The 137,413-nt window shown below is 45.9% G+C and overlaps 2 protein-coding genes across 3 annotated transcripts; one reads left to right on the top strand and one right to left on the bottom strand.

Moving 5' to 3' along the window:
* Nucleotides 1–2,663: 2,663 nt before the first annotated feature.
* Nucleotides 2,664–9,733, bottom strand: LOC143989478 (gastrula zinc finger protein XlCGF66.1-like). 2 transcript variants are annotated; one of them, XM_077489619.1, is made up of 7 exons: nt 9,668–9,733; nt 8,652–8,758; nt 6,238–6,372; nt 6,028–6,151; nt 5,814–5,911; nt 5,517–5,658; nt 2,664–3,970 (listed from the first exon to the last, which is right to left on the bottom strand). In XM_077489619.1, exons 2-7 carry the CDS (start codon nt 8,733–8,735, stop codon nt 3,090–3,092), a joined length of 1,464 nt encoding a protein of 487 aa, XP_077345745.1. In that variant the 5' UTR covers nt 8,736–8,758; nt 9,668–9,733; the 3' UTR covers nt 2,664–3,089. The 2 variants fall into 2 exon arrangements, with proteins under 2 accessions (XP_077345745.1, XP_077345746.1); XM_077489620.1 differs by lacking the exons at nt 5,814–5,911; nt 6,028–6,151.
* A 13,523-nt stretch (nt 9,734–23,256) lies between these two features.
* Nucleotides 23,257–106,478, top strand: LOC143986861 (uncharacterized). The gene is made up of 16 exons (XM_077485267.1): nt 23,257–23,305; nt 46,627–46,741; nt 48,545–48,679; nt 48,766–48,889; nt 49,006–49,106; nt 49,186–49,407; nt 49,537–49,669; nt 54,922–55,819; nt 90,358–90,502; nt 91,451–91,585; nt 91,674–91,797; nt 91,914–92,011; nt 92,101–92,328; nt 98,820–99,026; nt 99,927–100,062; nt 104,747–106,478. Exons 2-16 carry the CDS (start codon nt 46,646–46,648, stop codon nt 105,862–105,864), a joined length of 3,900 nt encoding a protein of 1,299 aa, XP_077341393.1. The 5' UTR covers nt 23,257–23,305; nt 46,627–46,645; the 3' UTR covers nt 105,865–106,478.
* Nucleotides 106,479–137,413: the final 30,935 nt, after the last annotated feature.

The following is a 137,413-nucleotide window of genomic DNA, read 5'->3' as shown; positions in this document are numbered from 1 at the left end:
CCTGCCTCAGTCAATCAGCTTTATTTTCATTCATAGAATACAAAGCTTCTCCTGAATGGCTGAGCAACGTCAGACTCTATTTTGTTGCAGGAGTAGGGCAGGAAGTATTGTGTTTTTATGAATGTAAGTTTTTTTTTGTATGAAAAAAAATCAAATTAAGTGTTATTATATTCGCCTTTTCCGACCAAAAGCTCTCATCAGACTTTTGCTGGTGGAATTTCTGATTGTGTGTACGGGGCATTATACAATATCCTCCTTTAACTGTTCAAAGAGCCACGTACATTTACTGTGGCACGGCGGCCCTTTAGCGCAAAATTAAGTACCTGTGATCATCTTGTTTGGCTCAGGGGCACGCACCACCGGAGCCCCACTCCCGCTGTGACTGGACACAGTGGGAGCCAATCCGCAGGGCCACTTTGGCCACCGGGAACTCGACGATCGTTCATAGAGAGGCAAAACAGCGATCTCCCTATGTAAACAAGGCAGACCACTGTTCTGCCAGAAAGGAAAAATGGAGATCTCATGTTTCTGCTAAGCAGAAACATGGATCTGTTTTCTTTTAGTCAAAGGACTCAACCCTATAATTAGAAAGCACCCATTTTTATTTTTTTGGGGGGGGGGGGTTTGTTTTAGGTTTTTTTTCTTACTTTAAAACAAAAAGAGAACTGATGTGTCCATCTGAGTAAGCCGAGGCTCACTATTTTTTCATCTCCTTAGTTATTGAGAGGAAAAAATGGTGTAGGCCTTAGCGATATTTAGTATTTTGGTTACTTGCGTTATAATACCGTGTTGTTTTAAAATATTTTTTGTATTAGGTGAATGTGACACTTAATTTGCCGTATTTGATGGATACTTGGTTCTTTTGTATAAATAAAGAATTTGAGAAAAGAAAGCACCCATAGGGAACACACTTAACCCTTTGATTGCCTCTGATGTTAATCTCTTCCCTGCCAGTGTCATTTATAGTGTGACAGTGCATTTTTTTAAAACCGATTATTGTATTGGTGTCACTGGTCCCCCAAAAAGTGTCACTTATGCCCCGTACACGCGGTCAGATTTTCCGACGGAAAATGTTCAATGGGAGCTTTTTGTTGGAAATTCTGACCATGTGTAGGCTCCAGCGAACATTTTCTATCGGAATTTCCGACACACAAAACTTGAGATCTGAATCTCAAATTTTCCGATAACAAAATCCGTTGTCAGAAATTCCAATAGTGTGTACACAATTCCTACACACAAAGTTCCATGCATGCTCGGACTCAAGCAGAAGGAGCCGCACTGGCTATTGAACTTCATTTTTCTCGGCTTGTTGTACGTGTTATACGTCACCGTGTTCTCGAAGTTCGCAATTTCCGACCAACTTTGTGTGACCGTGTGTATGCAAGACAAGTATGAGCCAACATCCGTCAGAAAAAAATCAATGAATTTTGTTGCCGGAATGTCCGATCAATGTCCAATCGTCTGTATGGGGCATAAGTGTCCAATCTGTCTGCTGCAATGTCGCAGTCCTGCTAAAAATTGCTCACCGCCATTACTGGTAAAAAATATTTAAAAATAAATAAAAAGTCCCTAAATCTTTCCCATAGTTTGTAGACGCCATAACTTTTGCGCAAACCAATCAATATACGCTTATTGGTATTTTTTTCTACCAAAAACATGTATCTGAATACATATTGGCCTAAATTTATAAAGAAATTCGATTTTTTTTTAACTTTTTTTTATTGGATGTTTTATAGCAGAAAGTAAAAAAATAATTTTTAAAATCGTTGATTTTTTTTTGTTTATAGCGCTAAAAATAAAAACTGCAGAAGGGATCAAATACCACAGAAAGAAAGCTGTATTTGTGGGGGAAAAAAAGGACACCAAAAATATGCTGAAGAATACTAAACTGAGAAAAAAAAAATGTTTTTGTTTTTTAAAAATTGGAATATTTATTATAGCAAAAAGTAAAAAATTGCGTTTTTTTTTTTCAAACTTGTCACTCTTCTTTTGTTTATAGCGCAAAAAAAAACGCAGAGATGATCAAATACCACCAAAAGAAAGCTCATTTTTCCCCCCACAAGTGGACATCAATTTTATTTGGGTACAGCGTCGCACGACCGCACAATTGTCAGTTAAATTAACGCAGGCCTGGTCATTAAGGGGGAGTAAATCCTTCCGGAGCTGAAGTGGTTAAAGCTTCAGCTGAAGATCAAGGGAGATCAGGCTACACTGCTAGACTCAACCAGCAGCAACATGCCCTCCTCTCTCTTAGCAGAGAAAGACAGACAGAACTTTGATGTCTTTAGTGACTTTGGTGTTTCATACATAATAAAGAACAGAGGAGCGCTCAGCCATGCAGTTTTCTGAGGTGCATATCAAGGTGTGCTTCTCCCCTAGTGTGAGATCTCTGATGTATGGAAAATTATGATTCATATAGAAGATGTTGTGTTACTCTATGTGATTTATTATTGCTCTGTGTCTTCAAGCTCTGTTCCCTTCTGTCTATATGAACTCTTCCCCCCCCACCGTAGTTCTGTATATTCCCCACCCCCTTCCTGTCTCTGATTTATTTGCACAGTATAACCCATGCTGTAACATCTTTCCATGTGGCTTACAACACCAATGTTTTTCTACCTATGAATATCCATCATTAAACGGAACATTTGAAAGGATTCATCCTCTGTCTCTCCATACAGTGAGTTTATTCATTGAGTTAAGCTGTCTGAATTGATGCAATGGATAAATAAAACACCAGGTCATGTAAGCACTATATGAAGCTAGAGATAAAGTTTATGGCCTTGTAGTTGAGTCAGAACAGAAGACATTTCCCACACTCCGGACACTAATACACCTCAAAGGTTTTGTGGGTTCCTTGAATTTTGGCAAGGCGAGACTTCAGTGAAAAATATTTTGCGCACTCAGGGCAGGAATATGGCTTCTCCTCTTTGTGAGACCTCCGATGTATAATAAAGGTCTGATTGCTGTGGAAAACAGTTCTTGCACTCAAGGAAGGAATACGGCTTCTCTCTAGTGTGAGATATTTGTTGTTGGACAGTTCTAATTGCTGAGGATAACATTTGTAATACGCGGGATTGAAAAATAGCTTTTCAGTGTGTGTGACACATTTGATGTTCAGTGAGTTGAGACATCCATGAAAAACATTTTCCGCACTCAAGACAGGAATATGGCTTCTCCCCCGTGTGAAACCTTTGATGTGCATTAAGATTGGACTTCTGTGAAAAGCATTTCCCGCACTCGGCACAGAAATACGGCTTCTCCCCCGTGTGAGATCTTTGATGTTTAACGAGTTCTGAGTTTTGCTTAAAACATTTCCCGCACGTGGCGCAGGAATACGGTTTCTCGCCCGTGTGCAATCTCTGATGTTTGGTAAGACTAGTCTTTTCAGAAAAACACCTCCCGCACATTAGGCAGGAATACGGCTTCTCCCCAGTGTGAATTCTTTGATGTATAACGAGGCCCGTTTTCTGTGAGAAACTTTTCCAGCACTCAGGGCAGGCATACGGCTTCTCGCCCGAGTGCAATCTCTGATGTCTGGAGAGACTGCCCCTCTGTGAAAAACATTTCCCGCACTCAGAGCAAGAATATGGGCTCTCCCCCGTGTGAGATCTTTGGTGTGAAGCAAGGTGTGATTTCTGTGTATAACATTTCCCACAGTAAGTGCAAGGATACAGATTCTCCCCTGTGTGTATTTTTTTATGTCTGGTAAGACAGGACTTCTGTGAATAACATTTCCCACACTCGGGGCAGGAAAATTTCCCAGCCCCCTGAATTCTGGCACCATCCCTCACAGTACGAGGTTGCTCAGGGTTAGAGGGATTTGATGGTCTAGCCACACTGTGAAGTCCTCCATCCATAGCTGATCTCGTTGTCTTTTCTCCTGCACAATCTCTTGTGATGTCCTCATCTTCTATTTTACACCCTGGAGATAAAGTGAGATGATCCGTTGAGGGTTTCTTGATGGCATGTCCTGGAAAAATATAAAACCACGATCAATAGATATGGTACGGTTAATCCACTTACATCAAGACTGCATCTGGTTCAGGTGGATTTAAGTGAATAAATTATTTCTATGGATGTCCAAATCAGCTGAGCATCTTCCATTCTTTGGTAAAAGGGCCTTTGGCCCCCCACCCAGATCACTTCTACATTTACACAGCCTTCTCTGAAGAGGAACCAATGGGAACTGGGATGTGCATGCTTCTTACATAGCCACAATCCTAGGCACTGGGTCATGTGATCTCTGATAAACCAGTTGTTTAAAGTTCAGACTTGAAGACCCTTTAGCATAGAACAATTGGCCATAGTCTTCCGCTTCCATAGTTGCCAACATTGGAAAAAAAAAATTATAGAGACACTTTTTTTGTCTGTAGGTGGTGTCTTATTATAATTAGGGGGCGGGGCATTTGTCTGTAGGTGTGATGTAGCGAGAAAGAAAACTGCGGCACATAAAGCATGCCGCTGCAAAAATGGGTGTGGTTTAAGGCAAATATTGGGTGTGACATAAAGGGCATGGCTCAAAGGGGGTGTGGTTAGAGTCTGACATGAACGAGGGGTGGAGGGAGAAAGCGACAGGAAGAGAGAAAAGGAAGGAAAGAAAAAGGTATGGAAGGACAGCAGGCCCAGATCCTACACCCAGAAATATGTGTATTTCAGAAAGTTTAACAATCAGCAAATAAAGATACTCCAAACACCTGATGTTGGCGCTTCAATCATCCCTGCACAGTGGTTGTTATGGTGTCAGGATGATTAAAGCCCATTATTACATTGTAATATAAAATGAAATAGTTCAACTCACCATAATGTAGAAACAGTGGGAGCCCTGAATGTGTCACTTGCCACTTTGCCTGCCACCAGATGCCATCAGGTGTCCCCAGCAGAGTTCCTCCTTACATCAGGCTTTCCCAGTGGAGTCTCTCCTTACATCAAGTATCCCCCAGTGGGACCCCCCCTTACATCAGCTATCCCCCAGTGGCACCCCCTTTACATCAGGTATCCCAGCAGCGGATTTTCTGCCGCCATTACAGAAATCCAGAAGTTACAGGCCAAGGGGATTTTTTTTTACCAAAAATATGTAGAAGAATATATATCGGCCTAAACTGAGGAAGAAATTTGTTTTTTTCCTATATTTTTGGGGGATATTTATTATAGAAAAAAGTTAAAAATATTGCTTTTTTTTCAAAATAAGACCTAGCGTGATTGTCGGTGATGGCTGCAATATAAGCCCTACCCCCCCAAAAAGCCCTACCCCGAAAATAAGACCTACAAAATAAGATCTACAAGGACTTTAACTAGGGCTTATTTGGGGGGGAAGGGATTATATTGCAGCCATCACCGCCAACACGCTAGGTCTTATTTTTGGGGAAACAGGGTAGGAGTGAAGCACGACCTAATACTGTCCCCCAGTGTCATGTCAGTACAGTTTAAATTTGGCTGATATCACTCATCTTCTGCAAACGTTGAACTGATCAATGTGCAGTAAAGCAGAGATAACAGAAGAATATATTTTGGCTCACCTGTGCTGATCTCTGTAGGAGTGTCCTCCTCTACAAATGTCCCTGTTATTCCATCCTCCTCCATAGACTGCTGATCATCCCTCAAATACCTCTCTTCTTCTTCTTCTTCATCTTCAACTTTTATGTTCATCAGATCTTCACCCTAAACCAACAGAATGGCAGAAAATAACATCTGTAACATAGAAGTATTTATGATGTGAGATCACAGAGAGAATATCATCTTGTAGAGTCCACACATCGTCTCCACATGTCAGAGTGTTCAATCACTTTATGTTCCAGACCCTCAACTCCACCCACCTGATGATGGTGGGGGATGGTGTGACCTTCCTGTGTGGAATCCCGGGAATACAGAGGACGGGGACATCTCTCTGGTGGGTTCCCATTACTGGATCCATCTGTAGGAAACACACAAACTGACTGAATACATTGTTTCTATGTGTTTATCAGATGATGGGGGATCTAGGTGGAGCCTCCGTACTGCTCTCTCCTTTACAATAAAGTCTCCTCTTACCCGGTGATGTGAGGGGCGGCTGATTGTCCATCATGACGTCCTTGTAGAGATCCTTGTGTCCTTCTAAATACTCCCACTCCTCCATGGAGAAATAGACAGTGACATCCTGACACCTTATAGGAACCTGACACCCACAATGATACAGTCACCATCCAGACACATCCCTTGTCTGTTACTGGATAATGTCCCAGAATTCCCGGCACCGCTCACCTCTCCTGTCAGCAGCTCCATCATCTTCTTGGTGACTTCTAGAATCTTCTCCATGTTGTGTCTCTCAGGTTTTAGGGATTCACATGGAGGCACTGTGATGGTCATATGATCACCTGACTTCACAGGAGGAAATCTCTGTATTAAAAAAAAAACAGTAATATCATGTGACCTCCCAGAATCCTCCTCACCTCTCCGGTCAGGTCTGTGTTTTATTAATAGAGATAAGAGTGATGTCATGTGACCTCCCAAAATCCTCCTCACCTCTCCGGTCAGGTCTGTGTTTTATTAACCACTTCAGCCCCGGACCAATAAACAGCCTAAGGACCAGAGGTCTTTTTACAATTTCGCACTGCACTGCTTTAACTGGTAATTGCGCGGTCATGCAATGTTGTACCCAAACGAAATTTGTGTCCTTTTCTTCCCACAAATAGAGCTTTCTTTTGGTGGTATTTGATTGCCTCTGCGATTTTTATTTTTTGCGATATAAATGGAAAAAGAACGAAAATTTTGAGAAAAAAATGATATTTTCTACTTTTTGTTATAAGAAAAATCGAATAAACTCAATTTTAGTCATACGTTTAGGGCAAAATTTATTCAGCCACATGTCTTTAGTAAAAAAAATGTCAATAAGCGTATATTTATTGGTTTGCGCAAAAGTTATAGCGTCTACAAACTAGAGTACATTTTCTGGAATTTACACAGCTTTTAATTTATGACTGCCTATCTCATTTCTTGAGGTGCTAAAATGGCAGGGCAGTGCAACCCCCCCCCCCCCCAAATGACCCCATTTTGGAAAGTAGACACCCCAAGGAAGTTGTGGAGAGGCATGTTGAGCCCATTGAATATTTTTTTTTTGTCCCAAGTGATTGAATAATGACAAAAAAAAAAGAAAAAAAAAGTTTACAAAATGATATGTCACTAAATGATATATTGTTCACACATGCCATAGTTATATGTGGAATTGCACCCCAAAATATATTCTGCTGCTTCTCCTGAGTACGGGGATACCACATATGTGGGACTTTTTGGGAGTCTAGCTGCGTACGGCACCCCGAAATCCAATCACTGCCTTCAGGATTTCTAAGGGTGCAAATTTTTGATTTCACTCCTCACTACCTATCACAGTTTCGAAGGCCATAAAATGCCAAAATTACACAAAACCCCCCCCCAAATGATCCAATTTTGGAAAGTAGACACCCCAAGGAAGTTGTGGAGAGGCATGTTGAGCCCATTGAATATTTTTTATTTTTTTGTCCCAAGTGATTGAATAATGACACAAAAAAAAAAAAAAAGTTGTCACTAAATGATATATTGCTCACACATGCCATAGTTATATGTGGAATTGCACCCCAAAATATATTCTGCTGCTTCTCCTGAGTACGAGGATACCACATATGTGGGACTTTTTGGGAGTCTAGCTGCGTACGGCACCCCAAAATCCAATCACTGCCTTCAGGATTTCTAAGGGTGCAAATTTTTGATTTCACTCCTCACTAGCTATCACAGTTTCGAAGGCCATAAAATGCCAAAATAGCACAAACCCCCCCCCCCCCCCCAATGACCCCATTTTGGAAAGTAGACACCCCAAGCTATTTACTGAGAGGCATGTTGAGTCCATGAAATATTTTATATTTTGCCACAAGTTGCAGGAATTTTACAATTTTTTTTTTTTTTGCACAAAGTTGTCACTAAATTATATATTGCTCACACATGCTATGGGCATAAGTCAAATTACACCCCAAAATAAATTCTGCTGCTTCTACTACCATTATTGGGTATTATATGGGGGTACCTAGCGCTATAAAAACCTGGCGGTGAACCTAAAAAAATAACTAGCTACCTAGCGGCACTAATGCAGCGATCAGAAAAACGATTGCTTAGTGACACTGGCAAAAGGGGGTGAAAGGGGGGAATCGGGGGGGGTTTGTGTACCTATGTGTACCTATGTGTTAGAGTAGTGTTTTGGTGCACTTACTTTCTGTCTTCTCCTCGTAGTCCAGTCAAAAAGATCGCCCCGAGGAGAATGACATCACTTCCTCCTTCCTGTGTATACAATACACAGTGGGAGGAAGCTTCTCATTGGCCAGGAGCGATCGAGAGGCGGTGGCCAGAAACCAACGGCCATCCCCTCATCACGGATCGCTCCTGCAGCGAACCGGACCACCGTATCCAGCGGGAGGGGGTCCGATCGGACCCCCCACCCGCTGGAAGGCAGGCACGTACATGTACGTGCTTGTGCCTGCCTGTGCCATTGTAATAACGTACATTGGCAATACGGCGGTCCTTAAGTGGTTAATAGAGATAAGAGTGATATCATGTGACCTCCCAGAAACCTCCTCACCTCTCCGGTCAGGTCTGTGTTTTATTAGTAGAGATGAGAGTGATGTCATGTGACCTCCCAGAATCCTCCTCACCTCTCCGGTCAGCAGGTAGATGATCTCCAGGGCGAGGTTTAGTATCTTCTCAGTCATGTGACTCCGGTCCTCCTCCATCCTCATTGATGTGGTCTATGTGGGTAACTCTGTAAATGGATAGTGGAGAATTATCTGAATGGTTGTACAATATTAGGATGAGGATATAAGGGGTTATTAGGAGGGCTGCCCCCAGTAATAAGTGGCACATGTAGATTGGGTTATAGTTTGCCAAGTTTCTTGCCCCAAGCAAACCTGTTATATTTTGTCCTATGTCCCCGATCAGAAATTACACTTCCTGTCTTGTCTCTGGACAATTTTTGCTAAGTTTTAGATCTTCAGACAAGGAATGATCAATAGGATCTTTAATTGTTACCTTTTAGAGGGTACTAGAGGAGCTATTGTCAGCTGTGGGTAACACAGTATAAATACAGTAGGGGAGGGTCCTCTTCATGCTACTTAAAGCTGTAAATGGTGTTAAGGGGCCAGCACCGTTTTTAGGGCAAACATCAGCAGCAGTAAACCTAAGCAATGCCCCCCAGGATACATCACCAAACACCACTGACGCTCTCTCCCACCCCCAAAGGGTACCGGTGCCCTTCTCTCCCCCTACAAAGCACCAGATTCTCCAGCAGAGTACCTGAGCCCCAATGACCCCCTCACCTTTATGGAACATAATTAAAAATAACCACATACTGCAAAAAAAAAAAGTCCTTTGTTGAAAAAAATCCAAGCTCAGTCATGTCATCCAGAGATGTAGATCCACGTCAATCGTGAGTGCCATCTGAAAACAACCATGCAGGTGCTGCCTTGCCGCTACTCCTTTCACAAATGACAGATCCATGTCTAGCTTTTGTATGTAAGCAAGACAGTGGTGGTCCCGGGCGGCATCACTGCAAAAATTTGGTAATGATTATATTTGGTCAGGGATATCACTCCAGATACCCACCTTCATCAGCAGAGGACGGACATGACGGGGGTGGATTACTGGGTGTAAATAGAAAATAAGATCTTATTACCTCCTCTACTGCCACTTCCAGCAATGTCTTCTCTCTACTTCCTCCTGACTCACCTCTCACCTGCACCTTCCTATTCATCCCTGACATTACTTCCTGTCTGTATTTCATAGAGACTTCCTGTCTGGGTAGAAGTGAGATTGCCACCTTGTGGAGCTCCGATGAACCGCAGCCTCGAGAAACACCTCATAGTGTGAACAAGACCTTGTGCATACCTCCCAACTTTTTGAGATGGGAATGAGGGACACCTATCAGCAAATGTATGCAGGCATAGGACACACCCCTTGCCACGCCCCTTAAAGTATATTTGTCCAAAAAACAAGATTGGTTAAAGAGGAAATAAACCCTGATGGGTTTACGTCCTCTTTGTCTCCCTGCAAAGGTAAAGCAAAATGGGCTTACCTGACACAGGAGCCAGCGATGTCACCGCTGTCCCCTGTAGCACGAAGCGTCCATCTTCTTCCGGGTATCGCTGCTCCGGCGCTGTGAGTGGCCGGAGCAGCGATGGCCTCACTCCTATGCATGCGCACGGGAGCCACCACTAATGGCATATCACCGTTAGCAGCGGCATGCTCAGTGCGCCTGCGCGCCGCTGTCTACGGCGCATGCACCGTAGACAGCGGTGCCTGTCTTTTTTCAAATATCTCCTAAACCGTGTAGGTTTAGGAGATATTTCATGGGCCTACAGGTAAGCCTTAATCTAGGCTTACCTGTAGGTCAAAGTGGTCTGTAAGGGTTTACAACCACTTTAAACCCACAAGTGCTTTTTTTTTTTACCACTACTATTACTTTATACTGACTTTTGGAATTTACAAATGCAGCAATTTAGAAATCAGATGAAAGGTTTAGCACTGGGAAACACTTTTTAATCGATTAAAAAAAAAAAGTGTATTTTATATACAACTCTATAGATCCGACCAAAAAGAGGGACACATGAGGAGGACAGAGGGATATTGCTCCAAATCAGGGACAGTCCCTCGAAATCAGGGACAGTTGGGAGCTATGCCTTGTGCTATGTGTGTACTGTATGTACTATATATTCTTATAGATATATACATGTCAACTTCCCCAAGAAACTATGGAGACACTCAGTTTTGAAGGTTCTCATCTGAGTATCCCGGCAATTAAGACAAATCTCCCAGGATCGCCCAAAGATTCTCAGGTAGGGTTACCTTCTGGCTAGTAACAGCAATTCCTTCATATAAAACATTTACAGATTTGCGTGGCTTAGTGGTTAACACATTTGCCTTGCAGGCCCAGGGTTGTTGGTTCAAAACCCAGCCAGGACACCATCTGCATGGATTTTGCATGTTCTCTCTGTGCTTGTGTGGGTTTCCTCCTACACTCCAAAGACGTCTGGTTGGTTAACTGGCTCCTGTCTTAATGGGGTTCTTATGTATGTAGCGGCTGGTTTTCTTGGGCTTACCATTTATCTCCTCCACCTTGTTAATCGTCGTTTTTGTCTAGGGGTTCCCGAGGTTGATAGCACAATAACTGCAGAGACCGACACTTGAATTCCTTTAGGAATTTTTATTTTGCATAAAACGTTGAACAGAAACACAGTCTCTCAGTCAGGAATAGAGAGTATAGGTATGGAAGCTCAGGCACTTTGGAAACTGCTGACACTTAATGTCTCTCTCCAGGCAATCCAGGGAATAGCCACTCGCAACTGGATATTTCCACTGCCTGATAAATCCTGGTTTAGGGATTTAGCAGCCGACAAATTACTCAAACTTAGCAAAGTCTCTGCCACAGACTTGGTTGCAATCTTTAGTTGAACACAAAAAATCTCTCACAGGAACTTAGTTGTAACAGAAGGATGAAAATAGGAACTTTCTTACAGTACCAGTATCTTGCAGGCGATACCGTAAGAAATGCGGATTCAATTAGTGTCCATACAGCTCAACATCCAGGCTCTTACCGAGCAGCCAGCCTCACGCGTGGCCGTCATCCGAAGAGTCCTCCCCTGGTTGCATGACGAATTGCTGGGCCTCTCCAAAACCCAAGATGGCACCCGACCACCTTAGAATCCTCCTTCTAGTTACTTTGCCTTGGACTAGCCAGTTCTGAGACTCGGAAACAGATGGATCTGCACCCCAGGCCATGAGGGCCCCTGGGGGCTGGACAGGAGGACCAGGACCATGGAGTCAGAACATACTTCTGGACCGGAAACCAGAACCACGTGACTTCAGCACCTTAAGTACCCTCTCCCGAAATACAGTGAGACAATGCATCCACTGATTGGCTCAGAGAGAGAGATTGGTACCCAATGTGTCCAACCAGACTGCGTTCCAATGCCTGTCAAAGGTGCTACCAACACCTATGACCAGGTAGAACATTTGTACAGCCCAGCCAAATTGATGCCAAAACCACAATTTAGAGCAATTAACCCCAGGACTCAACTATAGTCTTGGGAAATGTTTTTTTTACAGACAAAGCGCGTACCCTTCAGGAGTACCGGTGCTACACATGTGAGATAGGAACCATAGCTTATAAGCTCCTTGAGGGTAGGGGCTGATGTTGAGTATATGAAGCATTGAGCAAATTGATTACACTTCAAATGCCTGAAATAAATAATCAAATTTTGTTGGGCAGCATGTCAATTGCAAGCTACCATTCAACTGGAGTTGCTTCTAAGGCCGCGTACACACGGTCGGACTGTTCGCCCAACTAAGTTCTTCAGACAATCCGACAAACAGTCCGTTCAAAATTTGCATGAACGGACTTGACCACACACGATGAGCAGACAGTCCGCTGAAAGCGTGCGCGATGACGTGAACGGCACGTACGACGGGATGAGAAATTTGACGTCCAATACACTGCAATGCAACCTTCGCCGTGTAAATCCTTTCTGAGCATGCGCCAAACTTAGTCTGTCGAACTAGCCTACACACGAGTGGACTGCCCGCTGAAACCAAGTTTGGACGGACTGTATTACGGAAATTCCGTAAGACTTTGTTCGTCAGACTGTCCGCTGAAACAGTCCGCTGAAGCCCACACACGAGCCGATTGTCCGCTGAAACACTGTTCAGCGGACTAAGTTGGGCGAACAGTCCGCCCGTGTGTAGGTGGCCAAATAGTCACGCCATTTACTTTACATGACAATTTGTGCCCAGGAAAGGCTCCTAAGGAGGCATTTAAGTGTATGAATCTGCCTCTAGACTGCTCTTCTTCTCAATGAGAGTGTCCTTGGCAGTGGGCGCAAATTGATTACACCTTGGACCTTTCTTGGGAGTAAATCCGCATTGGACTTGGCTCAGGAGAATGGTGGATGGAGCCAGTGGGTTAGCAAGATAAAAATGTCCTCTGTGGATCGTAGTCCTATTTATTTACTTCTCTTCGGTCACCTTTCCGTGTCTATGTTCAGTGTGTGGAGAAGGATGCCAACTGTCACTTATTAATGGCCCATAGTCAGAGCTTTTCAGCCTAGGATGCCCAGCCAGCATGCCCTGGCTCAGCTACCGCACTCCTCTGTCAAGACCAGACCCAAGCTATCTCACTCAGCTCTCAAACCAAGGCCCAGCTAGCCCACACAGCTGTCAAGCCTAGCCTCATCTAGTCCCTCTCAGTAGTCAAGTTCATGCTAAGTTAGCCCACCCAGTTGCCAAATCCAGCTAACACACTCAGCTTTCAAGCCCAGACTCACCTGTCAAACTCAAACCTATTTAATGCCCCCTCCTCCCCCATCTCCAGCAGTAAAGCTAAGACCCATTAGCCCAGCCAGCTATCAAGCTTAGGCTCAGCTTGTTCACCCAGGTTTATTTATTTATTTCAGGTACTTATATAGTGCTATCAATTTACACAGCGCTTTACATATACATTGTACATTCACATCAGTCCCTGCACTTAAGGAGCTTACAATCTAAGGTCCCTAACTCACCTTCATACATACATACTAGGGCTAATTAACCTACAAGCATCTCTTTGGAGTGTGGGTGGAAACCAAAGTTCCCAGAGGAAACCCACACAGGCTGAGGGAGTACATGCAAACTCCATGCAGGTAGTGTTGTGGTTGGGATTCGAAGCAGCAACCCTTTTGCTGCTAGGTGAGAGTGCTAGCCACTAGACCACTGTGCTGCCCAAGATTTAAAGACCAAGTCCAACTAGCCCGCACCCACTCAGATGTTAAGCTCAGACCCAGCAAACCCATCCAACTGCCCAGTCCCAGCTCACCCACTCAGCTATCCATCCCAGGCCCAGCTAGTCCATTCAGTTCTCAAGTTCAGGTCTACATAGCCCACCCAAAAGCCATAATGATAATGAGCAAGCAGTTGCCTGCCATACCATATTATTACCGCTAAAACCACTCCCTGGGGAATCACCTTTGATATAGTTGTAGCAAGATCCCAAGCCTCCTTTAGTCTAATGAGAACCTCAAGAGCCAAGAGTTGCTAACATCCTTTCCGTATAGAGTGGGTTGTAAGGCATAGTGGGTGTAATGCAAGAGAGATTCGTGAGCGCCAGACACTTCTTGAATGCAAAGAGATTTTATTTCTCTTGAACAGAACTTTGGCAGAGAGGGTTAGGGCCAGGACACCCTTAGGTAGTTGCAATGGTAATTAGCAGACTCCAAGACTTCTACAGGTAGACAGCCATGCAGAAAACGGCATCCAGCAAGACACCACATCTGCATGCAAAGGAATGCTGTCCCCCATGGCAACAGTCTTAGAACAGTTCCTAACACAAGTTGTAACAAACTCCATTACTTTCTCTACAGTCACTTCTTGTAAATTCTCGACCCACTGAGCTCCCAGTCTCTCTCACTAGACTTGCCTATTCACTGCCACCCAAATCCCTTGAGCTCTTCCAATCTTCACTTAAGTATCTTCCTCAATACAACACATGCCCACCTAGACAGCCATCCAGGTGGCACAGAACACTGATCACCTGACTCCATCCAAATATATAGGCTCTCCCAGCAGGCCAAGACATGTAAAAAAATCCCTGGCCATTGGCTGAGATACCCCATGTATTCCTAATCTGTCCTTGCTTTGCCCTTGTCTTATCTAATGTCACCAGGTACCCGGACACCTAGCGGCAGAAGAAAGAAGTGCAGCAATTCTAGCCTTAGGGTGGAATCAATTGATCCCTAAAAATGAGCCAAGGTAACTACACCTGGCAGGTAAATTAAGGAGCAACCCTGCCTAAACATCAGGGTGCTACATAGTTGTACATTCTAATCATATCCTGCCCTAAGCACTTCTTCTTCGGAGTGGATACTTGTAATCTATGTCATCAGCGTCTGGTTACTGAGTTGGGAAGGACATTGATGAATCCACGCTTTTTCCAGTACTATCAAGGAGACCGAGAACGTTCCAGGTACTGAGGAAAGAGGTTCCTGTTCACCTTCAGTTATAACTTGTACACGTTCAGAGAATTTGACAAGTTCTGAATCAGTGTGCTGATTGCCAAGCGGAGGTAACCGGTACACCCAATAAGTCAAGGCCACCCTACAAAGGGTTATGGCCACTACACGTGGGGGCTCGCAGTCCGGGATTTACAGTTACCTCGCAGGGCCTTGGAACAGAGGGTGAAGAATGTTTTTGAACTGCAGCACAAAGATCAGCGCCATTTTGGAGAGACTTTCACTGAGATGCGTAAGCATGGGAGGAGCCTGTACCAAAAGCTCGCGAAACTACACAAGAGCCAGCGCCCAGTGGGAGGAGTCTAGGCTGATATTTTCCCCGCACAAGGCACTGCATGAGTGTGTGTTGTGGAAGGAAGGAGTGAGTTTGTTTTCTCGGAGTTGGAGAAAAGGTTCTTTCAGAATGTACTGTGTTCCAGGTGTGCAGCCTGTGTCATGACCCAGGATGCCCCTTGGGAGGGGTCCCGCAGGAATACAGCCGCTCAGATCCGTGTTCATAGACACGGGCATTCGCATGCTGCTGCAGGAGCGGTTCATACTCTACACTACTGGAGACATCGATGGCCTGGGTATGCTGTGCGGGAAGTGCGACGGTTTGGTCACCAACCCTCAGCTATTTTCGAGATGCAGGAAGTGTGGAGAGTACACCTTGAAAATAGAGCAGTCAGTCACACCACCAAAGGCTTACCGCATGGGCTGGGCCACGGGTACGATAACCGAGGAGCCGACCATTTCCACTCCTTGGGTGAGGCCTTCCACAGGAGGTGACACCTGTCGTTGCTGACACCCCTGAGGGAGATGCTGCTACGTCTGTTACGGAAACCACTCTGGAACAGATGGATACTGTTTCTACTACCATCTCGGAAATCACCATGCCTCCCCTGGAGAAAGTAGAGCGTACAAAGTCTTCAAGAAAGCCACGCAAAGTTCCACCACCGAGTCCGGCTGGATCTAATCGGCAGAAGAGGGTTGCTTCAGAGAAGAGCCTGACCATGAGTACATCCTTGTCCAATTATTTACCGGCAGAGGAAAACAGAGACTCAGAGATAGAAACTCTGTCGGATCTAGAGGATGAGGACATTTTGGGGGCATTGTCGGAGTTGTTGTTGTGGGCAGGGGGAGATGATGTGGCCGCCACTTGTGCAGATGTTTCAGATTGGCTGGATCTCACCTCCGGGGATGGAGCGCTGAACGCGGAATGTCCTGTCACAGTGAATGTGACTCTCCCTAAACCCGTGAAACTGTCCACACTAAAAAGGGATTCTGCCACGCTGGTGCAGCGGTCCCCAAACTCCTGCATACCGCCTGGGGAGGGAAGTGCCCGTGTATTGCCGAGACTCGCAAGGTCACAGAGGCTTCTTCACAAAGAGTGGCTGCCGAGTTCGGGTTGGAGTTCCCCTATGTTCCCAGGGATGTTATGACTGTAACTGAGGAAAATGGTGAGGCTTGGTACAAGGATGATGTTTGGAACTACCTGAAGGTACCAAAGCCGCTCCGGAAAAAGGCCTTTTTCGCCAGAGCTCTATGACAGATTTCAAGGATGCTTGTTGCACTGGAGCTATGGTCGGCACATCTATTGTGACAAAGTTATAATATGCAGACCGGATAAAGAGAGTGCCATTTATTTAATCACCACCGTTGATGCTCAAGGGAAAGACCTAACTCTACCTGACCCAAGGTTTTATTGGTGAACTGTTCCTGGAGTCAAATCTTTGAAGAATTTTGCAGAAAAGAAGAAGAATTTCTTTGTGTCTTCAGTTTTTTTTTCAGTGTTTCTGCCAGTTACAAGGACTCTGGGGTAGTTAGGTAGGTAGTTCTACAAGAAGATGCATGTCAAGTTCTTCAGGCTTTTAGCCCACCATGCTCTGTTTATTGAGAGACTTGTAGTTACAGCGGCTTTGACCACTAGGTGGCGTGAGTCGGCAGGAAAGGAGTGGTAATAGGCAAGGACTTTTTTTTCTCTCTTACAAGCAATTAGAACATGCTAGAGAGAGATATTTCATGTGTCTATGAAGGAGGAAGTCCGTTGTATTAACAATGGAATTTCGCCCTTCAAGGCGGAATGTATAGTGTACAGTGTCGTCTTTTGTTTTATGTTCTCTTTCAGGATGCACAGAGATCAACTGTCAAGTTCACCGGAGGCTGGGTGGGTTTAGTCAGTCAGCTGGGTGGTATGTGTACAGCATGGAATATGTAATTGTGAAAAACGTTAATGTTTGAATATGTTTTTCCTTCTTTGCCTTTCCCAACACCCAAGAAAAAAAAAACTCAGGCACTGCATAGTTTTTTTTGATAGGATTTTTACCCTAGTTGTTACCTAGACGACGGGGACATTGTCTAAATAACTGGGGGGATGTGTAGCGGATGACATTTTGGACAAAGTGTCATTCATGTGTAAATTAATTTTTTGCCTTATAACAGTAGGGGTTCTGAGGGTTAATTATGTAGGTTAACTTTGACATCAGTTTGGCTGGGCTGTGTTAGAAGTTCTGCTTGGTCATGTGAACAGTGAGATGCATATGACAGGCCAGAACCAGGTATCGTTTAGGTATCAGCCTTCTTGGAACAAATCAGTGGATGTGCCGGGCCCCGCTGGGGAGTCTGGGAAGGGGTATTTAAGATGTTGAGGTCACATGTTCAAGATAGGAGTTTGTGAGGCCCGCGTGGTCTGTTCTTGTTTCCAGGCCTGGGGTAGCCCCACGAGGGGTCCCGGTCACGGGGTGTTTGACATCCCGCAACATGCTTCTATGGGTTACCCCCAATAGACCTGACTGGTCTGAGGCAGGGATCCGTCTGTTCCCCAGTCTCGGAACCGGCTGGTATGAGGTGCAGTAACTGAGGGAGGATTCAAGGTGTCTTGGTGTGCTCTCGGCTTGGAGGGGCACCACAGCTTGTGAAAGTGACCGGGGAGGACTCTTCAGAGGAGGGCCGACAAGTGGCATCCTGAGAAGTGCCTGGTTACTGAGTTGGAAAGGATATTGATGAATTCACGCTTTTTCCAGTACTATCAAGGAGACAGAGAACATTCCAGGTACTGAGGAAAAAGGTTCCTGTTCACTTTCAGTTATAACTTGTACACATTCAGAGAATTTGACAAGTTCTGAATCAGTGTGCTGATTGCCATGATCTCTGGCTAGAGATCTGTTCAGCTTTGAAGTGCCCAACTGCGAGTGGCTACTCTCTGGGTGGTATTAGAGACTTTTTTATGTCTGCAGTACGAGGGGCCTGAGTTCTTCACCCTTGCCCTCTGTTCCTATACCAGACTATGTTGTTGGATGTTACCCCTGCAAAATAAAACTTTTCAAAATGACTTTATTGGTGTCAGCGTCCAAGTTGTTGGGTATCAATCCTGGGAACCCCTAGACGTGGACGAACAAGCCAAGGGGAGGTTGAATTTGAATCTCTGTTATTATTATTGTATGTAGGGGGTTTCACCACTATTTGCACATTGAAGCTCTGCAATTTCTCAAAATATTTTTGTAGAGGTGGTGACACCATCACTATTCATTTAAATGTTTTATCATTGCACTTATAAGACCATTTGTACAAATGTATAGAGGAAGTGTAGGGCAGTGCTGCATTTTTTGCTTTTTATTGATTTGCATTAGATGAGGGAACCAGACACTATATTCTTTGTATACTGGTAACTACTGGCCATGCATATTGGTGGTCAGTGTGCACCTGCATGGTGGTCAGTGTGTCCCTGTATGCTGGTGGTCAGTGTGCCATGTATGGTGGTCAGTGTGCCTCTGTATGCTGGTGGTCAGTGTGCTCCTGTAAGTTGGTGGTCAGTGTGTTCCTGTATGCTGGTGGTCAGTGTGCTCCTGTATGCTGGTGGTCAGTGTGCTCCTGTATGCTGGTGGTCAGTGTGCTCCTGTATGCTGGTGGTCAGTGTGCTCCTGTATGCTGGTGGTCAGTGTGCTCCTGTATGCTGGTGGTCAGTGTGCCCCTGTATGCTGGTGGTCAGTGTGCCCCTGTATGCTGGTGGTCAGTGTGCCCCTGTATGCTGGTGGTCAGTGTGCCCCTGTATGCTGGTGGTCAGTGTGCCCCTGTATGCTGGTGGCCAGTGTGCCCCTGTATGCTGGTGGTCAGTGTGCCCCTGTATGCTGGTGGTCAGTGTGCTCCAGTATGCTGGTGGTCAGTGTGCTCCTGTATGCTGGTGGTCAGTGTGTCCCTGTAGGGTGGTCAGTGTGCCCCTGTATGCTGGTGGTCAGTGTGTCCCTGTAGGGTGGTCAGTGTGCCCCTGTATGCTGGTGGTCAGTGTGCTCCTGCATGCTGGTGGTCAGTGTGCCCCTGCATGCTGGTGGTCAGTGTGCCCCTGCATGCTGATGGTCAGTGTGCCCCTGCATGCTGGTGGTCAGTGTGCCCCTGCATGCTGGTGGTCAGTGTGCCCCTGCATGCTGGTGGTCAGTGTGCCCCTGTATGGTGGTCAGTGTGCCCCTGTATGCTGGTGGTCAGTGTGCCCCTGCATGCTGGTGGTCAGTGTGCCCCTGCATGCTGGTGGTCAGTGTGCCCCTGCATGCTGGTGGTCAGTGTGCCCCTGTATGCTGGTGGTCAGTGTGCCCCTGTACGCTGGTAGTCATTGTGCCCCTGTACGCTGGTGGTCAGTGTGTCACTGTATGCTGGTGGTCAGTGTGCCCCTGTATGCTGGTGCTACGTGCAAGGTGCCGGAGCATGCTATGTGCAAGGTTCAGGGTTTAGGAGGATGCTATGCAGGGTGCAGGGCTCAGGAGGATACTTTGTGCAAGGCGCAGGGTTCAGGAGGATGCTACATGCAGGGTGCAGGGTTTAGGAGGATGCTACGTGTAGTTTTCTGGAGGATGCTACGTGCAGGGTTCAGGAGAATGCTACGTACAGAGTGCAGGGTTGAGGAGGATGCTACGTACAGAGTGCAGGGTTGAGGAGGATGCTACATACAGAGTGCAGGGTTGAGGAGGATGCTACGAAAAGGGTGCAGGGTTAAAGAGGATGCTATGTACAGAGTGCAGGGTTCAGGAGGATGCTACGTACAGGGTGCAGAGTTCAGGAGTGTGCTACATGGAGTGCACAGTTGCGAATTGGCTGTTTCTTTTGAATAGATTGCATGACATGAGGAGAGAGAGATAGTACAGAGAAAAAGTTCAGGTTTTATTGAAATTTGTGTTTCTTGCACACAGGTGGCTGAGCCCATTCTGTGTAATTGCAGTTGAATTTCCCCCATCCAGCCAGCTCAGGTGCAGTGTACAGCCTTTCATAATTGGTTATATGCCACTGTATTTATGTTTATGATGGCACCACTGTATAAAGGAATACAGCAGCCTACAATAATTCATGTCAATTACAGGCTGTACACTGCATCTTGGCTGCCTGGATGGAGGAAATTCAACTGCAACTACACAGAATGGGCTCAGCCACCTGTCTACAAGAGACCTGGCTTGTTCCTGAAGAGTGGGAAACAGCGTTAGAATAACATCAGAGGACAAAATCCTTATTTCAATCTATTTATCTTGTATTGTGACACCAGTAATGTTTATATCAAAGATAATGGAAGCAGATGGATGGACAGACCACAGAGATCCAGCATTCTTTTCTCCCTGTCAAAGTCTCTGTAAGAGCCATGAGCCTTGTGCTGGCAGAAAGTAATGCAGGATGTGTGTGCTCTATCTGCCCCACAGAGGAGTTTTACCAAAAGTTTTGCTGGTGTCAGAAAACAGCCTGGATGGTCTTGTTCTCCGGAGCTATCCTATTAACTTCCACTATGCCACACTGCAGAAACAAGCATGTTCTCTTCATGCTGACAGAAGCTGTTCCACTCTCTAGACCAAATGAAGGGAAAACTCACTCCCTGCAGCCAGGAGCCAGATAATCTCTCTGTTCTATGGCTGGGCTGAGCTGTGCTCTCTCCCTCCATGCCCTCTCCTTTGTACATCTCAGAACTCAAAGAAGGCGGGCTTGAGAAGGGGGGGGGGGGGGGTTCAGCACTTTCCTATTGGATGAGAAGGCAGAAAAGAGGCTGTATATCAATCTACCTTTGAAATCTGCCTGCCGGGTATAACTAAAGATCATTGGCTTATGTGGCGGGAACCACTTTATCCCTCCACAGGACAAAAATAGTACCCAGGTTCCTGGCATCAGTACAGGATTTACAGGGAGAATAAAATTTAAAAAAAACACTGATACATATAAGAACTGGTATGTGAATTTTAGGGGTGCTGTGTGGGGGTGCTTAAAGAATTTGTGAGGGTGCTTGAGAACCCCCAAACTCCTATTTGGCACCACCCCTGAATCCGGGGACAAAACCAGGGACAGACTTTATCCGGGGACAGTGTCCTCAGTCCGGGGAATGTCCCCGGAAACTGGGGATGTCTGGTCACCCTAGCCAAGGAGGAACTCTGCGTGAACTGCAAGTCCAGGAAGTGTGGGTTGTCTGAGATGCCAGCAGGCTTGTGGCAGCATCCCTCCGCTCATCCCAAGCAGTAATATATTTCTATCCCCCTTGGTGGGAGTGGAGATGACCCATCTATAAGGATATACAGTATATACACACACAGCACAAGGCCGTGTTCACACTATGAGATACAGTCAGGTCCATAAATATTGTGACATCGACACAATTCTAATCTTTTTGGCTCTATACACCACCACAATGGATTTGAAATGAAACAAACAAGATGTGCTTTAACTGCAGGCTTTCAGCTTTAATTTGAGGGTATTTACATCCAAATCAGGTGAACGGTATAGGAATTATAACAGTTTGTATATGTGCCTCCCACTTTTTAAGGGACCAAAAGTAATGGAACAGATTAACAATCATCCATCAAACTTTCACTTTTTAATACTTGGTTGCAAATCCTTTGCAGTCAATTACAGCCTGAAGTCTGGAAAGCATAGACATCACCAGACGCTGGGTTTCATCCCTGGTGATGCTCTGCCAGGCCTCTACTGCAACTGTCTTCAGTTCCTGCTTGTTCTTGGGGCATTTTCCCTTCAGTTTTGACTTCAGCAAGTGACATGCATGCTCAATCGGATTCAGGTCAGGTGATTGACTTGGCCATTGCATAACATTCCACTTCTTTCCTTTAACCACTTGACACCCGCGCTATATAGCCAAATGACGGCTACAGCGTGGATCTCTTTTGCCGGGACTACGTCTATTGACATAGTCCCGTGCACGAGCGGCCTGTGCGCCTCCTGAGGGGCGCGCGCGGCACGCTCTGTGATCGGCGAGTCGGCGAGTGTGTCAAAGTGAGACTCACTTTGACACACATACACCTACCTTCTGGAGAGTGTTCTTGATCTGGCCAACTGTTGTGAAGGGTGTTTTCTTCACCAGGGAAAGAATTCTTTGGTCATCCACCACAGTTGTTTTCCGTGGTCTTCCGGGTCTTTTGGTGTTGCTGAGCTCACCGGTGCGTTCTTTCTTTTTAAGGATGTTCCAAACAGTTGATTTAGCCACACCTAATGTTTTTGCCATCTCTCTGATGGCTTGGTTTTGTTTTTTTCAGCTTAATGATGGCTTGCTTCACTGATAGTGACAGCTCTTTGGATCTCATATTGAGAGTTGACAGCAACAGATTCCAAATGCAAATAGCACACTTAAAAAAAATGAACTCGGGACCTTTTTATCGGCTCCTTGCAAATGGGATAATGAGGGAATAACACACACCTGGCCATGGAACAGCTGAGCAGCCAATTGTCAAACAGCTGAGCAGCCAATTGTCCCATTACTTTTGGTCCCTTAGAACAGTGTTTCTCAAATCCAGTCCTCAAGGCGCCCCAACAGGTCATGTTTTCAGGATTTCCATTATTTTGCACAGGTGAGTTGATCAGGTTCACTGCCTTAGTAATTACCACAGCCATTTCATCTGAGGGAAATCCTGAAAACATGACCTGTTGGGGCGCCTTGAGGACTGAACTTTAGAAACACTGCCTTAGAAAGTGGGAGGCACATATACAAACTGTTGTAATTCCTACACCGTTCACCTGATTTGGATGTAAATACCCTCAGATTAAAGCTGAAAGCCTGCAGTTAAAGCACATCTTGTTTGTTTCATTTCAAATCCATTGTGGTGGTGTATAGAGCCAAAAAGATTAGAATTCAGTCGATGCCCCAATATTTATGGACCTGACTATATTCCTCTGAGCTCCACTAGGTGGCGATCTCACTTCTACCGAGATAGAACATCTCTATGGAATACACACAGGAAGTGATGTCAGGTACAGACAGGAAGTTCCAGGTGAGAGGTGAGTCGGGAGGAAGTATAGAGAAGACATTGTTGGAAGGGGCAGTAGAGGAGGTAATAAGATCTTATTTTCTATTTACACCCAGTAACCCCCCGTCATGTCCGTCCTCTTCCTCCATAGTCACTGTGATGTCTTTTATCGCCAGCAGATGATGACATATATAGCGTGGGAACCTATATTAACCCCTTTAGGGGCAGAACATTTCCCCACTTTGGCCCCCGCAGGGCGGCACAGTGGTGTAGTGGTTAGCACTCTCACCTAGCAGTAAGAAGGGTCGCTGGTTCAAATCCCAATCACGACACTACCTGCCTGGAGTTTGCATGTTCTCCCTGTGCCTGCGTGGGTTTCCCCCGGGTACTCCGGTTTCCTCCCACAATCCAAAGACATGCAGGTAGGTTAATTGGCTTCTGTCCAAAATTGGCCCTAGTATATGAATGGGAACCTTGGCTTGTGGGCACCTTGAGGGTAGGGACCAATGTGAGTGTGCAATGTACAGGGATAGGGTCTATTGTGGACACTCACTCAGGTTGAACTGGATGGACTGGTGTCTTTATTCAACCTTACTAACTATGAAACTATGAAACTTTACTCCAGTCTCTTTTTATGAGGGATACTGGTTGTGCTGAGATGTGCCAGGATTCTAATTTTGGTTTGAATTTGTGGGTGATTCGTTTTGGCGCTCAGGTTCCGATCCGAATCCCGATATGACATGAAGCAAAACAATACATATACCCACAAAAAAAAACTCCCATCATTGCCACCCACGTGTGTTGGCATCATCAAGCGCAAAGGTCGGAGTCCCAGCTAAAAAGTGGTGGGCAAATGTCTGAATTGAAAGCACTACAAGATTATTATTATTATTATATATTTATATCGTTTCAGCTAGGGTGCCCATGTGTCCCGGATTGCCCGGGACATTCCCGCAATTAGCAGGTCTGTCCCGGGTCCCGGGCAACTTCATTCCGGGACAATACAGTGTCCTGGCATGAAAAACTGATGCAGCCCGTCGGCGATTCTGCATCGGCCGATGACGTCATCTGCTCCGGGCAGCCCTAGTGGTGTGTAAGGATGAGCTCAGGCGTGTTCACATGGTCCACGCGCAGAGCCCGCCAGGAAGTCGGCGCAGCGCTGCGCTAATATCACAGGCAGTGAGAGATTGCCCCGATGTGCGGCTGCAGAGTTCGGGGCAATGTCTCACTGCCTGTGATTAGCGCAGTGCCGACTTCCTGGCGGGCTCTGCACGTGGACCATGCAAACACGCCTGAGCTCATCCCTAGTGGTGTAGCGTGGAGGGGGGGGCAGCCAGAGCTCTCTCCCGAGTGCAACATCATTCCTGTGCTGTCCCAAGAGTGACCCAACTGTGCCAACTAGTGTTTCCTTCAGCCCCACCCACTGTACACTTTCAGTGAAGCATACCCCGGGGCAAGACACTGCTCCACAGCACCCTCTCCCTGCCAAGAGACTCCTGTGGTAGAGCCTGTTCCCCATGATTCCTCAGGTGAGGGACTCAGGCGGCCCATGTATGCATGAGGGGGAGGGGCGGTGCTTAGTGCAGACGACTGCATGGGGAGGCACTCATCCATTGGGTGATCATCCTGGAGACTGGTGAGCAAAATCCACTGATCTAGCTGGACTGTGCATGTGTGGGGGAGTAGTGCAGGTAGGTAAGTGTAGTGATCAGGTAGATAGGTCAGTGTACTGGACATGTATGTTAGTGTAGGGATCAGGTTGGGCAGTGTAGTGGTCAGGTAGGTTGATGTAGTAAATGTAGGTAATTAGAATACTCTTAAGCTTCTTGCTGTGATGTCACTTTTAGTGCTCCTGTGATTTTTTGAATAAAGTCACCGATTTTGTTTTGGAGTGCGGCCGTCCAGAGTATTCGAATTACCTACATTTCTGCATGCTGTGGCTTGCCCCCGGATCTCTCTGCCTGGAGAAGCTATTTTTGTGCTTTCTGGATATGCCTAGAGCGGTGGTACTTCTCTTATCTGACTTTCTGGACCTTTGCATAGGTTGGTGTAGTGGACAGGTGGAGGCAGTAGTGTAGTGGACAGGTGGAGGCAGTAGTGTAGTGGACAGGTGGAGGCAGTAGTGTAGTGGACAGGTGGAGGCAGTAGTGTAGTGGACAGGTGGGGGCAGTGTAGTGGACAGTTAGGTTAATGTAGTGGACAGGTGGGTCGGTGTATGTCCAATGTTTACTTCAGATCCCTCAGGTCATTTGTATTCCTTTTGTAGGGTAAAGTACAGTTTTTTTTTTAAATATGCAACTTTATTGCCTTAGAAATAAAGAGCATTTGTTTCACGTATCTTTGCCTGACATTGAAAGAAAAATTGCACTTTTTGAAACTAAGTGGCCGCCTGTAACTACAATGTTGAGCTCAAATACATGAAACAAATGCTTTTTCTATCTAAGGCACTAAGTAGCATATAAACCCTGCTCTACTCTCAAACACGGCCGACCGCCAACTGCGCGTGACATTTCTTAAATAGTTAAGGGATGGGGGCCACCCAGTGATGTCACATGGTGGCACCGCCCCCTTGTGACATCACTGACTGGTGCATGCTGGGGGGAGGTTGTCCCTGAATGGCAGTTTGGAAATGTGGTCACCCTAGTTTCAGCAGTTTACACAGCTCTTTACAATGTAAAAAGGCAGACCGTAGAGCTACAGAGTTATACAATAAAATGCAAGTGGGTTTGGATTGCCCTGCTCATAAGAGCTTACAATCTAAGAGGGTGGGGCAAGTGGTACAGAAGGTTATAACTATGGAGCGTGAGCTGATGGAAGCGATAAAGGCGTGATGGGATCGCCTAAAGGCAGCCAGAGGTGGCGATAGCTGGACAGATTGAGCTAAAGTTTTCCAGAGGATGGGAGAGTCACGGAGACGAGCACGGGAGGAGGAGACAAGGGTGCATGAGGTCTTGAGAGGGACGGTTTGAGTGATATTTGAAGAGTAGGTTAGCGATGTAGCTCAGGGCAGAGTTCTGAATGGCTTTGTAGGTTGTTGTTAGTATTTTGAATGTAATTTGCTGGGCAATCGGAAGCCAGTGTAGGGATTGGCAGAGAGGGGTGGAGGACATAGAGCGGAGGCCAGTGTAGGGATTGGCGGAGAGGCGTGGAGGACACTGAGCAGAGACCAGTGAAGAGGGGTAGAGGATAGTGAGCGGAGGCCAGTGGAGGGATTGGTGGAGGACACTGAGCAGAAGCCAGTGGAGGGATTGGTGGAGGACACTGAGCAGAGACCAGTGGAGAGGGGTGGAGGACACTGAGCAGAAGCCAGTGGAAGGATTGGTGGAGGACACTGAGCAGAAGCCAGTGGAAGGATTAGTGGAGGACACTGAGCAGAGACCAGTGAAGAGGGGTGGAGGACACTGAGCGGAGGCCAGTGGAGGGATTGGTGTAGAAGTTTGGAGAACACTAAGCAGAAGCCAGTGGAAGGATTGGTGGAGAGGGGTGGAGGACTCTGAGCAGAAACCAGTGGAAGGATTGGCCGAGAGGGGTGGAGGACACTGAGCAGAGACTGGTGAAGAGGGGTGGAGGCCAGTGGAGGAATTGGTGGAGAGGGGTGGAGAAGGTGTAGAACGCTGAGCAGAAACCAGTGGAAGGATTGGTGGAGGACAGTGAGCGGAGACCAGTGGAGGACACTGAGCAGAGACCAGTGGAGGGATTGGTGGAGGACACTGAGCAGAGACCAGTGGAGGGATTGGTGGAGGACACTGAGCAGAGACCAGTGGAGGGATTGGTGGAGGACACTGAGCAGAGACCAGTGGAGGGATTGGTGGAGGACACTGAGCAGAGACCAGTGGAGGGATTGGTGGAGGACACTGAGCAAAGACCAGTGGAGGGATTGGTGGAGGACACTGAGCAGAGACCAGTGGAGTGATTGGTGGAGGACACTGAGCGGAGACCAGTGGAGGACACTGAGCGGAGACCAGTGGAGGACACTGAGCGGAGACCAATGGAGGGATTGGTGGAGGACACTGAGCAGAAGCCAGTGGAAGGATTGGTGGAGAGGAGTGGCAGACACTGAGCAGAGACCAGTGGAGGGATTGGTGGAGGACACTGAGCAGAGACCAGTGGAGGGATTGGTGGAGGACACTGAGCAGAGACCAGTGGAGGGATTGGTGGAGGACACTGAGCAGAAGCCAGTGGAAGGATTGGTGGAGAGGGGTGGAGGACTCTGAGCAGAAACCAGTGGAAGGATTGGCCGAGAGGGGTGGAGGACACTGAGCAGAGACTGGTGAAGAGGGGTGGAGGCCAGTGGAGGAATTGGTGGAGAGGGGTGGAGAAGGTGTAGAACGCTGAGCAGAAACCAGTGGAAGGATTGGTGGAGGACAGTGAGCGGAGACCAGTGGAGGACACTGAGCAGAGACCAGTGGAGGGATTGGTGGAGGACACTGAGCAGAGACGAGTGGAGGGATTGGTGGAGGACACTGAGCAGAGACCAGTGGAGGGATTGGTGGAGGACACTGAGCAGAGACCAGTGGAGGGATTGGTGGAGGACACTGAGCAAAGACCAGTGGAGGGATTGGTGGAGGACACTGAGCAGAGACCAGTGGAGTGATTGGTGGAGGACACTGAGCGGAGACCAGTGGAGGACACTGAGCGGAGACCAGTGGAGGACACTGAGCGGAGACCAATGGAGGGATTGGTGGAGGACACTGAGCAGAAGCCAGTGGAAGGATTGGTGGAGAGGAGTGGCAGACACTGAGCAGAGACCAGTGGAGGGATTGGTGGAGGACACTGAGCAGAGACCAGTGGAGGGATTGGTGGAGGACACTGAGCAGAGACCAGTGGAGGGATTGGTGGAGGACACTGAGCAGAAGCCAGTGGAAGGATTGGTGGAGAGGGGTGGAGGACTCTGAGCAGAAACCAGTGGAAGGATTGGCCGAGAGGGGTGGAGGACACTGAGCAGAGACTGGTGAAGAGGGGTGGAGGCCAGTGGAGGAATTGGTGGAGAGGGGTGGAGAAGGTGTAGAACGCTGAGCAGAAACCAGTGGAAGGATTGGTGGAGGACAGTGAGCGGAGACCAGTGGAGGACACTGAGCAGAGACCAGTGGAGGGATTGGTGGAGGACACTGAGCAGAGACCAGTGGAGGGATTGGTGGAGGACACTGAGCAGAGACCAGTGGAGGGATTGGTGGAGGACACTGAGCAGAGACCAGTGGAGGGATTGGTGGAGGACACTGAGCAGAGACCAGTGGAGGGATTGGTGGAGGACACTGAGCAGAGACCAGTGGAGGGATTGGTGGAGGACACTGAGCAGAGACCAGTGGAGTGATTGGTGGAGGACACTGAGCGGAGACCAGTGGAGGACACTGAGCGGAGACCAGTGGAGGACACTGAGCGGAGACCAATGGAGGGATTGGTGGAGGACACTGAGCAGAAGCCAGTGGAAGGATTGGTGGAGAGGAGTGGCAGACACTGAGCAGAGACCAGTGGAGGGATTGGTGGAGGACACTGAGCAGAGACCAGTGGAGGGATTGGTGGAGGACACTGAGCAGAGACCAGTGGAGGGATTGGTGGAGGACACTGAGCAGAAGCCAGTGGAAGGATTGGTGGAGAGGAGTGGCAGACACTGAGCAGAGACCAGTGGAGGGATTGGTGGAGGACACTGAGCAGAGACCAGTGGAGGACACTGAGCGGAGACCAGTGGAGGACACTGAGCGGAGACCAGTGGAGGACACTGAGCGGAGACCAGTGGAGGACACTAAGCGGAGACCAGTGGAGTGATTGGTGGAGGACACTGAGCGGAGACCAGTGGAGGACACTGAGCGGAGACCAGTGGAGGACACTAAGCGGAGACCAGTGGAGGACACTGAGCGGAGACCAGTGGAGGACACTGAGCGGAGACCAGTGGAGGACACTGAGCGGAGACCAGTGGAGGACACTGAGCGGAGACCAGTGGAGGACACTGAGCGGAGACCAGTGGAGGACACTGAGCGGAGACCAGTGGAGGACACTGAGCGGAGACCAGTGGAGGACACTGAGCGGAGACCAGTGGAGGACACTGAGCGGAGACCAGTGAAGGACACTGAGCGGAGACCAGTGAAGGACACTGAGCGGAGACCAGTGGAGGACACTGAGCGGAGACCAGTGGAGGACATTAAGCGGAGACCAGTTGAGTGATTGGTGGAGGACACTGAGCGGAGACCAGTGGAGGACACTGAGCGGAGACCAGTGGAGGACACTGAGCGGAGACCAGTGGAGGACACTGAGCGGAGACCAGTGGAGGACACTGAGCGGAGACCAGTGGAGGACACTAAGCGGAGACCAGTGGAGTGATTGGTGGAGGACACTGAGCGGAGACCAGTGGAGGACACTGAGCGGAGACCAGTGGAGGACACTGAGCGGAGACCAGTGGAGTGATTGGTGGAGGACACTGAGCGGAGACCAGTGGAGGACACTGAGCGGAGACCAGTGGAGGACACTGAGCGGAGACCAGTGGAGGACACTGAGCGGAGACCAGTGGAGGACACTGAGCGGAGACCAGTGGAGGACACTAAGCGGAGACCAGTGGAGTGATTGGTGGAGGACACTGAGCGGAGACCAGTGGAGGACACTGAGCGGAGACCAGTGGAGTGATTGGTGGAGGACACTGAGCGGAGACCAGTGGAGGACACTGAGCGGAGACCAGTGGAGGACACTGAGCGGAGACCAGTGGAGGACACTGAGCGGAGACCAGTGGAGGACACTGAGCGGAGACCAGTGGAGGACACTGAGCGGATACCAGTGGAGGACACTGAGCGGAGACCAGTGGAGTGATTGGTGGAGGACACTGAGCGGAGACCAGTGGAGGACACTGAGCGGAGACCAGTGGAGGGATTGGTGGAGGACACTGAGCAGAGACCAGTGGAGGACACTGAGCGGAGACCAGTGGAGGACACTGAGCGGAGACCAGTGGAGGACACTGAGCGGAGACCAGTGGAGGACACTGAGCGGAGACCAGTGGAGGACACTAAGCGGAGACCAGTGGAGTGATTGGTGGAGGACACTGAGCGGAGACCAGTGGAGGACACTGAGCGGAGACCAGTGGAGTGATTGGTGGAGGACACTGAGCGGAGACCAGTGGAGGACACTGAGCGGAGACCAGTGGAGGACACTGAGCGGATACCAGTGGAGGACACTGAGCGGAGACCAGTGGAGGACACTGAGCGGAGACCAGTGGAGGACACTGAGCGGAGACCAGTGGAGGACACTGAGCGGATACCAGTGGAGGACACTGAGCGGAGACCAGTGGAGTGATTGGTGGAGGACACTGAGCGGAGACCAGTGGAGGACACTGAGCGGAGACCAGTGGAGGGATTGGTGGAGGACACTGAGCAGAGACCAGTGGAGGACACTGAGCGGAGACCAGTGGAGGACACTGAGCGGAGACCAGTGGAGGACACTGAGCGGAGACCAGTGGAGGACACTGAGCGGAGACCAGTGGAGTGATTGGTGGAGGACACTGAGCAGAGACCAGTGGAGGGATTGGTGGAGGACACTGAGCGGAGACCAGTGGAGGGACCGGTGGAGGACACTGAGCAGAGACCAGTGGAGGACACTGAGCGGAGACCAGTGGAGGACACTGAGCGGAGACCAGTGGAGGACACTGAGCGGAGACCAGTGGAGGACACTGAGCGGAGACCAGTGGAGTGATTGGTGGAGGACACTGAGCGGAGACCAGTGGAGGGATTGGTGGAGGACACTGAGCGGAGACCAGTGGAGGACACTGAGCGGAGACCAGTGGAGGACACTGAGCGGAGACCAGTGGAGGACACTGAGCGGAGACCAGTGGAGGACACTGAGCGGAGACCAGTGGAGTGATTGGTGGAGGACACTGAGCGGAGACCAGTGGAGGACACTGAGCGGAGACCAGTGGAGGGATTGGTGGAGGACACTGAGCGGAGACCAGTGGAGGACACTGAGCGGAGACCAGTGGAGGACACTGAGCGGAGACCAGTGGAGGACACTGAGCGGAGACCAGTGGAGGACACTGAGCGGAGACCAGTGGAGGACACTGAGCGGAGACCAGTGGAGGACACTAAGCGGAGACCAGTGGAGGACACTCAGCAGAGACCAATGGAGGGATTGGTGGAGGACACTGAGCAGAAGCCAGTGGAAGGATTGGTGGAGAGGAGTGGCAGACACTGAGCAGAGACCAGTCGAGTGATTGGTGGAGGACACTGAGCAGAGACGATGGATGCGCCGGACTACAGGGGACAGCGGTGACATCGCTGGCTCCTGTGTCAGGTAAGTGACACATAATGGACTACTATGTGATGCATACTAGTCCATTATGCTTTACCTTTGCAGGGAATGAAAGAGGAAGTAAACCCATCAGGGTTTACTTCCTCTTTAAAGGGCCTTTTGTTTTAAAATACATTTTAAATTACATTATTTTTTTATTGCATTTTAGTGTAAATATGAGATCTGAAGTCTTTTTGACCCCAGATCTCATATTTAACCACTTGCCGACCGCCTCACGCCGATGTACGTCATCAGAATGGCACGGGCAGGCATAAGCACATATATGTACGTCCTTTGCCTCCCGCGGGTCGGGGGCCCGATCGGGCCCCCGCCCGGTGCCTGCGGCGGTCGGTTTTCGTTCGGGAGCGATCCCGGACGAGGGGACGGCCATTCATTCATGGCCACCCCCTCGCGATCGCTCCCGACGAATGGAAATCCCCGGTGACATCACTTCCTCTCCTGTAATGTAAACACAGGAGAGGAAGTGATGTATTCTCTCCTCCGTGTCGGTATTTTTCGTTCCGACACGGAGGAGAGCGGATCAGTGAGTTGCACCAACACATCCCACACACAGTAGAACATGCCAGGCACACTCACACCCCCCCTTTACCCCCCGATCACCCCCCCAATTACCCCTGCCCCCCAGTCACAGTGACACCAATGTCATTTTTTTTTTTTTTTTTTTTTTTTTTGCATTGGTGTCATTTGTGACTGTAATAACTGTTAGGGCAGTTAGGGTTAGCCCCCTTTAGTTCTAATGTACCCCCCTAACCCCCCCAATAAAGGTTTAACCCCGTGATCACCCCCCGTCGCCAGTGTCACTAAGGCTGGGTTCACATTGCAGCGGTTTATGAGAACGAATGTGATTCGCACCGCACTGCAGTGCAAATCACATCCGATCTCTGTGCGATTCGAGTTCAGCCATTCGCCACACCCGCCGCACCCGCCGCAAATTCGCACGGGACCCTTTTTTTGGCCCGCAGCAGAATCGGATCGCATGGGTGTTCACACCATGCGATCCGAGTTTGCAGATCGCACTGCGATATGCGAACTGATCTGGGGGTGTCAGTAACATTTCACTGACACTCCCAGCAGTTCGCATAGGGCAGTGTGAACTGCCGCCGGGAGGCATGCGATGCGGGAACCCGCCGCGGATTCGCGGCGTTTCCGCATCGCTCCAGTGTGAACCCAGCCTAATAAGCGATCATTTTTCTGATCGCCGTATTAGTGTCACAGGTGACGCTAGTTAGGCAGGTAGGTATTTAGGTTCGCCGCAGCTTTTTATAGCGCTAGGGACCCCCATATACTACCGCATAAAGCCCCCTGATTGCCCCCTAGTTAACCCTTTCACCAGTGATCACCATATAACTGTTACAGGTGACGCTGGTTGGTTAGTTATTTTTTTATAGTTTCAGGGCACCCGCCATTTATTACCTAATAAAGGTTTAACCCCCTGATCACCCGGCAGGTGTCATTTGTGACTAATAACTGTTAGGGCAGTTAGGGTTAGCCCCCTTTAGTTCTAAGGTACCCCCCTAACCCCCCCAATAAAGGTTTAACCCCGTGATCACCCCCCGTCGCCAGTGTCACTAAGGCTGGGTTCACATTGCAGCGGTTTATGAGAACGGATGTGATTCGCACCGCACTGCAGTGCAAATCACATCCGATCTCTGTGCGATTCGAGTTCAGCTATACAGATAGTATGGCTGAATTCGTGTCGCACCCGCCGCAAACTCGCACGGGACCCTTTTTTTGGTCCGCAGCAGAATCGGATCGCATGGGTGTTCACACCATGCGATCCAAGTTTGCAGATCGCACTGCGATATGCGAACTGATCTGGGGGTGTCATTAACATTTCACTGACACTCCCAGCAGTTCGCATAGGGCAGTGTGAACTGCCGCCGGGAGGCATGCGATGCGGGAACCCGCCGCGCATTCGTGGCGTTCCCGCATCGCTCCAGTGTGAACCCAGCCTAATAAGCGATCGTTTTTCTGATCGCTGTATTAGTGTCACAGGTGACGCTAGTTAGGCAGGTAGGTATTTAGGTTCGCCGCAGCTTTTTATAGCGCCAGGGACCCCCATATACTACCGCATAAAGCCCCCTGATTGCCCCCTAGTTAACCCTTTCACCAGTGATCACCATATAACTGTTACAGGTGACGCTGGTTGGTTAGTTATTTTTTTATAGTTTCAGGGCACCCGCCATTTATTACCTAGTCTCACTAGTGTACCCCTAAATTTAGGGGTGTCTACTTTCTAAAATGGGGTCATTTGGGGGGGGGGGGGTTTGTGCCATCTTGGCATTTTATGGCCTTCAAAACTGTAACGCCCTTAGAAAGCCTGAAGGCGGTGCTTGGTTTTTGGGGCCCCGTACGCGGCTAGGCTCCCAAAAAGTCCCACATATGTGGTATCCCCGTACTCAGGAGAAGCAGCAGAATTTATTTTGGGGTGTCATTTCACATATGCCCATGGCATGCGTGAGCAATATATCATTTAGTGACAACTTTGTGAAAAAAAAAAAAAGTTTGTAATTTTCCCGCAACTTGTGGCAAAATATAAAATATTCCATGGACTCAACATGCCTCTCAGCAAATAGCTTGGGGTGTCTACTTTCTAAAATGGGGTCATTTGTGGGGGTTTTGTGCCATCTTGGCATTTTATGGCCTTCAAAACTGTAATAGGTAGTGAGGCGTGAAATCAAAAATTGACGCCCTTAGAAAGCCTGAAGGCGGTGCTTGGTTTTCGGGGCCCTGTACGCGGCTAGGCTCCCAAAAAGTCCCACATATGTGGTATCCCCGTACTCAGGAGAAGCAGCAGAATTTATTTTGGGGTGTCATTTCACATACGCCCATAGCATGTGTGAGCAATATATCATTTAGTGACAACTTTGTGTAAAAAAAAAAAAAAAATTTTTTTTTTGTCATTATTCAATCGCTTGAGGCAAAAAAATAAAATATTCAATGGGCTCAACATGCCTCTTATCAATTTCCTTAGGGGGTCTACTTTCCAAAATGGGGTCATTTGGGGGGGTTTTGTACTGCCCTGTCATTTTAGCACCTCAAGAAATGAGATAGGCAGTCGTAAACTAAAAGCTGCGTAAATTCCAGAAAACGTACCTTAGTTTGTAGATGTGACAACTTTTGCGCAAACCAATAAATATACAATTATTGACTTTTTTTTTACCAAAGACATGTGGCTGAATACATTTTGTCCTAAATGTATGACTAAAATTGAGTTTATTGGATTTTTCTAATAACAAAAAGTAGAAAATATCATTTTTTTTCAAAATTTGCGGTCTTTTTACGTTTATATCGCAAAAAATAAAAATCGCAGAGGCAATCAAATACCATCAAAAGAAAGCTCTATTTGTGGGAAGAAAAGGACGCAAATTTTGTTTGGGTACAACATTGCATGACCGCGCAATTACCAGTTAAAGCAGCGCAGTGCCAAAGTGTAAAAAGACCTCTGGTCATTTACCAGCAAAATGGTCCGGTCTGAAAGTGGTTAAGAGGTCCTGTCATGTTTTTTTCTATTACAAGGGATGTTTACATTCCTTGTAATAGGAATAAAAGTGACACTTTTTTTTTTTTTTTTTTTAACCACTTGCCGACCAGTGCACGCCGATGTACGTCGACAGAATGGCACGGGCAGGAAAATGGGCGTACATGTACGTCCCTTTAAATTTGCCGCCCTGCCATCGGGAGCGCGCCGGCAGCGGCACGCTCCCGCGCTGGTCGGGACCCCCGTGAGTCCGGTCGCGGGACAAGCGGACTCGATCGCCACGGGAATACCCGCGATCGTCTCACGGAGCTGCCAAATGAAGAAATGCCGTTGTAAACAGCATTTCTCCATTCTGCCTAGCAACTAGTGACGCTGATCTCTGCTCCATGTGATTGGAGCAGAGATCAGTGTTCACTAAATGAAAGCCCAACCCCCCCACAGTTAGTAACACACCCCTAGGAACACTTAACCCCTACACTGCCACCCACTGGTTAACCACTTCACTGGCAGTGTCATTTACACAGGAATCACTGCATTTATATAGCAGTGATTACTGTATAAATGACAATGGTCCCAAAAATGTGTCAAAAATGTCCGATGGGTCCCCCACAATGTCGCAGTCACAATAAAAATCGCTGATCGCCGCCATTACTAGTAAAAAAAAATGTAAAAAAATTATTAATAAAAATGCTATAAAACTATCCCTATTTTGTAAACGCTATAACTTTTGCGCAAACCAATCAATAATCGCTTATTGGGTTTTTTTTTTTACCAAAAATATGTAAAACAGGGCTCGACAAAACCCGGGCGCCCGGTCGCATTTGCGACTAGAATTCCAGACCTGGCGCCTGGGGCAGCACAGCTGGGGGTATGCTGTCTCCGCGGCCCCCCCCGGCGCGATCGCGTCGGGCCGCGCCGCCGCCGGCCGGTAATTTAGCCCCCGGCTTTGAGGCCTTCTACGATCCTATGGTTCCTTCTGTAATCTGGCGCCCTCTTGTGGTGGCCGTTGGAATTACAACCAGCAATGCTAATGGATGCAATGCTAATTTTCCCTGCCTGCCAGCCTATCTTCCTTCCCTTTACTCAGAACCCCTAAAAATTATATATATATTTTATTCTAACACCCTAGAGAATAAAATGGTGGTCGTTGCAATACTGTCTGTCACACCGTATTTGCACAGCGGACTTACAAGCGCACTTTTTTGGGGAAAATGTATTTAATAAAAAAAATAAAATAAGACAACAGTAAAGTTAGCCCAATTTTTTTTAATATTGTGAAAGATAATGTTGCGTAGAGTAAATCGATACCAAACATGTCATGCTTCAAAATTGCGCCCGCTCATCGAATGGCGACAAACTTTTACCCTTTAAAATCTCCATAGGCGACATTTAAAAAATTCTACAGGTTGCACTTTTTAAGTTACAGAGGAGGTCTCTATTTTTTTTTTATTTTAACTTTTATTTTTATTTTTTTCACTGTTCTTTAAAAAAAAAAAAAAATGTGTCACTTTTGTTCCTATTACAAGGAATGTAAAAATCCCTTGTAATAGAAAAAAGCATGACAGGTCCTCTTGTATATGAGATCTGGGGTCAGAGAGACCTCACATCTCAATTTACACTAAAATGCAATTTAAAAAAAAAATTGTCATTTGAAAAAAATAAATAAAATGTCCCTCTAAGAGCTATGGGGGGCAATGACTTGGAGACAGGTGGGGGCTGGGGGCTATCTTCCCCTCACTTGTCTCCATGTCAGGCCAGGGACAGGTCCAGATCGCCGTCACGGACCCGGCTCCTAACTTTTTTAGCTGGCTCCTAGATTCCAAGCAAATTTGTCAACCCCTGATGTAAAAGAATACGTATCGGCCTAAACTGAGGGAATATTTTTTTTTTATATATTTTTGGGGGATATTTATTATAACAAAAAGTAAAAAATAATGTGTTTTTTTCAAAATTGATGCTCTATTTTTGTTTATAGCGCAAAAAATTAAAACCGCAGGGGTGATCAAATACCACCAAAAGAAAGCTCTATTTGTGGGAAAAAAAGGACATCAATTTTGTTTGGGAGCCACGTCGCATGACCGTGCAATTGTCAGTTAAAGCGTCGCAGTGCCGAATCGCAAAAAGTGGTCTGGTCTTTGACCAGCAAAATGGTCCGGTCTGAAAGTGGTTAAACAGTGTAAAAATAAAAAGTAAAAGGTAAAATAAATAAGAAAAAAAAAATCTTAAACGTGCCCCGTCCTGCCGAGCTCGCGTGCCTAAGCGCCTGCATACGTGAGGTTTAATTAAAGAAAAAAAGGGAGATAAAAGAGGAGAGAAAGAAAAAAGAATGGGAAAAAGATATGTCCACTGATGAAGGGTTAAATTAATACTACCCTTATTGAGTCCTTATTAACCACTTTCAGACCGGACCACTTTGCTGGTAAATGACCAGAGATCTTTTTACACTTTGGCACTGCGCTGCTTTAACTGGTAATTGCGCGGTCATGCAATGTTGTACCCAAACAAAATTTGCGTCCTTTTCTTCCCACAAATAGAGCTTTCTTTTGATGGTATTTGATTGCCTCTGCGATTTTTATTTTTTGCGATATAAACGTAAAAAGACCGCAAATTTTGAAAAAAAAATGATATTTTCTACTTTTTGTTATTAGAAAAATCCAATAAACTCAATTTTAGTCATACATTTGGGCCAAAATGTATTCAGCCACATGTCTTTGGTAAAAAAAAAGTCAATAACTGTATATTTATTGGTTTGCGCAAAAGTTGTCACATCTACAAACTAAGGTACGTTTTCTGGAATTTACGCAGCTTTTAGTTTACGACTGCCTATCTCATTTCTTGAGGTGCTAAAATGGCAGGGCAGTACAAAACCCCCCCAAATGACCCCATTTTGGAAAGTAGACCCCCTAAGGAAATTGATAAGTGGCATGTTGAGCCCATTGAATATTTTATTTTTTTGCCTCAAGCGATTGAATAATGACAAAAAAAATTTTTTTTTTTTTTTTTTACACAAAGTTGTCACTAAATTATATATTGCTCACACATGCTATGGGCATATGTGAAATGACACCCCAAAATAAATTCTGCTGCTTCTCCTGAGTACGGGGATACCACATCTGTGGGATTTTTTTGGGAGCCTAGCCGCGTACGGGGCCCCGAAAGCCAAGAACCGCCTTCAGGTTTTCTAAGGGCGTAAATATTTGACTTCACTCCTCACTACCTATTACAGTTTTGAAGGCCATAAAATGCCAAGATGGCACAAAACCCCCACAAATGACCCCATTTTAGAAAGTAGACACCCCAAGCTATTTGCTGAGAGGCATGTTGAGTCCATGGAATATTTTATATTTTGCCACAAGTTGCGGGAAAATTACAAACTTTTTTTATTTATTTATTTTTTTCACAAAGTTGTCACTAAATGATATATTGCTCACGCATGCCATGGGCATATGTGAAATGACACCCCAAAATAAATTCTGCTGCTTCTCCTGAGTACGGGGATACCACATATGTGGGACTTTTTGGGAGCCTAGCCACGTACGGGACCCTAAAACCAAGCACCGCCTTCAGGCTTTCTAAGGGCGTTACAGTTTTGAAGGCCATAAAATGCCAAGATGGCACAACCCCCCCCCCCCCCCCCAAATGACCCCATTTTGGAAAGTAGACACCCCTAAATTTAGGGGTACACTAGTGAGACTAGGTAATAAATGGCGGGTGCCCTGAAACTATAAAAAAATAACTAACCAACCAGCGTCACCTGTAACAGTTATATGGTGAACACTGGTGAAAGGGTTAACTAGGGGGCAATCAGGGGGCTTTATGCGGTAGTATATGGGGGTCCCTGGCGCTATAAAAAGCTGCAGCGAACCTAAATACCTACCTGCCTAACTAGCGTCACCTGTGACACTAATACAGCGATCAGAAAAACGATCGCTTATTAGGCTGGGTTCACACTGGAGCGATGCGGGAACGCCACGAATGCGCGGCGGGTTCCCGCATCGCATGCCTCCCGGCGGCAGTTCACACTGCCCTATGCGAACTGCTGGGAGTGTCAGTGAAATGTTACTGACACCCCCAGATCAGTTCGCATATCGCAGTGCGATCTGCAAACTCGGATCGCATGGTGTGAACACCCATGCGATCCGATTCTGCTGCGGACCAAAAAAAGGGTCCCGTGCGAGTTTGCGGCGGGTGCGGCGGGTGCAACACGAATTCAGCCATACTATCTGTATGGCTGAACTCGAATCGCACAGAGATTGGATGTGATTTGCACTGCAGTGCGGTGCGAATCACATCCGTTCTCATAAACCGCTGCAATGTGAACCCAGCCTTAGTGACACTGGCGACGGGGGGTGATCACGGGGTTAAACCTTTATTGGGGGGGTTAGGGGGGTACCTTAGAACTAAAGGGGGCTAACCCTAACTGCCCTAACAGTTATTACAGTCACAAATGACACCCGCCGGGTGATCAGGGGGTTAAACCTTTATTAGGTAATAAAAGGCGGGTGCCCTGAAACTATAAAAAAATAACTAACCAACCAGCGTCACCTGTAACAGTTATATGGTGATCACTGGTGAAAGGGTTAACTAGGGGGCAATCAGGGGGCTTTATGCGGTAGTATATGGGGGTCCCTGGCTCTATAAAAAGCTGCGGCGAACCTAAATACCTACCTGCCTAACTAGCGTCACCTGTGACACTAATACAGCGATCAGAAAAATGATTGCTTATTAGGCTGGGTTCACACTGGAGCGATGCGGGAACGCCACGAATCCGCGGCGGGTTCCCGCTTCGCATGCCTCCCGGCAGCAGTTCACACTGCCCTATGCGAACTGCCGGGAGTGTCAGTGAAATGTTAATGACACCCCCAGATCAGTTCGCATATCGCAGTGCGATCTGCAAACTCGGATCGCATGGTGTGAACACCCATGCGATCCGATTCTGCTGCGGACCAAAAAAAGGGTCCCGTGCGAATTTGCGGCGGGTGCGACGCAAATTCAGCCATACTATCTGTATGGCTGAACTCGAATCGCACAGAGATCGGATGTGATTTGCACTGCAGTGCGGTGCGAATCACATTCGTTCTCATAAACCGCTGCAATGTGAACCCAGCCTTAGTGACACTGGCGACGGGGGGTGATCACGGGGTTAAACCTTTATTGGGGGGGTTAGGGGGGTACCTTAGAACTAAAGGGGGCTAACCCTAACTGCCCTAACAGTTATTACAGTCACAAATGACACCAATGCAAAAAAAAAAAAAAAAAAATGACATTGGTGTCACTGTGACTGGGGGGCAGGGGTAATTGGGGGGGTGATCGGGGGGGGGTGTGAGTGTGCCTGGCATGTTCTACTGTGTAGTGTCGTGTTGGTGCAACTCACCGATCCTCTCTCCTCGGTGTCAGAACGAAAAATACTGACACGGAGGAGAGATTACATCACTTCCTCTTCTGTGTTTACATTACAGGAGAGGAAGTGATGTCACGGAGCATTTCCATTCGTCGGGAGCGATCGCGAGGGGGTGGCCATGAATGAATGGCCGCCCCCTCATCCCGGATCGCTCCCGAACGAATACCGACCGCCGCAGGCACCGGGGGGGGGCCCGATCGGGCCCCCCACCCGCGGGAAGGCAGGAACGTACAGGTACGCCCATATGCCTGCCCGTGCCATTCTGTCGACGTACATCGTCGTGCGGCGGTCGGCAAGTGGTTAAGGTATTAGTGCCGTAACCAAATAACATATATAAACGAACAAAAAGCAGTTTGATTAGCACGGACTGCAGAAAGAGGTTACTTTGGGCACCAAAAGAATTTTTTACCTCCAAAGATAAGGTTAATTGAAAATTTATAATTTATTTTAAATTTCCTATACCATAATTAACCATAGTTTCATTATTAAAAAACCTAAGACCATTCATAAAAAATGTGTTCATTTCCGAAGTAAACCAAACATAAACCATATAAAACAGACCACAGACAAGACATAAATGACACACACAACAAACACAAAAAGTGCCGCTGGTCCGGACCAATTGCTACCGATTGCCAAAAATGGTAATTATAAACCTATTAGACCTGTAGAAATGCTCACAATATCGGTGAATATATTTATCTGGCAATCAGCAGCAAGCATGGAAAAGAGACTAATTTTAGATTGTGGCTATTACTATCAGCCTTATTCCCAAAAATCTTTACAACAGAGTGTCCATTCGATAGATTGTTTGATATTTCGAATGTTATCGGCTTGGATTGACCAAAATGATTTGATAGTATAGAAGTTATTCCCTTCGGGGAGACTATTTGTTCACAAAGGCCACAAAAAGCTAATATAAAGCAAAACATCTGAGTTGTTTCACGGCTAGAAGCAGTTCATTTCAATTTAATCAGTGAATGCTGCAACATCACAGTACATCAGCAGATAATTTTGAAGGGCCATAAGTTATGTCTCATACAGTACCGCAGCCTCCCCCAACGCTGTTGTTTGTTTCTCTGAGGAAAAACAAATTGTCCGATCCTGAAAGGGTTACTTCACGGGCATAAAGTTTTGCTCTACCGACACGTTTTATAACATCCACATAATATGCACTACTCACGGACCGACATCAATCGTTGTTATTTTCGATATGAGAACATTTCGCCGGCCAACAACCAAAGGTAATCATCTGCGGTTAGTGATTCAGCGCACATTGCTCGCTTTGGCAAACGAGGGCTTACGAAAACACTGACCGTCCATATGAAAGAATAATATTGAATTTCTCGAAAAACAAAACACTCCGTGTGTCAGGCTGCATCAGCTGTCTCTAGCCCATGCGCGGTTCGTCCACCGTCCGGATGTGACGTCAACGCGTTTCGCTGGCTATTAGCGTAGCTTCATCTCGGACGATTCGTACCACACCGTCACACGTCCTTTTGTAACGAATTACGCAGGTTTGTTCAATTAATAAATCACCATTTATTTCTGCCTGTGTTTAACAAAATATTTAGTCTGTCAAGAGACCTCCCTACGTAGGCAGGGCCGCTGATAGGCCAGTACAACTGGTCCTGTTGTACTGGGCCTGGCCAGCAGGGGGGGCCCAGGAAACCTGTCCACAGAACTAATTAATGTGCAAAGAAAAATAAAAAATCCTCCAGCCACCATGACCAAACATTGTCTGTCGGAGTCATCCTCTCCTCCCAACCCCCCCCCCCCCCCCCCGGTTACTTTTTGAGTTTTTTTTTTATTTTTTATTTTGAGCTCAATATCTGCAGGTGGCGACAGGGGGAGGGACTATTTTTTCTATTTCGGGCGCAGAAGAATGTCTCTTCCGCGCCCGCTCCTCATGCTGGCTCAAGTCCCGGCCAGCATGTCGTTTCCTGGCGCCACGGAGTGATTCCTCTCCCTCTGCTCTGAAGCAGTGAAGCGAGCGGGGCCGCCAGTGTGTTTGTTTTTTTTTCAAAATAGTTTTTATTTTTTTGTTTTGTTTTTTTAAAGTAAAAACCGCAGAGGTGACCAAATACCACCACAAGAAAATAAATATCACTTGTAGACAAGCCTGCACTTTTTTTCAAGGCGAGGTCTGGGGAGGGGCCAGGGGTGGGGCCAAGGGTGGGACTGAAGGGGGCCCCGTCAGGTAGGCTGCACGGGTCCCCATGATTTCTATCAGCGGCCCTGTACGTAGGTACTACTTCTGTCGGTCCTTCACTGTTTCTGCAATTGGACATTTTGAAAATAGACGCATAGGATGCTCACTAACAAAAACAAAACTGACAATGACAAGGACAAACACCAAAATATACGAACTATAACGAATACCAACATTAAAGAAAAAGGTCACTGTCACCCGAGAAAAATACCACATACTACTCACCAACTAACAAAATTGGAGAAGAAAATAGACCAAAAGGGCTTTTTTTTATTTTTAAAAAAACGGCCTATATCGACACTTGCAGAAAATAGAGAAACAGTCCTAACAACCATATTAAGAAGTACCAATATGGCAAGTCAGGATCTTATTGTGCCAAAAAAACACCTGCAGATTGAGCTCAGTGTTCAAGCCTGCAGGAGCGAGCGACTTTAATCGATACACCCACCACTTCTCTTTTTGTAGGAGAATGCGATCAAAGTCACCTATCCTGCTAGGCAATTTTAGGGCATAAATACCCTTTACTGTCATGCCCGTTGGTTTATGGTCATGATACATAGAAAAATGTTTAGCGAGTGGTTTCTCAGGTGGTTTACTCTTGTCTTTAATTTCACGTATGTGTTCACCAATCCTAAGTCTCAACATTCTTTTGGTTTTGCCAACATATATTTTGGAACAAGGGCAAGTAATTACATAGATCACTCTCGTTGTTGCACAGTTAATCAAATCACGTATCTCAAAGGATGCTTGACCAGTAGCATCTGTGAATACTGCTGTTCGATGCACAAACGGATACATTTGACACTTATTAAAAGGAAACATTCCTTTAGCTCGTGGATACTCAGATAACCAATTTGGATCAAAATCTTTAGTAAACTCGGAACTAATTAATATATCACCAAGGTTTCTTGCGCGTCTTGCTACGAGACTGGGTGATTGGCCAACTATTCTGGCCAACCCGGGTGAGTTGGTAAGAATGCCCCAGTGTTTATTCAGAATTAATCGACCTTATCCCATTGGGATCCATAGTTTGTTATGATCCTCACTGGCTCCGCTACTTTTTGTGAAGTTTTCGCTGTCGCTAATGAGTCTGTCAGAAGGCTCTTACGTTCCCTCAATGCCACTTTCTTCTTAGCCTTTTTGATTTGCCTGTGGGAATACCCACGCTCACGGAATCTTTCGTACAATTCCTTACTTTCGCGTCTGAAGTCGTCAGTACTTGTACAATTCCGCTTGGCCCATAAGAATTGGCCAACCGGAATACCATTCTTAAGCCAGTATGGATGATGGCTAGTTGCATGCAAAAGAGTATTTGCTGCCGTTTCCTTTCGGAATGTGCAAGTACTGAGTCGGCCATCTTTGAGAAAAATGTGAAGGTCCAAAAAAGACAACTTCTCCTGATCATAGGAGTAAGTTAAACATATATTGCGTTGATTTGAGTTCAACTCTCGCATAAATTGATGTAACTGTTCTAGAGAGCCCCTCCAGATCATCAATACATCATCGATGTATCGCAACCACACCTGGGTGTGGCCGCGGTACAACGAGGATGCATAGACGTCGTCTTCTTCCCATATACCAAGATGGAGGCACACATAGGACGGAGCCCATGCCGCCCCCATCAACGTACCTCTAATCTGGTGATAGAATGTAGCCAGAAACTGGAAAAAGTTGTTTGTCAAAGCGAATTCCATCAACTCCGTGTCAGGTAGTGTCGTGGTTGGGATTCGAACCAGCGACCCTTCTCCTACTTATACTAGGGCCAATTTTGGACAGAAGCCAATTAACCTACCTGCATGTCTTTGGATTGTGGGAGGAAACCGGAGGAAACCCACGCAGGCACAGGGAGAACATGCAAACTCCGGGCAGGTAGTGTTGTGGTTGAGATTCGAACCAGCGACCCTTCTTACTGCTAGGCAATAGCGCTAACCACTACACCACTGTGCTGCCCAACTCTGTGAGAAATTCATTTTGCGGTCCTGATTCTGGGTAAATCCTATCGAGGGAACTTGATACTGCCTGTATGCCTACTTTGTGGGGAATCGAGGTGTATAGTGATTCGACGTCTATACCTACCAGCCATAACTCATCTGGCTGGCTATAGACCTCCAAGGACTCGATTTCTGCTAACACATGTCTAGTGTCCTGTACAAAGGATCGCAATTTCTTAACTGGATCCTGCAGTAGTGAGTCCAAATAGCGCCCGACCCTTTCGAGAGGACCTCCGCAGGCAGAAACTATGGGTCTGTCCGGGGGATTTTCAAGGTCTTTGTGCACTTTTGGAATGATATAAAAGGTCGGTATGTTGTGCTCGCAGATGTCTAAACTCGCGATCCAAAAGTAACCCCTCATCTCTGGTAAACGTCAGCTTTCGATTTAGTTCCTCAACCAGTCTAGGGAAGGGGTTAGCATCCAATTTAGAGTATGTCATGCTGTCACCAAGAAGACGTTTAGCCTCTCGTTCGTATTGTTGTTGACTTAAAAGAACAACATTACCACCCTTAGCAGTCTTTTTTACTACAATGTTCAGTTTTTTACCATTTTTGGCAATCGGTAGCAATTGGTCCGGACCAGCGGCACTTTTTGTGTTTGTTGTGTGTGTCATTTATGTCTTGTCTGTGGTCTGTTTGTCTGTTTTATATGGTTTATGTTTGGTTTACTTCGGAAATGGACACTTTTTTTATGAATGGTCTTAGGTTTTTTACTAATGAAACTATGGTTAATTATGGTATTTGAAATTTAAAATAAATTATAAATTTTCAATTAACCTTATCTTTGGAGGTAAAAAATTATTTTGGTGCCCAAAGTAACCTCTTTCTGCAGTCCGTGCTAATCAAACTGCTTTTTTTCGTTTATGCCTGCATACGTGAGCAGCTCCCGCATATGGAAACGGTGTTCAAACCACACATGTGAGGTATCGTCGTGATCGGTAGAGCGAGAGCATTAATTCTAGGTCTAGAACTCCTCTGTAATGCAAAACATGCAACCTGTAGAATTTTTTAAATAAGGCCTATGGAGATTTTTAAGGCTAAAAGTTTGTCCCCATTCCACAAGCAAACTTTACTGTTGTCTTATTTTTTAATTAAAAAAAGTGCGCTTGTAAGACCGCTGCGCAAACACAGTGTGACAGAAAGTGTTCCAACGACCTCCATTTTATTCTCTAGGATGTTAGAAAAAAATTTTTATACTGTTTGGAGGTTAAAAAATTTTTTTTTTAACTTGTAAACACCACATCTAAAAAAGAGGCCCGGTCTTAAAGTGGTTAAAGGAGTTCTAAAGGCAGAAGGTGCATTCTATGCATTAAGATAAAAAGCCTTCTGTGTGTAGGAGTGCTGGGGAGGCTGCTAATACTTAACTGAGCCCCATCTCTGTCCAGCGATGTCCACGAATCCCTCGGCAGTGCGGGATTCTCTGTTCTGATTGGCTGAGACACAGCAGTAGTGCCATTGGCTCCTGCTGCTGTCAATCAAAGTCAGCCAATCATGAGAGAGAGGGGGCAAGGCAGAATGGCAGCTCCATGTCTCAATGGCTACAGGGAGCTGCAGCTTGACTCAGTCGCCCCCATAGCAAACTGCTTGCTGTGGGGGGCACTCGACAGGAGGGAGGGGCCAGGAGCAGTGAAGAGGGACCCGAGAAGAGGAGGTTTAGCGCTGCTCTGTGTAAATCCACTGTACAGAGCAGGTAAGTATAACATGTTTGTTATTTTTATTTAAAAAAAAAAGACTTTACAATCACTTTAATTCCGATTCATTTGTTTTACCCTTAACTCATGGTTGAGGCAAACCAGAATCTCATCCCTATATTTCAGTTCAACGATCAGACAGACTTTACTTGGAGAATTGGTAATTTCTAATCAGACAAGTAGGACAGGATGTAACAGGTGTGCAGGGTGGCAGAAACCTTACAGACACAAAGTACTCCAATCTACATGTACCACTGGGGGCAGCCTGCCTATTTTCCCTTTATAGTTTCATCCTAATATTGTACAGCCAATACAGTCCAGATAATTCTCCACTATCCATCTACAGAGAAGCCCACATAGATCACATGACCACATCAATGAAGATGGAGGAGGACCGGAGTCACATAGCTGAGAAGATACTAAACCTCACCCTGGAGATCGTCTACCTGCTGACCGGAGAGGTGAGGAGGATTCTGGGAGGTCACATGACATCACTCTTATCTCTATTAATAAAACACAGACCTGACTGGAGAGAGGTGAGGAGGATCCTGGGAGGACACATGACATCACTCTCATCTCTATTAATAAAACACAGACCTGACCGGAGAGGTAAGGAGGATTCTGGGAGGTCACATGACATCACTCTTATCTCTATTAATAAAACACAGACCTGACTGGAGAGAGGTGAGGAGGATCCTGGGAGGACACATGACATCACTCTCATCTCTATTAATAAAACACAGACCTGACTGGAGAGGCAAGGAGAATCCTGGGAGGACACATGACATCACTCTCATCTCTTAATAAAACACAGACACAACCGGAGAGGCGAGGAGGATTCTGGGAGAACAAACAAGATATTTGGGGGGCACACCCTAAAAGTTTCATTAAAGATGGTGCAGCCATAAGACCATACAACAGAACAAAATATTACAGCGCACACATGCAAAAAAGACATTTACCTCCTGCAAGGCTTATTTAACCACTTTCAGACCGGACCATTTTGCTGACTTAAGACCAGACCACTTTTTGCGATTCGGCACTGCGTCGCTTTAACTGACAATTGCGCGGTTGTGCAACGTGGCTCCCAAACAAAATTGACGTCCTTTTTTTTCCCCACAAATAGAGCTTTCTTTTGGTGGTATTTGATCACCTCTGTGGTTTTTATTTTTTGCGCTATAAACAAAAATAGAGCGACAATTTTGAAAAAAACACATTATTTTTTACTTTTTGTTATAATAAATATCCCCCAAAAATATATATATATAAAAAAAAACGTTTTCCCTCAGTTTAGGCGGATACGTATTCTTCTACATATTTTTGGTAAAAAAAAATCGCAATAAGCGATTATTGATTGGTTTGCGCAAAAGTTATAGCGTTTACAAAATAGGGGATAGTTTTATGGCATTTTTATTATTATTTTTTTTACTAGTAATGGTGGCGATCAGCGATTTTTATTGTGACTGCGACATTATGGCGGACACATCGGACATTTTTGACACATTTTTGGGACCATTGTCATTTATACAGCAATCACTGCTATACAAATGCAGTGATTCCTGTGTAAATGACACTGGCAGTGAAGGAGTTAACCAGGGGGTGGCAGTGTAGAGGTTAAGTGTTCCTAGGGGTGTGTTACTAACTGTGGGGGGTGTGGCTGTGTGTTAGTGAACACTGATCTCTGCTTCAATCACAGGGAGCAGAGATCAGTGTTGCTTGTTACTAGGCAGAACGGGGCGATGCAGTTTATGTCTGCATCTCCCCGTTCAGCCCACCGCGGCGATTGAGTCCACAGGACCCGCGACCGGACTCACGGGGGTCCCGACCGGTGTGCACGCGATGGCAGGGTGGCATTTAAAAGTGGACGTACCTGTACGCCAGTATGCCTGCCCGTGCCATTCTGCCGACGTACATCGGCGTGCGCCGATCGGGAAGTGGTTAAAAGACCTAGACATTTTCAAAAAACATTATCAAAAAATATGGGTTTTTGGTCACACCATATTGCTATATGGTGGTTAAGCTCACTTACTGCGACAAAGTACCCCATGATTAGTGGGTCCTACACTATCCATAGACTGGGAGATCCTGCTTCTCTGAACCATGGGAGCTATACTCCTCTATATGGGAGAACTAGAGGTCATCCAGGATTCTGGGAGGTCATGTGACATCACTCTTATCTCTATTAATAAAGCACAGACCTGACCGGAGAGGTGAGGAGGATTCTGGGATTCTAACATGATATTCCTGTTGGTTTTCCAATACAGAGATTACCTCTTCTGAAGTCAGGAGATCATATGACCATCAGAGTGCCTCCATGTGACTCCCTAAAACCTGAGAGACACAACATGGAGAAGATTCTAGAAGTCACCAAGAAGATGATGGAGCTGCTGACAGGAGAGGTGAGCGGTGCTGGGAATTCTGGGACATGATCCAGTAACAGACAAGGGATGTGTCTGGATGGTGACTGTATCATTGTGTGTGTCAGGTTCCTATAAGGTGTCAGGATGTCACTGTCTATTTCTCCATGGAGGAGTGGGAGTATTTAGAAGGACACAAGGATCTCTACAAGGACGTCATGATGGACAATCAGCCGCCCCTCACATCACCGGGTAAGAGGAGACTTTATTGTAAAGGAGAGAGCAGTACGGAGGCTCCACCTAGATCCCCCATCATCTGATAAACACATAGAAACAATGTATTCAGTCAGTGTGTGTGTTTCCTACAGATGGATCCAGTAATGGGAACCCACCAGAGAGATGTCCCCGTCCTCTGTATTCCCGGGATTCCACACAGGAAGGTCACACCATCCCCCACCATCATCATCAGGTAGATGAGGAACAATCAGTGATAGTTCTGATTTATACACAGCATGTTTGTTACAATGAATTTTTATAATATTTTTTAGAGTGGACACTTTAGGAAGTTCAATATTGTTGTTAAAGAAGAGTATAAAGAGGAGGATGATGAGTATGGAGTCATAGAGGAGCTTTCAAAAGGACACAATGATCTTCACAATGACATTATGATGGAGTCACCTAATACCAGGAACCCACCAGAGAGATGCCCCCATCCTCTGTATTCCCGAAATTCTACACAGGAAGATCACACCACCCCTCGCTATCATCAGGTGGGTGGAGTTGAGGGTCTGGATGTGGAGATGATGTGTGGACTCTACAAGATTATATTTTCTTTGAGATCTCACATCATAAATACTTCTATTTTACTGATGTTATTTTCTGCCATTCTGTTGGTTTAGGGTGAAGATCTGATGAACATGAAAGTTGAGGGTGAAGAAGAGACGTATGTGAGGGATGTTCAGCAGTCTATGGAGGAGGATGGAAAATTGGGAACATTTGTAGAGGAGGACACTCCTACAGAGATCAGCACAGGTGAGCCAAAATATATTCTTCTGTTTTCTCTAGGGCTGAAACAACTAATGGGCATAATCAATTATGAAAATAGTTGTCAGTTATTTTCATAATCGATTAGTTCAGCTGATTAGTTGGCCTGCAAATAGAATGCATTATTTTTTTTACATATCAGAAAAAAACAGTGCAACACACATATAGCTCAGTACACCATCCATATATGTAAACGAGGGGAGATTTTTTGTGTGGGATTTTTGGGGGTGCCGGAGAAAGAGAAGTAATTTCAATACTCCACAATAAGTATAAGAATTCTTTAATTACAAACAGGACATAGTTACAGAAAACTTTTAAAGATATGAGGTTATGTGCACATGTACAAGGATACATCTAGAGTTCTAAACAGTTGATGGAATTTGATTACTCCGCTGTAGCATTGGAGTGATTGTCCCGACATGTTTCGCTACTTTGGGCTCATCAGGGGATATTTTAGATACAAATGTAACACTGCATAGAACAGAGCAAAGTAGAATTAAAAACATTACATTGGCTTTAAATACAGTACATAACAGTTATAAGAAACAAGAATAGTGATGGTACGGTAGAGTAGGCTGTCGAGTACCATGCCCATAATAAATCGCTCACCCAAAAGATGATCACTGTCCTGCAACTCAGTGTTGAAACAGAAAAAACCGTCACCGTCATCCATACATATCAGTATACACAGTGCAACATACATGCCAGGAAGTGCCTGAGAACTTGTGAATGTGTGAGAAGCACTGCCTTATGGGACATGTAGTCCTGGGCAGGAGAAGGAAGTGAGGGATTCTATAGGAGACGTTTTTGTACCTTGATATAGGGGCACTCTATACTATACTTTACGGCTTCCTATAGGGGAACTCTATACTATACTTTACAGCTTCCTATAGGAGCATCCTGAAGGCAGGAGTAGCCAGTAATGCCAGCGGGGGACCCCAGAACAGGAGGAATGGGGCTGCTCTACACAAAGCAGGTAAGTATGACAAATTTGTATATTAAAAAACATATACAATGTTTACAATGACTTTAAGGGCTCACTGCAGGGGGAAAATCACCATCTGAACCCAGAGAAGCTGGAGGCTTACTGCGGCAGGGTGGCCCTTAAAGAGATTGTAAAGGTTTATTTATTTATTTACCGTATTTTTCGCTTCATAAGATGCACCTGACCATAAGACACACCTAGGTTTTAGAGGAGGAAAACAAGAAAAAAAATATTCTGAACCAAAGTGTGTATTAAAATATTTACCAGTGCCCATGAAATGCAGCCTGACCTTGCCATAAATGCGACCTGACCATTGCCATAAATGCAACCTGACCATTGCACATAAGTGCAGCCTCTCTTTGCCCACCAATTGCAGCCTCTGTGTGCCCACCATTTGCAGCCTCTGTGTCCACCACTGCAGCATCTTTGCCCACCAATTGCAGCCTCTGTGCCCATTGCAGCCTTTGTGCCCACTAATGTCAGCCTCTGTATAACACAGCACTCTCCTCCCTCTGTCCTCCAGCGCTCGTATGTCACAGAGCTGGGTCTGTGTGCAAGGTCCCGCCCCCCTAGACCGGCTCTTGTGATTGTACTGATGTAATCTATTATCACACGAGGCGGTCTGGGGGGGCGGGACCTTGCACACAGACCCAGCTCCATGACATACGAGCGCCGGAGGAGATCGCTGCAGTCGCCAGTAGGACAGTCCGGCCCTGCTCACAGAGGCTTCAGTCCTCCACTCTCCTGCCTTTTCTTCTGGCGGTGGCGATGGGGGGGGGGGTGTTGCCATCGGCGGCGGGGAGGAGGGGCAGTGCCTAGCATGCATTCGCTCTATAAGACGCAGAGACATTTTCCCCCATATTTCTGGGGGAAAAAAGTGTGTCTGATGGTGTGGAAAATATGGTAAATAACAAACATGTCGTACTTACCTCCACTGTTCAGTTCGTTTTACACAGAGTGGCCCCGATCCTCGTCTTCTGGGGTCCCTCGGCAGCTGTCTCGACTTCTCCCTGCAAGAGCTAACCACCCTCTGGGAAGTGCTCTCCCAAGGGGGTTAGCTTGCGGACGCGCTCCCGTGTGATCACTCGACCCCGTCCCCCGGCGCACCACGTGACCACAGCGGGAGCCAATGTCTGCGCTGCTATCAATCGTCCAATGAAGAGCCCACAAGAGCTGGGGGAAAGCAACGGGGGTTCCCACCCACGGAGATTCGGGGCTCAGGTAAGTAAAACAGGGGCTTGGGGGGGCCGGAGAGTGCAAGGCGTTTTTTCAGCTTAATCCATAGTATGCATTAAGCTGAAAAAACACGAAGCTTTACAACCCCTTTAAGTGCAAAATTAAATACCTGTACGTGATTCCTCGGATCGACTCTGGGGTGCACGCCAATCAGCGGGGCCGCCGGCCACCCACTATCGTTGACAGAAGAGGCAGAATGGCGGTCTGCCTATATAAACAAGGCAGAGCGCCATTCTGACAGGGAGGCAGAGAGAGATCTTTTGTTCCTGCTAATCGATGTCAGTCAATCCCCTACACAGAAAGCACTCCTTAGGAGCACACTTAACCCTTTGATTGCCCCTGACGTTAACCCCTTCTCTGCCAGTGTCTTTTATACAGACAGTGCTTTTTTTTTTTTTTTTAGCACTGACCACTGTATTGGTGTCACTGGTCCCCAAAAAGTGTCAGATTTGTCCGCTGCAATGTCGCAACCCCACTAAAAATCGCTGATCGCCACCATTACTAGTAAAAACAAAAAAAAAAAAGTCCATAAATATATCCCATAGTTTGTAGACGCTATAACTTTTGCACAAACCAATCAATATAAACTTACTGGGATTTATTTAACAAAAATATGTAGCTGAATACATATTGGCCTAAATTGATGCATAATTTGATTTTTTACATTATTTTTTATTGGATGTGTTTTATAGCAGAAAGTAAAAAATAAAAATAAAAAAAAATTATATATATATATATATATATATATATATATATATATATATATATATATATATATATATATATATATATATATATAATATTTTTTTTTTTTTAATTGTCTGTCTTTTTTTGTTTATAGCGCAAAAAATAAAAAACGCAGAGGTGATCAAGTACCACCAAAACAAAAAGTTATATTTGTGGGAAAAAAATGGACATTAATTTTATTTGGGCACAGTGTCGCACGACCGCATAATTGTCAGTTATATTAACACAGTGCCAGTCTGCAAAAAATGGCCTGGTCATGAAGGGGGGGTAAACCTGAGCTGACGTGGTTAACATAAAAAGATTTATATCCCCCCACCCCTCATATAGCTTTATGTCTGATTACCAGTTTAATTTACCCTGTATTTCCTACTTCTGGGTATATTTATTATATGTATGATAGAAGTGAGAAAAAAAATAATAATGAAAAAAAAATTATATAACATCTGTTATTCTCAGAGTGGATTCATTATTTTGTTCTGTAACCATATAGCAGGTTACATACAGTGGTGTGAAAAAGTGTTTGCCCCCTTCCTCATTTCCTGTTCCTTTGCATGTTTGTCACAACATCAAACCAATTTAAACAATAGTCAAGGACAACACAAGTAAACACAAAATGCAATTTGTAAATCAAGGTGTTTATTATTAAAGGTGAAAAAAAATCCAAACCATCATGGCCATGTGTGAAAAAGTGATTGCCCCCCCCTTGTTAAAACATACTATAACTGTGGTTGTCCACACCTGAGTTCAATTTCTCTAGCCACACCCAGGCCTGATTATTGCCACACCTGTTCACAATCAAGGCATCACTTAAATAGGAGCTGCTTGACACAGTAAGGTCCACCAGAAGATCCTTAAAAGCTACACATCATGCCGAGACCCAAAGAAATTCAGGAACAATTGAGAAAGCAAGTAATTGAGATCTATCAGTCTGGAAAGGGTTATAAAGCCATTTCCAAAGCTTTGGGAATCCAGCGAACCACAGTGAGAGCCATTATCCACAAATGGCGAAGACATGGAACAGTGGTGAACCTTCCCAGGAGTGGCCGGCCGCCCAAAATTACCCCAAGAGTGCAGCGACGACTCATCCAAGAGGTCACAAAAGACCCCACAACAACGTCCAAGGAACTGCAGGCCTCACTTGCCTCAGTTAAGGTCAGCGTTCATGCCTCCACCATCAGGAAAAGACTGGGCAAAAATGGCCTGCATGGCAGAGTTCCAAGGAGAAAACCACTGCTGAGCAAAAAGAACATCAAAGCTCGTCTCAATTTCTCCACAACACATCTTGATGATCCCCAAGACTTTTGGGACAACATTCTGTGGACCGATGAGACAAAAGTGGAACTCTTTGGAAGGTGTGTGTCCAAGTATATCTGGCGTAGAAGGAACACTGCATTTCATAAAAAGAACATTATACCAACAGTAAAATATGGTGGTGGTAGTGTGATGGTCTGGGGCTGTTTTGCTGCTTCAGGACCTGGAAGACTTGCCGTGATAAAAGGAACTATGAATTCTGCTGTCTACCAAGAGATCCTGAAGGAGAATGTCCGACCATCTGTTCGTGTACTCAAGCTGAAACGAACTTGGGTTCTGCAGCAGGACAATGATCCTAAACACACCAGCAAGTCCACCACCGAATGGCTGAAGAAAAACAAAATGAAGACTTTGGAGTGGCCTAGCCAAAGTCCTGACCTGAATCCTATTGAGATGTTGTGGTATGACCTTAAAAAGGCCGTTCATGCTCGAAAACCCTCTAATGTAACTGAATTAGGACAATTCTGCAAAGATGAGTGGGCCAAAATTCCTCCAGGACGCTGTAAAAGCCTCATTGCACGTTATCGCAAACGCTTGGTTGCAGTTGTTGCTGCTAAGGGTGGCCCAACCAGTTATTAGGTTTAGGGGGCAATCACTTTTTCACACAGGGCCATGATGGTTTGGATTTTTTTTCACCTTTAATAATAAACACCTTCATTTACAAATTGCATTTTGTGTTTACTTGTGTTGTCCTTGACTATTGTTTAAATTGGTTTGATGTTCCGAAACACTTAAGTGTGACAAACATGCAAAGGAACAGGAAATGAGGAAGGGGGCAAACACTTTTTCACACCACTGTATTTACCACTGCATATAGGTATTCAAGAAGAAATTGTTTTTTTTTTTTTAACTATTTGGATTTGGCATCAAACATTTACCCATGTTCACAGTAATCTACTTAAAACAAACCCCAGTGTTTTGTCTCATCCTTACTATCGATGATGTTTTTATTTTTTTCCAGTACATGCCATCGAGAAACCCTCAAAGGATCATCTCACTTTATCTCTAATCTGCAAAATTGAAGATGAGGACATCAGAAGAGATTGTGCAGGAGAAAAGACAATGAGCTCAGCTATGGATGGAGGACTTCACAGTGTGGATAGACCATGGAATCTCTCTGACTCTGAGCAACCTCGTACTGTGAGGGATGGTCCCGGAATTCAAGGGGAGGGGAAATTTTCCTGTCCTGAATGTGGGGAAAGTTTTAGCTCTGAATCAAGCCTTACTGTACATCAGAAATCTCACACGGGGGAAAAGCTTCACTCCTGTTCTGAATGTTGGAAATGTTTTACACGGAAATCAGAACTTATTAGACATCAGAGATCCCACACGGGAGAGAAGCCGTATTCCTGTGCCGAGTGCGGAAAATGTTATACACAGAAATCGGCTCTTGTTATACATCAAAGATCTCACACTGGTGAGAAGCCGTATCCCTGTTTAAAGTGCGGAAAATGTTTTTCCAAGAAGGCCCTTCTTACCGCACATCAGAGGTCTCACACAGTGGAGAAACCGTATTCCTGCCATGAGTGCGGGAACAGATTTTTACAGAAATCGGACCTCGTTGCACATCAGAGACTACACACGGGGGAGAAGCCGTATTCCTGCCCTGAGTGCGGGAAATGTTTTCCATGGAAATCGCAACTTGTTATACATCAAAGATCTCACACAGGGGAGAGGCCATTTCCATGTCCTGAGTGTGGAAAATCCTTTTCACAGAAGTCTGGTCTTAATAAACATCAAATATGCCACTCACAGGAGAAGCCTTATTCCTGCCCTGAGTGTGGAAAATGTTTTTCAAGGAAGGCCTATCTTAATGAACATCAAAGAACCCACCAGAAAATTGTTTCTTTTTCACTCTAGTGTAGACTCCGCCTAATAATTAAGGATCTCTCACGTGGCAAGCCCACGTCAGGTTAACCTGGATCACCAAGGATGTGCTTGCAACATAATAGACTTCAATGGTGAATCCTCTAAAATTGCTTTCCTATTTCTCTGGAATTTGTGGAATGGTAGGAGTATAAGAGGGGATTACATGCTTCCCCATTTTCCGATGCATGGTCCTGGAAGCTGAGTGACCTAGCTTGGCCTGGGCTTGACAGCTGATTGGGCTAGCTGGGTTTGGACTTGACAGCTGAGTGGACTAGCCAATTCTGGGCTTGACAGATAAGTGGATTAGCTGGGCCTTGCGGGGTAAGGCTACCTGGATCTGAGTTCAACAGCTTGGGTGGGCCAGCTTGACCTTTGTTGGGGTACCTAGACCTGGTCTTGGCAGTATGATAGCTGAGCCTTGGGGAGGCGCTGGGTGGGCCGATGTGCTGGCTGGACAGCCTAGACTGAGAAACCTAGACTGTGGGATGCTAATAAATGACAGTTGGCATCCTTTACACACAGGCAGGGATGAGAGATTGAAGAGGAGGTAGTAGATATGGCTACAGGGGAGGATTTGGTCTCTGTTGGCCACTGGCTCCCTCTGCCCTTTTGCTAACCCACCGCCAATGTACAGTCACTCCTGGGAAAGGTCCATTGTGGAGCTGTTCCGCAGTCATTACCCAGGCCGTTGTCTTTACTGTCCTAAACAGGGGCTATTACCCAAAGTTTTGGCTGGGTGGTATTCAGCCCAGACTTATTTGTATAGTTTTCACCTTGTCTTTCCCTAAGCTCAGTGGGGCTGTGATCTCACTGCTGCCAGTAAGTGTCACTGGTAGCACTGGTAATAGTATGAGATTCCACAACAAGACTGAGTTATGAATATTTATATTTCCTTCAACCAATCCAGTAGGAGATTCATTGCCACTGGTGCATGCTGGAGGGGATCAGTGTAGTGACATTTGAACACAGTCTATTTGATTGCGTTTCTGACAGTTTAATGCCATTTACTTCTGTGTGCGTTACTGCAAGTTTAACGCCATATAGTTTTGTGTGCATTACTGCCAGTTCAACGCCATATAGTTGTGTGCGTTACTGCCAGTTTAATGCCATATAGTTCTCTGCGTCACTGTACGTTTGGCACATTATATTGTAGTATATTATAGTGTATCCGTGAAGTGTGTCTGTGTAGTGTGAGTACTCAAATTAAAGTGCACGAAACACCTCTTTACATTTACAAGTAGTACTTTACAAGTGCATCTACGTACAGATTTCAACTTCTTCTTTATATTTGCTTATAAGCACCACCCCCTCCCTCCCAATAATGTCTGGGGGGACAACAAGGAGAGGCAGACGTTCCCTTGGCACTGTAAGGGGGCCAGCAACAAATATGTCCACAGGCAACAGTGGATGTGGTGGTCAGCCCCCAGGCAGGGCATAATTTCCTCTGTTTAGTGAGTTTGCCCGTGCTATCCAGCCACAGCATGCAGAGGAGGTGGTAGACTGGCTTACTAAACCCTTCTCATCCTCTGTCATGCAGAGACAAGTGTGCAGTCCCCTGCATTGCCAGAGTAGATAAACCTACCTCCTTGTCCACATCTATTCCTGCCATAGTCCCAACATCAGCCATTGAGGAGTCAGCTGAGTTATTTGACCACAGCATCAGCCACTTGCCCCTTGATGATGCCCAGCCATTACTGGATTCAGATGTTGGTTCTGAGGTTGAGGATGACAGGAACATGAGCCTAGAGTAGTGTTTCTCAAATCCAGTCCTCAGGCCCCCCCAACAGGTCATGTTTTCAGGTTTTCCATTATTTTTCACAGGTGATTTGATCAGTTTCACTGCCTTAGCAATTACCACAGCCGTTTCATCTGAGGGAAATCCTGAAAACATGACCTGTTGGGGGGGCCTGAGGACTGGATTTGAGAAACACTGGCCTAGAGTGAGGAGGGAATACTGGTAGACAAATTGGCATTCATGTTCCCCAAGCCGAAGCGTATTGCCAAGTTGTCTCCAGTGGTAATGATGAAGATGGAGATGATGATTATGAGGAGGACACTGATGTGACTTGGGTGCCAGGTAGAGCAGAGGAGGAAACCGAAGGTGAGGTGGCACAACCCCAAGGAGGCTGACCTCAAGAAAGAGTAGAGAGCTGCCACCCTGTTCCATCACATTCTGCAGCTGTTATCACCCGGCCCACTCCCCAAAGCTCAGCTGTCTGGGTCTTTTTCAACACTTCTGCAGCAGATCGCACTGTTGCCATCAGCAAACTGTGTCTCAGGCACATCAAACGTGGCAAAAACACCAACCATATGCATATTATTCCATTTTTTCTTGCCTTCGTCAAGATTATCTCTATAGGGTTATGGTGGGAAGACGCCCCCCCACACCCAAAGACCAATTTTTCAGCACCTGTTTGACAGGTGCATATCATTGCAATTTTTTACAGCAAGGCCAATCCTTGCTTTCATCAAGAGTACCTCTATAAGGGTAGGGTGGGAAGACGCCACCGATACCCAAAGACCAATTTTTACACACCCGTTACTTCTATCCAAAGTCAAAGTGACACCAGAATGTATCCAAAAAAAATCTCTAATCGTGTTCCCAGTGTACTACATTGTGGCCTCATCATACACACTGGCTCCCCAGCTGTTGCTGAGTAAAATAAAGGCAGCTTGCAGGGAAAATGTATATATATATTTTTTGGGCTTTATAAATGCAATTATTGCTGCAGCAGATTCTAGACATGGCACAGATCTGCCACTTTACAGGTACACCAAGGTGACCCCCCCAGGCACTTTATTGGAAGGAATTTTTCATTTTTAGGCTTTCACTTTAAAAATTAAAAAAATCACTGCTCATTTAAAAATTAAATTTTTCACAAACTTTTTTTTTTTTCTCGATACATGTCCCCCAGGGCAGGACCCGGACCCCTATAACCATTGTATGCCCAATTACTTGCATATAAGCCTTCAAAATGGGACCGTTTGATTTTTGACGTTCGGGTCCCATTGACTTTAATGGGGTTCGTTATTCGAGTCTGAACTCTCGCGGTGTTCGGAAGTTCTGGTACGAACCGAACAGGGGTCCATTCGGCCCATCCCTACTTGTAACCTACAATATGTAGATGGAACTAAAAGTCCATTACGGGTTACAATCAATGAGCGTCTTAAATTTATACGTAAAGGTTTCCGCCATCACAGCCTCACCAAGCATTGTGCTATTAACCACTTTCAGACCGGACCATTTTGCTGGCTTAAGTTGCGCAATTGCGCGGTCGTGCGATGTGGCTCCCAAACAAAATTGACGTCCTTTTTTTCCCCACAAATAGAGCTTTCTTTTGGTGGTATTTGATCACCCCTGCGATTTTTTATTTTTTGCCCTATAAACAAAAAAAGAGTGACCATTTTTGAAAAAGAACGCATTATTTTTGACTTTTATTTATAATAAATATCCCCCAAAAATATATAAAAAAACTTTTTTTTTCCTCAGTTTAGGCCGATATGTATTCTTCTACATATTTTTGGTAAAAAAATAAAATAAAAACCCAGTAAGCGATTATTGATTGGTTTGCGCAAAATGTATAGCGTTTACAAAATAGGGGATAGTTTTATGGAATTTTTATAAATTTTTTTTTTACTAGTAATGGCGGCGATCAGCGATTTTTATTGTGACTGCGACATTATGGCGGACACATTGGACATTTTTTATTTATTTAATTGCTTCATTATTAACAGTTAATGCCGTAGATTTCATTTGACTTTCTATTTCCGGCTTACTGGTTTTGGTTTTACATTTTTTTTTTTTTTTTTTTTTTTTTACATTTTTGTTCTAGATTATTTTTTTTTTTATATAATTTTATATTTCATATACATACTTGTCTACACTACTGATGTGGATAGGACAAGCAAATCTCAGGAGATTTGGTCGGCCATTTTTGGGTGGATATCTTCTATAGGAAAGCCCAGCCACGTTGAGAGGAGAACACACGCGTGTGTGTGTGTGTGTGTGTGTGTGTGTGTGTGTGTGTATAGACAGGGACAGAGTCCTCCCTGTGAGGGAGAGTTAGGAGAAGGTAGGGAGAGTGTTCCGGCCTGTGATGGATAGCTCAGGGTTCCTACGTTGTCCTGTATCAGCGATCCTCGTCAGATGAAAGACCCCCCATTGCGGATAATAAAACCGATGTCCTCACTGTGAGAGGGAAAAGTGTATCAGATGCCTATATCCATCTGCTGAAGGAATACCGCTGTTACCGGGTAATGTGTGTGAATATCAGCCTCTACCCATGGGCATTGTGTTCTTGGGTTTATACTGTGTCAGTCAGTGGAAAGTGACTATAGTGCTGAGGAATGCAACTACCGCTTAAATCAGAAGTGACTGTGCTGTATATCTATGCCTCCATGCTTGGAGTGAAACTACTTGCATTACTGCTGTAATTACTCTTCCTACTACCGTCTCTCTGGTAATAAACATTGCCTGGTTTATAAAATCAGTAGGTGCGATTCCCTCAGTGAAGCCGCTACACCCTACACTCACTTACAAGCGGCTAAGAAGGAAAAAGATGTCCCTGCCTCGGAGGCGGCCATTTTGTTGGTTAGTATCAGGCGCACTGATAGTGTACCAGAATGTACGCAGCTGCCGGTGTTTCCTCAGATTTGGGGACCCATCAGAATTTGTAACAGAAGTGACGTTCTGTCGCCGCCCTCTTGCTACTCCCCACACTCCTTCACAGTAAGGATACAGTGAGAAGGCGGTGTTTTATCGGATTTGGCGACCCGACAGAATGTGTAACGGGAGTGACGTATCTTTGCCGCCCTCTTGCTACACCCCACACTCCTTCACAGTAAGGATACAATGAGAAGGCGATGCTTCATCAGATTTGGCGACCCGTCAGAATGTGTAACGAAAGTGACGTTTTGTCGCCGCCATCTTGCTACACCCCACGCTCGTTCACAGTAAGGATACAGTGAGAAGGCGGTGTTTCAGCGGATTTGCCGACCCGTCAGAATGTGTAAACGGAAGTGACGTTTCGTCGCCGCCATCTTGCTACACCCCACGCTCCTTCACAGTAAGGATACAGTGAAAAGGCGGCGTTTCAGCGGATTTGCCGACCCGTCAGAATGTGTAACGGAAGTGACGTTTTGTCGCCACCATCTTGCTACACCCCACGCTCCTTCACAGTAAGGATACAGTGAGAAGGCGGTGTTTTAGCGGATTTGCCGACCCGTCAGAATGTGTAACGGAAGTGACGTTTCGTCACCGCCATCTTGCTACACCCCACACTCGCCCACAGTAAGGATACAGTGAGAAGGGGGCAAGCAGACATCTTGTTACACCCACCGGAGTTTTGCATTTTACACTTACTTATAATGGTAAACTGAGGTTATATAGTAAAATACAGTACTTAGAACTCCGTCTGACTGTTTAGATGTTGAATTTTAAAAGCAGCGGCAAGCCTGATCATCTCACAGTGTCAGGAAATGTTCCCTCCGCTGGTAATATCGATCATTTGGCGTGCAGTACTGAGATCCACCAGTAGGTGTCTCCTGGCAGCTCCAAACTGCCGGAAGAGCTTTTCCCTGCTGGAATTATGTCATCTTTGGGCCGCAGTACTGGTGTCCACCAACGGAGGGATGCTGGCAGTGTGGAGCAGGTATTGCCTTCTGCAATCAGGCATTACATGACTTTGATAGCAGCTATAGTATAAATACCCGGCAAGTGCACACACACCTTGCCCTGGTATTGCCCTTGTGCCCTGACCTGCAGCCTGTTTATAGTTTCATAGTTAGTAAGGTTGAATAAAGACACCAGTCCATCCAGTTCAACCTGAATGAGTGTCTACAATTGTCCCTATCCCTGTACATTGCACACTTACATCGGTCCCTACCCTCAAGGAGCCCACAATCCAAGGTCCCCATTCATATACAAGGGACAATTTTTTTGGACAGAAGCCAATTAACCTCTTTGGATTGTGGGAGGAAACCGGAGTACCCGGAGGAAACCCACGCAGGCACAGGGAGAACATGCAAACTCCAGGCAGGCAGTATCGTTACGTTTCGAACCAGCGACCCTTCTTACTACTAGGCGAGAGTGCTAACCACTACACCACTGTGCCACCCTAATCTGTTAGCCTGAACCCTGATTTCTGTATCCTGGACCTGTTTGTATCTGCTCTTGTATCCCTGGATCCTTGCCCTGCAGCCTGATCCCTCCATTTTGTTGCCTGTCTGTTTACTCCTGCCCCCCCCCCCCCCCCCCCATCTACGGATCTCGTGTCTATGACCCTGGCCTGGCTTGACTACGATTCTGGTACTCCCTTTTGCTACATATGCTGGTTAGTTTATTATCACCGTTTGGTTTGTTCAATAAGTTTGTATTGGTGGTGTGTTCACGTTTATATATGCATTTACTTTAATAAACTTTCACCTATTTATGTCTGGTTCACTCTGTCGCAGTCACACAGTTCTGGTCACATCTGGTTTATGACACACACAGGGTTGCTAATCTGACAGAAGTCCGCTTCTTTTAAAATTCAACATCTAACCAGTTAGACGGAGTTCTAAGTACTGTATTTCACTATATAAACTCAGTTTACTGTTTAAAAATAAGTCTAAAATGCAAAACAAGATGTGTAACAAGGTGTAACAAGATGTCCGCTTGCCGCCTTCCCACTCTATCCTTACTGTGGAGGAGTGCGGGGTGTAGCAAGATGGCGGCGACGAAACGTCACTTGACGGGTCGCCTAATCGCCTAATTTTCACTTGACTGGATGTTCTATTATTGATTTATGCATTTTTTTATGGATAGCGCAACACTTTCAATCTCTTCATTACTAGCTCTTGTAAATCAGCTCACCACAGGCTAAGCACTACATTTACATTTAGAGAGCTCAAATTGTAAGAAAAAAAGTTGCTGGTTCTCCCCAAACATGAATGATGGGGATCCACCTCAACCACCTGCACCTTACGGTTGAGGTGAATCTGAATTTCATCCATATATATGGGGTGATTATACTCATGTGGTAGGTGCTTTTCTAATGAGTTGTACTAGTCCAAACTGTACTTTAGGGCGTGGCAGCCCACTTTTATTGGAAAGAAAGAAGGAAAAGGTTCAAATAGACATCAGTTGCCATGCAGGGATTTTTCCACATCAACAGTTAACTGAAATTGCCAATCCACCTGGCTCCCTTGTCAACAGCACTGCTGATCTGCTTAGTTCCTCTCACTGTGTTTCTCAGCTCTCTTGACTTACTTTGCATTTAGTTGCTGCGCCGTGCTGCAGGGCCCACTCCTGGCCTTCTTAAAGACCCGATAGGAGTCCTTCTTGACACCCCGATAGGAGCCCACCTGACTCCCAGGATGGGATCTCCTGGCTGGGGGTCCTCTGACCCATTAGTGAGACCTTCTGTTTCCTGGCTGGAGCTCCTCTGACCCCTGGGTTAGACACTCTGTCTCTTGACTCCTGGCTGGGTCTCCTCTGAATGAGACTCCCTGTCTCTGGACTCCTGACTGGGGCTGGGGTGACCCCTGGATTAGACCCTCTGTCTCTTCACTCTTGGCTGGGTCTCCTCTGCCCCGAGTGGGACCCTCTGTCTCTGGACCCATGGCTGGGGATTCTCTGACACCTGGGTAAGACTCTCTGTCTCTGGACTCCTGGCTGGGGCTCATCTGACCCCTGGGTGAGACCTCCTGGCTGGGGCTTCTCTGACCCCTGTGTGAGACCTCCTGTCTCTTGACTCCCGACTGTGGTTCCTCTGACCTCTGAGTGAGACTCTCCATCTCTGGACTCCTGGCTGGGGCTCCTCTGACCCCTGGGTGGTACCCTCTGTCTCTGGACCCCTGGCTGTCTAATGTCTAAACCGCTGGCAACAAAAGTGAGTACGCCACTAAGTGAAAATGTCCAAATTGTGCCCAAAGTGTCAATAATTTGTGTGGCCAGCATTATTTTCCAGCCCTGCCTTAACCATCATTGACGTCAGCAGCAGCAATAATAACCGTCAGCATTGCCAATTTGCGCAATAACAACCCAACACATTGGTATCAGTAGCAGCAATAGTGACCCCAGCATCAGTGCCAGTTTCTGAAATTACATATCCCAACATTGGTGCCACTTTAAAAATAATAACCCCAGCATGAATGGCTGTTTACATAATAACCACCAGCAACAGTGCCAATTTACGCAAAGAAAAAGCCCAGAGCATTGGTGTCGGTAGCAGCAATAATAACCCCCAGTATCGGTGCCAGTTTCTGCAACAATAATCCCCAGCAATGGTGCCAGCTTACATAATAACTGCCAGCATTGATGGCACGTGAACTGGCTTGTGTGGTTAACTCTTTGGCCGGGGGGTTTAAAGGATAAGTTCATCTTTATAAAAGAGTAAAAAAATAAATGCACATCTTTTTGCAGGTAAAAAAAATATGCATTTATGATTTTTTTTTTTTTTTACTAGTAGCACCCATCATCAGCAGATCGCAGGTGCCATGCAGTCCTGCAGACTTGTCAGTGTATCTGTCTGCTCATACATTGTACAGGCAGACAGTTACACTCTGACAGGAAAAGACAATGAACTGCCTAAAGTGCTCAAAAGCGCCCTTTTTTAATAGTTCACTGTGTCGTCCTACTGCTGTAAAATAATTAATTGACATGCTGATTAAGTGCAAAAAAAGAATAAATATTTTACCCCTGCAGGGTATTGTGCCTGGGGTGGGATTAGTGGTAGCAGTGGTGGTTGAGGAGGGATAGGATCAGTGGCAACAGTGGTGGGGGATGGGATGAGTGGCAGTGGTGAGGGAGAGATGGGATGAGTGGCAGTGGTGAGGGAGAGATGGGATGAGTGGCAGCAGTGGGGAGGATGGGATGAGTGGCAGCAGTGGTGGTTGGGTGGGGATGGGATCAGTGGTAGGGGTGGGGGAATGGAATGTGTGGCAGCGGTGAGGGGGGATGGGATCAGTAATAGGGGGGATTGAATGGGATGAGTGGCAGATGTGGTGGTGGGAATGGGATCAGTGGCAAGGGTGATGGTTGGAGGGGGATGGGATCAGTGGCAACAGTGGTGGGGGATGGGATGAGTGGCAGTGGTGAGGGAGAGATGGGATGAGTGGCAGCAGTGGGGAGGATGGGATGAGTGGCAGCAGTGGTGGTTGGGTGGGGATGGGATCAGTGGTAGGGGTGGGGGAATGGGATGTGTGGCAGCGGTGAGGGGGGGGTGGGATCAGTGGCAAGGGTTGTGGTTGGGTGGGATCAGTAATAGGGGGGGGTTTAATGGGATGAGTGGCAGATGTGGTGGTGGGAATGGGATCAGTGGCAAGGGTGATAGTTGGAGGGGGGTGGGATCAGTGGTGGGGGATGGGATGAGTGGCAGTGGTGAGGGAGAGATGGGATGAGTGGCAGCAGTGGGGAGGATGGGATGAGTGGCAGCAGTGGTGGTTGGGTGGGGATGGGATCAGTGGTAGGGGTGGGGGAATGGGATGTGTGGCAGCGGTGAGGGGGGGGTGGGATCAGTGGCAAGGGTTGTGGTTGGGTGGGATCAGTAATAGGGGGGGGTTTAATGGGATGAGTGGCAGATGTGGTGGTGGGAATGGGATCAGTGGCAAGGGTGATAGTTGGAGGGGGGTGGGATCAGTGGTGGGGGATGGGATGAGTGGCAGTGGTGAGGGAGAGATGGGATGAGTGGCAGCAGTGGGGAGGATGGGATGAGTGGCAGCAGTGGTGGTTGGGTGGGGATGGGATCAGTGGTAGGGGTGGGGGAATGGGATGTGTGGCAGCGGTTAGAGGGGATGGGATCAGTGGCAAAGGTTTTGGTTGGGGGGTGGGATCAGTAATAGGGAGGGTTGAATGGGATGAGTGGCAGAGGTGGTGGTGGGAATGGGATCAGTGGCAAGGGTGATGGTTGGAGGGGGATGGGATGAGTGGCAGTGGTGGTGGGAGTATGGGATCCGTGGTGAGAGTGGTGGTTGGGGGGGTGGGATGGGATGAGTGGCAAGGATGGTGGTTGCAGGATGGAATCAGGAGCAGCAGTGGTCATGGTGGGGTGGATCAGTGGCAGCAGTGGTTGTGGTGGTGTGGGGGATATCAGTGGTGTGGGGGGATGGGGAATCAGTGGCAGTAGTGATGGTGTGGGGGGTATCAGTGGCAGTAGTGGTGGCGCCAGGGGTATCAGTGGCAGTAGTGGTGGTGCCAGGGGTGTCAGTGGCAGTAGTAGTGGTGTCTGGGAAATCAGTGGCAGTAGTAGTGGTGTTGGGGGAATCAGTGACAGTAGTGGTGGTGCCGGGGGATATCAGTGGCAGCAGTGGTGTGGAGGGGGGGAATCAGTGGCAGTGTTATAAAGGGATGGGTGCCACTCACTTGCAGATCACTTGGTTCCCTCTCCTTGCTTGGGCGAGCAGAGAGGCTGGGCGGGGCCTGTGAGTGAAGGTGTGGCCAGAGAAGATGGGTGGAGACTTGCAGGCAGCGAGAATGGGCGGAGAGGATGGGCGAAGCGGCGGGGACTGTCCCTGTGAGTGTGGGAGCAGAGGATGGTTGGAGAGGATGGGCGAAGCTTACCGGGAATCCGCGTAAATGACTATCTCCCGGGCGGCGACGGGCCCCCCTACAGTGGCGGAACTCAAGGGCCCAGTCGCAAATTCGACTCGTGCGACCCTGATAATTCCGCCACTGACGTGAGCAGCAACACCCATAGATTAAACATTCCCTCGTATCCAATTATTTCCTCTAACCTAAGTGGTGGCGCACAGGAACTACACTATATCCTTTTTTTTTTTAAATAGTGACAGTGAGTTCAGGGAGAAGATCCTCCTCTTGCTGTCAACTAGATCAGGTGGATAGGGGAGACACTGCAGGAGTGGGAGCATGTTACATGTTCCCAAAGGTGAACTTATCCTTTAACCACTTGCCTACCAGATACTTTCACCCCCTTCGTGCAGTGCCCCGGGCCAATTTTCAGTGCTGTCACACTTTGAATGACAATTACGCGGTCATGCAAAACTGTACCCATATATAATTGTTATCATGTTTTTCACACAAATAGAGCTTTCTTTTGGTGGTATTTAACCACCTCAATACAGTGCACTTACACCCCCTTCCTGACCAGACCAATTTTCAGCTTTCAGCGCTCTCACAGTTTGAATGACAATTACTCAGTCATGCAACACTGTACCCATATGAAACTTGCGTCCTTTTTTCCACACAAATAGAGCTTTCTTTTAGTGGCATTTAATCACTAGTGGGTTTTTTATTTTTTGTGATATAAATAAAATAAAACGTAAATTTTGTGAAAAAAAAATGCCTTTTCTTTGTTTCTGTCATACATTTTTGCTAATTAGTAATTTTTCTTCATACATTTTGGCCAAAATTTATACTGCTACATATCTTTGGTAAAAATAACCCACATTAGTGTATATTATTTGGTCTTTGTGAAAGTTATAGAGTCTACAATCTATGATGCCAATCACTGAAAATTGATCACATCTGATCAGGCCTTCAGTACATCAGGTGTATCTCATTTCTTGAGACGCTAACAAGTCAGGAAAGTACAAATACCCCCCAAATGACCCCTTTTTACAAAGTAGACATCCCAAGGTATTAAGTAAGTAGCATGGTGAGTTTTTTTAAGTTGTCATTTTTCCCACAATTCTTTGCAAAATGAAGATATTTTTTTTTTATTAATATTTTTTTTTACAAAATTGTCATATTATCAGGTTATTTCTCACACACAGCATATGCATACAACAAATTACACCCCAAAATACATTCTGCTACTCTTCCCGAGTACGGCGATACCACATGTGTGAGACTTTTACACAGCCTGGCCACATACAGAGCACCAACATTGATGTAGTACCTTCAGACGTTCTACGAGTAAAAATGACGCATCTCATTTCTCAACCACCTATTACACTTTTGAAGGCCCTGGAGTACCAGGACAATGGAATTTCCCATAAAATGACCCCATTTTGGAAAGAAAACACCCCAACGTATAATCTGTGAGGCATAATGAGTCTTTTGAATGGTTAATTTTTTTCCAGAAGTTTTTGGAATATGTGGAAAAAAAATTAAAACGCATTTTTTTTTTTTTTTTTACACAAAATTGTCAATTTATAAGATATTTCTAACACATAGCATGTATATAGCAAAAATTACAACCCAAAACACATTCTGCTACTCCTCCCGAGTATGGCGATACCACATGTGTAGGACTTTTACACAGCCTGGCCACATAGAGAGGCCGAACATTGAAGTAGTACGTTCAGGCGTTCTAGGAGCATAAATGACACATCTCATTTCATTCCTACCCATCACACTTTTGAAGGTCGTGGACCACCAGGACAGTGAAATTACCCACAAAATGACCCCATTTTGGAAAGCAAACACCCCAATGTATATTCTATGAGGCATGGGCTGCAAATAGGTACTCGGGTACTCTGATGGGCTGGAGATAGGTACTCTGATGGTTGGTGACTGGTATTTGGGTACTCTGAAGGGCAGTGACAGGTACTCATATGGACTGTGACAGGTACTCGGGTACTAAGATGAACTGTGACAGGTACTCAGATGAACTGTGACAGGAACTCGGGTACTCAGATGGACTGTGACAGGTACTCGGGTACTCAGATGGACTGTGACAGGTACTCGGATGGGCTGTGACAGGTACTCGGGTACTCAGATGGACTGTGACAGGTACTCGGATGAACCGTGACAGGTACTCGGGTACTTTGATGGGCGGTGACAGCTACTCAGGTACTCGGATGAGCCGTGACAGGTACTCGGGTACTTTGATGGGCTGTGACAGGTACACGGGTACTCTGATGGACTGTGACAGGTACTCGGTACTCTAATGGACTGTGACAGGTACTCGGTACTCTAATGGACTGTGACAGGTACTCGGGTACCCTGATGGACTGTGACAGGTACTCGGGTACCCTGATGGACTGTGACAGGTACTCGGGTACCCTGATGGACCGTGACAGGTACTCGGGTACCCTGAGGGACCGTGACAGGTACTCGGGTACCCTGAGGGACCGTGACAGGTACTCGGGTACCCTGAGGGACCGTGACAGGTACTCGGGTACCCTGAGGGACCGTGACAGGTACTCGGGTACCCTGAGGGACCGTGACAGGTACTTGGGTACCCTGAGGGACCGTGACAGGTACTCGGGTACCCTGATGGGCCGGGACAGTTACTCGGGTACCCTGATGGGCCGGGACAGGTACTCAGGTACTCTGATGGGCCGGGACAGGTACTCGGGTACCCTGATGGACCGGGACAGGTACTCGGGTAATCTGATGGGCCGGGACAGGTACTCGGGTAATCTGATGGGCCGGGACAGGTACTCGGGTACTCTGATGGGCCAGGACAGGTACTCGGTTACTCTGATGGGCTGGGACAGGTACTCGGGTACTCTGATGGGCTGGGACAGGTACTCTGATGGACTGTGATTGACAGGTACTATGAGGGGTGGTGACAGGTCCTCTTTATTGGGGGGGGGCAATCAGTATGATTGGTGTACACTGTAGGCGGTAACAAGATGTTACCGCAATCTCCTCCTCACACACGATTGGTGTGTGAGGAGGAGAACCCGGTAACATCTCGTTACCGCGGTTTGTTTACATTTTAGTGATCGGCTGTGAAAGGATCACAGCCGATCACGTGGGTAAACAGCCGGCCAATGGATGTTTACCAGCGTCGGTAACGAGCAGTGTTCCCGGGGAACACGCCGCCACAGACGTGCGCGCGCAGCGCGCTCACGATCGCGCGCATGCGCCGTGCACAGTCGGGTGTGACCATCTGTGATCGGGCGTGACTTCATCACGGCCGATCACGTGGTAAACAGCCATAACCAATGGCTGTTCACCCCCTTCGGTGGTGTCTCCGTGACACGCCGCCACCGAAGAAACAGGGATGCGCGCGCACGATCGCGCGCATTCCCTCTTTAAACGGGAGGCCATCATATGACGGCCTCCCGCCACAATAGGTGCGCCGCCTGGCCGTCATTTTACAGCCAGCGGTCAGCATCTAGTTAATCATTGCTAAACATTGGAAAAAGACACATAAAAAATAAATAAATTTTATATATATATATATATATATATATATATATATATATATATATAATATATATTTTTTTTTTATTATTATTATTTTTTGTTCTTGAGTAATTTTTTCTTCTTCACTGATGTGCACTAATGATACTACACTGATAGGCTGCACCGGTGAGGCAGCATTGATAAGGCTGCACTGATGGATATTGATAGTTGGCACCGATGAGCTACACTGATGGGCACTGATAGCTGGCACTGATGAGCTGCACCGATAGGTGGCACTGATGGTGACTGATAGGCAGCAGGGAAAGGTGGCACTGATGAACTGCACTGATAGGTGGTACTGATAGACACTAATAGGTGGCACTGATGAACTGTGAGCCTCCCAGGGCGGCTTCTGGGTGACATCATGCCGGCTGGGACATCTTCAACCTACAGGTGCACTGGTGGTGTGCCGCAAGAGGCTATGCAGCGTTCTACAAGGGAGTAGGCGGTGGTTGGCGGCCAGCGATTGAGTCTAGTCTCACTGAATTGGGCCTATAATGCAACTGTCTAGTGTTTGCAAGGCAATTTAGCGGCCAGTGATTGTGCCTAGACTCATTGTCCTGGGCCTATAATATGGTATGCAGCTCCAATAGCACCTACATTAATCCTACACTGCAAGGGTCAACAGTGCTCACTAGAATGAGATCTCTGCAGTCTCCTCCTCCAAAGGTATACCTCTCCCAGGACCCTCCAGGGGAATAGCCTCACTCAGGGAACTCTTGGCCTGGCCTAAAAGGCCTTTTGCAGTCTGCCCTTCCTCCCACCCCTATAAGGGTCAGAAAGCCTAAAGCTGTCTCTCCTGGGTGCAGTTCTACTCTTCTTTGGCCTCCTGCCCTGCACAGAACCTCCACATGCTTGTTACATCTGTGCTGGTGTGGGGTGCTTGGCTCCCATGCCACAACTGCTTTAGGGTGCCTCCCAACTTGACTTATAACTGGGCAGCGGGCACTGACTCACCCATGACATTACAGCAGAAGGGCTCTAACTAAAGAGCACCTGATGACATAGTCTGCTGTAAGCATACCTTCCAACTTTTGAACTTCATAATGAAGGACACCTGAGGAAGAAAGGGACCTGCGGTGCACCACTCCAAAATGTTGGCGTGGCCAAACTATTAACAGTGGGAGGGGCTCAAGAGACGTGGTTACACAAAACCCGGGCTTCTTGTGCTTATAAAATTAGCTTTGATTGCTTTTTCTGAGCCTACCTCAACCAGGTTCCCATCCGCCGTATATTCAAATGATGGCTGGGTGGGACCACTCTAGTTCTGGGAGGACGTCATATGACTTCCTCCCATTCTTGCCCTGCATGTGCGTTGCAATCGATGGTAAACTGTGTCCGTAGGACATCACCGATCAGTGTAAAGAGCCAATGACAGCAGTTCTTTACCACATGATTGGCTGTGTCCAATCTCATATGATCACGTAAACACACTTGCTGGTTATTGGCATTCCATTACTTACTCTGTCACAGCGCGAAGAGAGAGCCGGTAACCAGCTAGCGTGAATGGGGACATCTACACTGATAATCAGTGGAGCCCCAACATACCTCATCAGTGCCAACCAGTGCATATCAGTACTGCCTATCAGTGCTGGGTATCAGTGCAGGAATGAGCACTGCTGTGGATAAATAGCGTTTGATCTTTTCATACCCATCTGATGCTCACTAGACCTCTGAACGACCCCTGAACGAACACGAATATCTTTCCAGGCTCCATACTCACTCCATCCTCGGCTCTGTATTAGGTGGTAACTTTTTGCAGATTTCACACTTGACTGGTATGTTTTTTTTCGACTTGGCTTCAACAATGCTTATTTCTCTGTTCCTGATATTGATTTTGATGTGTGATTTTGTCTATTATAGAATATTGTATAGCAGTAATACTTCGTATGGAATTCCCCTGAAGAAAGGACTCTACATAGGTCCTTAAACGCGTCGGGACCAACACTGAAGTAATTGCATTTACATGCTATAATTCTGCTTTTGTTTTTATGTACTCGATGATGGTGATGTATGCACCACCTATTTTATATTAATACATTTCTGAGGATTTTGAGGGGGGTGTGGTTGGATGTGAGGCGAGAGAGAGAGGACCATGTGTGGTCTCTCCCTGCTTTCCCCCTGATGCAAAAGGCTGGTGGTAGTCAGTATGGCAGAGAGCGCCGAGGATGTGAATGCAGATGGGGCCTCTCTCTGAGTAATACAGAGGGAAACTAGACACTTTCCGGAGATCTACGAGTCATCCGGAGCCACTCCAAGGGAGATTGGTAGATGTTGCAGGCGGTGTGCCACCTGGGAGGAATGCCGCGAGAGGCTGGAGAACCGGCTCCCACCCGCATGAATAACAGGCAGCAGTATCGGAGGTCTTCTAAGGTGGCAAGGAGCTGCAATACACCGGGCAAGGACTGCGAGTGAGCGGAGTGCAGGACCAAAGGGAAGGAGCTGTAGAGAAAGCTGCTGAGTCTCCGGAGAAGAAAAAAAAGCAGGTCAGCTCTATGCAAACTGCTTAACGTTTTCATGAAGTACTTATAGACATTTTTTTTTTTCCTGAATGTGCGGCCCTAAGTATTTGCAGCAATCCAGATTTAGCACAGGATATGTTGCTCAAGGGCTCTTGACCTGCTCCAGCGGACCAGCGATAATAGTAACACCAGCAAAATCAGGAATTTATGATTGAGCAAAAATCTGTGTTCCTCAGCACTCCAGCTCTAAGAGACTGTATGATTTTTATGACATACCGCTTCTGCTATACCTAATCTCAGAGATTTTATTATATATAATTTATATTCTGTACCTTAATCCAGAAAATTAAGATAAACCCAGTGCATAAGTACCATCTCCTTTTTTCCCCTCTCTCATTGCCTCTGATCAGGCAGATTTGCTGTACACGTCAATAGTGCTCTGGTACACTTAGCAAATTTAGTAAAACTTAACTCAAAGAACATTAGTATTTTTCCTTCACTATACTAATGCCCCGTACACACAAGCGACCATCCAAGTTTTTTTCCGACGGAATTCCGCTCAAGCTTGGCTTGCATACACACGGTCACACAAAAGTTCTCGGAACGTTTTACCGTCAAGAACGCGGTGACGTACAACACTACGACGAGCCGAGAAAATGAAGTTCAATGCTTCGGCGCATGCGTCGGAATTTTGCACGTCGGAATTGCTACAGATGATCGGAATTTCCGATAGGAACTTTTTCCGTCGGAAAAATAGAGAACATGCTCTCTCAATCTTTTGCTGGCGGAAATTCCGCCAGCAAAAGTCTGATGGAGCATACAAATGGTCGGAATTTCCGACCGAAAACTCACATCGGACTTTTGCTGGCGGAATTTCCAATCGTGTGTACAGGGCATAAGAGATTGTTTATGTTTTGGCAAAAGAGCTGATGCCAGCTGCCCCAGATGCCAAGGAACTGGAGACCTCATACATATGATGTGGAGATGTCCAAAGCTATTCCGATACAGTAAGTTATTGATACCACAAATAAAACCTACGGGAATACACTGGAATTGGATCCTAGGCTCTGTGTGCTGGGACATGGGAATAAGTCGGTCAGAACTTTTTCCCGACCGAAAAATAGAGAACCTGCTCTCAATCTTTTGCTGGCTGGAATTCTGCCAGCAAAAGTCAGATGGAGCGTACACACGGGCGGAATTTCTGACCAAAAGCTCTCATCCGACTTTTGCTGGCAGAATTTCTGATAGTTTGTATGGGGCTTTAGGCGTAGGATGTTTTAATGCTTCCAGCTCTGGCAAAGTCGTCCGCAATCTCTTGCAATATTTGTATGAACAAACCTCTCATATGCAGCACTCTATCATCTTGCCCTAGGTAAATAATAAGGTTAACGCCTCCAATACCCCCTCTTTCTGTGAGGGGAGAGAAAGTAAATCCCCCCCCCCTTTTTTTTTTTGATTAGTGCAGATATGTCAATGCGAAGAGGAGAGGCTCAAACACAGCAGGAGAATGTGGGGGACACAACAATTACGCTCCTCAAAAGAAAAGAGCAGCCAGGTCGCAGCGACAGTGGCAAAACTAGAGCGATTTGTCCATACCCCAGGACAGACACCAACAAAAGGGGGGCAACAGGTACAAGTAGACACAACAGAGCGCATCAGTGGATAGAAAAAGTCACGGTCAATTATCAACAGCTGTTTCAGACGACTCTGCAACATTCTAATTCCTGATCCCAGCCCCCTTTCTGAGGAAGAACCAACACTGAAGGATATCCTTCAGGCTGTAAATGTGTGTGAATCCTCATTGGGGGAACTATCTGATTAATTTAAGGAGGTGGAGGAGGATCTGTTACTGGTCAGGCATGATTTGCAGAAAATATCTGAAAGAACAACAGCATTGGAGGGGAGGATAAGTCAGCTGGAAGATGACCTACATCCACTGAAAAGTGAGGTTAAGAATATGAGAAACATATGGGTATATATACGCTTCAAAAATGGACGAAATGGAAAATAGATCCCGCAGGGACAACGTGAGGCTGATGGGGCTGCCTGAAAAAAGTGAGGGTCTTCAACCTACGGAATTCTTGGAAAAATGGTTTATTGAATTGTATGGAAAGGAGACCTTCTCATCGCTTTTCTTTTTCTCAATAGAAAGAGCCCATCGAGGTGTCAATGAGATAAAATAAGCCCCACCATTGGTGTCAGTGTAGGGTTGCCACCTCATCCCTTTAAACCCGAGAACATATGAATTTCTCAGAGGCTAATTTAATGCTAATAAGTCACCAAGTGAGTTTAATTACCACCTTAATCAGCCACAGAACCCGTGTAATTAATATGTGTTCGGGTTTAAAGGGATGATGTGGCAACCCTATGTCAGTGGGATAAAATAAGCCCCATCATTGGTGACAGTGAGATAAAATAAGCCCCATCATTGTTGTCAGTGGGATAAAATAAGCCCCATCATTGGTGTCAGTGGGATAAAATAAGCCCCATCATTGGTGTCAGTGGGTTAAAATAAGCCCCATCATTGGTGTCAGTGGGATAAAATAAACCCCATCATTGGTGTCAGTGGGATAAAATAAACCCCATCATTGGTGTCAGTGGGATAAAATAAGCCCCATCATTGGTGTCAGTGGGATAAAATAAGCCCCCTCATTGGTGTCAGTGGGATAAAATAAGCCCCATCATTGGTGTTGGTGAGATAAAATAAGCCCCATCATTGGTGTCGGTGAGATAAAATAAGCCCCATCATTGGTGTCGGTGAGATAAAATAAGCCCCATCATTGGTGTCGGTGTAGGGTTGCCACCTCATTCCTTTAAACCTGAACACATATGAATTTCTCAGGTTCTGAGGCTAATTTAATGCTGATAAGGCACCAAATTAGTTCAATTGCCACCTTAATCAGCCACAGAACCTGTGTAATTAATATGTGTTTGGTTTTAAAGGGATGAGGTGGCAACCCTATGTCAGTGAGATAAAATAAGCCCCATCATTGGTGTCGGTGAGATAAAATAAGCCCCATCATTGGTGTCGGTGAGATAAAATAAGCCCCATCATTGGTGTCGGTGAGATAAAATAAGCCCCATCATTGGTGTCAGTGAGATAAAATAAGCCCCATCATTGGTGTCAGTGAGATAAAATAAGCCCCATCATTGGTGTCAGTGATATAAAATAAGCTCCATCATTGGTGTCAGTGGGATAAATTAAGCCCCATCATTTGTGTTAGTGATATAAAATAAGCCCCATCATTGGTGTCAGTGAGATAAACTAAGCCCCATCATTGGTGTCAGTGAGATAAAATAAGCCCCATCATTGTTGTCAGTGGGATAAAATAAGCCCCATCATTGGCGTCAGTGGGAGCCCCATCATTGGTGTCGGTGGGATAAACTAAGCCCCATCATTGGTGTTAGTGATATAAAATAAGCCCCATCATTGGTGTCAGTCAGATAAACTAAGCCCCATCATTGGTATCAGTGAGATAAAATAAGCCCCATTGTTGGCATCAGTGAGATAAAATTATTATTATTATACAGGATTTATAGAGTGCCAGCAGTTAACGCAGGGCTTTACAATGTAGAGGAGGCGGGGGGCAGCACAATTACAGTACAATACAGGAGGGCCCGGCTCTTACATTCTAAAGGGAGGGGGTAATGGTACAAAAGGTAATAGATGTGGGGAATGATTTGATGGGGGTGGCTCGCATACTATCTCATTATGAATAACTTACCTGAGAACGAAGCCCCCAAAGCGGTTCTCTGTCTTCATGTTCGCCGCTGCCATGTATCCCGGAGTGACTTCCGGGTCTCGCTGCTCCGGCGCTGTGATTCGCCGGAGCCGCGATGACGTCAATCCCGCACATGCGCCGTAGACAACAGTGGCTAAATGGTATAGGTTTAGGAGATATTTCTTGGACCTACGGCTAAGCCTTAATCTAGGCTTACCTGTAGGTCAAAGTGGTTTGTAAGGGTTTGCAACCACTTTAAGGAGAGAGTTGCAATAGTCAAGGTGGGAAATAATCAAGGAGTGAATAAAATAAGCCCCATTGTTGGTGTCAGTGGGATAAAATAAGCCCTCCAGTTCCTTTAAACGCCACAAGGTGGTGATCTCACTTCTACCGAGATAGAACAGCTCTATGGAATGCAGACAGGAAGTGATGTCGGGTGCAGACAGGAAGTTTCGGGTGAGAGGTGAGTCGGGAGGAAGTAGAGAGAAGACATTGCTGGAAGTGGCAGTAGAGGAGGTAATAATATCTTATTTTCTATTTACACCCAGTAACCCCCCATCATGTTCGTCCTCTTCCTCCATAGTCACTGTGATGTCTTTTATCTCCAGCAGATGATGATACACACATATATATATAGTGTGGAAATGTAGACTATCCCCTTCAGGCTTGTTGCAGGAGGAGCCACAAGCAGACGTGGTAGTAGAGGAATGTTCTCGGGTTTATGGGGGTCTTCCTTTGTCCTCTGGAGGAGGAAGGGGGAAATTGGGGTAGATCAGAGTCTGGGGGGACGGTGGGTCTGAGTCTTCCTCAAGTCGTGATGAGAAGAACATTCCAGGGTTCGGTTCCAGGTGGCTCCACAGAACAAAACGAAAGTTTTAGGTGCCAAATCTGAACCTCATTGAAGTCAACAGGGGCTGAATGTTAAGAAAAAACAAAATCAGTATTGGACTTTTTTTTTTTTTTTTTTTTTTAGGCTAATAGGCAAGGGGTTGTCAGACAAATGACATGGGGGGTGGGGTAGGCACTGCTCTTGGGGACATGGACCAAAGAAGAAATAAATATCTAGCCCTGACTCCCGAAGGAGCTGCTGAATTTATTGGGCTTACCGTTACCTTCTTCACCTCGTATGCGTCTAGGGGTTTCCCGAGGTTGATGGCCCAAAAACTGCAGAGACTGACGACAGATCCACTTAAAGGGATTTTTATTTGTGAAAAGTAGTTAACAACAGTCTCTCAACATAGGATCAGAGGGTCTAGGTGAAAAGTCCGGGTACTCTTAATGTTAAATTCCGTATGAAACAGTCTCTCACTTTGAATAAATCCAGAGAATAGCCATTCGCAACTGGATCCTCACCCTAGTTGGATAGTCCTTCTCTCACCAGGCCTAGCAGCCAACAGGGTGCTTGAGTCAGGAATAAGTCTCTGCCACAGACTTTGCTATAGAACACGTGAGGAAAGCTTGTAGGACACTCGTGTGGTACCAGTATCTTGCAGCCGGTCCGGCGATACTGCACGAGATTGGATTCACTTAGGGCCTTCAGCTTTTCCAGGCTCTTGTTGAGAAGCCAACCCTTGCGTGGCCTTCTCCCGAAGAGTCCTCCCCTGGATAACTTCACAGTCGCTGGGCCTCTCCATTAACCGAGACGGCACCGGACCACCTCCAAATCCTCCTTTCAGTTTCCTCGCTTCGGGCTAGCTAGCCCCGAGACGTAAAGTCGAGTGGATCCTCACCCCAGGCCATGGAAGTCCTGGGGGCTGGTCAGGAGGACCAGGACCATGCAGTCAGAACATACTTCTGGACTGGAACCCCGAAAAACACGTGACATCCGCACCTTAAGTACCCTCTCCCAGAAAGCACAGCAAGAGCGACACTCCCCCTGGGCTGGTACAAGGAAAGAGTAACCTTAATGCACCCAACTAGACTGTGTTTCAATGCCTGCCAAAAGTGACAGCGCCCCCCCCCCATGGCCAGGCAGAACACCCGGCAGTCCAGTCAGACTGATGCTGAGGTCAAAAATTTAGAACAATTAGACCCAAACCAAACTGCGGTTTTAAGGGTAACATTAAATTGCAAAAACATATAGCGCGTGCTCTTCAGGAGCCGGCGCTACAAATAAAAATGTTCTTACTGTTACGGAATTTTCCTAATCCAATAGTCAGAGTAGCAGACCAGCGGTCACATCTATACTCTGAATAGAGACCACAATTTGGAAAATCAACAACTACAGTAGATGGCGAGTTTCTTTTGAAGTCCTGTAGACACAGGAGAGTTTAAGCCATGGTGTCACCTTTTAATAAGGTTCCATTGTGTGACTCGTCATGCGACGTTGGGCTCTAAAGTCACATGACAAGTGGCACCCCCATGTTTTTCAGTGACAACCATTCAAGTTTGGTGCGACTTAAAAGTGGTTCCTGCACTACTTTGGCTCGACTTTCCGGTGACTTGAGTTCCATAGACTGCAATATAAACCCCAAAAGTTACCGGGATGTTATTCATGTGACAGTCGTGCAACAGTTGTCCGTTGGTCAAAGCAAAAGTCGCATCCATGTCACACTAATCCAAAGTTGCACTCCAGAGTTGAGCGACTTTGGAGTACTACAAGTGTGAATGAAGCCTAAGGCCCCTTTAACACTAGCTGTATACAAAGTTGCGTGATTTTTCAGTGTAACTTTAGAGTCTAAGTTTAAGTGACTTTAATAAGTCCTTTAGCCCGGGTTCGCACTTACTGTAAAAAATAGAAGAAACGAGGGCGCACCAGCCTTGTGCATTATCCTTTGGATGATATTTATTAAAAAGGGTACAAAAGAAAACTACTCATAAATGGAAATGCAAGATTTTGCGAAATGAATAGTGGCATCTAGTATCAGATGAAACTCTCCAGAGGTCCAGAGAAACTCACAAAGGTCACTGCCATCTGATGCGTTTCGAAGGGACCTCCCTTCTTCCTCAGAGCTTAACCTAGTATCAGATGAAACTCTCCAGAGAAACACACAAAGGTCACTGCCATCTGACGTGTTTCGAAGGGACCTCCCTTCTTCCTCAGAGCTTAACCTAGTATCAGATGAAACTCTCCAGAGAAACACACAAAGGTCACTGCCATCTGACGTGTTTCGAAGGGACCTCCCTTCTTCCTCAGAGCTTAACTAGTATCAGATGAAACTCTCCAGAGGTCTAGAGAAACTCACAAAGGTTGCTGCCACTGATGCCTTCGAGCTTTTTGCATGTTTAATTTCCGTTTGATGCTGCTATTCTGATGACTATCCATTTCGCAAGATCTTGCATTTCCGTTTGTGAGTAGTTTTCTTTTGTACCCTTTTTAATAAATATCATCCAAAGGATAATGCACAAGGCTGGTGCACCCTCTTTTCTTCTATTTTTGACTTCTAGGATTCCCCACTCTTGAAGGCAGCAAGGCCTGTGTCATTAAATAGCCGGTCTGGTGGTTCGCTTGTTTGCAGGAGTGTGTCTTTTCACACTTGCTGTAAGTGTGAACCTGGGCTAAAGGACTTATCAAAGTCTTCGTATGGATTTAAGTGACTTTGTATGGATCGCGATGGATGAATTGTATGGATCGCGATGGATGGATTGTATGGATCGCGATGGATGGATTGTATGGATCGCGATGGATGGATTGTATGGATCGCGATGGATGGATTGTATGGATCGCGATGGATGGATTGTATGGATCGCGATGGATGGATTGTATGGAACGCGATGGATGGATTGTATGGATCGCGATTCCTGTGCGAATTACATGCTGTCTCTGGCACTGTATGCAGTGCCAGAGACAGCATGTAATTCGCACAGGAATCGCAAATTACATGTGGTGTCTATGGGGTGTGATTTGAGCCATGGATTTGTATGGCTCAAATCGCACCACATTCAGACCAAACTCGTGCAGGACCCTTTTTTTTTGTGTCCGCACCATAATTGGATTGCATTGGTGCTCACACTGCATTTTGCAAATGGATTTCGGGGGTGTTGTTAACTTAACATACACTCCGCAATCAGTTTGGCATGAATGGGTTGCGATTTTGATGAGGTGCAGAATTTGCACCACATCTAGTGTGAACCGAGGCATTTAAGTCATGTTAAACCTTTTTTTTTTTTTTTTTTAAGTCACAACGACTTCAGTAGTGTCAACTGGAATGGTTCTCTTATGCCGCGTACACACGAGCGGAATGTCCCACAGAAAAAGTCAGACGGGAGCTTTTCATTGTATATTCCGATCGTGTGTATGCCCCATCTGACTTTTTACGTTCGAAAATTCACTCGTCTGTATGCTGTTCCGACGGACCAAAAAATGACGCATGCTCTGAAGCAAGTACGAGACGGAAGCTATTGGCTACTGGCTATTGAACTTCCTTTTTCTAGTCCCGTCGTAGGTGTTGTACGTCACCGCGTTCTTGGCGGTCGGACTTTGGTGTGATCGTGTGTAGGCAAGACAGTTTCAGTGGAATTCCATCGGAAAAACCTTCAGAGTTTATTCCGATGGGAAAACCGGTCATTAGAGATGCATGGCATTTCAGTTGTCCTGTGACTTTGGGTCTTACAGGTGTGAAAGGAGCCTAATCTTCAAAATGAATTTTGTAGATGTCCCGACTGTGATCCCAAAAGGTCTCTGCACCTCGAGACCCCATGTTGGTCTTTCTTTTAGATCAAAAGGATTACATTTCTCTACTCTACTCAACTCTAATAAAATCTAATATACATCGGGTAAAATAAGTATTGAACACGTCACCATTTTTCTAGGTCAATATATTGGTAAAGGTGCTATTGACCTGAAATGGTCACCACATGTCGGTAACAGCCCATACATACAAAGACACCAAAACAAATACCTTCAGAAATCAAGTTCTGTGTAATAGAATGGAATGACAAGGGGAAATGGTATTGAACACGCTAACCGAAATGTATTTAAAACTTGGTACAAAATCCTTTGTTGGTAACAACAGCTTCAAGATGCCTGGAGAAACTAGTCGCATGCGTTGCTCAGGTGTAATTTTTGACCCATTCTTGAAATCTTGAAGGTTCTGTGGGCCTGTTTTATGAACTATGATCCTTAGTTCTTTTTATAGATTTTCTATTGGATTCACATTCAAGTCAGGTGATTGGCTGGGCCATTCTTTGAAACCAATGGAGAGTTTCCTTGGCTTTGTGTTTGGGATCATTGTCTTGCTGTAATGTCCACCCTCATTTCATCTTCATCATCCTGGTAGATGGCGGCAGATTTTTTTTATTAAGAATGTCTTGGTACGTTTTCATCCTAAAATGATATGAAGTTTGCCAGTACCGTATGCTGAAAAACAGCCCCACACCATGGTGTTCCCACCTCCAAACCTCACTGTTGGTATGGGGGTGTTTTTGGGGTGATGTGCCATGTGACCTCCAAACATGGTGTGTATAATGGCATCCAAAGAGTTCAACGTTGGTCTCCTCTGACCAGACTATATTCTCCCAGTATTTTACGGGCTTGTCTTAGGCCCCATTCACACCTGAGAATTTTGTAGCTTGAAGCCTGAAGCTACAAAACCCTGGAGGGAAATAAATCAATTATTCTCTATGGAGATTGTTCCCACCTCCACTCCAAAATGCCTGAAGCTCAAACAAGTTCTGGAACTTTTTTTTTTTAGGCAGGTCTTTCGGAAGCACAATTGTTCCTTGGCTCTTGGACAACTCGTCTGATAATTCTTTTCACTCCTCTATCAGAAATCTTGTGAGGACCACCTGGTCGTGGCCGGTTTATGGTGAAATGATGTTCTTTCCACTTCCAGATAAGGTTGAAAAGATCTTGAGAGAGCGCTTGGCTTTTACCCATCATGAGATGTATCTTATGAGACACCTTTTTATAGGCCATTAGTTGAGCCTGAACCAGCTGATATTAATTTGCACTGGCAAGGGGCAGGATTGCTTTTTAATTATTGATAGATTTCGGCTGGTGTCTTGGCTATCTATGCCTTTTGGCCCCACACCATGATGTTCCCACCTCCAAACCTCACTGTTGGTATGGGGGTGATGTGCCATGTGACCTCCAAACATGGTGTGTATTATGGCATCCAAAGAGTTCAATGTTGGTCTCATCTGACCAGACTATATTCTCCCAGTGTTTTACAAGCTTGTCTTAGGCCCCATTCATACCTGAGCGTTTTATAGCTAAAAAGCCTGAAGCTACAAAACGGTAAAGGAGAAAAAAAAATCTATTATTATCTATGGAGATTGTTCACACCTCCACTCCAAAACGCCTGAAGCCAGGAGCTTCAAAATGCCTGAAGCTCAAACAAGTTCTGGAACTTTTTTTAGGCAGATTTGGGCGTTTTTCTGCTTTTTACATTGGTGACCTTTACAAAAACTGACGCTCAGGTGTGAATGGGGCCTAAATGTTGTGCAGCAAACTTTAAACGAGCTTCACCATGCTTTTTCTTCTTCAATGGACTCTTGCGTAGTGAGCGTGCCTACAGGCCATGGCGGGTGAGTGCATTTACTTGTTGTGTCCTTGGCTCTTGGACAACTCTTCTGATAATTCTTTTCACTCCTCTATCAGAAATATTGTGAGGGGCACCTGGTCGTGGCCGGTTTACGGTGAAATTATGTTCTTTCCACTTCCAGATAAGGTTGAAAAGATCTTGAGAGAGCTCTTTGCTTTTACCCATCATGAGATGTTTCTTGTGTGACACCTTGGTAATAAGACACCTTTTTATAGGCCATTAGTTGAGACTGAACCAGCTGATATTAATTTGCACTGACAAGGGGCAGGATTGCTTTCTAATTACTGGTAGATTTCAGTGTCTTGGCTTTCCATGCCTTTTGGCATCTCCCTTTCTTCATGCATTCCATACTTTTTTTCCCCTGTGCCATTCCATTTTATTACACAGAACTTCATCTCTGAACTTATTGTTTAGGTATCATTGTATGTATGGATTGCATGGGTTGTTATCGCCACGTGGTGAAAATTTCATGTCAATAGCACCTTTAGAAATTTTTACCTTGAAAAATGGTGACATCTTCAATACTTATTTTACCCGCTGTATATAGTCACATGGAGATGATAAGTTCTCATAATAATACCTATTGCGGGATAAGTGGTTATTTAACTACTTCAATACCAGGCACTTACGCCACCCCCTTCCTGCCCAGGCTCAGACGCGAGTGAGGAAAAGCCATTCAACGGCTTGATTGGACATGGCTGATCACATGGTAAAGAGCCTCCATCAGAGGCTCTTTACCGAGATCGGTGTGTCAGACTGACATACCTCACCACCGATCGGCGTGATACGCGCCCGTTCTGGGCGCCGTCATATGACGTCCACCCAGAACGAGGGCCCCACCATCATTTGAAGGTGGGTGGACGGGGGGCAAGTGGTTAATCCCTTCCCACGAAACAACGTATCTGTATGTCATTTTGAGGAGGTGGTTGTACCGGGTGATATGCAGCTGCGGGAATGTGTTTTTTTTTTTATGGCGGCCAGCTTTCTGATGATAACAACCGATGTGGCTTAGCAGCTGTTCGGCCGTTTTCATGAGGAGTGGAAGGGGCCGTCGCCTTCCTCCGCTCGGCATGTCCGCTGGCTGGCTGGAGACCCAAACAAAGTCAGAATCGGCTTCAATCGGGTCTCCGATGTAGTAACCCGGACGTGGCGTTGCAACGTAATTTCCGGTTTACTTGGCTGCCAATGGCGCCAATTTAACCACTTCCCGACCAGCCACAGTATACATACTATGGCAGGTCGGCTCTCCTACGCAAACTGACGTACCCGTACGTCGCCGATATACGTCATAACTTTGAAGAGAAATATCGTTGTTATGGCAGCAGCTAGCTGCCACAACCCCGGTATCCTCTTCTTCAGCCGGCGGTCCGGTTTCCGATAATAGTGGTCTCTGCGGCAGATTTTTTTTTTATTGCATTTTAGTGTAAATAAGAGATGTGAGGCCTTTTTGACCCCAGATCTCATGTTTAACCACTTGCTTACTGGGCACTTAAACCCCCCTCATGCCCAGACCAATTTTCAGCTTTCAGCGCTGATGCACTTTGAATGACAATTGCGCGGGCATACAACACTGTACCCAAATTAAATTTTTATCATTTTTTTTCCCACAAATAGAGCTTTCTTTTGGTGGTATTTAATTACAGCTCGGAGTTTTATTTTTTGCTAAACAAACAAAAAAAGATGCAAAAAAATAAATTATGTTTAATAGTTTGTTATAAAATTTTGCAAACAGGTCATTTTTCTCCTTCATTGAAGTGCACTGATAGGCTGCACTGATAGGCATAGTTAAGGCGGCACTAATAGGCACAGATAAGGCGGCACCGATGGGCACAGATAAGGCGGCACTGATGGGCAAAGATGGGCACAGATAAGATGGCACGGATGGGTGGCACTAAGGGGCACTGATAGGTACCACTGATAGATGGGACTGATGGGCACTGATAGGTGGCTCTGATAGGTGGCACTGATAGGTGGCTCTGCTGGGCGGCACTGATGGGCACTGGTAGATGACACTGATGGGCACGGATATGTGGCACTGGGGTGCAGCACCTTTGTTGAGGCAGATTGTGGGCACTGCTGGGTGGCACTGTGGGTGGCACTGACGGGGGCACTTATTTTTTATTGAGGTGGCAATGGCAGGGGGCAGGTGGGCACTGGCAGGGGGCAGGTGGGCACTGGCAGGGCTGGCCGTGATCGGGACTGATGTCCCGATCACGGCCGCTGGTGATCGGCTCTTTTTTTTTTCTCCTCGGCTGTCAGCGCGAGGAGTAATAATAGCCGATTACCGGCTCCGTTGTATCACATGATCAGCTGTCATTGGCTGACAGCTGATCACGTGATAAGGGGTCGGGATCGACCCCTTGCTCGGATCGGTGATCAGGCGAGTCTCATAGACTCGCTGATCACAGAGCGCGCCGAGCGCGCCCCTCAGGCTCGTGCACGGGACGACGTCAATAGACGTAGTCCCGGCAAAGGAGGTCTGCGCTGTAGCCGTCATTCGGCTATAGCGCGGGTCTCAAGTGGTTAAGAGGACCTGTTGTGCTTTTTTTCTATTACAATGGATGTTTACATTCCTTGTAATAGGAATAAAAGTGACACAATTTTTTTTTTTTTTTAAAGAACAGTGTAAAAAACAAAACAAAATGTAAACGCGCCCTGTCCTGCCGAGCTCACGTGCAGAAGCGAACGCAAATGTGAGTAGCTCCCGCATATGAAAACGGTGTTCAAACCACACATGTGAGGTATTGCCGCGATCGGTAGAGCATAGAGAGCAATAATTCTAGCCCTAGACCCCCTCTGTATCTCAAAACATGCAACCTGTAGAATTTTTTAAACGTCGCCTATGGAGATTTTTAAGGGTAAAAGTTTGTTGCCATTCCACGAGGGCGCAATTTTGAAGCGCGACAGGTTGGGTATCAATTTACTCGGCTTAACATTATCTTTCACAATATAAGAAAAAAATGGGCTAACTTTACTGTTGTCTAATTTTTTTATTCAAAAAAGTGTATTTTTTTCCCCACCACTGAGCAAATATGGTGTATTGCAATGACCGCCATTTTATTCTCTAGGATGTTGGAAAAAAAATGTATAATGTTTGGGGGTTCTAAGTAATTTTCTAGCGAAAAAAAAAAAACTGTTTTTAACTTGTAAACAACAAATCTCAAATGAAGGCTCGGTCCTTAAAGAGGAGGGCCGTTTAAAAAAAAAAAAAATAATTAAAAGTCAGCAGCTGCAAACACTGCAGCTGCTGACTTTAATAACCTGACTTACCTGTCCAGGGCGCCCACGATGTCGGCCGCCCGAGGCCGACTCGGGTCTCGGCGCCGCCATTCCTTCTTGCCTTGCGGCTTCACTGCTCGTTTCCTTCTGCGCATGCGCGAGTCACGCATCGCTTTGTGAATGGGACGCGCTGTGTTCCGGGACACACAGTTCCCAGAACACAGCGCGACCTATTACCCAGAAGACAACGCGACGAGGAGAGAAGAAAGAAGATCTCCGCGGAGGAGGAAGAGGAAGATTAGGACTATGTGCCTAGCAACAGGCATTTCTGGTAAGTAAAAAAAAAAATATTTTTTTTTTCTTTTTTTGTAATTTTTAATATTTAATTTTTTCAGGGTGGCCCTCCACTTTAAGTGGTTAACTTTAAAAAAATGTTATTGAAATTTTCCAGTAATATTGAAAAATGTTAACTACCACTATTATATTCCTTAGGGTGTCTGCTTTTCAGAAAATATATCATGTTTTAAGGGTTTTTCAGGCCTAAAATTATTTTTTAAGCGTGTGTAAAAAAATAAAAATAAAAAAAAAACTCCTCTGGCAGGAAAAGGGTTGAAGCAATTTTGCATTATTTTTTTTTGTTTATCTTTTGAAGTGGAAGTCCATGCAAAAACTAAAATCCCTGCATCTATAACCACCATACCTTTTCGACATGCGATCCAACCCGATATCCTGCGGTGGAAGCTCTGGTCCCACGCTAAGCTGTCAGCCGTGGCTTCGCTGTGTGGGCGGGTGCAGAGGACACGACCTTCAACGGAAGCCCCATAGTAAATCTGTGGGTGACGTCACTTCCCATTCATTTCACAGCAGTTGTTGGATGTGTGCTGTACACAGCAGAGCTTCCGCCGCTGCAGATCGGGTCGATTCGCCTGAAGAAAAGGGGTGTGTGTGTGTATATGTATGTATGTATGTACAGGGCTCGACAAACCCCGGTCGCCAGGTCGCATTTGCGCCTAGATTTCATGTCCTGGCGACTGGGGCAACGCTGCTGGGGTATCCTGTCTCCATTTGGACCCCGAACTCCGCCGCGCAATTCCATCGGGCCGCGCCGGCCAGTAATTGAGGCCGCAGCTTTGCGGCCTTCTAAAATCTTTCGGTAGTCTGGCGCCATCTTGTGGTGGATGTAGAAATTACACCCTATTCCAATAATGCTAATTCCTAATGGAGTGAAGCTCCCCTGCCTGTTTTTTGCCCAACGGTGAGTGTGGTGGCTGGTAAATGGCTTCTCATTATATTATATATATATTATTAAATTTATTAATTTATTTATTAATTTAATTATATATATATATATATATATATATATATATATATATATATATATATATATATTTTTTTTTTTTTTTTTTTTGTAATTTTTTTTATTTATTTTTTTGTAAAAAGTAAAAAAAAAAATTATTTTAATTAAGGAAAAAAAAAATATTATTTGTAATCCTCCCTGCTTGACCCCTTTCACAAGGGCTGTCTGATCAGGTTCACCTGTCAGTTTTTCAGGCGGACCTGATCGAACCCTTAGCAGGGAAATGGCAGTAAATGAGCGGGAATATGTCGGAAATAATAGTCACATTCTTTTGTTAACCACTTCGTGCCCGCGCTATAGACGAAAGATGTCTACAGCGCGGACACCAATTGCCGGGAGGGCGTCCCTAGACATCCTCCTGTTTACTTCCCCCTCTGCACGCCGCCATGGGCGAGCATCGGGGAAGTTCTGTGTTGGCCGTGTCCCTTGGATACAGCCAATCACAGATCATGCTAAATGACCAATCACAGCGGCCATTTAGCACTCGAGTGGTGTGTCCAATGAGAGGTGATCTCATATGTGGGGGGCTGGGGGCTATCTTCCCCTCACTCGTCTCCATGTCAGGCCAGGGACAGGTCCAGATCGCCATCACGGACCTGGCTCCTAACTTTTTTAGCTGGCTCCTAGATTCCAAGCAAATTTGTCAACCCATGTATATGTATATGTATGTGTATATGTATATGTGTATATATATATATATATATATATATATATATATATATATATATTGATTTATTCTTTACAGTGCTAGATAGGCTAGTGTTAGAATGTTGGTGGCTATAGATGCAGGGATTTTGGGTGGAGCCGCTGCCTTTGTGCAATATGATAAGATTATCACTACACCATGGTGTGCTGATCAAGATCCATATTTTGTACTTTATTGAGCTTCAAGTACCGTAAATCCCAGGTGTAAAAGCGCCATAGCATGTAATCGGCATCCTCACGTGGAGTGTTCAAGGGCTCCTAGAAAGAAAAGTGTTTCAGATCATTCAGGTGTGAGCTGAGCCTTAAGCCTTGTACACACGGTCGGAGAATCCGTCGGAATGTGTCCTATCGGACCGTGTCGTCAGATAATCCGACTGTGTGTGGTATGCATCGGACTGATTCCGTCCGAATCTCCGTCGGACCCAATTTTCCAACATGTTGGAAATATTTTCCGACCAACTGGGCCGGACGGACCTAATCCGATCATGTGTAGAGCATTTTGATCGGACCAAGTGCCACGCATGCTCAGATCAAATTCCTACATCAAAGCTATTGGCTACTAGCCTGAATGTAGTCCCATCGTAACGAAATTACGTCATCACGTTCTGAAAGATCAGATTTTTCGCCAACTTTGTCCGACCGTGTGTATGCAACAGTTTCGGACAAGATCCGACGGACAAAATCCGACGGGCAGAATCCGACGGATTTGGTTGTGGAAATCTCCGACCGTGTGTACAGGGGCTTACAGAACATCTGCTGGATGGAAGATGCTGGAGCTTCAGGCTGAGAGTTGAAGGGTCATTATCGGAAGGAACTGAACCTAAGGAGCTCTGACCTCCTCAGCTATAAGTGTCTTGTCTGATGTGTGTATTCGATAGTGCTGGACCAACAGAGGTGGGGCTTGGTTCTGGTGGATACACAGCAAAGTGAGTCCTACTTCAAAGGAGATAGAACACAATGAAGAACCTTGTTTAAGTCCCAAGCTGCTACCTCGCTGAAGGAAGCAAATAGAACTCTCAGCAGATGACAAACTCTGGGGTGGATGTTAAGGAGCACCCAGTACAAAAGTTCCTAACACTCAGCGCTCTATTTTAAATGTTTTATTAGTTAAGAGCTTTAAGTAAAGACAATGAATTTTGGGGGAAAGGCCTCCCTCTTCCTCTTGATAGGAACAGCGACCTGTGTCTGGGAAGTCTCCCTTGGGGGGGGGGAACAGCGGCCTGTGTCTGGGAAGTCTCCCTTGGGGGGGAACAGCGGCCTGTGTCTGGGAAGTCTCCCTTGGGGGGGAACAGCGGCCTGTGTCTGGGAAGTCTCCCTTGGGGGGGGGAACAGCGGCCTGTGTCTGGGAAGTCTCCCTTGGGGGGGGAACAGCGGCCTGTGTCTGGGAAGTCTCCCTTGGGGGGGGGGAACAGCGGCCTGTGTCTGGGAAGTCTCCCTTGGGGGGGGGGGGAACAGCGGCCTGTGTCTGGGAAGTCTCCCTTGGGGGGGGGAACAGCGGCCTGTGTCTGGGAAGTCTCCCTTGGGGGGCAACAGCGGCCTGTGTCTGGGAAGTCTCCCTTGGGGGGCAACAGCGGCCTGTGTCTGGGAAGTCTCCCTTGGGGGGCAACAGCGGCCTGTGTCTGGGAAGTCTCCCTTGGGGGGCAACAGCGGCCTGTGTCTGGGAAGTCTCCCTTGGGGGGCAACAGCGGCCTGTGTCTGGGAAGTCTCCCTTGGGGGACAACAGCGGCCTGTGTCTGGGAAGTCTCCCTTGGGGGACAACAGCGGCCTGTGTCTGGGAAGTCTCCCTTGGGGGGCAACAGCGGCTGTGATAGCCCACAGGCATTCTCTTCGGGGACACGGTGCTGCTGATGTCCCAGCATGCACCGCCCGTTCAAGCGCCGATCTCGCGCATGCGCAGTTAAAACTAATCCAAGCGCCGACAACAACTCAGGTTGCCATCACATGATGCCAGGACGTCACTTCCTTTTTATAAATCGCGCGATAACTCGCACCTGGGCACCGCACAGACTCCTGGGAACTTGAAAAAAAGGATCCCAGGAGACAGTGCGGCCAAGAGGAAGTTCAGACCTGGCCGCTGAAACCCCGCCCATATCCGCAGCCGCACCTCCCATGTCCGCAGCTTCCAGCACCATGAAATAAAGAAAAAAAGACAGAAGAATGTAGCAGCAAGGTAAAGGTGCTATAATGAAATTAGAGCATATAACAATGTTAAGGGTATATGAGTTGTGATTCGGGTGGAGCTCCGCTTTAAATAAAAATAAATTCCGATCCTTCTCAAATTTTTGCTTTCCATTGACTAAAACGGAAATGGTCAACCCTAAATGCACCTGAATATGCGTGAAAAATGCTTTAAAATGCACACAACTAATCTCCAAAATTGCCTTTAAATACTCGCGCTGTGCTGTAAATGCAGCTATCATAACCCAATCTACCAATGGGGGGGCAGCCTGGCTATTAACCCCTTCAACCCCCTTTTTAATATTGTACAACCAATGCAGTCCAGATAATTCTCCGCTATCCGTCTACAGAGAAACGCACATAGATCACATGACCACTCCAGTGGGGATGGAGGAGGACCGGAGTCACATGACTGAGAGGATACTAAACCTCACCCTGGAGATCATCTACCTGCTGATTGGAGAGGTGAGGAGGATTCTGGGAGGTCACATGACATCACTCTTATCTCTATTAACCATTTCAGCTCCAAGCTTGTTTACCCCCTTCATAACCAGACCATTTTTTTTTGATACGGCACTGCGTTTGCACACTATAAACAAAAAGAGACTGAGCATTTTGAAAAAAAAAAAATATATATATATATATATTTTTTTTTTACTTTGTGCTATAAAACATACCCAGTAAAAAAATCGAATTTCTTCTTAAATTTAGGCTAATATGTATTCTGATACATATTTTTGATAGAAAAAAATCCCAATAAGAGTATATTGATTGGTTTGCGCAAAAGTTATACTGTGTACAAACTATGGGATAGTTTTATTTATTTATATTTTTACTAGTAATCTGCGATCAGCTACTTTATAGCGGGACTGCGATATTGAGGCAGACACTAATACAGTGATCAGCGCTAAAAATATGCACTGGCAGGGAAGGGGTTAACATCAGGAGCAATTAAAGGGTTAAATGTATTCCTAATTTGTGCTATCTAACTATGGGGCAGGTGCTTCAACTGGGGGAAGACAAAGATCCGTGTTCCTGCTTAGCAGAAACACAGGATCAGTACCTTCCCCTGTGACAGAACAGTGGTCTGCCTTGTTTACATAGGTAAAACTGCCAGTCTGCTTTTTTTTTCCCCAGACGATCATTGGGTCCTGGTGGATATCGAATCTGCCAGACTTGCTAATTGGCTCCCACTGTGTCCAATCACAGTGGGAGCAGGTCGCCGGGCGGTGCGCGCCCCAGACCCACAAGTGTCGGGTCAAGTACTAGGTACATGATCTGGCACAGAGCAGCCACCCTGTCGCAGTAAATGTACATGTGGCAGTCCCCAAGCAGTTAGTAAAACACAGACCTAACCGGAGAGGTGAGGAGGATTCTGGGAATGGGACATATTACTGTTTTTCTTGAACACAGAGTTTTCCCCCTATGAAGTCTGGAGATCATATGACCATCACAGTGCCTCCACCTCACTTCCTGACACCAGAGATAAAAAGCAATAAGAAGATTCTAGAAGTCACCAAGAAGATGATGGAGCTGCTGACAGGAGAGGTGAGGAGGATTCTGGGAATTCTGGGACATTATCCAGTAACAGACAAGGGATGTGTCTGGATGGTGATTGTATCATTGTGTGTGTCAGGTTCCTATAAGGTGTCAGGATGTCACTGTCTATTTCTCCATGGAGGAGTGGGAGTATTTAGAAGGACACAAGGATCTCTACAAGGACGTCATGATGGACAATCAGCCGCCCCTCACATCACCGGGTAAGAGGAGACTTTATTGTAAAGGAGAGAGCAGTACGGAGGCTCCACCTAGATCCCCCATCATCTGATAAACACATAGAAACAATGTATTCAGTCAGTGTGTGTGTTTCCTACAGATGGATCCAGTAATGGGAACCCACCAGAGAGATGTCCCCATCCGCTGTATTCCCGGGATTCCACACAGGAAGATCACACCATCCCTCACCATCATCAGGTAGATGAGGAACAATCACTGATAGTATCATTAGGATCTGTACATTATCTGCATTGTTACAATTTAGGTCATTTTCTTTCTATATTTAGAGTGGAGACCTGAGAGATTCTAAAGTTGATGTTGAAGAAGAGATAAAAGAGGAGAGTGATGAGGATGATGTGGTAGAAGTGTCAAAGTTTCCAGAAGGACACACAGATCTGTACATGGACAACACGGTGGAGTCACCTAATATGAGGAACCCACCAGAGAGATGTGCCCATCCTCCGTATTCCCGGGATTCCACACAGGAAGGTCACACCATCCCCCACCATCATCAGGTAGATGATAACAGTTCTTGCTAGTTTTTCTTTATAATAATCCATAATGACTGGCCAGTCTTCTCTACGTGTGCCTATACCCTTTTGCCTCTAAACTACTTTATCTAGCAGATGTACTACATATACCTGTGAACAGCACTATTCTTCCCTTTCTCTATAACACTCCAATGGAGAGTAGACAGTGACAACATAACATATAACCACCAATCAATATAGTTCGATTAAGGGGAGTAAAATAGGTACCCTTTGTCCCGAAAATGCCTTACCGATTAAGGAAGTCTGATAACTCACTCAAATGTAAGCAAAAGGCTTACCTCAGCCGGCTGATTATCAGAAATTCCCGGGTCGTCTCAAGCTCCTCGTTTCGGATACTCAGGGTCACCTGATAACCCCTCCTGGCTGGCTTCGCCACCTGAAATGGATATTTTGATGATAGGCAACTCCTATCCTCATATTGATTAGTGGTTCCAAATTAATAACTACTGCAGTAGGGAACAGACACAAAAGATACGCTCAGCATCTTTCCAAATACTGTATATACTCGAGTATAAGCCGAGATTTTCAGCCCCTTTTTTTAGGCTGAAAGTGCCCCCCTCGGCTTATACTCGAGTCACCGCCGTCTGCCTACCTGATCAGCGTGTCGTGCAGACAGACGGCGGCCATTCCGCTGTTCAAAAGCCACACCTCCCTGTCTTTGATAGGCGGAACACTCAATTTCCCAGCAGTCAGTGTTCCGCCTATCACGGACATCCTCTCATCCTCGTCCATAGTATGAGGATGAGCGGATGTCCGTGATAGGCGGAACACTGACTGCTGGGAAATTGAGTGTTCCGCCTATCAAAGACAGGGAGGCGTGGCTTTTGAACAGTGGAATGGCCGCCGTCTGTCACAGACGAGGAGGAGAGGTGCGGCTTTTGAATCCTGGAATGGCCACCGTATGTTTTTATGACATGCTGATCGGTGCAAAATGGCACACGGAGCTGCAGAAGGACACAGAGGCTGCAGATTGGCACACGGAGGCATGCACAGGACACAGGTAGGCTGCAATGGACACAGGGAGGTACACAGGGAGGTATGCAGCTGCAGATGGGCATTGTTGACCCTCTTTTCCACTCTTTTAAGCTGTAACAGTAGCTGCTGCATGTCTCATCTTCGGCTTATACACGAGTCAATACGTTTTCCCAGTTTTTTTTGTGGTAAATTAGGGGCCTCGGCTTATATTCGAGTCGACCTATACTCGAGTATATACGGTAACCGTTCTCCTTTTATTATGACGCATTTGAAGGTTTTTATACACATGATTACATAGGTATCACATTAATATTACAATTGTACGTTTATGGTAACAAGGGGCGTTGCATAGGCAGGCTAATTCTAATCAGGACTCGAAAGAATGCAAAACATGTACTGAAAACATTATTAGTGCCGTGTGCACAGTGAGGGGATCGTGCAATACATATAAAATAGAATACAATTATATACAGTAGTTAAGAAATGGTGTTGCGCTCCGACTAAATAAATCTAATTAAATTAACATGTACTCAAGTGACAACCAAAACAGAAATAGAATAAAGTGTGAAACTGTATGTTTAAATACGCTCAGACAATGTGCATAAATACTAAAGTGCAATACACCAGGTCAAATTGTGCGCTTGACCAAGAAAACTTGATATGAGAAATCCTCTATAGATGACAGTGAGATAATATTAAGTATATCCAAATATATAGATGATATGACACAAAAAAAAAAAAAAAAAAAAAACTGAGTGTCGTTATAAAAGTGCAAAACAAATCAAAGAATACACAAAATACTAATAGTCCATGTGTAGTGTGTCACGTGTATGAACAAAATACTAATAGTCCATAAGCAGTGAAATGTGTGTTTGAGCAAAAATTCCAAAAACAAAAATGAGGTGAACTATAGTTATATAGAAAGCATATCCATTTAGTGATAAAATGCGTCCATTTGGTGATCAACAAAGCAGTATCCTGCGTGCTCCAAAAGCAGGGGGTGGATTCCACCAGTGCTCCTATGCGTATAATATCCTCACACTAGGTGCAGTAATTACCTTACCTTACTGCTGTAAGGTAAACAGCATTTCCAAAATAACGCTTGTTGTCCAATAATGTAGGTTCAGTAGGTGATGTGATCCTGGACTCTCATTCACCATGGGCACGTTGTAACATGCAGAGAAAGTAAGGGGAACACTCCAATAGTGAAGTACGTATTCACAATTTATTGGGTATAAAACGAAGATAAGGTACTCACATTTAAAACAGTAAAAAAAAAAAAAGCACAACTAAACGAACGCGTGTCACGTTCGCGCTTCCGGACGTCACTTCCGGTGTCCTTACTGGCCAATTGTGTTCCTACGCGTATCGTCAAATGACTTCATCAGGGAATAACAACTGGGGTAAGGACGAATGTATAAATAGTGTCAGTAATTAGCAGCCATTTTTGTGAAGTCCATTGTGGCCACATCTACGGCCATTTTCTCGTGGGCTAATATATATAGAGTAATGGTCTACGGACGTGGCAGTGACAGGAAATGTGCAAGCCTCACTTACGATCATTTTGTGGGGGCATTTTTTATTGTGGATGATCATTAACTGTTTTAGCCCGCTGGGAAATACCCAGGAAACATTATTCTTATTGGCATCCATGGCATCCAGGTGGCAGATCAGGATGTGACACATAGTGAATTAAGGAATAGATTGGTGTTCAACCCAACGGTCTCCAATATTAAGCATGTTGAAGTATTCAAAAAGGTAGTGCTACAAGATCTCAAGGACCTAAAAATCAAGAAGCGTGAGGATCCCAAGTTCAATGAAAGCGGGATTAAGAAACTATCAAAGCGGAAAGACATCGTTATCCGACCCGCCGACAAGGGCGGAGGAATTGTCATCCTCTCAAAAGTACAGTACTGCGATAATATGAAGAAGCTACTAGGAGATAACACTACATATACAAAACTAACCAAGAATCCCATGTTTAAATGTAGGAAAGAACTTGAGCAGGTAGTTCACCTTGGGCTTAAAAAGGATATCCTGAGTAAAAAAGAAGCCAAATACCTGATTCCAGAGGCATGCAGGACTCCGATTATTTACGCCTTACCAAAAATACACAAGGATAAAACAGATCCCCCGTTTAGGCCCATAGTGAATGGGATTGACTCCCTCACCTCTAGAATGGGGGAATATATAGATACATTTTTACAACCTGTGGTCACAAAAACCGAAGCCTATCTGAGAGACACGAAGCAGGTATTGCAAATATTAGAAGAACTACCTGAAGAGGAAGGACCCTGGATTATGGCATCAGTTGATGTCTCTTCATTGTACACGGTGATTCAACACTATCAAGCCTGTGAGGCTGTAAAATGGGGCTTAAGAAAGTACAGCACGTTGTCGTGCTCCCAGCGTAAATATTTGGTCAAATGTCTGGACTTTTGCCTTAAAAACAGTTATTTTTGGTATAACCGTGAGTACTTCCATCAAAGAACTGGAGCGGCGATGGGAGCCAAGTTTGCTCCCAGTGTGGCATGTTTATTCATGGCCCAATGGGAAGAAGAAGCGGTATACACTAACAGACCCAGAGAACTGGCTATATATAAAAGGTATATAGACGATATTTTGATACTCTGGAGAGGTGAAACAACCAGCCTAGTTAGATTCTTGGAAGGACTAAATATCAATAACAGAAACATTAAACTATCCTGGGAAGTGAGTACCGGATCAATATCTTTCCTAGATCTAGAAGTGACACAAAATAATAACAAATTATATACAAAGACCCATTTCAAAAATGTCGATAGGAATAGTTACTTGCCAAGAGGTAGCTGCCATCACACTAACTGGCTGTGTAATATTCCAAAGGGTCAACTGATAAGACTACGCAGAAACTGTACAAACACTAAGGACTACCGCCTGCAGGCTGAAAAGATAGGCCAGAGGTTCATAAATAAGGGATATGACAATGAAGACATTAGAAAGAAAATTACAGAAGTTGAAAATATGGATCGGACCACTCTAATTAGAGATAAAACCACCCCGGCACGAGGGATGGATGGGATACCGCTCATACTAAACTACAACGCTCAACACAAGAAATTTGAAAAGATTATCAGAAAACACTGGCACATCCTACGCTTAATGTACACTTACAGGAATTGTTGCCTGAATACCCTAAATTTGTGTACAAAAAGGCATTGACCTTAAGGGACAAGATAGTCAAGAATGTCCCCGACCCCCCACCCACAGGCCTGACTTTCTTCACTGGTAAAGGGTTCTTCCCATGTAAACGGTGCTTTGCATGTTTAAAAACAAAACGCCCAGCTGAAAAGAAATTTAATTTTACGTCCACAAGCACTGGGAATACGTACGAAATAAAAGATTTCATATGCTGTAATACCGAGGGAGCGGTGTACGTGTTGCAATGCAGTTGTGGCTTGCAATACGTAGGCCGCACCAAAAGACCTCTAAGGGTACGAATAAAAGAGCATGTTAAAAACATCATTAATGGCTTCGACAAGCACAGCGTCTCTAGGCACTTTTGCATACACCACAACAAGGACCCTACCCAGCTTATGTTTTGGGGTATCGAACCCTACAAAAGACACTGGAGAGGTAGCCATAAGGTCAGAACACTAAGTCAAGCAGAGTCTAGATGGATTTTCACTTTAGACACTTTTGCGCCCCAGGGACTCAATATTGATTTTGACCTTAATTGTTTTATTAGTGATTTCTGACTACATTATTTATAAGCTTCTTTTGTTAGGATGTTTTTTAAAATTGCTATTATGTGAATTTTGGATCTCTTTTCCGGTGTCCTCTCCTAAATTGAGAGTGATTCTGATATATTTTTACATATTCTATCTTATCCTATTCTATTTTTATATATATTCTATTCCCCTTTTTTTAATCAGTCTCTGTTTTTAGTGTTATTCTTGGAGATCGATTATGACTCCCGTTAGGACCATCTACGATGGCCGTTATCATGGAATTCTTACATCCTAGTCCAATATATTGCTGATCTCATATACACACAATTTTAGCTATAACTTTTAAATTTTTTCCCACATCACTTAGTCTATACATTGGTAGTGGTCCAGTAAATAGTCGTAAGCGTTTTTTAGATCATTGTCTCCCTCCTAGACATCACTGCTTTTTAGATGGACCTGTTGATAATTTATATCGCCAATAGTTGATTCCTAATTATTGGCCATGTTATACCACACACCCTAAGATTTTATATAAATACCCTATTGATATCTCTTACACATAATAATTTTATGACTATGGTTTTACTAGTGCAGCTTTTATTCTGATTTTATTTAATCACTTTCAATTTTAATATAATCGTCCAGTACTGTCCATACTTTTCTTTTTTTTTTTTGTTTTATGCTAGATGTAATTTTAGAAACGAACGTTATTGCGCAGGCGCGCTAATGAGACGGGTTGCTCTGTTATTACCTTCGGGGCTGCGCCAATAAGAATAATGTTTCCTGGGTATTTCCCAGCGGGCTAAAACAGTTAATGATCATCCACAATAAAAAATGCCCCCACAAAATGATCGTAAGTGAGGCTTGCACATTTCCTGTCACTGTCACGTCCGTAGACCATTACTCTATATATATTAGCCCACGAGAAAATGGCCGTAGATGTGGCCACAATGGACTTCACAAAAATGGCTGCTAATTACTGACACTATTTATACGTTCGTCCTTACCCCAGTTGTTATTCCCTGATGAAGTCATTTGACGATACGCGTAGGAACACAATTGGCCAGTAAGGACACCGGAAGTGACGTCCGGAAGCGCGAACGTGACACGCGTTCGTTTAGTTGTGCTTTTTTTTTTTTTACTGTTTTAAATGTGAGTACCTTATCTTCGTTTTATACCCAATAAATTGTGAATACGTACTTCACTATTGGAGTGTTCCCCTTACTTTCTCTGCATGTTACAACGTGCCCACGGTGAATGTGAGTCCAGGATCACATCACCTACTGAACCTACATTATTGGACAACAAGCGTTGTTTTTTTTTTTTTTTGTGTCATATCATCTATATATTTGGATATACTTAATATTATCTCACTGTCATCTATAGAGGATTTCTCATATCAAGTTTTCTTGGTCAAGCGCACAATGTGACCTGGTGTATTGCACTTTAGTATTTATGCACATTGTCTGAGCGTATTTAAACATACAGTTTCACACTTTATTCTATTTCTGTTTTGGTTGTCACTTGAGTACATGTTAATTTAATTAGATTTATTTAGTCGGAGCGCAACACCATTTCTTAACTACTATCACTTAATCTGGGGAGGGTTTATACCCCTGCCGGTGTTTTGCTGCAACCTCACTAGTTTTAGGACACATTGGTAGGCGCGAGAATACTTTCACTCACAATTATATACAGAACCTACAAATTTCCATTACACATAGGCATTTTTATAATTTTTTTTTTTTTTTTTTTTTTTTTATTATCCAGAAAGGAAACATTGGGGATACTCATGTTGGTATTAAAGAAGAATATAAAGAGCATGATGAAAAGTATGGTGTGTTGGAGGAGTTTTCAGAAGGACACAAGGATATGATGAAGCCACCTAATACCAGGAACCCACCAGAGAGATGTCCCCGTCCTCTGTATTCCCGGGATTCCACACAGGAAGGTCACACCATCCCTCACCATCATCAGGTGGGTGGAGTTGAGTGTCTGAAACATAAAATAATTGAACACTCTGACATGTGGAGACTGTGTTGACTCTACTAGGTATGAGCTTTGAGTTAGGTTGACCACAAGTTTGACACAAACCCAAGCTACTTGCAACTTTCAAATTTGGCCAGTTCGCCGGCCAGCCAAACCTCCAACTGCTGAAGCCCAAAGTAATTAATTTGGTGGCATTCTATTGCCACTAAACGTTCACTTCCCTCTCAGGGCCATGGATGCAAGGATTCTGGCAGCCACCGGCATTCTAGCACAATGATGCCCTGCAAACCAGCCACCCACATCGTAGGAACCAATGACACTGTGTGGATTGCACAGAGTCTTTGGTTGATAAGACAGTCGCCTATCCTTATTGGCTGTTATGTTGCATGCACTTTCCAGCATCCTAGCAACCAATGATGGGTGTAACTCATTTGCTATGAAGCAACAACAGGAGAAGATCACTTGTCAGAAGGAGAAAAGGAAGCGCACACCGGGAAACTGCCTGATCAAGTGTATGATAATTAAGCTTCAACATGTCTCTTCCAAAACCTCGCCCCTCAAATGTGTTTCACCCTCTTACAACAGACTTAATCATAGAACGCTACCATTAACTCCATGAGAGGATCATGGCTTGGGAGGAGAGAAGCTTAAACCTATTTGTCCCGTTGTGTGCTTCTGCTTCACCTTTTGAAAGGTTGCCTGATGTGGCGCTTTTTTTGTTTATATGGGTCACAAGGAGAAGATCGCTGTTGTGTGGGTCGTCGTGTTTGTGTCAGCAAGTCATTGGGGTGTCACTATTGTAATTTACATTTTACATTGTGGGACTCTTTTGGGATGGGGGCTATAAGGCAATTGTGGTTGTTATTTTCTGCCATTCTGTTGGGTTAGGGTGAAGATCTGCTTAACATGAAAGTTGAGGGTGAAGTAGAAGAGACGCATGTGAGTGATGATCAGCAACATATGGAAAAGGTTTGGATGACGAGGATATTCAAAGAGGAGGACACTCCTACAGATATAAGCACAGGTGAGCCATAATATATTCTGTTATCTCTGCTTTTTAATAGGCCAGTAAAAGGTTTTGCTGGTTGTAGCTCCACCCTAGGCTGAGGTCCACTTTGTGGGCTTTCCTATGGGGGGAGCTACACCCGGCACTGCAGCCACTTCCATATCCATTCTGCAGCCCAGTGCCTCCTCAACTGCACTCTGCTGCTATAGTTGTACTGCACAGCTTTAACAGTAGATGAACTGTAAAAGGGCTGAGCCTAGACCCAGCCGCCAGCTAGTCAAGGGAGAAAAACGAGTCTAGCAGCTGTGCACTTATGATGATTTGAATGTTGGCATATGGAGACAATTGCTGTCTTCACAAAAACACAAGCCCACAATAACACAAGCCAGCTACTACAATAGCCTCCCTTGGAAAACTGATCCCAGACCTGCCCACCATCTACAGTCTTTCTGGAAGAGGGACTAGTGTAGTAGCTGGCGTGTGTTTTTGTGAATGACAATGATCTTGTCCAGCTGTCTCAGTTACAACAATACAAGCTGACAGTTAGTACTCTGCTCCCTCTTCCCTGAATGAGGTGAATGTGTCTTGGCTCAGTTTCCGGTGTTAAATAGCCACCAGCTATTCTAGGGAGAGAAACAAATATAGCAGCTGTCAACTTATGTTGTTTTGAATGATGGATAGTGAGACAATCGCTGTCTTCACGAAAACACAAGCCTGCTATTAGGGTTGCACCGATACTGATAATAAGCATTTGCAGGAGTACTTGCAAATGCTCTGATGTTTGATCCGATACCTCCCAGCAGGAGGCCAGTACATCCGGCGTTTTCAGCGTAGCAGGGGGCCCGGCCAGCCTTAAAGATGATCGGTGCAGCGGTGGGGGCAGTTACAAGCACCGATCTCCCTGTATAGATTTTCTGCTGCTTTATTAAAAACTACAGGGAGATCGGTGCTTGTAACTCCCCCACCACTGCACCGACTGTCCCCTGGGTCCTCCTCCGGATCTCCAGGTCCTCCTCCGGCCCCCCCCCCCCCCCCATCCTGGATCTGTCAGGATTGAGAGCAGAGGAATAAGCCGGTAAATCTGTCGTTTACCGCCTCCTTCCTTTTCAGAATGCACAGAGCCAGTGATCCCTGACTGCCCATTCATAACTGAGCATCAAAAACTGTGTTTCCTCTGCTTCAGTTTATGAATGAACAGGAGCCTCTATCTCCTGTCCATTCATCTTCAGTGCAGCTGAGGTTGCTAGAAAGGGACGGGGAAATGGGAATGGGCACAGCACTCTCCAGGATTTTCCAGCTGGATAGAGGGACGAGACAGGAATGTCCCCTGTCTCCCCCCACTTGTTTGTCCTGGCTATGGAACCCCTGGCTGCCCTGACAAGATCGCGCCCGGACATCCAGGGTTTCCGACGTAGGTCGGGGGAAGATAAAATTGCCCTGTTTGCGGACGATGTCCTGTTTTTTATCGGGGATATAAATCCTACCCTAAACAACGTGATACAGATGATGGGCGAGTTTGGACAACAATCAGGCTTGGGAATCAACTGGAGCAAATCAGCACTTTTGCCACTTACCAGATCTGGGGACCAATCACTTCCTATGATCCCATGTCTGGACGTGGTAACTAAGCTTAAATACCTAGGCATTTGGATCTCTAGTGACGTAAACCATTACGTCAGCGAGATCTTAGTACCATTACTAGCGAAATTAAAACTAAAAGCGAGCATCTGGTTTTGTCTTCCTCTCTCTGTAGCGGGACGCTGCAATTTAATTAAAATTATTTGGCTCCCGCAAATACTATATATTTTACAAAATTCTCCAACTTGGATTAACCAGAAATGGTTCAAGACATTGGAATCGCTATTCCGAGAATTAATCTGGAAGAAGGGTCAAGCCCGGGTTAGCTTGCAAACATTGCAGCTTCCCGCTAGGAGGGGAGGAGTGGCAATCCCACATCCAAGATTATATTTTCTGTCAGCCCAGCTCCAGCATTTAGCCGGGGCTGGTACTCATGGCAGTGAGTGCCCAAACAATAAAATGATGATCGAGAAAACACCCTATAAACTACTGGTTGAGATATTGGAGGCCAACTCATTTGCCTATAAGTGCCCTACTAGCATCCTATTGAGGAAAGTGTGGCAGGTAACAAAGTCACTCATGGGATATACGGGGATGACTGACTATACCCCCTTATGGTATAACGGAAACTTGCCCAAGTTAAGTGGTATAGAATAGACCTCGGAAGTGGGAAAGGCAGGGAATTAACAGGTTAATGCAACTGTATGAAGTGAATCTCATGAAGTCCTTTGAAGATCTTAGGCGAGAATTCAGTATCCCGAACAGGGCGTTTTATAAATATCTGCAAATTAGGCATGGGATCAAAGCCCAGTTTGGGTCCTCAACTATAGAGAGAGTTGAAACTCCTTTGCTTCAGGGACTGGTCGAACACACACAAAAGAAAGGTGTGATCTCTAAATTATATACCAAACTTAGGGACAAGCTCTTAAAGGGAGAGGGACCAGATAAGAGTAGGATGGGATGGGCTAGAGATATAGGGCCGATAACCCAGGATCAATGGGATAAGACTTTAGAACGAGGGAGCTTGGTATCAATATCTCCTTCTCAGAGGGTGTCCCACCTGTTTTTTACCTATAGAGTGTACTATACCCCCCAAAAAATGTGGAAGATAGGTAAGATACCCAGGAAAGAATGTCCCAGATGTAAGGCACCGGGGGACCTTCTCCCTATGGTGTGGAAATGTCCAAAGCTGTACAGGTATTGGATAGAAATAGTTTGTAGAATAAATAGGACTTTTAAGACTATTTTGAAGCCAGAAGCTAGGATCTGTCTTTTAGGGATTTTGGAGGAGGGTAGAATTCCCCCTCGATAAGAACGGCAGTACTAAGGTGCCTGTACCAGGCCAGGCAGCTAATAGCAATGAGTTGGCAAGCCAGGAATCCCCCCCCCCCCGCATTCGAATCATGGGTCAAAGCTATTGACTCTACAATTTGGTGTGAAAGAGTGGCGTACATAAAGCAAAATAATTTAAAGAAATTTGGGGAGCTATGGAACCCCTGGTTGAGCGAGATGGGTTACCCCCGGGGGGGGCGCCTGGGGGTGGTCTTAGCTCCCACCCAGCCGATTGGGGGCTGGCGTGGGTGGGGGCACGGGGGGGGCTGCGGGTTGCTCTGCTTTCCCCCCCCGTTGACCGGGCCTCTGGGCACACCACCCGGGGGGGTACCCCACCGCCCCCCCCTCTCTTGCCCCTTTCATCGCCCTTTCTCTCCTAACCAGTCAGGGATCTCTTGACTGGAGTGTTCGGCGCAAGCAGTGTGTATTGAGGGGGTGGGTTAGGTTGGAAGTATTGGGCTGGCTTAAAGGGTAGGGGTGCAATAACTTGAATGGTGTGTGTAGCTCTTTTTCTTTACGCTAGACTTGACCGAGATGATGGTTTTAGCGAGATGTATATATCCTTTTTCTTGTTTATATTTGTGGTTGAAAATTCAATAAAAATAAAGAAGATAAAAAAAAGAAAGGGACGGAGGATCTGTGTCCTCAGTCACTTTTCATTTTTAAAAAGGGAGGTGTCAGGGGTCCGTTTGACCCCTGATATCTCACCAAAGCCCCCCACCCACCCACCACAACAGGGCTGATAAAAAAGAAAGAATTGTAATAAATGTTTAAAGGTTAAAAAAAAATAATAAAAAATAAAATAAAAATAACATTGACACTGCCCCCTCCCAAAAAAAAACAGTGTAAAAACAAATAAAACAAACAAATTGTAAAAAAGTAAATAAGAAACTGACACAGTCCATGCTTTATCAGTGGCCATTAGTGCTGCATATTAGTGCCTCCTCATCAGTTTCACCTATCAATGCCTCATATTAGTGTCACTGTCACATGACATTAAAAGAAAAGTATCAGTATCGGCGAGCACTTGGGGGAAAAAAAGTATTGGTACTTGTACTCGGTCTTAAAAATTGGTATCGGTGCAACCCTACCTGCTAATACACTAGTCTCCCTTGGAAAACTGAGCCCAGACCTGCCCACCAGCTATATCCAGGAGAGAGGCTAGTGTAGTAGTAGGCATGTGTTTTTGTCAGCTTGTGTTTTTGTGAATGACAGAGATCTTGTCCAGCTGCCTTTTATTTACAACAAAACAAGCTGACAGTTACTACTCTGTGCCCTCTTCCCTGAAGCAGGTCAATGTGTCTTGGTTCAGTCTCCAGCCTTAAATAGCTGTCATCTATTCCAGAGAAACTAGTATAGCCATTGTTTTGAATGATGGACAATGAGAAGATTGCTGTCTTCACGAAAACACAAGCCATACACTATTGTCCTTTTGGAAAACAGCCCAGACCTGCCCACCAGCTTTATCTGGGAGAGAGACTAGTGTAGTAGCTGGCATGTGTTTTGTTAGCTTGTGTTTTTGTGAATGACAGCGATCTTGTCCAGCTGCCTTCATTTACAACAAAACAAGCTGACAGTTTATACTCGGCTCCTTCTTCCCTGAAGCAGGTGGATTAGTAAGGGATTGGTCTCAGGTCTTAAATGGGAAATAATGGAGGAGCACATATTTGAACAGTGAAAAATACTATGTGCATTGTGTCTCTTGGAGGTTTTTTACAAGCTTCCTCATCCTTTGGTAATATTATAAGTAAACTAACCATGTTGATCGATCTTGGTTTTTGTATATTTTCAGGACAAGCCAGCGAAATACTCTCCAAGGATGGTCTCACTTTATCTCCAGTTTGTAAAATGGAAGATGAGGACATCACACCAGATTGTCTTTTCTCCTACCCAATTAACTCGACTATCAATGACGGCTTTCACAGAGTGGCTAAACCATTGAACCCCTCTGACTCTGAGCGGCTATATGTTATGGGGGATGGTGTTAGAATCAAGGGGGAGAAGAATCCTGATTATGGGGAAAATTTGAATTCTGATTTAAGTCCTAATGCGCATAAAAGTTCAGAAGAGCTATATACCTGTTCGGAGTGTGGGCATTGTTCACATAAATCAGAACTCGCCATTCACTACAATTCCCTTACAAAGGAGAGGTTATATTCCTGCCCTGAGTGCGGGAAAGATTTTTCAGAGACGTCCCATTTTCACACAGAGCGGTTTCAAATAGGCGACAAGCCATTTTCTTGCGCTGAGTGTGGGAAGTGTTTTTCAGGGAAGGCCTACCTTCTGGTACATCTGAGATCTCACACCGGGGAGAGGCCTTTTTCCTGCGCTGATTGCGGGAAAGGCTTTTCACGAAAGTCCATTCTTAACATGCATCGGAGATCTCACACGGGGGATAGGCCATATGCCTGCCCTGAGTGCGGAAAATGTTTTTTACAGAAGAAACATCTGAACACACATCAGAAGTCTCACACGGGGGAGAAGCCGCATTCCTGCCTTGAGTGCGGGAAATGTTTTTCGGAAAAGTCGCCTCTTCGTAGACATCAGAGGATTCACACCGGGGAGAGGCCGTATTCCTGCCCCGAGTGCTGGAAATCTTTTGCCCAGAAGTCAGACCTTGATAGACATCAAAGGTCTCACAGAGGGGAGAAGCCGTATTCCTGCTCTGAGTGCGGGAAATGTTTTTCAGAGAAGTCCAGCCTTAACAAACACCAGAGGACTCACTTGGGCGAGAAGCCGTATTCTTGCCCCGAGTGCGGGAAATGTTTTGCACAGAAATCGGATGTTGGTAGACATCAGAGATCCCACAGAGGGGAGAAACCGTTTTCATGCCCTCAGTGCTGGAAATGTTTTTCACAGAAGGCCAATCTTTATAAACATCAGAGGGCTCACTTAGCGGCGAAAATGTAATCCTGTTTTGAAGTGCGTGAATTGTTTGTTTTTCTTTCTTTTTTTTTTTTTCTTTTTTTTTTTTTTTTTTTAATAGTCATCTTAACTTTCTGAAGATCAGATATTTTACACAGGGGAGAAGCCACATTTCTGGCCTTGAGTGCAGGAAATGTCTTCTTTTCTGAATCATATTTTGCTGTCCATCAGAGATCTCATACCGGGAAGAAGCAAGGCCTTCATACAGTATACACCTCAGAAAACACGAGTGCTCTTTCATTCGTCATAATATAAGAGAAATTTTTTGCAAGGGAACTGACATCGTTTTCTAGGAAAGAGGAAAATGGGGGGGGGGTGTCCACTACTGGATGCCTTCCTCCTGTAGTGTATTCTGAGCTCCCCTGCTCTTCTATAGAATCATCAAAGGCTCGATATTGCTTATGAACAAAGAATAAGGGGAGATCATCATTTCTAAACAACAGGGTGGCCAATTTCAGTACAAGAGTTGTGCTATCAACAAGCACAGGCAGTTGTATTTTCTTAGAGTGCCACCTGCTGGCTGAAAGTGGTTTATATGACTTTTTTTTTTCCAGATGTAACTCTTCATATTCAAATAAAATAAACAATATATACCCAAAGGGAAGTGAATATTGATATCCTCCAGTGTGCAACATTACATTACTTAATTGCAACAATCAAAATTCGCTCTTTATGTTTGTAACCTCCAGGTATACATTTGAAACTTTCCAACAATCGTTAATTACGAAGGAATATCAGCAATAAACGCGTGGTCCTTTCGATCCGAATTTCAATTCTTCTTTTTTTTTTTTTTTTATTACTTTTTTTTAACAAACAAACAAAATGCTACAAGACATCATACACACTGAGCCCAAAGTATAATAATACAAGTTCAAAATCCAGTATATCAATTATTAATCCAAAAGGAGAAAAAGAAAAAAAAAAAGAGAGAGCAAATGATTTTTAAAATAAGCTTTAGTTCCTTCTTTCCCCAATGACCCCAAACATTTCTCATATAGGAGCACCTATTATAAACAATGGCCCCCATGGGCATTCGATGCTGTATATAGTTTGTCCAGCCACTTTGCCCACACTTTATCATACTTCCTGGGGGGTCTCCCCATTTTCCCAGGAGGGGCGGCAGATTTGGGAAGAGGCCCCCTGAGAGCTGAAGGACCTTGGGTACAGAGAGGTACACAGAACTTCAGGGACCATTTTCCTGTTCCTTACCTGGTGGGCATCCGTTTACCGTGGGTGAGCTGGCAGTCAGATCTCCTGGCACTCCTGCAGAGGGTCACGCGGGCGGCTGGCAGTGAGAGATGGCGCCGTTTGGCTGGGCTGAGAGGTTTCGGTGCCATCTTGCTGGTGACAGGAAGAGGAATGACACGGCTTCCTCCCTAGCACTGGAAATTATGTCACCATGCCTTCCTGGGTGACTTCTGGTCCGGGGCTTCAGCAAAATGGTGGCTGCAGCGTTCTTAGCTTGGAGCGGAGGTCTGACCGACAGTGAAGCAGGTGTCCACATCCTGCTCTTACCTGATCATCAGCAAGGGTTGTAAGACTGTGGTGACAAGAAAGAGAGGAGAGGATCTCAGGGGCCGCAGCGTTAGAGGAGACCAGAGGGGGTGAGTCTACCTAGCTGGCAGGGGTAACGATGGGGGAGGGGGACCCCAACTTTTACTCCTGTGGGGCATTGCTTTCTAACTTGCATATGTGTCTCTTATAGGGTAGGACGGTACTGCCCAGATGGTCGCCAGCCATCCTAAAGCCCCTTCCCACTCTAAGAGATGCGAATATTGTAATAATTACCACAGGATCACTCCAAACCTTTTTGTTAGAAGTATATCCACAAGCTAGTGGGTTAGAAAACCTCATAGGTTATGAAAGACTCTTTTTTCCGTTTAGTCGGAGATGCTGTCATCCCTTAAAGCCTTCCAAGCAACTCTCAAAGCTAGGGACCCTGAACCCCACACTAGCAGACGGGGTTCTTACTCCCAAGAGGGTCTCTCCTCTAACCGGGCAGAGGTTAGCAGACAGAATTCTCCCCTCCTTAGGATTCTGAGGAGGAGGTTGAATCCCCTGATCAGAGTGGTTCTGAGGGGGCTTTGAGGACAGTCAGGAGGAGGAGGACTCCAGAACAGGCAGACATATTTTTGCCGCCGATGATATAGAGGGCCTTCTTAGGGTAGTGTAAGCATCAGAAGAAATTCAGGAACCTGCAGCACAGGTGTCCGCACAAGATAGGATGTATAGAGGCTTCACCAGGCCTTTAAGGATATCATCCTGAGGGAGTGGAAGGAGCCTGAAATAAAACTTTTGAAGTTTAAAACGTGGAAACATAGGTGCCCTTTTAAGGAGGAAGAGGCAGAGAGACTCTTTAGGACACCTAGATTAGATGCTTCCCTGGCCCAGGTGTCCAAGCAATCTGACCTCTTATTTGAAGATGCGGGCAACATTAGGGACCAGATGGATTGACAAGCCGAGACCCTCTTGCGCAGGGCCTGGGAAGCCAATGCAGCAGCTGAGTCCTGCCTTGGCTTCGGCTTGTGTGGCGAGGAACGCAGACAGGTGTGTCACCAAACGAATGGATCATGTGTCCCGAACCTCTAAGTCCAAACAGCTCTTGGACTCTTTAGAGGTGACTGGTAGGGCAGTAGCCTACCTGGCAAATGCAGCAGTCGAGACGGTGCGTAAAACCGCTAAGACTGGCACCCTTTTGAATTCCACAAGGAGAGCCTTGTGGGTCAAGACCAGGGATGGGGACAACACTTCTAAGACTCAGCTGTGTGGTCTTCCATGTGAGGGTTCCCTGCTCTTCTGCATTGGGTTGGATCAGGCCCTTTCTAGATCTACAGAGAAAGGTAATAAATTTCCCATTAAACCTAAGGCCGCGTACACACGACCAGACTTTTTGATGGACTTGGTCAGGCAGACAATCCGACGGACTTTGCAGCTGAGGTATGCCGGACTTTCAAACGAACGGACTTGGCCACATACGATCACTCCAAAAGTCAGACGGATTCGAACGTGATGACGTAGAATAAGGAAGTTCATAGCCAATAGCTGCCCTAGCGTCGGTTTTAGTCCGTCGGACTAGCACGCATACGACCGGATTTTTCGACCGGACTCGAGTCAGTCGGAAAGATTTGAAGTGGGTTTTATTTCTAGGCCGACTTTGGGGAAGAAAAAGTCCGTTGGAGCCCATACACAATCAAATTGTCCGACGGATTCTAGTCCGCCTGACCAAGTCCGTCAAAGTCTGGTCGTGTGTTCGCGGCATAAGAAGGACGGGAAAATGATTGGAGACAAAAAGGAAGGTACCATTACCAGGCGTTGGGGGGGTCGGCAAAGGGAGGTCTTCTCTTCCCCAGCCAGAAATCTGCCGACAAGGATACCAACTGACGTAAGGGCAGGGGGAAGATTTCCCACTTTCTCTCTGTGGGAAAGGTTTACTCTGAGTCCCCACATCCTTCAGATTGAGGGTTACAGATTGGAGTTTCTCTCCTCACCTCCCCCGAGTTTCCTTCTAACCCACTTACTCAGGCACCCTCAGAAAGCAGTGGGTTTCATACACAGTGTCAGACAGCTGGCGGAGCAGGGGGGTCATAGTGCCAGTCCCAGCAGAACAGTGGATTTTATTGCCACATCTTCGTAGTCCCAAAGCACTCGGATCCACACACCTCTATGACCTATACACACCTAGGATATATTCCCTTCCATTTACCCTTCTATCCCTATACCCACCTCTAGGATCTATTGCCAGGTGCCTGTATTTTGCATTCTCGGTGTGCAGGCTCCAAAGAAGGTTGTTTCACCCTTCACCACCTCCTACTTTGGTGTATGGAACCCCTTCCTTCCTACATGCCTGCTCCTCAGAGGTTACATTAAAAACACACAAATGTCCAGGCACATGAGCCACTATCCAAATAGCAGAATGCATCAACTAAAGGTCGTTGCTAATCCCAATATTCATAACCAGTGATGAAAAAACAAAAAAACGGGGAAAAAAGTGCCGTGTCAAAGTAGAGTTATAATGCCATTTCATGAGCATGAGAGTTTATTAAATACTGTAAACCAGGGCATACAGAGACAAGGGATGGCTTTGTGGAGCGTCACCAACCCAAATGAAGTACCCGGAAATGGGAACTGCAAGAGTGCTGGTGGTAGTGGGTAGATGATTATTATTTAATTTTAAGTAATTTCCCGCAGCGGTTCTTCCAGAGAATGAAATTTATTAGGACTTCCGAAAATCCAACAGGGGTACAGATAATATTGATGACCGGATTCATGCAACATTCAGACACCTTCAGAAGAACCCAGTTTCTCCTGTCACACTTTGGCCAAAGAGGACCTTCCCTCTTATACACACTTTCTTCCCATAGGTGATAAAGACAGGAAATTTGATTGGCCAATTCTATTAGGCCTTTGATCTGCTTTTTGTCCTTCAGAATGACAGATAATGACCCATAGTGTGGACATCTGCAGTCATAAACTATTAGGTTGACCGCCCTTGAGGTGGTCTTTTATTAACATAGCACAGAGTCACCATCTGTCCAAATTCTGGCCTGGTCAATAAGTCGGTACTATATTATATTATTATTATTATCCCCGACACTGCCCAGTTTGTGATGTCATCCCTGGGAAACAGATCTTGCTGCACAGCCGTCAGTCCCAGGTGCCCCGACCATCTCCACCTGCCTCGGTGTCCCCAGGCGGCCGTTTTCTAAGCACAGGAGTCGTTCCTGCCATCAACGCCCTGTGGACCATCGGGACGGATCATGGACCCTTCCCTCGGGCGTTTGGTCAAGCATAATTTCCATCTGACAGCCCAGCTGATTGCTTGGAACACCAGAAACCACCCTGTCACTCTTGCAGTTCCCTCTTTTGGGTACTTCATTTGGGTTGGTGACACTCCATACAGCCATCCCTTGCCTCTGTATTCCCTGGTGTATTTAATAAACTCTCATGCTTTTATTGAGGAATGGCATTATAACTTTCCTTTGGCACAGCGCTTTTTTTATTTATTTTTTAGAGGTTTCATTAGAAGCACAGCTGAGCCTTCCTAAATTGTAAGTCTAAAATTACCCAAATCCCCAATATTACAGTGGAACCTTTGTTTACGATTAACGTGGTTAACGAGCATTTTGAAAGACGAGCAACTTTTTTTTTTTAATTCTGACTCAGTTTGCGAGTGTTGTCTCGCAAAGCAAGCAGAATTCAAGCTAATCGGGTGTGCAGTACCACATTTGGCCAGAGGTGTGGGGGCACCGGGGACACTCGGAACGGTTCGGAGCCGTTCGTAAATACTCAGAAACGCTTAGTTTCCGAGTTCAGCCGAGCTGTTCCCAAATATTTCTGAGGCTCTCCGGTGCCCCCCACCTCTGGCCACATGTAGTATTGCATGTAATAGAAGTCAACGCGGAACGAATTATCTTTGTTTCCATTGACTTTGATGGGGAAACTCGCTTTGATATGCGAGTGCTTTAGATTACAAGCATTCTCCTGGAACGGATTATGCTCGTAATCTAAGGTTCCACTGAATATTTTTTCCCTTGTCTTGGTAAAAAAAACTTTAATATTTAATGTGATGTCGTCATCAGATTGCAACTTTTTTCTTTTTTGCAGGAGTAGCTCCAGGGAGGTGAGTTCCTACTGGCAATGCCACAACCCCAGAACTACATCTCCAAAGAGTCCTTTCCCTATACAATGTGGTGGGGGGGAGGGCTCGTGAGAGTCAAGGCAGCAGCATTTTTTTGCTAGGAAAGAAATGTATGCACGTGGAGGGTGACAGGGAGAGGCGGCGAAAGGACAGAGAGGAGTAGGAAATGGGACAGAAAGTGGTAAGGGGGAGAAAAGGCAGCGGAGAAGGACAGGGAGAGCAGGGGATGTGCAGGACAAGGGACAGAGAGAGATGGGGATAAACCAGAAGTGGGAAAGAGAAGGGCAGCAAGATGGAATATGGAGGGGGGGGGAGACAGGGTCAGGGTAGGCGTGGAGAGAGTGGTGTGGAGAAGGACAGAGAACGATGGGTATAAACTGGAAGTAGGGCAGAAAAGGGTGGAGATAGGTAAGGAGGGGTGGGTATAGGGGGAATTATGTAGTCCAGCAGGAAGGGATGACTGCACTGCTTTGGATTTAGTCCAGCAAAAGCAGTGTGTTGTCGGGGTAAACAGGAAGTTAGGAGCCCACTCGATTTTTGGTATACAAACAGGTATTTCCTGACAGACTCCATGGCAGCAACGTGTGGGTTAAGTCCCGCCTCCGCTACCCTATAGGACACTACTCCCATAAATCTTTGCTCCCTGCCCATGGCCGTGTTCTTTTTTTGTCCTCCTCCGTAGGACCCATTACGGTCTTTCTACCTGAAGATAGCTCCCACACGGTTCCATTATTGGTTTGGCCGAATAGCGACTGTGGACGAGATTGTCGCATGACTCCGCTAAGCCCTAGCTACTAGCGGGGTATGGAGTGGGCATTGGATATAAGCGCTGTAGGAAGCCAGGAACCTAGCCATTGGCAGGCAGGCTGCGCATTTGGTCAGACAGCCCAGCTAAATAGTAGGTGACCTATTTTGCCCTGAGAAGTCCGGTGTGTTTTCCTTACCTTCGGCCTGGAGACGATCGTGTGGAAGCGGTAAGATTGTTCCTCTTTTTCATGGCAGCAGTTTGTGTTTGTTCCTTGCTTGTTACCTTCCTTTCCGTTCGTTTCTCCTGTGTATATGTTTGTAGTTACAGGCATGGCGGCTGGGTTATCCTGCGTTCCAGCCGCCGCTTACTTCCTGTTTTTTTCGTTTGTACGATCGTTCTGCGCGAGTGCGGCGTGAGAATGAGGCTTGGTTCGCGCAATGGCGGCAAAATTACGCTATTCGCGCATGCGCAGTAGCGCCGCGCACGACGCTGTGATGAGGTCACTAAGGCGCCTTATTTAAACATGGGGAATAGCCTGCAGGCTCTGGGAATGCTTGCAGGCTATTACGTGACTTCCCCTTGTCCAGGACTTTTTTCTGTGGAGGTAGGTAGCCTTCTGGGAAGAGGGGGGTGGGTGTGTGTGTGCTGTCTGCTGCTCTCAGCCTTACTTGTATATCTTTGCAGCAATTATGGAAACCCCTAGAGATATGGACTCTCCTCCGTCTGTATGTGGCCAGCCCTCTCATAATAGGTACTGTCTGGGGGGGGGGGGGGAGGAGGGATCCGCTCTTAGTCAGTCTGTTATCTTTCCTTATCTTTATGTCTCTTCTATCTCTGTCTTGCACTAGCCCATCTAGGTCAGAACAGCAACGCAGCTCAACGCACAGAGGAAGCGATTCTTCAAAGTTTTACCACCAGCATTCATATTCTAAATCTAAACATCACGGATCACCCTCAAGATCTGGGCGCCGTAGCGAGGATCGATCTCGCTCCTCCAAGGCTCATTCCAGCCGTTCAGTTATCAGTACCTGCTGGGGATGCAGGTCGCAAGTTCCTACTGGGAAATCCCTGTGTGACCTCTGCTTTTCTAGTGAGAGGGGGTACGGACCAGCAACTAAGATCCCTTGTGGAGAAGGTGGTGAAAGAATCCGTCAGAGGGATCGGGGCCAGTCAGGCTCCTGTGCCTCAGTCAGAGTCACCTCAGTCACCAGTGAGAGAGTCACAAGTTCAAGAGATCTGGGAGTCCTCTCTAACAAGCCACCCTTCAGCTGCTGCATCAGACAGTGAATCTGAGGAAGATAGTGTAAGGATTAAGGGGTGTCAAAACAAAATGGTTGACAATATGTCTTACTAAATACTTGTATTTCTCTATACTTCTCTGTAAAATAAGGACTCGTCATCTTTAGTCACGTACGCATAAGGAGAGGCCGCATCAGCCCTAAAAAGCAGTCTACGCCCAGAAGATTGTCTTATCAGCTGATAACACCCGGAGAATTGTCTTTCCTTTGCAAAAATGTTGTTTTTTTTTACATTTGCTGATGTTTGCCCTTTTCTGTCTATAAAAGAGAAGTAATAAAGAGCTCAGGGTCAGTCAGAGAGAGTCAGAGTTACGACGGACTTCTGAGCAGAAATACTGAATACCTCCGTGTCTCTTTGCTTAGATAAGAACTCTAACTAACAATTGGGAAACGGTAACATAACCTGACAAATAGGTGACTTGTTGAGGTCACACCTAACATTTCTGGCGCCGCGAACAAGGGACCTGCAGAAAGAAACTACAAGAGGCGAACGAACATAAGGACGGAACAAAGAGGTCGGGCACATCAAGAACCACAGACAAATCCTGCGCAGGTAAGAAAAGCTTTATTTTCTTATAAACTCTGTGCTTCTTAGATTTGTGCCCACCTGATCTGTCTGAATTGTTCTTCAGGTAAACACCAACCTCTGTAGTAAGCGGGTCTTGAACTTAATATTTTGGCTTATGTTACCGTTGTTTCTTGTCTGTCTACTTGTCATCTGTCTGTTGTGACTGAGATAAGCCCTGTTTGTATGGTGTGAATTGAAACATATATCATCCCAATGGGTAACGGAATGCGCCCTTAACTCGTAAGAGTACTTTGGGGGTCCGACACTTAAGTTTGATATACGCTTTTTGATTCATGAGCCTAAAAACGGGTTGAAAGTATAAGTCCTGACTGCCTCAATAAAGCAGGAATAAGAAACGAATGCTGAGAGATTCCATGGTAATGGGAAGGGAATAAAGGTCTCCACAAAGTCCCGGAGACCTAGTCATATGTGTTTGGCCACCAAAAGGGAATGCTTGTATATGTTGTAGCTGTCAGTCTGGTCATAATATTTGTCAGTTGGCTAGCATATAAGGTAATTCGATTTCAGAAATCTCATCTAGGAGAGGTTTTTAATATTTTGGCACCCTAGGAGGAGAAGGCAACGAGACACTTAGTAAGTGATCCAAACGCCACCTAGGCAGGACTGTCAAAATGGGCCAGACACATGGTAAACCCCAGGAGGAATCTCAGAAATGTTATGCTGTTAAAGACATAATTACAATGTTGTATGGGAAGGATATGGCACAGGGCACAAATAGGATTCTCAAGAAATTGGGGATGGATGGAGAAAATGGATTAAGTGTAGAAGGTTGGGAAGAAATAAAGAAAGACAGACAGGGAGAGATATTGCAGAACAGATGGGTATCACAAATACAATGTTTAATTAAGGTTTCCAACAGGGCTGAAGAGGAGGGATGGGAGTATTGTCAGGAAAAGGGTGGATGGGATATGAAGGTCCGACACAAAAGTCTTCCTTCTGCTCCCGGCGATAGGGTAAATACGGGAGATACTCCACCTCCTTATAACACCACCACACCAGGTAATGAAAGACCAAAACTTTATCCTTCCTTAAGAGGAAGAGGATGGGTATGCCGAGTATGCGGTACCCAGAACCCAGACTGGGCACAGGAATGTGTGCATTGCGGCGCTCAAAGACCAGAGCCCGTAGCTCCAGTCCATAGTCGGACTAGGGTAATACAAGTAAATAATCCAAATGCGGGTCAAGCAGGACAGCCACCTACAGTGACCCGACAAGTCGTTCTGAGGACATGGACACCTTGGTCGGCTGACACTCTTATGGCATTAATACAGAATGCTCCTGATCCCGTAGCAAAACCTGCCGCATTCTGTAGATTCGTGACACAATTACTAGACACACATGAAGCAACTTGGCAAGATGGGGAAGATTTGTGTAGACATAAAATGACACTAACGATGTTTAATCAATTTATGAATGAAATTGCTCCACATAGACCACAAGGGGATCCAGCGGCAGATCCGCCAGGAGTACATCCCCGTCATATAGACTCTAGACCCCTGTTTATTGCTCAGTTACGAGAATTTTGCCAAGGGAAACAGCAGGAAAGGGGTTCGACAGCGCCCATAAAACAGGCCCCAGGTCAGACTGTTACAGAATTTTACCTCAACATGGAAAGCATGATGGCTGACGAAGGTCTAGATTTAGCCTTACCCGTCACCATTAGGGCTTTCAATCGACAGTTTATGGAAGGACTAGTACCCCAAGTAGGTGACAAACTGAAGGCATGTACTCCCGAATGGAGAGCCATACGGGACAGAGGAACATTGTTGCAGAAAGCACAAGGCATAGAGGCTGATTTAGCAGAAACTAAACCCAGAAGGACACCGGGAGTTAACACTGTTGCCCGGGTCAATGAAGGAGGGAATTCCTCCCGTAAACCTCTTACCTGTTATTACTGCAACAAGGTGGGACATATAAAAAGAGACTGTAGGAAAAGGATAAAAGACGAACAGGAAGGAAACACGGACAGAGACACGAGGGACTACAGACAGAGGCGTACCAATGATAGGGACGATCCGACCGCATGACTTGCCCCAGTCCTAGCTGAATCAGAGAACAAAATGCTCCACATGTTGATGAAGGTGGAAGGTAAACATATTCCTTGTTTGGTTGACACAGGAGCGTCACGCAGTCTGTTGTCTGATTCAGTAGTCCCTCCACACATGACGTCCCGTGACACCATACCCATAAGTGGTTATGACGGTCTTTTGTCCGATGCCCCACTGACTAAACCTTAAAAAGTAAAAATAGGGGGAATGGCAACCACCTGACACTTGTGTATTGTTGCAATATGTAGATGACCTATTGTTATGTTGTCCGGATAACGATACTTGTTTAAAAGCCACTCTATCATTGTTACAATTCCTGGCTGAAAAAGGGTGCAAGGTGAATAGAACTAAGTTACAGGTATGTCAGAAAAAGGTTGTCTTTTTGGGCCACTGTATATCCCAGGGTACTCGACACCTCACTGAAGACCGAGTCCAGGCCATAAGACAAATGAATGTCCCACGCAACTTTAAGCAACTTCGTATGTTTCTGGGAATGGTGTCATATTGTAGACAATGGATACCACATGCCAGTTCTCTGATGCAGCCATTATATGATTGCTTGAAAATAGTACCCTATGTACTCACAGAAGCAGGTCATGAATCTTTTAGCACCTTAAAAAGGTTACTAATTTCGGCACCTGCGATCGGGATCCCTGATTATACCAAAACATTTCATTTGTACATTGCTGAAATCACGGGACACGCAACAGGGGTGTTGACACAACAACACATCAAACAAAGGCCGGTAGCATACTTCTCGGCGGCTCTCGATCCTGTCTCTAGAGGATCACCGTCCTGTGTACGAGCAGTTGCAGCAGTGTCAATTATCATTGACAAATCCTCAGAAATTGTCTTAGACAATCCTGTAGTGGTACATACCACACATGACATACACGCCATCTTGTCACAGGTCCAGCCAAAACACATATCAATGGCAAGGCAGCTGCGTCTACAATGCACCTTGCTCCTACCCCCCAATGTTACCTTTCAGCGATGCACTTCTTTTAACTTAGCACAGCTTTTACCATTACAGACAGATTTGACAGGGGGGAGTAATGATGATAATGGTGTAGACACAGCACAAGATACTCAGGATTCTGACACACTTTCATTTCAAGACATAACATCTGATGAACACGATTGTTTTCAACTTATGGAACAAGAAACCACGGGGTTCCCACATGTCACAGACATACCCATTGCAAATGCAGAACACACACTGTACATAGATGGTAGTAGATTTGCCGATGACAAAGGTAAATATCACACAGGTTATGCTGTGGTAACGGACACACAGGTAATTGAGGCAAAGTCACTACCAGCACACATGTCGGCACAAGAAGCGGAACTAACCGCTCTAGAGAAAGCCCTAGAACACTTGGAGGGACAAGAAGGGAACATTTACACTGATTCCGCATACGCCTACGGTGTTGCACATGATTATGGCCACATATGGAAAGCTAGAGGTTACCTTACAGCAGCAGGCACACCTGTTAAACATGGTGAAGGAATCAAAAGAGTCCTGAACAATCTTCAAAAGGTTATAAGAGTAGCCATCATGAAGATAGCGGCACACACGAGCGCAAAAACAATTGAGGCAAAAGGAAACGCATTTGCAGATTTAACTGCAAAGAAGGCAGCTCTAGGGGAAGTAAGCCCTGAGACCTTAGCCACGGTACAGGTGAGTATGCCCGAAACCACATGGCAGCAGCTAATCGAACTACAGGAACAAGCAGGGGCTATTGAGAAGGACCGTTGGGTTAAGGAGGGAGCTGCACCAGGCCTTGACAATGTATGGAGAGAAGGAGACAAAATATGTCTACCCGCTTCTCTATACCCCGCAATGGCAGCGGCTGTCCACTTACCCACTCATGTCAGCTCCAATTCTATGTATAGGATTGTAAGCCAAGGATGGCTAGCCCCTGGATTCAGTAGTACTGCAAGGAACTACTGTGCTGCATGCCAAATCTGTCTGATTAATAACCCAGGACAGAGAGTGAAAACCCCACGTAAACATCAGGTCCGGGCCCAATATCCCTTTCAGAGACTGCAGATTGACTACATACAAATGCCTAAGAGCGGCCCCTTTGAATTTGTTCTCGTGTGCATCTGCCTATTTTTAGGCTGGCCCGAAAGTTATCTTGTAAAATCAGCTACGGCAAAAGCCACCGCCAAGAAACTGATTACTGAGCTGATACCTAGGTTTGGTCTCCCAGAAACAATAGAATCAGATAGGGGGACACATTTCACGGGAGAAATAATGCAAAATGTGATGGCAATGTTAGGGGTTCAACAAAGTTTTCATACTCCTTACCACCCACAGAGTTCAGGATCAGTAGAAAGAGTAAATGGTACAATCAAGCTGAAAATACAAAAAGCTATGCAGGAGTTGAACAAACCATGGCCTGAGTGCCTACCCTTAGCTTTGTTCTCTATTAGGTACACCCCAACAGGAAAAACAGGGTTATCCCCATATGAAATACTGTTTGGAAGTGCACCTAGATTAGGTTTATATTTTCCTCAAAGTATGCAATTACAATGTGATAGGTTAACTACGTATGTAATACAGTTGCAACAGCGCCTGACTAAAATCCACAAGAGTGTGTATTCTTCTCTTCCAGACCCTAATTCTGTCACAGGTACTCACGATCTACAACCAGGAGACTATGTGTATGTAAAGAAACATACCAGAAAGACACTGGAACCAAGGTTTGAAGGTCCTTTCCAGGTGCTATTGATTACAGCAACCTCAGTGAAATTGGAAGGGAAACCTACCTGGATCCACGCTTCTCACTGTAAAAAGGAGCCAGTTGGCAAATGACAACATGTATCTTTTTATTGTTTCAGTTATTCTGGCTAATAGTTTGGTTACCTCACAGAATAAAATACACAAGGATGAAGGATTTTCTAAAAAAATGTTATTACTGAAGTTTAAATATGCTTATGCCCAGAAGTCAGGATATGAGAAATGTTGGATTTGTAGCAAATTACACCCCAGCACAGCAAGTATACCACTGATGGCAGTTCCTATAAACTATACTGATCTTGCTAACAGTAGCATTAACATAATTAGAACAAATACCAGTGAGACAGTAATGTTTAAGTCAAATGGCCTCGCCTTTTCCCCTGATTGGTGTTTCAACTTAGGGAACACAACGGGAGGAAATGGAGAATGCCAAGACAGCAAGTTTAATTTGTCCATTGTCGTATTAAATGGAAGCTTCTACCCCAGTAATTCCAGCACACACCAGACATTATCTGACTTCCTCACTAACATTGTGGATAATAATGTTAGGTGGTTAGTATCCAACTTATCCCTCTATGGATACACCTCTCGTTATAGAAATGATATCAGTTCAAGATCAGTAGCTCTAGGAAACAATATATACATCTGTTGTGAGGATAAATGTTATACTTGGATACCTAGAAGAGCTCAGGGATGGTGCTACCTCGCAAGTTTAGTACCAGTAATGGGAGTAGTAGGTGATGAACGAGGTGATCACCTATTAGAAGCTAGCATGCACCCTAGATATCCCCTCAGGTATCGTAGTAAAAGAGAAATATTCCTGAAGACGGACATGGCATGGGCTTGGTTCCCGTCCTGGACAGGATGGGGTATAGACTTAATGAAAAGACTAAATAACTATACAGGAATTATTAATGATGTTTTGGAGAAAAACTCTGATGACATTACTAAGTTAAATCTGGAGACCAGAGCCATCAGACAACAATTAGAATTACATGAATTAGCAATTGAAAGTATGAGTGCAGCACTGACAGGACTCTGTGAAACTACTGAGGACTATGAGTGCTGTACTTGGATACATAACACCAGCATTGAGGTACCTGACTATTATGACATCATTGCACAACACCGTACGGAAGTAAAGAATTTACAAGAGAAGGCCCGAAATATTGGTCGCGACTGGGATCCGTTTGGTGGAACTTTTAGTTTCTCAGGGTTATTCTCTTGGGTTAAGAAGGCAGCAATGACGATTATAGTGGTGCTCTTATTCGTATTTTTCTTTTATGTATGCTTTAAACTGCTCATGTGCTTTTGCAAGAAAGCCAAGGTAAATGATGCGGAAAAGATGGAACTTTTGTGAAGATAGGTGGATTTAGTTTCTTGACATCACCCATCTGTCAGAAAAGCCACTCTTCCTGAATTTTAGATGTTGGTACTGTCCAGGGGGATGGGTGTATACCCCTCTGACAACTCGCGGTCAGGGAGAGTACTCTGGATATAGGCCGACTAGAACTTGTTCAGGTGGACCCAGGGCAAGAGGGAGGGGTGATGTCAAAGGGGGAAATGTAAGGATTAAGGGGTGTCAAAACAAAATGGTTGACAATATGTCTTACTAAATACTTGTATTTCTCTATACTTCTCTGTAAAATAAGGACTCGTCATCTTTAGTCACGTACGCATAAGGAGAGGCCGCATCAGCCCTAAAAAGCAGTCTACGCCCAGAAGATTGTCTTATCAGCTGATAACACCCGGAGAATTGTCTTTCCTTTGCAAAAATGTTGTTTTTTTTACATTTGCTGATGTTTGCCCTTTTCTGTCTATAAAAGAGAAGTAATAAAGAGCTCAGGGTCAGTCAGAGAGAGTCAGAGTTACGACGGACTTCTGAGCAGAAATACTGAATACCTCCGTGTCTCTTTGCTTAGATAAGAACTCTAACTAACAATTGGGAAACGGTAACATAACCTGACAAATAGGTGACTTGTTGAGGTCACACCTAACAATAGTCCCTGTGTGGAGTTTGACTTTGCCTTACTTTCCCCCTTGGTGAAGGCTATCAGAGAGGCTTTGAACTGGGAAGATGAGGTGGCTAATCCTTCCAAACAAAGGAAGTATTTTAAGCAACTTAAAAGGGAGCGTCTCAACTTTCCTTTCCTGTCTTAACTTGGTGAGGTCATTACGGATGAATGGAGTAAAGTTGAGAAAAAGAATAGTATGCTTTCAAAAGTCCTAAGGTTATATCCCTTTAAGGAAGATGAGGTCAAGTATCTGGAATCGGCTCCACTAGTGGATGCAGCGGTGATGAGACTAGTAAAACATGTGACTCTTCCACTGATACAGTTTCATTCAAGGATGCCTTAGATAGGCGGATTGATTCCGATTTAAAGAGAATTTACCTCACTGCTGGTATTGCATGCAAGCCAGCGTTGGCTTTAGCAGCAATGTCCAAGGCCATGGAAGTTTGGACGGACAGTGTGGATGATACCCTCAGGAACATTTCGGATGAAGTTGCAAAAAGCTCTCCTATCCAGGAGTTACAGCTTGCATTGGCTTTTCTGGGGGAGGCTTCGATTGACATCATCCGCTTAGTGTCTCGGGTTATGCTTTCAGCTGTCACCGCCAAACGGGCTCTTTGGCTCCGTCCCTGGCTGGCTGATCCAGCGTCAAAGCAGGTATGGTGCCGTATCCCTTTTGAGGGTTCTTCCCTTTTTTGTAATAAATTGGATAATGCCATAACCCGGGCCACTGGCGGGAAGTTGGGGTTTCTTCCTCAGGATAGACGCTTAAAAAGCCAGAGAAGATTTTTTCCTAAGAAGCAATATCAGGAGCAGGCCAGGGAGGCCCGTAGTTATAGACCTGGTCGGGAATATTCCAGGTCAAGGCAGTCTTCCTTTAAGAAATCCGCCAAGAGCAGTGCGACAGGAGAGAGGGATTCAACTAAATCTTTTTGAGATCGGGCCCGCTCAGATAGGCCAGGGGGGGGCTCGTCTTCTATGTTTTCGGCATGTCTGGGCGGCCTCAATCCAGTACTTCTGGACCATCAGAACGGTCTCTTCAGGCCATTCTTGGACCTTCAGCAGGTCCCCAAGACTCGGGTATGTTCCCACCTCCCTTCCGGCCTCAGAAGAAAAAAGGCAGATCCTGTTAGCCTACGTGAAATCTTTATTGGCTCAAGGCGCTGCCGTTCCCGTGCCAGACGATCAACGAGGGTGGGGAATTTATTCTCCTGTTTTTATGGTCCAAAAGAAAAATGGATCTTGGAGGCCAGTCATACACCTTACACATCTGAATCGTTTTATCAAAAGGGAGAGGTTCAAGATGGAAACGTTGTCAATAATACAACAATCAGTCCAGTCAGGTGATTGGATGATTTCAATAGATCTAAAGGACGCTTATTTTCATGTCCCTGTGGCAGAAGATTTTCAACAGTTTCTGCGATTTTCCATGGGCAAACTACATCTTCAGTTCGTATGTCTCCCGTTCGGGCTTTCAACATCCCCCCGAGTCTTCTCAAAGGTGTTGTTAGCTGTAGTGGCTCTATTGAGAACCAAAGGAATTCGTCTTCACCACTATTTGGACGATCTTCTGCTGCTAGCCCAGGACAGAGACCGTCTGTTATTACACAAGGGTCAGGTTATCTCCACTCTTCAAGAATTCGGTTGGATCCTGAATCTAGAGAAGAGTCAGTTAATTCCTTCTCAGTCTCTTGTATTCCTAGGAGCACTCTTCAACACAGTAAAGGGTACCATCTCATTACCCGAAGAGAAGGTGTCGGTAATTCGGGACAGAATTCGTCCGGCTCTCTCAGCCTCCCATCTCCAGGCTCTTCAGTGTCTGAGGATTATCGGCACTATGGTGGCCATGATTCCAATGGTGAAGTGGGCCCAATGGAAAATGAGACCTTTCCAAAAAGGTTTTCTTCACCAATGGCTAGGCGACAAAACTCAGCTTATCCGGATCACATCCTCAATGAGAAGCTCTCTGCCCTGGTGGCTTCAGAAGGAGAATCTGTTCAATTGTCATTCCATTCTCCCCATCTCATGGATAGCAATAACTTCGGATGCCAGCAACAGGGGCTGGGGCGCCCACTGCTTGACGGAAGTAGCACAAGGCACCTGGGACTTCCCTTCCAGGAGGATGGTGTTGAACATTCTAGAATTAAGGGCAGCTTTCCGGGCGCTCCTAGCTTTTCGTCATCTGATCTCAGGAACCTGGGTTCTACTCAGACTAGACAACACGACGGCAGTGGAATATATAAGGAGACAAGGAGGTACTCAGAGTCTATCCCTACTTCAAGAGGTAGAGCCAATTATGTCTTGGGCTCAGAAGAACCTGGTCAACATTACAGCAACTTATGTTCCAGGGACGCAGAACATTCAGGCGGACTTCCTGTCTTGAGTCAGTCTGGACAACAACGAATGGTCCCTTCACGAGGAAGTTTTCAGTTGGATTCTAACGTTGGGGTTCTCCCCAGAGGTCGAGCTGTTTGCCTCCCCTTGCAACAAGAAACTGGCAAGGTATTTTTTTCGAGGTTTCGGGATCCTCAGGCTTACGGGGTGGATGCACTGACGGAACAATGGTGGTTCAACAGAGCTCACGCCTTTCCTCCAACTCCTATTATTCTACAGTTCCAGCGGAGACTCAGATCAGAAGCAGTAGAAGTGATAGCTGTAGTACCTTATTGGCCCAACAGGCCATGGTTTCCACTACTAATGCTCCTCAGTGTCAGAGACCCAATTCCCTTACCTCTCAGGCCCGATCTTCTATCCCAAGGCTCGAAGCTACATCCCTGTCCGGCCCATCTATGTCTAAGGGTCTGGTTTTTGAGAGGGGAAGGTTAGAGGCTCTGGGTTGCCCCAAGGAGGTCATTCCTACTCTCATGAGTGCAAGGAGGAAAAGTACCAACCAGGTGTATGAGAGGATTTGGTCTAGATTCACAAGACACATGTCCTCCAGGTCTAGCTCTGACAGTAATCTGATGGTTCAGGATGTTTTGGGTTTCTTACAGTCCGGATTAGACATCTCCTTATCTGTCAGCGCTCTTTGTGTACAAGTCTCGGCATTTCGGCTTTTTCTGGAGTTTCTTGGACTAAACATCCCTTGGTTCAGCAATTCTTTAAAGGAGCAATTAGACTTAGACCACAGAGGAAACCTAGATTCCCCAAGTGGGATTTACCGCTGGTTCTTGACTTCTTCTCACAACTGGACAAACCACTTTCAATCAAAGAATTGTCCCTAATGACATCTTTTTTGGTAGCCATATCTTCGGCAAAGAGAGTCTCTGAGATACAGTCTCTAGGGTCAAAGGAACCTTTCCTCACGTTCTTCCCTGACAGAGTGGTCCTAGTGCCAATGCTAGGGTCGAATCCCAAGGTTACTTCAGTCTTCCACGAAAATCAGGATATTACTTTTCCTACCTTTAATTCTGCTGGGAGTCAGGATCTTCATCCTCTTGACATGGGAGTTATTCTGAAACGATACTTGGAGGCGACAGCTTCTTTCCGGCAATCGGATTATCTTTTTGTTCTTTTCCACGGTAAAAGCAAAGGCCTTAGGGCTTCGGTTAGATCTATCTCCACGTGGGTGGTTCAGGCAATCCAGTGGGCTTATAAAGAGAAGGGCTTGGCTCCTCCTGAGGCGGTTACAGCACATTCCACGAGAAGTCTCTCTACTTCTTGGGCAGCTTCACGTCATGTGGCTCCTGAGGTTATCTGCAAAGCAGCTTCTTGGTCATCCATTCATACATTTATGGCTCATTATTGTGTTGAACCTGCCATTTTATCTTCTGGCCGAACGGGGTGTCGCTCCCCTCCCCCTCCTCTCCGCCGGCGCCTCCATTGCCACTCTGGGCACCTGGCCGTGACAGCTTTGGGCTTCACGGCCGGGTAGGCTCGGCGCATGCGCGAGTCGCGCTGCGCTCCCGGAGTGGACAGGTGATCTCCTGAACCTGCCGCGTGTCCCAGGAGATCGCCTAGAGGGAGGGGCCAACTAAGGCAAAGGAGGAGTCGCCTTGGCAGTCCCTGGGCGGAAGGAGGAAGTGGGACAGGAAGTCCCCCTCCTAACGAAGCCCCCACTCCCCCCACAAAAAAATGACATGCCAAATGTGGCATGTAAGGGGGCGAGGAGTGCTTAAAGCGGAAGTTCCATTTTTGGGTGGAACTCCGCTTTAACTTTCTTCTCTGGACTCAACTACACAGAGAGAATATGGTAGAAATAGAACGCTGGATTGCCGCACTGCAAAAAAGTTCACCTTTATTAAAAAAATGGATATCAAGGCATCACAGGGCAATACTGACTAACTGCACAGCTGCTGACACGTAGGTGTGAAACGCGCCAGCAGCTGTGCAGTTAGTCTGTATTGCCCTGTGATGCTTTGATATCCATTTTTTAATAAAGGTGAACTTTTTTGGAGTGCGGCTATCCAGCGTTCTATTTCTTCCATTATCTCTGTTGCAAACAGAGGCAGCACCCTGCCTGATTGCGGAGACCGCTGCTCTTAGGAGAAGTGATTACTTTTGGAGCGGTGCACTCCTATGCTATGATTGGTAACTGGGACAGTCACAGCACCCTATTATGTACCATGTGATGATAATTTTAAGCACATCTAATATTATTTAACCAGCTCATTCCAATCCATTTATGTTATGATGATCATTATAACAGCAAATGGTAAATAAGAAAAAAAACCTACACCGCACAGTTGAACAGTGAGATAACGGGGACACAACTACTCTGACCTGAAAAGAAAGAAAGAAAGATTGTTTTTTGAACATACCATGCTGCACTTTATATATCCGTGTCTACTTACCCCTGTAGGTGACACTGTTTGCGTAGCCTGGTACGGTAGTCCTGGGGTGTGAAGTAGTTGTTGCCTATATTCCTTTATTGGCAGAGAAAGTGATGCCGTTGCAATGGTTTTCTTTGTGGTCGATGTTTGGACTTGTACTAAAAAAAGAGAGAGAGATAGTTGAAATACCATTCTGCACTCTCTATACTAGTGGTCATCAACCCCGTCCTCGGGGCCCACTAACAGGCCAAGTTTTATGTATTACCTTGGGGGAGATGCCGACTAAAATACTGCAATCACTGAGCAGCGAATGATCTCACATGTGATGTATTTCAGTTATCTTCCAAACCTGGCCATTTATTCAGGGAAGCCTATCCCACACCCACCTAACAACTGTCCCCGAGCCGCCCCCCATCAAATCATTCCCCGCATCTATTACCTTTTAGACTAGAGCAACACCCCCTCCCTTTAGAATCTTAGAGCCGGGCCCTCCTGTCCCTTCTGTATTGAACTGTACTGTAGTTGTGTTGTCCCCCTATACATTGTAAAGCGCTGCGTAAACTGTTGGCGCTATATAAATGGTGTATAACCTCTTGCCGCTGAGCGTACGCAGATGTGCGTACTCGGCTTCTGGGGGTTATACCGGGATGATGCCCGCACCTGCAGGCATCATCACGGTACCGTTTTTCTGAGCGGGCGATTGGCTTTCCAATTTTTGGCTGTTATGCCGGAGGAGCGGGAGGGGATGTCCCCCCCCCCTCCCGCCGCCTCCCGCCGCTCTTACCGGTTCTCCCATTCAATCGGGAGCACCGATCGCACATCCGCCGCTTCCAGCGGCTAGGGAGGGACTGGAATGACGCCGCAAGCAGCTTCATTCCAGTCTCCTAATTGTAAACACGGAAGCGACGTCATGACTTCACTTCCCGTTTACTCGGCTGCCAATGGAAAACGCAAAAGAAAACGTATACGGAAGTCGCGCCCGCATATGTAAATGGTGTTCAAATCACACATGTGAGGCATCGCCGCGATCGTCGGAGTGAGAGCAATAATTCTAGCACTAGTCCTCCTCTGTAACTCTAACCTGGTAACCGGGTCACCTATTGAGATTTTTAGGTACTGTAGTTTGTCGTCATTCCATGAGTGCGTGCGATTATAAAGCGTGACATGTTTGGTATCTATTTACTCGGCGTAACATCATATTTCACATTATGCAAAAAAATTGGGCTAATTTTACTGTTTAGTTTTTTTTTAATTCATGAAAGTGTCCCTTTTCCCAAAAAGTTGCGTTTAAAACACCGCTGCGCAAATACCGCGTGACATAAAATATTGCAACAATCGTCGTTTTATTCTCTAGAGTCTCTGCTAAAAAAAAAAATATATATATATATATATATATATATATATATATATATATATATATATATATATGTTTGGGGGTTCCAAGTAATTTTCTGGCAAAAAAAATATGGATTTTAACTTGTAAACACCAAATGCCAAAAATAGGCTTAGTCATGAAAGGGATAATAATAATAATAATGCATATAAAGCATTTCTGCTCTGCATATCAGTGGATTCCATTCGCAGCACTCAGAAGAATTCCTCAGACAAGATTGGTTTGTGTTTAGATGAAGCGCTCCATAAACATGCTCAGTAGAGATCACCGATATTTCCATCTATATCTTCTTAGCCCCTCCCCTAGTCACACTGCTTCCCGCCCCCTGGAATCTCCGTGTTCTCTATTGGTCTCCTTTTCTCTCTGTTTTGTTTTCTCCCTCTGAAAAATCCAGGAGGGAAGGAGGATCACATGACTACTTCCTCCTTCCCCCTTCTCTGGGGGTGGGACAAATGACTGCAGGGTACTCACAGAGAAAGGGAGAGGAGTCAATAAAGTTCAGTAAAAAAAAAAAAAAAAGTGGAGTGGAGGCCACATGCTTCCTGTCATCAGTGGAGCTCCACTCTGCAGCCACACCCCCTTGTGTTTTTCTGTACACAGAGGAGAGGGGGAGGGGAGGCACGCCACTCTGTTTCATCAGATTAGCTAACGGTGTAGTGTCACAGTTTGATGCCTATCACAGGATGGTGCGGAAGTGACGTTGTTGCGTACTGCGCATGCGCGATGCGCTCCAAACGCTCGCGCCGTGCGTTCCAACATAGTTTCGGCAATACAGTTCAGCGAAACCATCACATAATGTTACGGAAGTGATGTTACACACAACACAAACACGGGCCACGTTGTTGCGTACTGCGCATGCGCGATGCGTTCCAAACACTTGCGCCGTGCGTTCCAACATAGTTTCGGCAATACAGTTCAGCGAAACCATCACATAATGTTACGGAAGTGAAGTTACACACAACACAAACACTGGGCCGTTCGTTACAACACTAATACTTCCCTTGTCACCTAGTAGGTTTTGCATTGCTGGGACTTGTAGTGCCTATCCTGAGCTACATGCTTCAATGTTCAGTGTCCTCATCCCTATCCCCATGCTTCAATGTTCAGTGTCCTCATCCCGATCCGCAAGCTTCAATGTTCAGTGTCCTCATCCTTATCCCTGTGCTTCAATGTTCAGTGTCCTCATCCCTATCCGCAAGCTTTAAATGTTCAGTGTCCTCATCCTTATCCCTGTGCTTCAATGTTCAGTGTCCTCATCCTTATCCCTGAGCTTCAATGTTCAGTGTCCTCATCCCTATCCCCCTGCTTCAATGTTCAGTGTCCTCATCCCTATCCGCGAGCTTCAATGTTCAGTGTCCTCATCCTTATCCCCCTGCTTCAATGTTCAGGGTCCTCATCCTTATCCCCGAGCTTCAATGTTCAGTGTCCTCATCCCTATCCCCCTGCTTCAATGTTCAGTGTCCTCATCCCTATCCGCGAGCTTCAATGTTCAGTGTCCTCATCCTTATCCCCCTGCTTCGATGAGGACACTGAACATCGAAGCATGGGGATAAGGATGAGGACACTGAACATTGAAGCTTGCGGATAGGGATGAGGACACTGAACATTGAAGCACAGGGATAAGGATGGACACTGAACATTGAAGCTCGGGGATAGGGATGAGGACACTGAACATTGAAGCAGGGGGATAGGGATGAGGACACTGAACATTGAAGCTCGGGGATAAGGATGAGGACACTGAACATTGAAGCAGGGGGATAGGGATGAGGACACTGAACATTGAAGCTCGGGGATAAGGATGAGGACACTGAACATTGAAGCTCGGGGATAGGGATGAGGACACTGAACATTGAAGCTCGGGGATAGGGATGAGGACACTGAACATTGAAGCATGGGGATAGGGATGAGGACACTGAACATTGAAGCTCGGGGATAAGGATGAGGACACTGAACATTGAAGCAGGGGGATAGGGATGAGGACACTGAACATTGAAGCTCGGGGATAAGGATGAGGACACTGAACATTGAAGCTCGCGGATAGGGATGAGGACACTGAACATTGAAGCACGGGGATAAGGATGGACACTGAACATTGAAGCTCGGGGATAAGGATGAGGACACTGAACATTGAAGCTCGCGGATAGGGATGAGGACACTGAACATTGAAGCATGGGGATAGGGATGAGGACACTGAACATTGAAGCACAGGGATAAGGATGAGGACACTGAACATTGAAGCTCGCGGATAGGGATGAGGACACTGAACATTGAAGCACGGGGATAAGGATGGACACTGAACATTGAAGCTCGGGGATAAGGATGAGGACACTGAACATTGAAGCACGGGGATAAGGATGGACACTGAACATTGAAGCATGGGGATAGGGATGAGGACACTGAACATTGAAGCATGTAGCTCAGGATAGGCACTACAAGTCCCAGCAATGCAAAACCTACTAGGTAACAAGGGAAGTATTAGTGTTGTAACGAACGGCCCAGTGTTTGTGTTGTGTGTAACTTCACTTCCGTAACATTATGTGATGGTTTCGCTGAACTGTATTGCCGAAACTATGTTGGAACGCACGGCGCAAGTGTTTGGAACGCATCGCGCATGCGCAGTACGCAACAACGTACCCCGTGTTTGTGTTGTGTGTAACATCACTTCCGTAACATTATGTGATGGTTTTGCTGAACTGTATTGCCGAAACTATGTTGGAACGCACGGCGCAAGTGTTTGGAACGCATCGCGCATGCGCAGTACGCAACAACGTACCCCGTGTTTGTGTTGTGTGTAACATCACTTCCGTAACATTATGTGATGGTTTCGCTGAACTGTATTGCCGAAACTATGTTGGAACGCACTGCGCGAGCGTTTGGAGCGCATCGCGCATGCGCAGTACGCAACAACGTCACTTCCGCACCATCCTGTGATAGGCATCAAACTGTGACACTACAACGGAAGTGACGTTCCATCGCCACCATCTTGCTACACCCCGCACTCAGGATACAGTGCGAAGGCTGCAGGCGGACATCTTGTTACACCCACCGGAGTCTGGCATCTCACACTTATTTTTATCACTAAAATGGAGCTTATATAGTGAAATACAGTATTTGGAAAATCGTATGGCTCTTTTGATGTTGAATTGTAAAATCAGCATGTGTCCTGTTAGATTAGCAAACCTGTGAGATCACCAGGCTCGCCGCTGCTTTTACAACTCAACATCAAAAACAGTCAGATGGATTTAACCACTTAAGGACCGAGCCTCTTTTTGAGATTTGTTTTTTTATAAATTAAAAACTTTTTTCTCTTTTGCTAGAAAATTACTTAGAACCCCCAAAACATTCTACATTTTTTTTTTACACCCTAGAGAATAAAATGGCGGCCGCTGCAATACTTTCTGTCACACCGTATTTGCGCAGCGGTCTTACAAGCGCACTTTTTTTTTTTTAAAATACACTTTTTTGAATTAAAAAATAAGACAACAGTAAAGTTAGCCCAATTCTTTTTTTTTTTTAATATGAAAGATAATGTTACACCAAGTAAATTGATACCCAACATTGTCATGCTTCAAAATTGCGCCCGCTTGTGGAATGGCGACAAACTTTTACCCTTAAAAATCTCTATAGGCAGCGTTTAAAAATATTCTACCGGTTGCATGTTTTGAGTTACAGAGGAGATATAGGGCTAGAATTATTGCTCTCGCTCTACCGATCGCGGCAATACCCCACATGTGTGGTTTTCATATGCGGGTGCTACTCACGTATGCGTTCGCTTTTGCGCGCGAGCTGGGACAGGCACGTTTAAAAAAAATATATATTTTACCTTTTATTTTTTATTTTTACACTGTTCTTTTTTTTTTTTTTTTTTTGTCACTTTTATTCCTATTACAAGGAATGTAAACAACCCTTGTAATAGAAAAAGAGCATGACAGGACCTCTTAAATATGAGATCTGGGGTCAAAAAGACCTCACAACTCATATTTAAAAAAAAAAAAAACATTTGTTATTTAAAAAAAATGCAAAAAAAAATGGCCCTTTAAGAGCTATGGGCGGAAGCGACGTTTTGACGTCACTTCCACCCTGCAAGGCAGAAGATCCAATCGCCTCTGGCCACTGCCGATGACTCCGGTAAGCGGCGGAGGGCACCGGAGCGCGGCGAGAGGGGGGGGACCCCTCTCCCGCCGCCGTTAAAAGTGATCTTTCGGCGAATCCGCTGCAGAGACCACTTTTATCTGAAAGCGGACCGCCCGCTAAAGAAGAGGATACCGGGATTATGGTAGCTAGCTGCTGCCATAACAACAATATTCCTCTTCAAAGTACCGACGTAAAACTGCGGCGGGAGGTCTGTAAGTGGTTACTGGAGGAGTGTGGGTTGTAGCAAGATGGCGACGTCACTTCCGTTACACATTCTGACGGGTCGCCTAATGTGAAGAAACAGGGGCAAGCGGACATCTTGTTACACCCACCAGAGTCTTGCATTTGTAGCGGCCATAACCCTTGATAGAGAAGGGATCTCACCGCTCCAGGAGCACACATGCTGTCTCTTCGGATGGGAAGCCACAGGTGTTGGCTATTACCAGTAGCAACAGATGAAAAACAAGCTCTGGACTGCCGCACTCTTCAGAAGACCACTTTCTTTTATTGGAAAATCACATCACAGCTCAACAAACACAGCGAACAAGGAAAAATTGCTGACGTTTTTACACTAGCTGTAGTGCTTATTCATAGCTCTAAGCACTACAGTTAGTACGAAACGTCAGCAATTTTTCCTTGTTCGCTGTGTTTGTTGAGCTGTGATGTGATTTTCCAATAAAAGAAAGTGGTCTTCTGAAGAGTGCGGCAGTCCAGAGCTTGTTTTTCATCCATAACCCTTGATAGGGCGGCCTTGACATTTGGGCTTACCGGTTACCTCAGCTTGGCTTGTTCTTCCATGTCTAGGGGTTCCCAGGGTTAGTACCCAACAACTTTGGACGCTGACACCATAAAAGTCCTTTACAAAGGTTTTTATTTGCAGGGGTAACATCCAATAAACACAGTCTCGTATGGGAACAGAGGGCAAGGGTGAAGAAACTCAGGCACCTTGAACTGCTAATCACTAGAAAGTCTCGAATGCAGCCCAGAGAGTAGCCACTCGCAGCTGGGCGCCTCAAAGCTCAACAAATCTCTTGCCAGAGATTATGGCAGTCAGCACTTTGATCCAGAACTTGTAAAATCTCTGACCTTGAATAAGTTGTAACGGAAAGTGAACAGGAACCTTTTCCTCAGTACCTGGAACGTTCTCTGTCTCCTTGGCAGTACTGGAAATGCATGGATTCGTTAGTGTCCTTCACAACCCAGCAAGCAGGCACTTCTTGGAATGCCAGCTTGTTGGCCCTCCCCCGAAGAGTCCTCCCCCGGTCACTTACACGAGCTGCAGTGCCCCTCCAAGCCGAGGATGCCTTGAATCCTCCCTGTTACTGCGCCTCGGACCAGCCGCTTCCGAGACTCGGGAACAGACGGATCCCTACCCCAGACCAGGCAGTCTATTGGGGTTAGTCAACCGAAGCATGTTGCGGAGCAACGCACGCTCCTGTGACTAGGACCCCTCGCAGGGCTACCCCGGCCCAGAATCAGGAACAGGCAGCTATGGCCTCACGAATGAACCTTGAACACGTGATTTCAACATCTTAAGTACCCTCCTCAGCGGGGCCCGGCGCAACCCACTGATTGGCTCCGGGGAACGCCAATACCTAAAACGTCCAACCAGGCCTGGTTCTGGCCTGTCATGTGCACCTCACTGTACACATGACCAGGCATAACTCTAACACAGCCCAGCCAAACTGATGTCAAAGTTAAACCTACACAATCAGCCCTCAGAACCCCTTTACTGTTCTGAGGTAAAAACTACATTTATACAAGGCAGACACCTTGTCCAAGGTGTCGCCGCTACACATGTCACACTTATTTTTACCACTAAAAGGAGCTACAGTATTTGGAAATCCGTATGACTCTTTTGATGTTGAATTGTAAAATAAGAAGTGTCAGACCAGCAAACCTGTGAGTAAGACGGATTTAAAAACACTGAATGAGACTATATAAGCTCCGTTTAGTGGTTAATAGAAGTGTGAAATGCCATACTCCGGTGGGTGTAACAAGATGTCCGCTTGCCGCCTGCTCACTGTATCCTTACTGTGGAGGAGTGCAGGGTGTAGCAAGATGGCGGCGACGGAACGTCACTTCCGTTACTAAATCTGACGGGTCACCGAATCTGACAAAACGCCAGCATTGTCTGTCAGAAGATCGGACAAGTAATGCAGGTAACCCTTGCACTGCTGGCACATCATCATTGCATGGATCATTTTCAAGTTCAGCTGGACAGCAGTTTACATTTTAGGAGAGGGCTGAGGGCTTTCAGATGATGTTGTATCGGTCTTCAGGTTTGCCAGGTGGTAGAATTGTTTGAAGACTGGCCCTGGCATGTCCCCAATCTCCAGCAATAGATTGTATTTTATGTATCATAGCCAACATCCTGGCAGTGTTGCCAGAGCTGGAGAAGAGAGCTAGCTCTTGGGGTTTTGGAAAAAGAATGTACACTTCCCTCTGAATGTACAATGCAGCGTTCAGTGCCCGGGGCCACATGGAGCCCATTGCCACTTTATGTCTAGCCCATTGGTCCCCTGGAGACACTTATCTGTAATGTGTCATGTACTATGTCTCCAGTCTAAATGACTGCTGAAGCATGTCCCAAGTCTCCAACAACCCCTGTAGCATGTCCCCAGTCTCCAACAACCCCTGTAGCATGTCCCCAGTCTCCAACAACCCCTGTAGCATGTCCCCAGTCTCCAACAACCCCTGTAGCATATCCACAGTCTCCAACAATCCCTATAGCATGTCCCCAGTATACAACCCCTGTAGCATGACCCCAAGAACACCATCCCCACCATCAAACATGGAGGTGGAAACATTATGCTTTGGGGGAACAGGACAATTTCACTGCATCAAAAGGACGATGGATGGGGCCATGTACTGTCAAATCTTGGGTGAGAACTTCCTTCCTTCAGCCAGGGCATTGAAAATGGGTCATGGATGTGTATTCCAGCATGACAAGGACCCAAAACACATGGCCAAGGCAACAAAGGAGTGGCTCAAGAAGAAGCACATAAGCTCCTGGAGTTGTCTAGCCAGTCTCCAGACCTTACTCCCATAGAAAATATGTGGAGGGAGCTGAAGGTTCGAGTTACCAAACATTAGCCTCAAAAACGTAATGACTTGGAGAGGATCTGCAAAGAGGAGCGGGACAAAATCCCTCCTGAGATGTGTGCAAACCTGGTGGCCAACTACAAGAAACGTCTGACCTGTGAGGAGGAGTTTTGCCACCAAGTACTAAGTCAGGGGTGGCCAACCTTTTGAAGAGCAAGGGCCACTTAAGCAGCTTGGTAACCAGTCGTGGGCCACAATGAGCATAGTGGGCGGATGACAGGTCTGTGTACACTCCACATATGCAGAGCGGACGCGGACACAGCCCACTCTACTCTATGGGCCCTACAATCTGCCCATATGGTAGGGGACAGATCCCTTTCTGTTTTTTCTTCTTTTTAGCGGATCGGATTGAAGGTATATGCAGGTGTAAACGGACACAAGTCTGTTTACATTTGCCGCTCCATAGAGGTAAATGGAGGGTCTAATTGGGTCGGACCGATCATGTGAAAGGGGCCTGAGGCTGCTTTCACACTGATGTGCTGTGGTCTACCCAGAGCAGTGCACCTCTGGCTTTTCTGTGGGTTAGCTGCACTTTGCCATAGAATTCTATTATATCCTGCAGGTGTTGTGCACTTTTTGGAAGTGCACCAAACCTGTAGGTAATAACAGAGGTCTATGGCTCAGTGCAGATTGAAAGCAGCCTGGTAACCACTACAGAACAGATGTGCCCATATATACACTGTGATTATAGTATTAAACATACCTTTAATAATAGTCTTCAATTCGGGTCTTCAATTCGGGTATCACCAGTTGTTGCTGTTCCAGGCAAAGTGCATTTGGTATCACTCCGTCTGTGACAGGAGGTGGCGCTATACAGGAAGCATCATCTTATGTGGCTCTGCTATGCAACCGATTGCTTCCTCTACCGCCGGCTTCATTCACAACACTGATGCTCTGGGATGCCGGGTCGGGAACCCGTGATCTGGGCTTGCCAACCAGCCATCCCAGAGCAGGAGGTCGCGGGCCACATCAGAGGGCTCTGCGGGCCACATGTGGCCCCCGGGCCACTGGTTGGACACCCCTGTACTAAGTCATGTTTTGTGAAGGGGTCAAATACTTATTTCATTCATTAAAATGCAAATCAATTTATTACTTTTTTGAAATGTGTTTTTCTGGAAAGTGACAACATAACTCATCGATCAGGGTTTCTGGGGATACAGAGAGAGGGGAACAATGTCAGTTCCTCTCTCTCTGATCAGGGCAGCCATCGCCACCAGCCATGTTGCTCCCAGGCCCTGCAATGGGACAAGAATGCCCCGAAAAAGTGGCGGCGGCTGCAGGAGGGGTTGGGACCCCCTTTAGCCACTCGGATCACTACTGCCTGAAACAGAATCGTTGGCTAAAGAGATACATACCAGAATAAAGCGGTTAACTAATTTTCAGGCCCAAAATCTACATGTGCAAAAACAGCTCTGGCAGTGAGCTAGATGGGATCATTCTGCTGTGGTCACATAAACATTAGAGCTCCCCCTAGCTGCAGCCTGGTAATAACATTGCTAGAAGGTCTATTCATTTATCTGCTACATACCGTGTTTCCCCGAAAATAAGACTGGGTCTTATAATAATTTTGGCACTAGGGCTTATTTTCAGGTCTTATTTATTTACGGTATGTACAAAAAAATTCCTCCCCCTATCAGCTTAGGAGTCAGCATTGTGAAATTCTGTAATCCCAAAAATAATCCTTAGTTAAAGACCAGGTAAAATCAAGTTATCAGTCCTGTAAAAAGATTATATGTCTTTTTGTGTAACTTTATTGTGGAAAATACCTTATTTACAGTGCCGCTAGGCACTCATGTGACCCGCCAGAGCTCTTCTTCCTCGCTCTGAATACTGCAGAGGGAGAGGCCAAGATCCTTGCTGATGTCAGTCCTGAACCGAGCAATGCAGAGGGAGGGGCTGCTGACATCAGACAGGAAAACAGAAGAGCTCCGACAGGTCATGTGAGCGCCCAGCAGCTCTGTAAATAAGGTATTTTCCACAATAACGTTACACAAGAAGCACATTATATAATCTTTTTACAGATTTTACAAGGACTTTAACTAGAGTTTATTTATTTATTTCTTTTCAAAAAGTTTTTATAGAGATATATAAAAACCATGAATATGGATAACAACATTTTGTAAGAACATTTTACAGAGTCATTTTATGTAAGTAAAGTAACCTAGGGGTTATAACCATACGTACCAGGACGGGATGGCTGAAGAAAATAAACAGAACACAACATAATAATAGCTATCATCAAAGAAGAGATACCTGGATGGATCTGATTACAGAAAATCCCTAGGATTGCAAGATGGATCTAAAGAAAACAAACAGGAGGTGGGAGGGTGGTTGGAGTAGGGTAGAGGGGGGAGGTGGAATGGATAAAACATTTGTGTTCAATTGGTAAGGGGGGGGGGGGCGCCATGGCTGATGTAGAGTCATTTACTTTTTGGGGTAGTTTTCTTCACGATGTTGATAGCTAAGGACGGAACTGGTGAGTAAAGAAATGTGTGGAGAGATGTGTGAGGCAGGTGGTATTCCGCTGGAGCTAAAGTCCACTGGTTGTGGGTTGTCCGTTGGGGGAGGGTCGCCTCCCCTGGGTTTGAAGGTGGCGTCCCGTAATATGAGAATGAGTATTGACCAAAATTGGCTAGTTTGATAGTGAGATAGGTCTATAGGAATCTGGGTCCTGGGGGTCTTTGCCTTTCTTAGAAAGCAATTTAATAATGGCCTGGTTTCCCGGCTGTAGGTACGTGCCACCGGACCATATAACGTTGTAGACCTGGTGGAGAGCGGGGTTCTGTGATGTTTTTTAAGGTTTTGTAAAATTCACTAGTGAATCCGTCAGGTCCAGGGGCCTTGGAGGGGGTTAGATTGCAGATGGTGGTTGAAATTTCAGAGAGAGAGATGGGAGCATTGAGGGCCTCTAGTTGTATTGGAGTGATTCTAGGCATGTCTACTTTTTCTAGAAAGGAGTGTGCTGTTTGTCTATGGGGTCTGGGGCATATAGTGCTGATTAGTAATGAAGCATGACTCTATTTATTGCTTGTGGGGTGGAGTGAATGTTTC

Source organism: Lithobates pipiens, unplaced genomic scaffold, assembly GCF_037356315.1.
Source record: "Lithobates pipiens isolate NorthernLeopardFrog02 unplaced genomic scaffold, aLitPip1_a1.2 Scaffold_18, whole genome shotgun sequence".
In the NCBI taxonomy this organism is placed as follows: Eukaryota; Metazoa; Chordata; class Amphibia; order Anura; family Ranidae; genus Lithobates; species Lithobates pipiens.
The sequence above is the reverse complement of the archived record's forward strand: the minus strand, read 5'-3'. Positions and strand labels throughout refer to the sequence as shown.

What these genes read in the sequence shown, in the direction of transcription:
- LOC143986861 (XM_077485267.1), top strand. Translation starts at nt 46,646, where the DNA reads ATGACCACATCAATGAAGATGGAGGAGGACCGGAGTCACATAGCTGAG. An exon ending in TCCTACAGAGATCAGCACAG is followed by an intron (nt 49,670 to 54,921) that starts GTGAGCCAAAAT and finishes ATTTTTTTCCAG; the next exon opens with TACATGCCATCGAGAAACCC. An exon ending in TGGAGCTGCTGACAGGAGAG is followed by an intron (nt 91,586 to 91,673) that starts GTGAGGAGGATT and finishes TGTGTGTGTCAG; the next exon opens with GTTCCTATAAGGTGTCAGGA.
- LOC143989478 (XM_077489619.1), bottom strand. Translation starts at nt 8,735, where the DNA reads ATGAGGATGGAGGAGGACCGGAGTCACATGACTGAGAAGATACTAAAC. An exon ending in GCCGCCCCTCACATCACCGG is followed by an intron (nt 5,912 to 6,027) that starts GTAAGAGGAGAC and finishes TGTTTCCTACAG; the next exon opens with ATGGATCCAGTAATGGGAAC. An exon ending in TCCTACAGAGATCAGCACAG is followed by an intron (nt 3,971 to 5,516) that starts GTGAGCCAAAAT and finishes ATATTTTTCCAG; the next exon opens with GACATGCCATCAAGAAACCC.